The sequence below is a fragment of the Rhinatrema bivittatum genome, chromosome 2, assembly GCF_901001135.1.
Source record: "Rhinatrema bivittatum chromosome 2, aRhiBiv1.1, whole genome shotgun sequence".
In the NCBI taxonomy this organism is placed as follows: Eukaryota; Metazoa; Chordata; class Amphibia; order Gymnophiona; family Rhinatrematidae; genus Rhinatrema; species Rhinatrema bivittatum.
This window is the reverse complement of record NC_042616.1, coordinates 581493469-581637647: the sequence shown is the minus strand read 5'-3', so window position 1 is coordinate 581637647 and position 144179 is coordinate 581493469.

Genomic DNA, 144179 nt, shown 5'->3' with positions numbered 1-144179 from the left:
CAGTCAGCCCACGCAAACTGCTACTGCTCTGGAGAACAGGTAAATATTAAAACAAAAAAAATTAAGTTAGCAGGATTTTAGGGGTCAGGGTGGATAGGGGAAAAGGGAGGCAGGTTAGCAAGGGTTTTAGGAAGTTCCCTCATAGTCTGTTCCTTTATAAAGAGAGGGATCTGGGGAAAGGGCCTATCTCATCACCGCGCGTATCTTGTAAAAAAATCCGCCCTTACGTGCACACCGATATAAAATTGGGCGCACATGTGCTCATGGGTGACGGATTTTATAACATGCATGCGTACACACGCGCATATTATAAAACTGGCACGTCCATGTGTGCATGCCAGAAACTGCGCTCACTTGGACACCTGCGTGCGGGCATTAAAATTTCCGTTTAAGCTTTTTTCCCATGTACACAAAATGGGAGAAAACCTTTAGAGCTCAATATTCAGAAGGCTTGCCCAGTTAAGTCTGGGCAAACCTGAGATTTTTTCTAATTTCCCATTCCTCCAAATGAGTAAGTTTTAACCGAGTAAGTCATTACCCAGCTAAAACATTACTGGACAAAAAAGAGGCAGTGCAGTGGTGTTCCTAGAACATGGCTTAAGTTTATCTGAGTAAGTCTGGTCGTGGCGTAGAGCAAGTCTAGAGTTTTCTGGTACATTTATCTGAATGATTTTAAACCTAACAGGTTATATGACGAGTAAGTTAAACAAAAAAAAAACATACAAAAAATAGCTGAGTCATGCCCAAACGTTTCACAATTAAAGGTGGCTCTCTGGTGTAGCTGCCAGCCCTCCAGCATGTCTCTAACAACATAAGAACAGAGGCCAAACCAGGCCACAAGAACCTGGCAATTACCCAAACACCAAGAAGATCCCATGCTACTGATGCAATTAATAGCAGTGGCTATTCCCTAAGTAAACTTGATTAATAGCCATTAATGGACTTCTCCTCCAAAAACTTATCCAAACCTTTTTTGAACCCAGCTACACAAACTGCACTAACCACATCCTCTGGTAACAAATTCCAGAGCTTTATTGTGTGTTGAGTGAAAAAGAATTTTCTCCGATTAGTCTTAAATGTGCTACTTGCTAACTTCATGGAATGCCCCCTATTCCTTCTATTATTCGAAAGTGTAAATAACCGATTCACATCTACTCGTTCAAGACCTCTCATGATTTTAAACACCTCTATCATATCCCCCCTCAGTGTCTGTTCTCCAAGCTAAACAGCCCTAACCTCTTCAGCCTTTCCTCATAGGGGAGCTGTTCCATCCCCTTTATCATTTTGGTTGCCCTTCTCTGTACCTTCTCCATCGCACCTATATCTTTTTTGAGATGCGGCGACTAGAATTGTACACAGTATTCAAGGTGCAGTCTCACCATGGAGTGATATAGAGGCATTATGACATTTTCCGTTTTATTAACCATTCCCTTCCTAATAATTCCTAACATTCTGTTTGCTTTTTTGACTGCCGCAGCACACTGAACCGACGATTTCAATGTGTTATCCACTATGACGCCTAGATCTCTTTCTTGGGTGGTTAAGGTCCTCCTGTAATGTATCACAATCCGCTTGTGATTTAACTACTCTGAATAATTTTGTATCATCCACAAATTTGATAACCTCATTTGTCGTATTCCTTTCCAGATCATTTATATATATATTGAAAAGCACCGGTCCAAGTACAAATCCCTGAGGCACTCCACTGTTTACCCTTTTCCACTGAGAAAATTGACCATTTAATCCTACTCTCTGTTTCTTGTCTTTTAACCAGTTTGTAATCCACGAAAGGACACCGCCTCCTATCCCATGACTTTTTAGTTTTCTTAGAAGCCTCTCATGAGGGACTTTGTCAAACGCCTTCAGAAAATCCAAATACACTACATCTACTGGTTCACTTTTATCCACATGTTTATTAACCCCTTCAAAAAAATGAAGCAGATTTGTTAGGCAAGACTTCCCTTGGGTAAATCCATGTTGACTGTGTTCCATTAAACCATGTCTTTCTATATGCTATACGATTTTGATTTTGGGAAGAGTTTCCACTATTTTTGCCGACACTGAAATCAGGCTCACTGGTCTATAGTTACCCGGATCACCCCTGGAGCCTTTTTTAAATATTGGGGTTACATTGGCCACCCTCTAGTCTTCATGTATAATGGATGATTTTAATGATAGGTTACAAATTTTAACTAACAGATCAGAAATTTCATTTTTTAGTTCCTTCAGTACCCTAGGATGCATACCATCTGGTCCAGATGATTTGCTACTCTTTAATTTGTCAATCTGGCCTACTATATCTTCTAGGTTCACAGTGATTTCATTTAGTTCGTCTGACTCATCACCCCTGAAAATCATCTCCGGAACTGGTATCTCCCCAATATCCTCATTAGTAAACACGGAAGCAAAGAATTCATTTAGCCTTTCTGCAATGGCCTTATTTTCCCTAAGAACCCTTCGGTCATCTTATGGTCCAACCGACTTCCTCACAGGTTTCATGCTTCAGATATATTTTTAAAAGTTTTTATTATGAGTTTTTGCCTCTATGGCCAACTTCATTTCAAATTCTCTCTTCGCCTGTCTTATCAATGTTTAACACTTAACTTGACAATGCTTCTGTTTTATCCTCTTTTCTTCAGATGGATCCTTCTTCCAATTTTTGAAGGATTTTTTTTGGCTAAAATAGCCTCTTTCACCTCACCTTTTATTTGATATATTTACATATTTCTTGTTTTGTTTTGTATTGTTTTTGCAGTCTAATTCCAAATATCATAGATGACACATGCATCACAGGGTCAGATGGGGGGAAGAAGTTAATCTCCAGGGCCACTGGCACAGTTGCCAAAAATAAAGCCAGGTCGCAAAAGTGATGTTCAAAATAAAATCTGTACTGCAACTTAAAGGAAAAAATGTCCTATCCGTCACAAAACATAAAATCAGCATCAAACCAATTATCCCAGACAAAAATGGGTTCCTTGTTCATATCTTTTGCACCATTATCCAAAGCCAAAAAAAAAATCCCGAAACGTGGGTCAACTCTCAACTTATAATCCAAACGTCTCCAAATTTTTCTTCACTTCTTTCAGATTCTCTTCACTCCAGCCTTTCTCCTCCTACAGCCTGGGCAAAAAGTTCAAAAGTTCTCACTTCTCTTCATCCCAGCTTTTGTCTTTCAGCCGGGGCAAAAAGAACTTCTGATCCAATCTTTTGGGATAAAGATGGGGTTGCCATTCCCTTTAGACTGATCCACACAAAATTTCCAAATCTTCCTAAAGTCCAAAAATCACTAGATTGAGATCCTGAGGGGATCTCCAGCTTCTGTCTCTTCTTATCTCTTCAAAAAGTCTCCAACCACTCATTAGCTGTCTTGAAATCCTGAAGGGATCTCTATTTCTTCACTGCCTCTCTTCCAGTATCTCCTGTCCTCTGGTTCCTACAGCCATGCTTAATTATCTAAAGAACTGGGCATGCTCCCAGGTTTTATAAACCCCAGGAAGCCTGTCCCCCAAAAAGGCGAAGTTATTGCTATGGGAGGATTCCAAAAATCTGCAAAATCCTTTCCACTACCTTACTGATGGAAAATTACTGGGGATTGTATTAGCGATGGGCAAAGCCACCATCACAAATAAAACAAAGTTTAATATTTAAAAAGTATGATGTCCTATTATGTGATTTTACAGAATTGTTCTTTGTAGTGAGGACAAATGTTTGCTGAGTTTAATTATCAAAATCTTACTGGGGCCTATGGGCCTGAAAATGAATTTGGGGCAGTGGGACAAAAGACTGCAGGCTGAAGGGTCTAGGAAAGTGGTTCTGAAACTTGTCCTAGGGGACCCCACTCAGTCAGGTTTTTAGGATATTATAAGAACATAAGAACATGCCGTACTGGGTCAGACCAAGTGTCCATCAAGCCCAGCATCCTGTTTCCAACAGTGGCCAATCCAGGCCATAAGATCCTGGCAATTACCCAAACACCAAGAAGATCTCAAGCTACTAAAGCAATTAATAGCAGTAGCTATTTTCTAAGTCAACTTAATTAATAGCAGGTAATGGACTTCTCCTCCAAGAACTTATCCAATCCTTTTTTAAACACCGCTATACTAACTGCACTAACCACATCCTCTGGCAACAAATTCCAGAGTTTAATTGTGCGGAGTGAAAAAGAACTTTGATAAGTTTTAAATGTGCCACATGCTAACTTCATGAAGTGCCCCCTAGTCTTTCTATTATCTGAAAGAGTAAATAACCGATTCACATCTACCCATTCTAATGATTTTAATCACCTTTATCATATCCCCCCTCAGCTGTCTCTTCTCCAAGCTGAAAAGTCCTAACCTCTTTAGTCTTTCCTCATAGGGGAGCTGTTCCATTTCCCTTATCATTTTGGTCGCCTTCTCTGTACCTTCTCCATTGCAATTATATCTTTTTTGAGATGCGGTGACCAGAATTGTACATAGTATTCAAGGTCTCACCATGGAGCGATACAGAGGCATTATGACATTTTCCATTTTATTCACCATTCCTTTTCTAATAATTTCCAACATTCTGTTTGCTTTTTTGACTGCCGCAGCACACTGAACCGACAATTTCAAAGTGTTATCCACTATGACGCCTAGATCTCTTTCTTGGGTGGTAGCACCTAATATGGAACCTAACATTGTGTAACTATAGCATGGGTTATTTTTCCCTATATGCATCACCTTGCACTTATCCACATTAAATTTCATCTGCTATTTCGATGCCTAATTTTCCAGTCTCACAAGGTCTTTCTGCAATTTATCACAATCTGCTTGTGATTTAACTACTCTGAACAATTTTGTATCATCTGCAAATATGATTACCTCACTCATTGTATTTCTTTCCAGATCATTTATAAATATATTGAAAATTAAGGGTCCCAATTCAGATCCACTCCCTGTGCACTCCCTTCCACTGAGAAAATTGTCCATTTAATCCTTCTCTCTGTTTCCTGTCTTTTAGCCAGTTTGTAATCCACGAAAGGACATCGCCTCCTATCCCATGACTTTTTATTTTTCCTAAAAGCCTCTCATGAGGAACTTTGTGCAATAAACTTGTGTAGCAGAAGTATTATGACTGCCTTAAGACCTACAAGTGCATGATGGCTCACAGGTCCTGTGATGATTTTATTTCAAGTTTCTGCACCTATTGCTGCTTCCGCTGCACAAAGATCTACAGCAGAAGTGGCCAACTCCTGTCCTCAAGAGCCACAAGAAGACCAGGTTTTAAAACAAGAGGCAGAACCTTACAGGATAGCAACCCTCTGGCTTTTTCTCAATACCTCTATTACTTAAAGTCAAGAGCTGAAATGCATGGAAAAATGGCTGACATAAAAAGTAACTGAATCAACTAAGTGAAATATTAAGGGACAATTTGAAAGTTGCCCATGGGCATGCAAGCTATTTTTTAAAGCTTATGTACCTCACTCTCTATATAATTCATATAATGGCACAAAGACATAGTCTGTCTCAAGATCATTTTTTCTGGGGTTTTCAAATAGAGGTCTAAGGTCCCCTAGGAATCAGTAAAAGAGTTTCAAGGGTCCACAAAATCTAACAGAAATTAATTAAAACTAAAACAGAAAAAATACATATATGTTCCAGCATGGGGATGTCAAAGAATTTCTACAGCATGAGAGAGGGGTATTTTAGAGTAAACATTGTGAAATTCTCTGATTTTTTTTCTAACTGGATTATTAAATGTTGATTGGAAAAAAAATGCAAAGCTCTCCCTTGTCCTACTGCATGAAAATTCAGTTTAGAATACATTTCTGAATGTTTTTAATAACGTTGGTATAGAAAAGAAGAAAGTTGCAGGGCAAACTGCTAAAAAAAAACCCAAAAAACTGCAGAATCCCATGCTCAAGATGTGAGTACCACAAAAACATGCATTACTTTACATATGCCCAATCTCTCACAGATCTCTTCAGTTCTATAGTGGTCTGCATTTAACGTATTCAGCAAAGAACTCTCAAAGCTCAATTTAATTATTATTAGAGTTATAATTAAACGTGTGATGTCTGATTTTGTCCCTATTAAATGAATGATTGATGTTATCCTTTTTTTTTCACTGGGCATTGAGTTATTCAGGGGTGAAAAAGAATCTTATTAGTTGCTCGGATTCTTAAAGAGGTTCTTTACTTAAATTGCACAGGCTATTTGAATACTGACCATGTTTAAAATGCAAATTTTGTTTCCAAGCCTTGATTTTGTCATGCAATTGCACTACTGAAATATAGAACTTTTGTTTTAGAATATCAAATAAACTTCATGTAAGGTATAAAGATCTGCAGTACTTCTATTTATCTTACCCTGGGAAATCTACATGCCCATATTTTAATTATACATTCAACTATAACCAGTGCCCCCAGGCTCCTGTGATTCTGCGGTCGCAAGAGAAACCACATAATTAGCCCGTTGCGCATAATTTGCAACCTGTCACACAAGCAACAAACTTGAAGCTTCCCCATGCTAATTCAATCATTTTTTTCAACCGCCTTCTGTCTCAGTCCCCTGCAATTAATCTTTCAGCTTCATGCTTCAACCCCTCCCCTCCCAGGCAGTTTACAGGGAACAGGAGGGGAAGGGTGAGGTGGAGGCTAGAACAGACAAGAACCACTCCACTCTGCTCCTAATCCAGTCTCCCTCCTGTTGTTTGCCATTTTCTTCCTGTTTTGAAGGGACTAGGAAGAGAAGGAGTGAAGTTGGAGTGAACAGAGCAAGCAGTGTTTGATTCATCAAACTAAAAACAATTTTTATAGAAATATGGAAATAAATATAATACTGGAAGGAATGATTTCCCTTTAGAAGAATTTTATCTTTATACAAAGGTTCTCACATCTGCATATGCGGTCAACCATACACCAGTTGATAAAGGCATAGATATATTTTGGAAGTCTGCAGCTGCTTCTGTCCCACAGCTGGCAGAGATGGCATTAATTTCAAGTAACAGCATGACAAATTCTACTGATGCTGAGCGCAGCTTCAGCATACATAAGCTCATATACTCAGAAAGATGAAAACTTTTTCATGAAAATATAAAAAGAATGGTTGCACTATATTTCAATGCAAAACAAAGTGACATTTCACAGTTATAAGTTTGCAACATACATGTCTTTACTTATTAAATAGTTAATTTTTGTACATGGTAAATTTTATATTTGTATATAGTTAAAATAGTTTTTAAAAAATATGAAAGGTTTTCAAGAAATAATTGAATTTTTTAAATAGTGAGAGATATGAAACTCAATGCAAAATTATGCAAATTTGCCACATAATATGCTCTCTCTTGCCACAGAATCTTGGAAAATCTGGCACATAAAACCAGGGGCTGTGACTATAACATTAGCTAAACAGTGTCCAGACGTCAGTACCCAGTCATGTACCCAAATCATCAAGTAGTGAATGTTTCTGTCCTACAATAAAGACATAGATTCCCAGGAGGAAAAGACAATTATAATTCAAGTTGAAACCACTAGAACAGAGCCTGTAAATTGCTTCCCTTCCACCAGTGACCTGTTTTTAAATACGCCTGCTGATAATGAGAATTCTTAATTTAATCTACATTTAACCATGTCAGTATCGTGTTACGTTCAGATTTAATTGAATGGTTGTGTAGTATTCCAGGGTGAATATTATATGGAACAAGTCAATGCAAAACCTGACTGTGGGCATTCACTCTGTTCAGTTTATGGAAACAAACAAAACAAATAATCCAAATGAAATGAATGAGCTTCCAAACCAAACCAAATGAACTGAATGAATCAGGAAAACTGAACCAATTCTTCTGAACTACCGCTAGGAGTTCAGAAGAATTGTAGGTTGACATCTTCAGAATAAAAACAAAAACTAAAGACACAATCATAATTGTTTTAATTGAAAAAGGGTGATTGTTAATATTACTACTCATTGAGTGTACATTTGCAATTCTTCAGCATACACAAGTATACAGTTCTCTTCAAAACAATGCAGTAGCAGAAGAAACAAGCAGACCATTCCAAGCCATTTCAAATGAGATGGTATTATTTCATATTTCCCCTCTCTTGGTAGCATGCAATATTCTTTCTGTTCATGAAGTGACTTTAATGTTAATGAGGGAATAAATGCATCCTATTTTTTTACTTTTAACTGTGGGGGTTTTCATCCAAGTTTTAAGAAAATTGCTGGCAGGCATCAACAGCAGAAGCAATAGCACCCAAGGACACCAAAAGTGGCATGAGCATTCCATGGCATACAAGAGGAGGCAAAGGCCACCCTCAGTGACATGAACAAATCAAGATACCATAAGAAAGAAAAAGCAGAACAAATAGTGACACGAAGACTCCAAAGCATCGAAAAAGGAGAAAAACAGTAGAAAGTTTAGAATGAACACCCAAGTCATCAAAAAAGAGACAAAGGGATACCAACTGTGGTATCAAAATCTCATGGCATAAGGTGAGGGATATGGCAGCAAGTACAATGGTATAAAGATCCAAAGGCACAGAGGGAAAAGTATAGCAGCAATCTCAGGAGCATCAGAATCCCATGTCGTATAGGTAGAGGAATGGCAGCAAGCACAATGTTATCAACAATCCGAATCATAGAGTGAGGAGTATGGCAATGATTATTGCAACTCACAGCATGAGAATCTGCCACTGAAAACAACATATGGCCTACTTTTTTTATATATAACTTTCATTTTCCAAAAGAAAAAAGTAAATATCACATCATAAACAGGAAACATATTTACTGCGCACAAATAAAAAAAGAAGAGAAATAAAACATTTCAAGATAATATCAGTAGAAAATCATTAGTCCACAAAACAAAGAGAAGGATGGAATATACATCATAGGAGATACTGAGGTAAATAAATACAGGAGAAAAAGGAAGCCTAAGCATGGATCATATATCTGAATATCAGACTGATCAAACATTAAGGCTAAGATTTTAAAAGGAGCGCGTGCGGTGAACATGTGCGCGTGCAACCCGGCGAGCACACATGTATGCCGGATTTTACAACTTGCGTGCGCAAGTATTAAAATCAGGGGACGGCGCGTGCACCTTGCGCGCACCGAGCCGTGCTGCCTTCCCACATTCCCTACCCCCACTCCACCTTCCCTTCCCTTCCCCTACCTCCCCCGTCCTTCTCCCCTACCTTTTTTTTCAGCATTCTTTTATTTAACAATTTACTTCAGCCCTGGGGCTGAAGTAAGTTGCCCGCGCCAGCCGACTGCCGGTGCGCAATCTCCAGCACAGCGGCACCCATGGCCCGCCCCCTGCCCCCCACCCCACGCCCCGCTCCGCTCCCTCTCCGCCCCCTCCCCACCCCTTTTTGCAAGCCCCAGGACTTACACGCGTCCCGGGACTTTACGCGCATTGCCGGGCCTTTTTAAAATCGGCCCGGCGCGTGTAACCCTTTTAAAATCCGGCCCTAAGTGAACTTAGGAGTCAAGTTAAATCCATCTTTAGAGGTGAATTTTCAAAACATGTGAACATAAAAATTAGCTCGTGCATGTCTAAAATGGTATGGGGTAGATTTTAAGACCTGCGTGCGGGCGTACATGTGTGCATGCTACCCGGCGCGCTCACATGTATGCCCAAATTTATAACTTGTACACTCAGGCGCCTGCAAGTTATAAAATTGGAGGTCGGCACGCGCAAGGGGGTGCACACTAGTGCACCTTGTGCGTGCCGATGCCCACGGGCTTCCCCCCTTCTCTCCCAGGCCGCTCCAAACTTCCCTTCCCCCTAACCTAACCTTCACACCCCTTACCCTAACCTTTCCCCCCAGCCCTACTCTAACCCCCCCCCAAATTTATATCAAACCTTTTGCGCCTGCCTCCAGGCAGGCGCAGGTTGCACGTGCCGGCAGCCTGCTGGCACGAGATCCTCCGACACAGCAGCAAATGTCCGCTGTGTGGAAGGCCTCTGGTCCTGCCCCGCCCCCAGACCGCCCTGCCCTGCCCACGTCCCAGCCCCAGACCGCCCCTTTTTGCAAGCCCCGGGACTTAGAGCATCCCGGGGCTTTACGCGCGTCCCCAGACCTTTATAAAATAGGCCCGGCACGCGTAAGGCGATTGACGTGCGTAGAGCTTTTAAAATCCGGCCCTATATACGCAAGCATACGTTATTATAAAAACCAGAACATACACATGTACATCGTGAACCATAAGTAAATTTGCATGTGTAAAAAAGGGGTGACCTGCCAAAATAACACACGTAAGTCTTTCACTTATATATATTTACTCCTGCTCGATGTCTGGTAGAAATGATCATAAACATCTCAAAAGTAAAAAAAATGACTGAGTGAGGGGTCTGGGTGAAATGGGAGAACTTCAGGCTGAAGAGCCTGGAAGGTCTTCATGAGGTGCAAATGGACTGGGCACATTGGCAGACTAATTGGTAAAACTGGTAATTTCATTGCCATGCACATGTTATAAAATCCCCTGACTTATGCATGTAAAAGCTGACTTACGGAGGATAAATGAGTCTAAATAACTTGAGTAAAACCTATGGGGCGGATTTTCAGAGCCCTGCTCGCGTAAATCCGCCCAAAACCGGGCGGATTTACGCGAGCAGGGCCTTGCGTGCCGGGAAGCATATTTTACATAGGCCTACCGGCGCGCGCAGAGCCCCGGGACTCGCGTAAGTCCCGGGGTTTTCGGAGGGGGCGTGTCGGGGGGCGTGTCGGGGGCGGGCCCGAACCGCGTGGCGTTTTCGGGGCGTGTCGGGAGCGTTCTGGGGGCGTGGCTATGGCCCGGGGCGGCCCGGGGGCGTGGCCGCGCCCTCCGGACCCGCCCCCAGGTCGCGTCCCGGCGCGCAGGAGGCCCGCTGACGCGCAGGGATTTACGCCTCCCTCCGGGAGGCGTAAATCCCCCGACAAAGGTAAGGGGGGGGTTTAGACAGGGCCGGGCGGGTGGGTTAGGTAGGGGAAGGGAGGGGAAGGTGAGGGGAGGGCAAAGGAAAGTTCCCTCCGAGGCCGCTCCGATTTCGGAGCGGCCTTGGAGGGAACGGGGGTAGGCTGCGTGGCTCGGCGCGCGCCGGCTATACGAAATCGATAGCCTTGCACGCGCCGATCCAGGATTTTAGCGGATACGCGCGGCTCCGCGCGTATCTACTAAAATCCAGCATACTTTTGTTTGCGCCTGGAGCGCAAACAAAAGTAGGCTATTCGCGCTCGTTTTAAAATCCGCCCCTATTTGTATATCCCTTTAAAATTTGAAGTACAAATATACATATCATGTGCGCACACTTATCTGGTGAAATTCTGACTTATCCTGCTTAGTAGCATCTCTGCCACTACTTAGATGGACACATTTGAATTTATCCGGATAAATAGCATTTTTTAAAAAATGTTTCTAGCTATCTTACATACCTAGACAAGTTCAAAAAGTGCTAATTAGACGGCCAAGTAGTGCTTTTCAGACTTATCCAGCAAAGTGCCACAATTTAGCTGCATAAATCAGAACTTATCCGGATAAGTGCCACTAGTACTACTTTTTCAGATAAATCCAAACTTGCACAGCTCACAGTTTTTCCATACACATGTATGTGTACATATGTACACATATGTGTACACATGTATGTGTACACATAGGTGTACATATGTATGTGTACATGTATGTGTACACATACATGTACACATACAAACACTTCCAAGATTTCAGGTCAGTGCTCCAAGTCACACTCTTTTCCAAAACAGATTACTGTAACTCTCTTCTCCTCGGGCTCCCTACTTCATCTATCAAACCATTACAGATGCTCCAAAATGCTGCGGCAAGAATCCTGACTAATACCAACAGAGGAACACACATCACTCCCATACTACAGAACCTGCACTGGCTGCCAATCAAATATAGAATAGTACACAAGGCTCTCACTATAATCCACAAAGTCATTCACAACCAACAACAACTAGACCTCCAGATTCCCCTCAAATTATACTCATCAGACAGACCGATTCGAGAAGCATATAAAGGCACCCTGCAACCCCCTACAACGAAATCTACTCGCCTATCATCTACCAAAGAACGAACCTTCTCTACAGCTGGCCCAACCATCTGGAACAAGATGCCCACAGAACTCAGATTAGAACCATGCCCGTTTACCTTCCGCAAAAAACTTAAGACATGGCTCTTCATCCAGGCCTTCACTTAACCTACAGTTCCAGCAATTCCTCACTAATTCAGACACTGACTCCTACCTAAACTCCCTGACAAGTGTAGCCTATACACTTATGCCTCTTCTCATCATATTATTGTATTATCTAATTTGTTCAGTTATGCCTTCTATCGCTCCGGCTATCCTAGCCCTCCAGGTTAATACCCCTTGTTATATGTAACTTTCATTTCTTGTTATATGGTTGACTTTGTTATTCCCCTCATGTTATCTGTAAACCGATCTGATATGAATTTTCTTTCATGAAGGTCGGTATATAAAAATGTTAAATAAATAAATAAATAAAATATGTACTACTGCACTCCTGTTTTATGTAAACCAGCAAGATATGTTGCCATGATTGCCGGTATATAAAAACCTTAAATAAATAAATAAATAAATAAATAAATAAATAAATATATAAATGTACTCATATTTTATAACTTGTGCTTATCATTTGTGCACAGATTATAAAATACAGTAATAAATTACTGTGCACCCATATGCACGCTTATATGAGTACATGCAAGCAGATTTAAAAGTTACCCTCTCTACTTCCAAAACGAATCTCAACTCATCTGGTTCAAAGAATATATATCTTACATCTGTACATTTAATAAAACAATTCATGGAAAATGAAGAAAAAATTGATGCCCCCCAAAATTCTAACTTTTTGGCACATTGCCGAGAAGAGCTCCTTTATAACTTGCGCAACCTTTGCAACATCAGGAAAAATCCATATTCTTTGTCCCCCAAAACAATTTATGAGAATTTTGAAAAAAGGCACATAACAATACTAACATCCAGTTAGAATATGAAGGATACTAACAGAGTAGTCCTCTGACTCCCTTCAACAATGGATTGCTCCAAATAAGTAGTCAAATCTAGTGAGTCCAAACCCTCTTGCGCTACTTCCAAGTCCATCGCTTTACCTAAAACTATCTTCTCTGATAGAAGAAAATATATTTTATTTACTGGAGGTATGGCCTCAGATGCTATTACCAACAGCTCCAGTAAATATTTATTCCAAATCTCCTGTGACTTCATACTAGGAACCTTAAGAAAATCCAATAAACAGATCTCCATTTGTTCAAGCTTCTTGGTTAAAACAATTCTATTTTCAATGGCTCCTGCATTCACAATTTTTATATCGGCCCCCTCTTTTTTTTTCAGCATCTTATCTTTTAAAGGCAAATTTTCAAAAGTTGTGCATGCAAAAATCAACAAATACATGTGTAAATAGTATTTACTCATGTCTATGCTATTTTATAAACCTCAGAATACATGTAAGGGTACACAAGTGTGTAAAGAAAGGGCCACCACTTAAGCAAGTAAGTTTCTATTTTATAAGCAATTTATGCAAGTAAATTTGGCAGCTTATGTGCGTATCTTTATACCAGCTCTATATCTAGAATATGTAAATGTCTTAAAAGTGAAATACTGACTTGGTGGAAGTCTGGGTGAAATGGAGGGAGTTCAAGCTGAAGAGCCAGGAGGATCTCGAAGACCTGCAGGTTATTTCATTGCCCATTGCATGTTAGAAAATCTCCTGAATTACATACATAAAAGCTGATTTATGGGGGGGGGGGGGGGAATGAATGTAAATTACGCAGGTAAAATCTTAAGTGTATATTTTTAAAGTTAGATGTAAAAGTACATGAACATGTACTTTTACATCTAAAAAGCTGGATAAATCTTGAAAGTCGCACTTATCCATCTGGCTAAGTAGTGGTGATAAGTCTCAAATAGAGACAGAAAAGTCTCAAATATTGATGGATAAGTCTCAAATAATCCCACTTATGCAGATAAGTGGATCTATTTGAGACATCCATCTATCTGCTGCAGAAGTGGACCCTTGGACCGAGATGAGGTTGGCACAACTCACAGGGAGGAACCCTGTGGGTCCCCACTATTGGCAGGTGGAGCTGACTGCAGCAGAGACCCAACAGGAACTTCACCAATACTAGCCCTTGTTCCCCATAGGTTGAGCCCTCGGATGCCAGAGCTGGTTGGGCTTAGGAGCGGGCCTCTGTGGAGAGGTGGATCTGTCATGGGAGATGTTGTAGACCAGCAGGAGTGAAGCAGAGAAATACAGGCAGTGGTTGGAGCAGGAGGCAGAGACTGGTACAGGCTGTGGTCATGACAGGCGGAGTTCGTGCAGTGTCAAGATCTGAGCAGAGGTCTGGGTAGGCAGAGTTCTAGCAAGACGATGAGCAGACAGTGGTCAAAGGGCAGGTGGAGGTCAAGCAGCTTCAAAGAACAAACCGAAATCAAGCTAGGAATCCAACCGAAGACAGAGTCAAGAATACAAACAGAAGTCAAAGCCAAGAATCCAATTTGAGGAGCAAGGCAAGGTAGAATAACAGGACAGGCTGGACACTGAAGACAGATGAGAGATCATGAAGACACAACTCAGAAGAAGACCAAACTTGTGAGAGATCCTGGATCAGACACAAGAACTTAGACAACACACAGCGAAACCAGGAATACATAGATAAGGCAGATAAGGTACAAGATCAGGAACCAGGAAACAGAGACAAATCACTACTCCGAGGAGTCAACCTATTGCCGAGGTGTCTGAGAAAAGTCCAGTCAGGCTTTATATACTGGAGGCTCCGTGATGCCATCAGAGGGCACCACTATGGATTTTACCACCGCAGGCCCTTTAAATGCTGGAGAGTTGAGTGTGCGCACACCTAGAGATGGCCCGATCAGCTGGCAGCGGCATCTCTAATGCGACCTGCCGGGTCTGCTCGGGCACGGCGGCCTGCCACGTCCTCGTTCGGGGGCCTGCCACTGCATCAACAGGTCCCCACCATGGCTCGGAGCTGGAGGTAAGAGTGGCTGGTAATGGGTCCATCCCACGACTAGCCAAAAGCAACACTATCTTACTTATCTGGATAGGTAGCTCTACTTGAGACTTATCTATCTATCTTACTTATCCAGATAAGTAGCACTATTTAAGACTTATTCAGTTAAGTGATGGTTTTGCTACTACTTAGTCAGCTAAATCGTAACTTGTACAGATAAGTGCCACTGCTTAGGCGAATAAATTGTAATTTGTTTGGATAAGTGCTGCTACTTAGCTGGATAAATCAGAACTTATCCACATAAGTGCAATATGTATTTGCGCATTTTTTTTAAGTCTGTGTATGTTGCTGGGTACATTTCAGCATATTTTATAACCTGGATGGGTTATAAAATACAGGCATAGATTTTCGCATGCCCATATACACGCATATGTGGGGGCACACACAGCTGTTTGAAAGTTATCCTTCCTATATGTTCCAGACTAATAGTCTATTGGTTATTAGATAAAACCTTAACATTGTCAACCAAGGAACTTATATCTGACAAGCAATTATTTATAGAAGTGTTTAGTCTCACCAGAGCTGCCCATATTGCCTTGAGAGTCATAACTGAAAGTTTGTGCAGCAGCAAAAGAATTCAAACTCGAGTAGGAGGGAGATCTTCACACCAGGTCACCATTGGAAACTGGCTTTCCCTTTAACGATCCAGGCTGCTGCCCCATCGCTTCTCCAATCACTCCTCAGAGCTCCTCTTCACTACACATTAATTCCTCCGGATAAGAGCTTGCCACACTTCCCTTCTGAGGTTGCTTGATTCCATATCATCACAAGAAGCCAAGGTGCACCTCTCTGGCAATACACTCCTCTTGAATGTCAGCAAGTGAGGTTCGAGAGGGGGTCAGCAAAACCAAACTCCCAAGGAGCTCCAATGCTCCTCTGTTGGGGATAACCGCGGATTGAGGGACCTCCACAACAGATGCGCAGGTAAGGAATCCTACAATCTTTGGCTAGGCTGGAAGCTAGGACTGGGACTCCAGAGGAAAGGCTCTTATTTTCCCCTTCCTCTTAAGAGGCATTATTGAAGGACACAAAGTAGAAATAGCCACTGAAAGAGTCCCACTACCACATTAATGCCGCCATCTTGACTCCACCCCTGACCAAGCTCCTTTCGTATAGTCTACAACTGATTCAAAACACAGCTGTAAGATTAGACACAGCTAGTGGTATAAGAGATTAAATCACTCCAATCCTTTCTGATTTACATTGGCTGCCAGGTTCATTCAGGTCACAATTTAAAGTTATTTGTTTAATTTTTAAAGATTTGCAGGGAGTTAATCAGCAATATCTGTCCAGCAATATTGACTGCTATCTCCCTGGGTGTAATTTGCAATCCTGTAATGATTTTCTTTTCTTTTCTCTGTTTCTTCAGTTAGGACTTGCCAATTGCTAAGGACTTGTACATAAGCCTTTGCTTGTGTAGCACCTGTCCTTTGGAATTCCTTGTGGGAGAGTTCCTTAGGTTTAGGCTCATTTATTATATTGAAGGCCCATTTGTTCAGATTATTGAAGGCTCATTTGCTCAAGAAGACTTTCTTTCAATTCCAATGTTCTTTTTGTATTTTAGTTTAATAGATTCTTTGTGGAATTCTTTGTGGAATTCTGATTAGTTCTGCTAAAGACTTAGAGGCTGATATTCAATAAAAGCTGCACTCCTATTTTCAGCCAAACTTAAGAGCCCATTTTCAGTTGAATATTTGCATTAATATAGGACCCTAAATGTTAGATCCCTAAATTTAGGCCTGCATTTTATTTGCCTAGATTTAAAACCCTAAGGGCCTGATTTTCCCATAGACACAGAATGGGAGAAAAGCCTTAGTGAATCAGATGGTAAGTTAGGTGGTTAGTTCTTTGTTATGTTCTTAACTTTGTTTCCCTGCCCTAACACTACCCCACTTTTTAGGGAAATTTAGGAATGCAGGTCTAATACATTTTCAAAATGGAAAATCTAGGATCGTAAAACTCCAAAAGTTAGTAACCTAAACATTTTGAAAATTTACCCCTTAGGCCCTTGTTTATCTGAAAATAGGTGCCTAAATTTAGGTGTTCAGTTTTTTTTTTAATATATATTTTTGTTAAATATCTGCCTCTTATTTGTTTCATTAGAAGCTATTATCTGTTTTCTGTTGCAATGAATCAATGAGCAGGTTCACTATGGTATATGACTGTGTCAGGCTGAAGACTGCAGCACACACATACGGGATAATGTTGCAATAGTGGCTTTATTAGTGACGAATGCAATAGAACAGTTCCTGACTTCTGCACTGCAGATAACTTGAAGGTACATAACAGGTAGGATAAGGCTTACTTAGTCCAGCTCTCTGCATGGTAGAATCCTTCCAGAACAGCACAAACACAATGGTTGACAGACTTCACAACTTGACAATGTAATATCACATTAATATACAGCTTGGTAAGAACTCATGGGTCCTCATCTGGGATCCCATATTTCTCTTTGGCCTCCATGCCGTTTAAATTCTGGAAACACCTGAGAGGTGTCCATGACTCCTTTGAAGTCTCCTAATGACCAACCTGGATACTCGGGGGGGGGGGGGGGGGGGAGCATAGAGCAGGCTATCCCTAGGCTGACTTTACCTTTCTGTGAGCCATTCCATGGCTCAGTGCACAGCATGCTAGCCCCAAATTGGGAAGACCCCAGTTCAAGACCAGAAAATATAACTTTTCACCTGATGCATTGTAGCAGAGATGAGGGAGTGCTGATTGCAGAAGTGGAATCAACTGATGGGTGAGCAGGGATTTTGAGTATTGTTTTGCTGGGGAAAGTGTGCGTTTAAAACTTGCAAAAGAAACAGAGGATTATGTGACTATAAAGTGTGTTAAAGAAAATAGAGAGTTAAAGTTATTCAGTGCAGGCAGAGCTTGAAAACTGTCAATTCTTTTGCTGTGGGAAGGCGTGAGGGCGGTTTCCTTGAGAAGCAATCAGTGGTATTTGATTTTTCCACTCACCTTCCCCGCCTCCCACTCTCCCGTTTACATAGCTTTATATGTAGACTGTTATCAAATTAGAAGGTTAGGAGGGAAATGTTTTACAATAAGAGTGCTTTAAAAATGTACATCAACAAGTGAGTAATTAACCCTGACCGTAGCAATTGATTAACTGTAGTCCAATTGCATATCATTGACAAACAGATTAAAATAAAGCCCTCTTAAATTTATAAGGCATTTTAAATTGGATTAAGCGTCCCCATTCCTTATACAACTTTAAATAACTTTAACAACTCAATAATATACAGATGCTGACTGCAGTCCAGCAACGGGATGGGGGTTATCCAGTTTTTTGCACTGAGTGTCAGATATATGATTGATTATCTCATCTATCCATCAAAAAGATCCTAGCTGTCAGAGAATGAATCTGATCTCTAAAGACTAGAGTGACGGACCTGGAGAAGCAAAGGTGGTCAGAAAGGTATATAGTAGAGATGTGAATCGGAACCAGAATCGGTTCGGGTTTCAGTTCCGATTCACATCTCTATAGATGTGAATCGGAACCAGAATCGGTTCGGGTTTCAGTTCCGATTCACATCTCTATAGATGTGAATCGGAACCAGAATCGGTTCAGATTTCAGTTCCGATATAGTAAAGGCAGTCCCAACTCTAGTCTGGCAGCCCCTGTGCAGCTTTAGAGGAGCAAAGTCGCCTGTAAAGAGAGTGGCAGGAAGTGCCAGCGTGCGCCTGTCCTCAAGAGGATGCATTATTCTCTCACATCGAGAACATGTTGCTATGGCCAGGAGTGAAAGGTAAGGACTGCTGCTTTAGCTGGCAATTCCATAGTTAGGAATGCAGATAGCTAGGTGGCTGGTGGACATGAGGATCACTTAGTAACTTGTCTGCCTGGTGCAAAGGCATCAGACCTCACAGGTCACCTAGATAGGATTTTAGAAACTAACAGCTGTCATGGTACATGCGTGTACCAATAACATAGGAAGATGCAGGAGGGAGGCTTTGAAATCCAAATTTAGTTTGTCAATCTGGCCTACTACATTTTCCAGGTTCACCATGATTTGGTTCAGGTCATCCGAATCATCATCATTGAATACCATCTCCGGAACCAATATCTCTCCAACATCCTCATTAGTAAACACAGAAGCAAAGAATTCATTTAGTCTTTCCATGATGGTCTTATCTTCCCTCAGAGCCCCTTTTACCCTTCCGTCATCTAACAGTCCACCGATTCTCTTGCCAGTTTCCTGCTTCAGATATATTTTTAAAATGTTTTAGTATAAGTTTTTGCCTTTTACGGCCAACTTCATTTCAAATTCTCTCTTAGCCGGTTTTATCAATGTTTTACACTTAACTTGACAACACTTATGTTTTTTCCTATTTTTTTCAGACAGATCCTTCTTCCAATTTTTGAAGCACATTTTTTTGCTATAATTGCCTCTTTCACCTCACCTTTTAACCATGCTGGTAATCGTTTGGCCTTCTTTCCACCTTTCTTAAAGCATGGAATACATCCGGACTACACTGTGGCCTGATATTTCCAGCTGTAGCATCCCATGTTCCACCATATCCACTCATGCCTGATATCTTGCATAAGCCAACCATAACCACCATGGCCTGATTCTTCCAGCTGCAGCATCCCATTCTCCATCACATCTATTCAGGCCTGACCTATCCTGCATAAGCTTGTTTTGTTCCAACCATAACTGTAGGACCTGACATTTCCAGTTTCAGCATGCCATGCTCCAACCATTCAAAATACTCTTAGTAAGGCTCAGGATCCTTAATAATTTCCAATTAACTTTGCAGTCTCTAAGAATGCTACATTTTCGGCCTGCAAAGTTATTTTTCAAATGCTACATGTACCTGACACTGACAACACCACAGTTTTAGGGGTGTTACAGCTACACTTCATGCTTCATTGTTTTGCTCCTACAGTCTCAGCATATCTAGGGCTGTGGATTCATTTTCTAGTTCTTACATCCTTCTGGAAGACCTTTCTGGAGCTGGTCTATGATTCCAAATTTGTATGAGCATATAGGCATTGTAGGTTGGTTGATGACTTGCATCGTATTCCATCCTGTTAAAGCACTTCTCAATATTAGTTTCAGTCTCCTGTGGTACTCTTTGCTGATTTTTTTCTTTCTGTGATTTCTGCTAATTATTGCATCTTTATTTACTCCAAGATATTTATTAAGGATGTGCATTTGTTTCAAATGAAGGGCAATTTGCTTCATTTGGAGAGCCAAAACAAATCAGGGGGCCCCCTGAATGAAATCAACCTTATTTGTTGCAATAATTTGAAATGAATGCATCGGGCCTAGGTCTAGATGCAAAGCAAGGGCCTTACCTAGGGCATAGCCAATGAAGGTGTCACGGCCTAGGTCCAAACACAACACCAGGAATTGGCCAAGACCCAAACCCCTGAATAGTTTTCTTATCTGAACCATTGGGTATCTTATGGTGAGACTGGGCCACGGCCCAAGCCCAGAGGCCAGGTCCCAACACCTGGGCCTTCGCCCAGGCCCATTGATGTGGCCCAGCCCAGAGGCCAGGTCCTGACGCCAGGGCCTTGACCTGGATCCAGGTCTGAAACCCTAGGCCTGCCTGGTCCTTGGCCTACAGTCAGGGTCAGGCCCAGGTCTGAAGCCCAGGCCACACAGCTCTGTAGTTGTCATCTTCTTTCTTCTTAATTCTGATGATATGTGCTGGGATCATGCCGAAGTAACTTAACTCTGGCCCTAGTGCATGGCATCCCTAGTGCACAGCATCCAAAGAAATAAAAAAGAAGATGAAGAAGATGGTAACCACAGAGCTACAAGGCCTGGAACTGACCCTAGGCCAAAGCCTAAACATCGGGAATCAGCCTCTTTCTGGGTCCTGGCATTGGACCTGGGCCTGGCCCGAGGCATCGGACCCCAGCCTCTGGGCCAGGCTGCGGCATCAGGCCTGATTCTGGGCTTTGGCCTAGGCCCAGGCATAAGAACCCAGCATTTGGGCTGGGGTCCTGCTATTGGGCCTCAAGAAGGGCCGTGATGTTGGGTCTGGGTCTCGACTCTGGCCTAGGCTGAGGCCCAGGCATCAGCCTTGAGTAAATCGAGGCTGAGGTCACAGTGGCCTACTGTGACCTTGTCCTACATAAGGCCGAGGCTTTGACCTGGGCCTAGGCCTCACAGGCACATCCCCACCAGACCAGGTAGGAGGGGGGCCTTGGGGGATCCTGGCCCTAGCATTTTCTGGGTGGGTGGTAGGAAGCCCAGTTTTCATTTATTTGGCTGCTTTGGAGTTTTGTTTTGTTTTTTATGTTTGATTCGTTTTTTTTCACATGAATGAAATGAATCACACATTCCAGGAATTGAAATTCATGGGAAAATAACCTCAGGGAAACGAACCGAAAAATGCAAACAAATTTATTTTCCCTGCACTTCCCTAATATATATAATATATACACCCTCCTGTTCAAGTTCCTTTATATTGCAGTCTTCAGTAATAAAGATGTTGTCAGTTTTGCATAGTTTCTCTCTATTGAAGGGTATGAATTATGATGTGCTAGGAAGACTTTGAGCCCTTTTGGCTAAGTAATTGGAAAGTCAGCAGTGAAATCTATATCTTGCAGGGTCAAGATGAAGGAAAAGAGTTTGGCTTAATCTAAACAAACTTACTGATTGTTACACAGTACATTGTCTCAGATGTAAAATGGGAGGAGATGCAAACAACATTGCTTAGGAAAATGATTGCTGATTAACTCATTTCCTGGCTATAAGACTTTCTCATCATTCAGCACAATGCAACTTTCTCAGTAATTATCAAACAAGAAGACATGTAGACTAACTAGCACTCATGGAGATGACAGTGTTTACTATTTTCAGCTCTACACACCCACATCCATGATACATATAAGGTGCACTGTTGGAAAAATGACTTCCACAAAGTGAATATGTAAGATCTGCCAGCATATCACTTGCATCAGCATAATGCTAATTAAAAATGTTGTAGTCAACTATGCAGCTTCCTACTATTATATGTACATCCTGCAGATATCCTGACTTAGCCAGATGAGTTCAAGATTCCCTGTAGTCCATGGTCAGTTGTTTGGAATTGTTGCATAAATAGCATATCCTGGCATGATGTCCTAGAGTAGAAGCTATCCAATACACCTATAATTCTGGGGGCTTGTGTGGCTCAATGGAAATGACCATAAACTTGCTGGGCAGACTAGATGGACCGATGGTCCTTTTCTGCCATCATTTCTATGTTTTTTTCTCTCTCTCTCTCCATATATATACATAATTATGATAAGAGCCAAAGAAACTACTTTTAAATTCAAATGTATAAAATGTTGGATGTATAAGACACTGTCCCCCTCATTTATCAAAATGCACTCATTTTAGCTACAACTTTTTCAGAAGTGTTAAGCTGTGTCACCTGTTGTGATGTTGGTAGCTTGAAGTTGAGAGAGAGAGAGAGAGAGAGAGAGACTAACTGTAATGCTATCACCCTACATACATATTTAGATCTCTATGGGAGGCCCACACAGTAACTCGAGGTGAGGTTTAGGTATTAGGGATGTGAATCGGGCTTCGGATGATTGAAAATATCGTCAATATTTTCAAAATCGTCAGAAATCGGGGGCTATCCCGAAACGATAGGAAAACCCCACGATATTGATCATGGGGGTTCTCTTATCGTTTTGGGGGAGGGCGGGAAAAACAGCACACAAAAATAACCCCTAACCCACCCCGACCCTTTAAAACTAATCCCTTTGCTTCCCCCACCCTCCCAACCCCCCCAAAAACATTTTACAGGTACCTGGTGGTGCAGTGGGGGTCCAGGGAGCAATCTCCCGCCCCCGGGCCGTCGGCTGCCACTAATCAAAATGTTGCCGATGGCCCTTTGCTCTTACCATGTGACAGGGTATCCGTGCCATTGGCCGGCCCCTGTCACATGGAGAGAGCACTGGATGGCTGGTGCCATCTTTAAAAATGGGGGGGTTGGGAGGGTGGGGGAAGCAAAGGGATTAGTTTTAAAGGGTCAGGGTGGGTTTTTTGTTTATCGGCTCGGGCACAGACGATAAACAAAACCGCGATCGGGCCCGATGAAAAAACCCCACATGTGAATCGGAACCGGAATCCGAACCGATTCCGGTTCCGATTCACATCTCTATTAGGTATTAGTGTAGGGGTTAGGGGCCACTTTGACATTCAATGTGAGACGTACAAACAGAACAGTGCTCTCTTGTGAACATTTGATGACCCTCGGAGTGAGGAAACTCAACCAAAGATGAGATTTGGGCAATGTTCTCTCAACCTAGCTTGATGTTACCCAGGTGGAGAGTCCATCAAGCTAGGTTGAGAGAATATTGCACAAATCTCATCTTTGGAGAGTTTCCTCACTCCGAGGGTTATCAAATCTTTAAAAGAGAACACTGTTCTGTTCGTACGTCTCACATTGAATGCCAAAGTGGCCCCTAACCCCCTACACCAAAAAACACACCCCTTTTCCCATCACATGCGATATTTACTGCATTTTGATAAATCCAGGCTTGTATTTGTTATAGGCATATATGCCTATGAACTAAGGCTAAGTCAGATATAATGACAAGAGATCACATTCTTTTATATTTCAAAGTTTATGCATTTAAGTACATTTGTGATATGTAGCCCTTTTATATGTGCACATTTTTCAGTATATGGATATAGTACATTGTTTTGTAACTTCACAAAGATGCAATAAAAATTGATACTTTTTTTTTAATTCACATTTATTACAGAAACTTAAAAACTCTCCTGGAGGTGATAATAGAGACATTAAGAACATTGCCTTGGTTTGTGTGTTATTTCAGCTTCCTCTCCAAGTCCAAACCATTTCATGCTACACACAAACCCCTAATTATATGTTCATTTACTCATATCATAGTTTTGCATCCATTTAATTTAATTAATGAAATATTCTCATTATCAATAAGTGAAAAATGACTACCTTTTTTCTAATTTGCAGATAATAATCCCTTCAATAAGAGAAACTTGCTGCAATATATGATGGCCCATATATAAACTTACTGTATATGGGCCATCATTTATTAAATCTATCCATTCAGTATATATAAAGTTGGGAAACTAGGACATTTTCTTCTACCTTTCTGCCAGTACTTGATGATCCTTAGTGAGAGCACATTTTTTCCCCACTGAATCAGCCCCTGGGAAATGACATGAGGGGAAGTGCTGAATTAGGGAGCAGAGCAGAGTAGCTCTACTCTGCTTCAATCTGTTCTTTGCACGGCACCAGACAATAGAATTGGGGCACCAGCCCTGTATACAGTGACTAGGGATAATACAGAACAACACAAAAACCTAGTAATGGTTCATACTATTAACCTGATAGGAATACAGCTCATGAGAAGGTCCTGCAAGCCACGTACTCACCCCAATATCACCGAGCATGGATCAGGATGCCATCTACGCCATCCTACAACATGGATGCCAACATATCCTCTGCTCTCCCACACACTGCCAGCCTGTTCCTAGCCCAGACATCGTGAAGACATGCACACATGCATAACTCTTCCTCAAAGAACCCATGGAGGGAAAGCCTCCGTGGTGCCCCCTCATGCTACCCTCACTATTTGAGGGATCCTCAGACCGTGCTCCAGTTTCTCAGCAACAGGGCTCCTGTATCCTGGTGTGTTGTGTGTGCTGCTGCTTCTTGGTTCCTGACCCTGCTTCTTGCCTGGTCTCTCCAGCCCAGCCTTGCCTCATCTCTCCAGCTTGTCCAGCCTCATCTTATCCATCCCTTTACCTTCCTGCCTGCCTTCCTATGTCAATTCTTTTCCTCATCTCCCAAGCCTGCCCTTAGACTGACTTCTGGATCTGACTTTTGCTTCTCACTTGCTGCCTGCCACTATGCCTAGGCTGGTCCTTGACCTACACATACACCAAATCCATAGAACATAAGAACATAAGAAATTGCCATGCTGGGTCAGACCAAGGGTCCATCAAGCCCAGCGTCCTGTTTCCAACAGAGGCCAACCCAGGCCACAAGAACCTGGCAATTACCCAAACACTAAGAAGATCCTATGCTACTGATGTAATTAATAGCAGTGGCTATTCCCTAAGTAAACTTGCTTAATAGCCGTTAATGGACTTCTCCTCCAAGAACTTATCCAAACCTTTTTTTAACCCAGCTACACTAACTGCACTAACCACATCCTCTGGCAACAAATTCCAGAGCTTATTGTGTGTTGAGTGAAAAAGAATTTTCTCCAATTAGTCTTAAATGTGCTACTTGCTAACTTCATGGAATGCCCCCTAGTCCTTCTATTATTCACATCTACTCATTCAAGACCTCTCATGATCTTAAAGACCTCTATCATATCCCCCCTCAGCCATCTCTTCTCCAAGCTGAACAGCCCTAACCTCTTCAGCCTTTCCTCATAGGGGAGCTGTTCCATCCCCTTTATCATTTTGGTTGCCCTTCTCTGTACCTTCTCCATCACAACTCTATCTTTTTTGAGATGCGGCGACCAATATTCCAGGTGCAGTCTCACCATGGAGCGATACAGAGGCATTATGACATTTTCCGTTTTATTAACCATTCCCTTCCTAATAATTCCTAACATTTTGTTTGCTTTTTTGACTGCTCAGCCCTGCCTCAGAACTTGAGGGCTCAACCCAAGGGGGAAGAAGTTGGTATAGGTGAAGCTTCTGTTCAATCTCTCTCCTGTGTAGCTCCTCCAGCTGTTGGTGAGGACCTACAGTGGCCTACCCGGTAGGTTGTGCCAACCTCACCAAAGCAGCACAGGTCCAGAATCTTACATAACCATTCTGTACCTTGTAATTTTAATTACTGTTGTTAGAGATGTGCATCGGGTGCCCGATCGGTTCTCCTTTCGAGTTTGTGTGGTTGCAGGAAAATCTTGTATTCCTGCGGATTGGCATTTTTTTTTTTCGTGAAAAATCGTTTTTCGACTTAGTGCACGCTAACAGGAGTTAGTGCGCGCTAACAAAAACTAACAAAAATTAACGGTTTTTGTTAGCGCGCGCTAACTCTTATTAGAGCGTACTAAGCCGAAAAACAATTTTTTACGAAAAATCGGGGAAAGTGCAATCGTTTTATCGGTTTCCCGATCCATGACGATTTAGGAAATCTCGTACGAATTTCCTAATCGTCAAAAAACTATTGCACATCCACCAGTACCGGGCACCTTTAGGGGCAATCTCTGAGAGAAAAAGAGACCAAAAAGACCAAAAAAATTGAAAAAACACTTCGCACTGAAACTGAGAATGCTGTGAACTCAGGGATGAATAGACCCCCCCCCCCCCCGATGTCATCATGCTCAGCGGCGAGCCGGTAAACGGCCACATTCCACCAGGCAATGGTGCGGAGGGGCAGCCCACCAGTACCGGGCACCTTTAGGGGCAATCGCTGAGAGAAAAAGAGACCAAAAAGACCAAAAAAATTGAAAAAACACTTTGCGCTGAAACTGAGAATGCTATGAACTCAGGGATGAAGAGACCCGCCCCCCCTGATGTCATCACGCTCAGCGGCGAGCCGGGAAAAGGCCACATTCCACCAGGCGTCGCGCGCCGAAGGGGTTCGCTAAAGGGGCACTCCCCTTTGTGCACCCCTTCGTGCAATCCTTTGTGCTATGCTTTTTTTAATTCCCTTAAGTTTTCCTTTGTTAATTAACCTTTTTCATAGTGTTTAGTAATCCTTTGTTTATTAAATATGTTCAATGTATTTGACTTAGGAAACCTATTTTCCTGCATACTCTATTTTTAATGTAAACCAGTATGATTTGTATCTGATACAAGAATGTCGGTATATAAAAATGCAAAATAAATAAATGACTGTTATTAGTACTATTATAAAATTTTTCTTTGTTTTTCTTCTTTCGGTCATTTTATATATTACTTTGGCAACATGTACACATTTTTGTCATATGAAAAAAACAAGCTACCGTACTTACCAAAAAACAAACCAAACTTTCACATTTGAATACATGTATTAGGACCATCATAAACTGGATCTAGGCACTTAATTGACTTGTGTGAGGATCGGAGCAGTTGTAATCATAGATTCAATACATTTTCTTTAAAGTGTTTAGTGTCCATTTAAGTGTCCATATAAACTCTCAAAAATTCTTCACTGCAATTAAACATAAAATGTAACTTATCTTCAACTAATACAGCTCCCGACATGAATTCATGTTTTACAATACTACCTCAGGGGAATAACTGAAGACCTCAGTCTCTGAGCACCATATGTTTCCTTGAATACATTTGCAGCACTGGGTCTAGGAAGCAGAGACAAACAAAGTAATTATATACACTTCAAAAAAGCTAATGACTTTAAAGAGCCAATAAAATTAGGATATTTAAACAGGTCTTATTGAACTGGATAAAAATCTATCAGAACATCACACAGCCAATGGTGGTGCAACAAACAGTCAGACTTGATTTAAAAAAAAAAAAAAAAAACTCAATCCCTTATGAACTTTATTTTGTATAGACTTATTTTTACAAAAGTGATTCCAATCAATAGATTCATTAAGTCCCTATGAGGATGGGCCTTTTTGCTGGGTCAGGAGCCTAGGGGATGATCCAGACTCCCATTTGACTACCAGGGCAAGTTTGATAACTTTGCAGGGGTGGGGGGTGGGGAGGGTTCGAGAGGGTTGGCTAGGGTTGGGGAAGCCAGCCTCCAGGAGGGATTTTGAAAAAGAGGAGGGGACTGGGTGGCAGGTGGCAGGGCTGTGCTACAATTATGTGTCCTTGAAGGTTGCCATCACGTGGAATTTGTGGGGGCAGCTAAACTGTCATAGTTTTCTCAGTGGTATTTTATTGCGGGGAAGATACCATGGGGTGTACTAAGTTATGGTACTGAGTGCTGCACCTTAGTAAACCCAGAGTTATTGCGTCCAGTGGAGAAAATACTGTGGCTTAGGAAATGAGCCCCTAAGATGCTTCATTAAGGGATCAGTTCAGCCCCTACAAATGTTTGAACTTGGGAGGGTAAATATCTCAGACTATTCAAGTTTTATTGAAGAGCAACTGTTATAAAAGGAAATCTTTGGGGCGTCCCCAAAAGCATTAGTTGTGGCTCAGAAAGAAAAATAATTGAACATCACAGGAGGCAGAGCCTCAACCAGGTTCCCCAGCCCCTCCCCCTTTGGAATAATTTGATGGCCTCAACTATTTGGCCACGCCTAGATGTGAGTGCGTGCTTCAGACGGAGTTTAGCCCAATAGGTCGTTGGCAGACGGTTATAAAATAACAGTTCTCTGTGGTGTCTGAGGGCCTTGTCCCCTGTTGAATGTACTGGCCAAAAATGGCAGTGAGGAAAAATTTAAAGCATGTAAATTGACAGAGACTTTTATTTTGCAGTTCATAACATATTATAAGGTAGATGCCCCCATTTATAAAATGATGTAGAACTGTTGCTCCAAGTTGATTCAAATGAATAGAGTTGATTTCCTAGTCATTGTGTCCCTCTCTTCTTATTGTTTTCTATGGAGCAGAGGGACATGGAGCATTGGTGGGGAGGGGGAGGGGGAATTTCAGCCTCCCTGTGGCGCTTGCAGGCGAACGGGTGCTTTGCACTCCCTGACCAGCAGGATGATTTTCTAAGGGACTCCCCTTGCAGAAATTCTTTTGAAACTTGCCCCCATAGTATTTGAGAGCATAGTCAAATGAGGTCAAACATTGACTGAATTGAGTGCAAGCATTTAAAGGGGCCAAGCAGCTCCCAGACCCCATTTTAGATCATAATGTGCAAATCATTTGGGGGGGGGGGGTGTCTAATGAAACCCTCTCTCTCTCACCCAACCCCACCACCCCCAAAAGCAGCAAAGATTTAAAAAACTTTAAAATAAAGTGATCCGGGTGCCAGCCCTGACCCATCCCCCCCTAGTGTCCAAAAAGTGACACCCCTCAATCCCCCCCCCCCCAGTCCTCCTCTCCCCCAACCCACATCCCTGACCTCCAGTGACCTGTACCTTAAAATACCTAGTGGTCCAGCAGAGTGTCAGAGCACCCTCTAGGGCTTCAGCAACTCCATTTCCGAAATGGCACCGGCCAGCCCCTATAGGGTATGAAAGACAATAAGGGAGCAGATTTTGAGATTGAGGAGACAGGGATGTGGCCGACAATGGTGCCACTTTGTTTAAATTTTTTTTAAATTTGCAAAACAAAGTCACTCATTACCATTTTTAAGTTATGGGGGGAAAATAACATACAGTATCTAAAATATTACACATTCTCTCTGCATTAAAGCATTTACTGCACAGTAAACACCTAATGCAGCTTAGTAAATGACTTCCTACGTCTGTACCTGAGGCAATGGAGGGCAAAGTGCCTTGTGCAAGTTTACAAGGAACATCAGCAGAATCTGACCCCTGGCTTCCCTGGTGGTTTCCTGGTTCTCTGATCATTTAATTCACTTATATGACTGGTCTCAGGGTGGCTTCTGAATAAATATAGTAATGATGGCAGAAAAAAACCAAATGATCCATCCAGTCTGCCCAGCAAGTTTCTTATGATAGTAATGTATCATTTTACTGCTCAAAATGATACTAAATGGTGCAAAAATATATATAAAGTGCTTAACAATTAGGATCAAGACAAAAGTTAAAAATACAGCATTTGGGCCCAAGGATCCACAGTTCTAGAAACTGCATCCTCATGAAAAATAAAATCTCAAACAAAATGCATGCTAGCACAGTAATTAGGTATAAATAAACCACTAGAATAAAACTAGCATGGTCATTGCACTAATTCTAGTTTATACCTATGTATTGTGCTAGCATAAAATTTGTTTATGAGTTTTGCTTTTTTATGAAGATTGCATTTCTAGAATTTTGGATCATATTAGGGACCCTTTTTGGGGTATTTATTCTGAAGAAATGAGTCTACCAAAGTGAGATTAGAATTAGGATCACGTGTTATTTGAAAAACTGTAAATCGGGTATAAAATGTTTGAATCTTCTCCTGCTTTCTCAGAAATAACCCCCTCAAAATACAAATTTCCCAAATTAATCCTGATAATCTTAGTAAAAAGCAGATGGTTGGTTTATTTGCCAGCCTCATAGCTGTACTTTCAAGACACGGTTTCTCTGAAGCCCAGGATTTCATCTTAAACAGAATACAGTAAATACTTCATGAAACTCTGTATATTGGCAAAGTAACTATAAATATTTTTTACAGATATTTGCACACTGGCTACCTATTGAGAATACGGTGTAATTATATAGCTGTCAATACAGCAGACAGGCTAAATGAAAATACTTGGAATGCTTTTATTAGCTAAATGCTATTAAAGCAAAGTGCTACCATATTAGGACAGTGTTAGTGTAATGTCGCTGTACTCATACTAAACCATTCATTAATGTCTCATTAAGTCTTATCACATGAGATTGTACTTTTGTTACTTTCACCTCAGTTTGGTTTACTGCAAGCAGCTGTGGCACACCTCCTCAGTAACAGACATCCTTGCTCTCATCACTTTAGGATATCTCAGTTCTCTGGGCTACAAATTAATTTTTTGGTAATATTTAGTTTGCAGGTGACTGCAGAGAATATTGTATTTGCGTAGCTAATTCCCAGACATCTCATAGAAACATGACGGCAGAAAGAGACCATGTGGCCCATCTAGTCTGCCCATCCATCCAATTTACCTACTCTTACAATACCCATCACTCCCTCAGAGTTCCTCCATATTTTTATCCCATGCTTTCTTGAATTCAGACACTGTTTTTGACTCCAGCACCTCCACTGGGAGGCCGTTCTGTGCATCCACTACCCTCTCTATAAAGAAATGCTTCCTAAGATTGCTCCTGAGTCTACCCCCTTTCACCCTCATTCCATGATCCCCTCATTCTACAGCCTCCTGTCTTCCTTGCAGCATAAAATAAAAAAAAGCAGTGAAGCAGTGTCGGGCAGACTGAGGCACGAGCAGAGGGTGGCTGCTTAAGCTGGTGGCGCTACAGAAAATTTGCTGCTCAAAAACAACTCCATGTAGTCACATATGCCCACGTATATGACTGCAAAGGAGATCTATGATAGTCTTTTATAAACCACACGTACCAGATATTAAAAAAAAATAGGCTTAAGTCAACTCCCCACCCCCCCAGTTCACCCAGACCTTCCACCCAGCCAATAGTACACAATAAACAAGTCTGACACACAAGATAATTAGTAGGGGTCTGCAGCCAAAGTAATTTTCTATGGTTTTTTTCTTTTCACTCAAAATTAGTGCACACAAAAAGAAAACAGAAATGTGCTGCACATCTCTAATAACTAACAGATGTTAAATTATGTAAGTTGCCAAATGTATGCGCGAATGTCGCTCATAAAATAGCAGCTTATGCTTGTAACTCTTGGCCCTGCCCCGGAGCACTCCTAGGCCTCTCCTCTTTTCGTGTGTATATGAGTGCGCAAACCCTAAAGTAGGCACATGCTTTCAGTGTTTATTAAAGAGCAATTACATGTGTACAGCCAGCTTGCGCACATGATTGTGGATGTAGCACCTGTAACAAATTTACCTGGCTCTCAGCATTTGAGGGATTTTTACATATCGGGGTCCTCCCCCTAGCTTTACCCATCCCTTTTTGGGAATGGGCTGGTTCAAGAGTTATATATTGTCCCTTTGAGCATGAGCACAAGGTCTTGCCTGCTCCACAGTAGACAGACCAGTAGGTGTGAGAGTTGTTCCTGCTTCACAGTGGGAGGCAAGGAGTTTTGGAGGGATTAGCAGAGTTTTTGAGATTTTTTTTTTGGATCAGAAACCTGGAAGGAGAGTAAGAATCTCCCTTGCTGACAGGACTGGATCCAGGTGAGGGTCCGCCCCACGAAGAGGTGACATGGGGAGCACATTGGCCTATTTTTGTGAATTTTTGGCAGAGGACAAGAAAGAGCAAAGTGGGTCTGTTTTTTGAAAACGGGTCCCTACTAGTTAATGCTGGAGGGAAGTGATCATTTTCGAACCCTCCGAGGAGAGGGAATTATGGACACTGATCCAGAAGTGCCGCTTAGGAGGAGAAAGGAATGGACAAAGACACTGCTGACTTTTGTATACTCTGTCAAGAAACTAAGATAAAGAAGCACATGGAAATGCCGGCGCAGCAGCGCAATATCGCACTGAAAAGAGGAGGTCAGGCCGGCAGGAGGGCAGAATTGGAGTCATGCGATCGCGCCGGTGGAGAGAAGCCTCGGCATTGCGGCAACCCAAGAGAAGGTGCCGCAGTGGCAGTAGAGCAGCCTGAAACCAGCGCAGGGCTCGGCGCTGCCACTACAGAAGCACTTGTTGATTATGGGTGGCCAGCCCCACAGGAGTCTCCGCACCTTGAGAGAGAGAGAGAGAGATCCAGCAAGTGCAACTTACCCCAGTGCCCTAAAAGAGCTAAATCACTGTGGGGACAGCAAGGGACATGCGAGCGCCGCTGAGCGGAGCCCTGTTGTCTACCAGGAGAGCCGCCACTGCCACCGTGACCCAAGTGGCTGGGGTGGGACCTTACAGCAAGGTCCCAGCTTCAGCAGGGATGTAGGGGCAGGCTGAAGAAAAGATCACCAGTGCTGATTGAAGACTTATTGACTGTCCTGACATTGCTGGCTTGCCCGATGGCCTCTATAAGAGTGACTGCAAACTGCTATTAAAATATATTCTTTTTTTTTTTCTGGTTCTAGGTAATTGTTTTAAAAAGAGTAGAATCACTAATAGGTTTTGCCTGCTTGCGTATGTATTGCCTGTTTTGGGAGGGTGTTTCTCTTCTTGTTTTACAGCTATTACCTCCGCTACAAATAAGTGGCACATGGCATGTGAAGAGCCATCGACTGGATATGAATGACGGGAGAGATGCTGTGTTGTTTCTGTCTTTAATCCTATATGGGATGGGAATGTTTGATTCTGTGTTTGACAGTAAATGTTAAGATGGTGGCCTTGCATTTTATTCTTTAAGTCAGCCACAATGAATAGAGTAGGCCCCTGTTCAAGTAACAGAGTTGGTCAGATGCTGTCTACCATATTTAAAAAATGTACATATAGGTGCAGTTTGAATATGGGATAAAAGTTCTGGGAATTATTATGAAAGAAAATTCCGAAAAAATATTCTATAAAATAGAAAAACACAAAATTACAAAAGTCAAGGTGATAATTTTGTTTGTTTGAGACCACTTTGCTATCACTTCAATGATTCTAGTTTGACAGTGTTATGTACCTTGTCCGCTGGTATATGATCAGTGCCCCGTTAGGGACGGGGAATTATATGTGACGTCCTCAAGGGCTTACATTACTGTATGGTGTTCCAATGCGGTGGGTTCTGCTGCCATAAGATGCTATAAACTGTTTAATGTTTTCCATATCCTGCAATATATCAAAAGTCTGTTTCAAGGAAAATTATCTGAGTAGTTTCTCTGAAAATTTCCTACAAGGTACACATGCTAAAAGTGCCTATGAACATTTGCACCCACTATTTCTATGGGCATTGATAAGAGGTAAAATAGCATACATGCATTGGAAAATGTCAGTGTTAGAGCACTGTTTACTCCGATGACCTCAACACCATTGCTCCTCCCCAAAAATGCCCCTTGTAAACCCAGCTAAAGCAGGGGTGCTGTAAAGCCTATGCATACATTAGCTGCTGTAAGGACAACATTTAACCCCAAGTCACCTGCCCAAGTTAAACTGTCCTTGGAATTTCTAAACAAACATTGACCCCCCTAAGACTGCTTCAGTTTCCAGTTCCCACAAGTTTAAAATGAACATCTTTAGTTCCTCGCAAGTTAAAATGAAATCTTCCCACAATCCAGTGGGAGCACTGATAGGAGCTGGTGGCAGGTGGCTGGAAAAATCAGTAAGTACTACTTGGAGAAATTTTAAAACTTAAAAGTATGGGGGGAGAAGTAAACTATTGGGGTATATTATTTAGTGCATTTGTGTGTTTTGTTTTAAATAAGTAGTCAGAAAATCAGGCAACAAACAGAAGTTTGTGTGTTTTGTTTTAAATAGGTAGTCAGAAAGACAGGCAACAAACAGAAGTTTGTGTGTTTTGTTTTAATAGATAGTTAGAAAGGCAGGCAACAAAACCGAAGTTTGTGTTGTTTGTATTTCCCAAGCCCTTCCATTCCTCTCCCACCCACCCCTAGTTCACTTTAATTTATAGGCAGGTGTCACTTTCAAACTAAACATTTTTTTTTTTTAAAAAACCAATTCAGTTCTTTTAACTTAAACTCAGAAATTCCCCACACCTTATTCAAGAGTTTGATCATTCCTTGTAGATCACTACCAGATATAATAGTGAATATACTAATACATTTAAAGGACCCTAAATTGTACAAATTTCCTACTCCAATAGCAACCTAAAACTTAACCAGGAACTGAACAAATTTAGATGAAGGCAGCAGTCCAGCAGCCAAGAGGGGGGCCTCCCGGTCTTTTGCATCGAAAGTCACATGTATGATATTTTTATCCGCCGGTGGAGAAATTATACATGTGCATCCGATGCAAAGAGCTCCTGACTCTCAGAGAACGAGTCTGATCTCTGGAGCTAGAGTGGCAGACCTGGAGGAGCTGAGGCAGACAGAAAGATATATAGAAGAGACCTTCAGGGACCAATTCTGGTCGCCGCATCTCAAAAAGATATAATTTGCGATGGAGAAGGTACAGAGAAGGGCTACCAAAATGATAAAGGGAATGGAACAGCTCCCCTATGAGGAAAGACTAAAGAGGTTAGGACTTTTCAGTTTGGAGAAGAGACGGCTGAGGGGGGATATGATAGAGGTGTTTAAAATCATGAGAGGTCTAGAACGGATGTGAATTGGTTATTTACTCTTTCGGATAATAGAAAGACTAGGGGGCACTCCATGAAGTTAATGTGTGGCACATTTAAAACTAATGGGAGAAAGTTCTTTTTCACTCAATGCACAATTAAACTCTGGAATTTGTTGCCAGAGGATGTGGTTAGTGCAGTTAGTATAGCTGTGTTTAAAAAAGAATTGGATAAGTTCTTGGAGGAGAAGTCCATTACCTGCTATTAATTGAGTTGACCTTAGAAACTAGCCACTGCTATTACTAGCAAAGGTAACATGGAATAGACTTAGTTTTTGGGCACTTGCCAGGTTCTTATGGCCTAGATTGGCCACTGTTGGAAACAGGATGCTGGGCTTGATGGACCCTTGGTCTGACCCAGTATGGCATGTTCTTATGTTCTTATGTTCTTACATAGTAGCCAAGTCCCAACTCCAGTCTGGCACGCCCTGGTGCTGCCTTGGAAGAGGAAGGGGGCCTCATGCTCGGAGATCATCAACCTAGTACAGCAGGAATGATCCTATAGCAAGGACCTGCTCTCTAGGTGGTGCATTGTCCTCTCGAACCAAGGATGTGTCTCCCAGGGCTCCTGGCCAGGAGGGAAGGGTTAGGTCAGCCATCATAGTTGGTGATTTGATTATTAGGAATGTAGATAGCTGGGTGGCTGGTAGGCATGAGGATCGCCTGGTAACATGCCTACCTGGTGTGAAGGTGGTGGACCTCATGCTTCACCAAGACAGGATTTTATACAGTGCGGGAGAGGAGCCAGCTTTCGTGGTATATGTGGGCATTGACATAGAAAAATATGGGAGGGAGTTCTGGAAGCCAAATGTAGGTTCTTAGGTAGAAATCTGAAATCCAGACCTCCAGGGTAGCATTCCCTGAAATACTCCCTGTTCCATGTGCAGGTCTGCAGAGGCAGGCAGAGCTCCAGAGTCTCAATGCATGGATGAGACGATGGTGCAAGGAAGATGGATTCAGTTTTGTAATTAATTGAGGAAACGTTAAGGGAAGGTGGAGTCTTTTCCAAAGGGATGGGCTCCACCTTAACCAGGCTGGAACCAGGCTGCTGGCGCAAACCTTTAAAAAGGAGATAGAGCAGCTTTTAAACTAGAACAAAAAGGGGGAAAGCCGATAGTCGCTCAGCAGTACGTGGTTTGGAGGGAGGTATCTTCAAAGGATATTAATGAAGCATTAGAGATACAGCATCCCAACAGAGAGGTTCCAATAATAAGAAAAGAAGTCCAAGTGCTAACCTAAACCTCACCTGAACTAAAAGATTCCAATTTATCCCTGTCAATTGAGAAGCAGAATGTAAATACAATGAAAAAACACACTTTGAAATGTTTGTATGCTAATGCAAGAAGTCTAAGAAGTAAGATGGGAGAATTAGAGTGTATAGTAGTGAATGATGACATAGGCTTAATTGGCATCTCAGAGACATCGTGGAAAGAGGATAACCAATGGGATAGTGCTACACCAAGGTATAAATTATATCACAATGACAGAGAAGAGCATCTTGGTGGTGGGGTTTGCGCTTTATGTCTAGGATGGCATAGAGTCCAACAGGATAAAAGATTCTGTAATGAGACTAAATGCAAAATCAAATCTTTATTGGTAGAAATCCCTTGTGTGGTTCGGGAGAGTATAGTGATAGGAGTATACAACTGTCCACCTGGCCAAAATGGTGAGACGGACAGTGAAATGCTAAGAGAAATTAGGGAAGCTAACCAAACTGGTTGTGCAGTAATAATGGGAGACTTCATTACCCCAATCTGATTGGGTAAGTGAAACATCAGGACATGCCAGAGCGATAAAGTTCCTGGATGGAATAAATGACAGTTTTATGGAGCAATTGGTTCAGGATCCAAGGAGAGAGGGAGCAATTTTAGATTTCATTCTCAGTGTAGCGTAGGATTTGGTGAGAGAGGTAACGGTGGGTGGGGCCGCTTGGCAATAATTGTCATAATATGATCAGATTTGAAATAATGACTGGAAGGATGACAAAAGTAAATCCACTGCTCTAGCACTAAACTTTAAAGGGAAACTTTGATAAAATGAGAAAAATAGTTAGAAAAAGTGTGCAAACAGTTGTGGTCATTGTTAAAAAATACTATCTTTGAAGCACAGTCCAAATGTATTCCTCGTATTAAGAAAGGTGGAAGGAAGGCAAAACATTGAGGAAAAAGAGGCTATTTTAGCCAAAAGATCTTCATTCAAAAATTGGAAGAAGGATCCATCAAAAAGAAAATAGAATAAAACATAAGCATTGGCAAGTTAAATGTAAGACATTAATAAGACAGGCTAAGAGAGAATTTGAAAAGAAGTTGGCCATAGAGGGGAAAACTCACAATAAAAACTTTTTAAAATATATCCGAAGCAGAAAGCCTACAAGGGAGTCAGTAGGACCGTTGGATGATCAAGGGGTTACAGGGGCACTTAGAGAAGATAAGGCTATCGTGAAAAAATTAAATGATTTCTTTGCTTCGGTGTTTTCTGAAGAGGATGTTGGAAAGATACCCGTTCTGGAGAAGGTTTTCATGGGTGATGATTCATATCAACTGAACCAAATCACGGTGAACCTGGAAGATGTGGTAGGCTTGATTGACAAACTAGTAAATCACCTGGACCAGAGGGTTCTGAAAGAGCTAAACAATGAAATTTGAGACCTATTTTAATTAATTTGTAACCTATCATTTAAAATCATCTGATGTATCTGAAGAATGGAATATGGCCAATGTAACCCCTAATTTTAAAAAGGGATCCAGGGGTGATCCAGGAAACTATAGACCAGTGCGTCTGTCTTCGGCACTGGGAAAAATTGTGGAAACTGTTATAAAGAATAAAATCACAAAACATTTAGATAGACATGGTTTGATGGGACACAGCCAACAGGGATTTACCCAAGGGAAGTCTTGCGTCACAAATCTCCTACATTTTTTTTGAAGGGGTGAATAAACATGTGGACAAAGGTGAACTGGTAGATGTGGTATCTTTGGATTTTCAGAAGGCATTCAACAAAGTCCACATGAGAGGCTTCTAAGAAAACTAAAAGGTCATTGGATAGGAGGTGATGTCTTTTTGTGGATTGCAAGCTGGTTAAAAGACAGAAACAGAGAGTAGAATTAATGGTCAGTTTTTCACAGTAGAAAAGGTTAAAGAGTGGTGTGTCTCAGAGATCTGTACTTGGACGCAGTTGTTTTTTAATATATTTATAAATAATCTGGAAAGAGGTACGACGAATGAGGTGATCAAATATGAGGATGACACAAAATTATCCAGAGTAGTTAAATCTCAAGCAGATTGTGATGAATTGCAGGAGGACCTTGCGAGACTGGAAGATTGGGCTTCCAAATGGCAGATGAAATTTAACGTGGACAAGTGCAAAGTGATTCATATAGGGAAAAATAACCCATGCTATAGTTACACAATGTTAGGTTCTATCTTAGGAGTTACCACCCAGGAAAGAGATCTAGGCGTCATAGTGCATAATACATTGAAATTGTCAGCTCAGTGTGCTGTGGCAATCAAAAAAGCAAACAGAATATTAGGAATTATTAGGATATGAATTGCAAATAAAAAGAAGGATATCATAATGCCTCTGTATGGCTCCATGTTGAGACCACACCTTGAATACTGTGTGCAGTCCTGGTCACCACATCTCAAAAGGATGTAGCTGCACTGGAGAAAGTGCAGAGAAGGGTGACCAAAATGATAAAAGACATGGAACGGCTGCCCTATGAGGAAAGGCTAAAGAAGTTAGGGCTGTTCAATCTGGAGAAGAGACGACTGAGGGTGGGGGGGGGGGGGGGGGGGGGGATATGATAGCAGTCTACACAAATCATGAAAGGATTTGAACCAGTTACTGTAAATCATTTAATTACTCTATCAGATAATAGAAGGACCAGAGGGCACTCCATGAAGTTAGCAAGTAGCTCATTTAAAACAAATCAATAAAAATTATTTTTCATTCAGCACATAATTAAGCTCTGGAATTCATTGCCAGAGGATGTAGTTAAAGCAGTTAGTGTAACTGGGTTTAGAAAAGGTTTGGATAAGTTCTAGAGGAAAAATCCCATAAATCTGCTATTACGGTAATTAATAATCAATAGTAGGTTGTGATTTATCTAATGTTTGGGTACTTGCCCAGGTACTTGTGACTTGGATTGGCCACTGTTGGTAACAAGATACTGGGCTTGATGGACCCTTGGTCTGACCCAGTATGGTATGTTCTTATGTGTTTTTCCTTCTCCACACCTAGGTCCATCTTTTGTATCTAGAGAATTCTAGAATATGGTTGGAGCTTGGTCAGTGTGGTGGTCAGAGTTTTTGTGGTCTAGGCCAAAATCTCTAGTTAAACATAGATATATTTGTACTAAATCTTATCCAAGAAGATAGAATCCTCTGGAGAAACTGAACCACTATAACTACCTTACAACCAATTTAATCTACTGTCTGTCCAATTTTTACACCTGTCTTCTGGGACTTCAAAAAATGCTTTAATACAAAGTTGGGTAAATCCATTTCAAACACATTTATTGAATATTGTGCAGGTTTTAAATCAGAAAACTTGAATTAATGTTTAAGAAACTGGATGAATTTATAATGTACAGTGTCACAGAATATCAAAAAGTATATTCAGGAATTGTGAGCAGAGTTTGGCCAAGAAGAATTCAAATGTTTTGTTCGAGATTTGATTTTATTAAATAGTTTGTAAATAAAGTAGAATAGAAAAGCCAATACAAGATTTGTATATCTTTCCAATAAATGTGACAGATTTGTCACACAGTCATGATAACTGTGTGAATTGTTGTCAGATTAGATAGTTAACATATTTATTTTTATGTTTCTGCTTTTTTCCAGCAGTCTTTACATTTTATAAACATAGGAATAAGCTTCATACTCTGCATTGTGGCCCATTTGTGCAAGCAAATAACATATTAGGAGCATTCATCAGCACTTGCACCTCCTGCATTCCTAACAGATAGGATGACCTTATAGCTCCATTTCAAGAAGTGCAGGCTGGCCCAGTCTCTGTTTTTCACAATGGCATTTTTGAAGCTAGGAATTTTCAGTCAGTAGATTTGCTTTAAAGGTTCTGAGTGTGTTTTGGCAGAATTTTGTGGTGCATTACAATGTGCCTGATAGTGGAGGAAGTTTGCTTTGCGGTTAATGAGATCTAGAACCTAATTAATTACAATCAAAATCATATAAATCAGTAGAAGCAAAAAGGCTTGACAAAATCATGGCTTAAAGGTACACATTCCTTCAACCCCTATTTCTTAACAAGTTAGAGATTACTATTCAATTGGGTAGAGGTTAAGGGTTGATTCTAGTAGAGGTTAAGGATCACATCCATACTGCCCTAAGGATCACACTTTTTCTACTTATAGATTATAAATAATAGTGTTATGTTTAAAATTTAAAAAAATAAACATTTAATGGAGTATCCCAGGTCATGGTGTCATGTGTCATGCACAGGGTAAAGGCACACTTTTTCACTTGCCCACAGATGTCACATTGTCAGGCTATGGATCTGGAGCTCAGTATATGAATAGAAAAAAAGAAAAAAGTCAGACTGATTAAGTGACTATGTGGAGGATCCATTGAGGGAGACGCTGAAGGAGTTAAAGAGGTAAGAGAAGAAACAGGAGAAAACAGAATTGTGAACTCATGCTCAATAAGCACATCTCAGTCTTAGGATCATGATGCTAATCCTAACAATATTGTTCAGTTCCTGTTCCATCCCTGTTAAAGGCTATTATATATATTAAAGAATGCTTTTACAAATATGTGAGTACTTTTCTTTCTATCATTGTTATCTTTCAGATTGCTTTTACGTGTCTGTGAAAAAAAAAATCCTGTCTTTTTATCCTTGGTAGGATGGTAGGAGGGGAAAGGGGACTAAATGTCTTTCCAAGTGTCTATTATCCTTTGGCATGCTGTCTGCTTCCATTTTGTGAGCTTTCAAGTATGACAGGTAAACGGTGAACCCTGCCTGTAACTGTGCCAAGGTTCCGGTCCGTCAGCTGTCCGTGAATCTTTCATGAAATTTGTGCCACGTTCGGATTTAACACAGATCCATTTGGCAAGATTCAATTTGTCTCTACAAACGCTCCCTTAAAAGTAGTTGCTATTTATTTATTTGGTGTGCATGGGGAGAATTGTTGTTGCTGTTCTCAAATGAAACACGTGTGAAAACAGCAGGGCTCCCATTAATCTTTACACGTTCACAGGGCTCTTCACAGCCCTGATGCTATCACTGAATGTGTGAAATGGGAGATCTAATGAGAAGCTTGTTATGCCATTCCCCTCCGGCATCACCCACCTAAGGAAGATATCTGTTCTCGGTACTCTTTTTTTTCCAACAGCATGACTTTAAAAGTTTATTTTTGACTAAAATATTGGAAGTAGAAATTGTACACCCACAATAGATAAGAAAGCCATCCATAATATGCATCAGTGATAGCAGCCCTACAGGAGTCTCTTGGGTTATAAAACTCACTGTAAATTGAGATCTCGGGGTTGCCTGTGTACGGGGCAGCTCTGTGACTTTAGCCTCTTTCCTTAGATTTCCTTAGATTTACTGGGATAGCTGTGAATGAAGATTCATGGCACCAGATCCTAATCCCAGTTCCAATTGAACTGGAAGCCCAAAATGAGAAACTATGACGCGCATCCCTCCCACTCCCCACCCCCCAACATAATGTATTTGCTGCCATTGTGCATATTCCACTGTACTCATTATTCTCAGTTCTTTCCACTACAGCACTGCTACCGGAGGAGTCGCTGCTCCAGTGCCTGAGGGATACTAGCCCAGCCGGGCTACTTCTGCTGCTCACTACTGCCACCTCTGGTGGCATCACATTGTCTAATAAAAGATCTATCTCTGTCAGGTCGATACAGTAAGGCCGCGTTAGAAAGAGTGCGGCAGTGCCGGGCGCACCCTCGTTCCCCGCACGCACAGTTCTCTTCACATACCGCTCGATACTCTATTCAAATTGCTTGCAAATGCAAGCCGCGTCTGCGAAGCGTTAGGGAACTTTAGGCCCGCACAACTCATTTTACTGTATAGGTGCTTAATACAGCGCCTATACAGTATCCAGGATGCGCTGGTACCTGTCATTTCAAATGTCATTTCAAGTGACATTTGAAATGACGGGTACCAGGAAGTGGATGGTTCCCCCCCTCCCGAGCAAGGCGCAGGGCGAAAATTAAAACAAAGGGAATAAAGTGTAAAAAAAAAGTAAAACTTACTGGCGGGAGCCAGCGGGCGCGCGTTATCGATCAGGCGGCAAGCGGGCAGCGGGGCGGGCACCTATTCATCCAGGCGACGGCGGCGGGAGACCGGCGGGCGGTGGCGCGCTGTTCGATCCAGGCGGCGGCGGGAGGGTGGGCGCGCGTTTATCCGGGAGTCCGGCGGGCGGGCGTGAGCGTGCATTCATCCAGGTGGAAGTGGGAGCCGCAGCGGGAGGGTGGGCGCGGCGTTCGATCCAGGCTGCGGCGGGAGGTTGGAGCGCGCGTTTATCCAGGAGCCGGCGGGCGGTGGGCATGCATTCATCCAAGCGGAGGGAGCCGGCGGCGAAAGCGGCCTCCGGACAGCCCCCGCCGGCATGTGAATGAATGCGCGCCTGTGCGACCCGTGCGATTTCGGCGCGCCTGTGCGACCCGTTCGATTTCGCCGCTCAAGGTGTGACGTCACGACGCTTGACGTCACAGTATCGGGAGGGAATAGCTAATTCCTTCACTAAATAGCTAATTCGTTCATTTACATATGATATACATGCTGGGTGCGGAAAGGGTTATGCGTTGGTTTCAAGAAGCGCTAAGGACGCGTGAAACTGGAGACTGTATCGCAGGATCGCTTTACGCGTCCCAATTGTGCGCCCACAGCAAGTTGCAGACGAAGAATCTCCAACCGCACTTTACAGTATAGACCTGTCCTAAGCTGAGCCTGACCTGTGGCCCCTCACGGGACTTCCCCCTGTGGGCGTGGTCAGCTGCCACAGTGTCCAAGGGTCCACCCAAACCTCACTAATTATAACAGGTACCAGCAGGCTACAAAGATGAAAAGAAAAAAATGGAAAACAGGTTGATATAGCAGGCTACAAATTCTGGAATCAGCCAAGTCTTTCTTGTGGGTCAACAGTAGCCAGGTCTGTCTGGCAATCTACTAGTAATAAAGGGGTCCTGACCACTATATATAGAAATACAATATGACTTGCCATATAATTATTATTGATGATTGTAAAATTTACAATTATGTACATTTATTTAGTGGGACTTGATATACTGCTTTTATCTAAAGTGGGTTACAGTAATAAAATCCAACATAGACAACTATACCGTTATGAACACCACATACTGTAACATCAGGACACAAAATCATACAATAGTAAAATAGATCCAAGTTCAATATTGAGACAAAATAAAGCTACGACTCCTCAGACTGGCTGGATTGGTGCAGCAGGTTGGTGGTGGCATGGTACTGTTTGAAAAGACCATGGGAACTTAGAAAGCCAGATGTTTGAACAACTGTCATTCTAGTTTTAAATCAGAAGCTATTTACATTATTTCAAAGCTTTGCAGTTACACATGGGGAGCGAGGGGTGCTGGTGTGAAATATGTAGGGGATGCCATATGATCATCTACCCATGAATGTAGAGTACAAACAAGGAATACAACTAAACCTCTTGGATAAGGAGCAAAATCCTACAAGTGGTTACACTTTATGGCTGAGATATATCCTGTTGCGCTTGGAGGTGGACCCTTGTTCTGGAGCAGTATAGGGTGGCTCCCTGGTCAGACCCAGGAAGCACCTGCCACAAGGAGGCGGAGCACAGGAGGAGACAGAAGCTAGCTGGAGCATCACCACTGGAAGCCAGCGGTCCCCTCGGGTGGAGCCCTTGGGGACCTGGGCCGCTTGGACAGGTGGGCCTTACAGAGTCTCCCAGAAAGGAAGTTCAAAGGTGTGCCCACCAGGATCAAGGGTACGCAGTCGATGTCTAGACTGGAGGCCTGAGGGATCACGGAAGGCCAGTACAGTGTTTGCGATGACAAGGCTAGGAGCAGGATCAGAATCAAGGAGGCGTGGTCAGTAATAGCAGAGGACAAGTTCCAAGGATCAGTCTGAGAGTAGTCAGCCAAAGCAGAGGTCAAGTTCCAAAGATCAGTCCGAGAGTAGTCAGTCAAAGCAGGGGTCATGTTCCAGAGATCAGACGTGGTCAAGAGGCAGGCAGACGTCAGAATCCGGGCAGAGATCAGACGTGGTCAAGAACAGGCAGAGGTCAGTACTAGAGAGTCAGTCCAACAGGTATACCTGGGGAACGCAGGAACAGATAGACGCTGGAACAGGAGGACACTGGAATAGGAGGATGCTGGAACAAGACTGGAACAGGCGATGAGACACAGAGGCAAACTAGTACACACACGGGGTCGACCCGATTGCCAAGGCAAGGAAGTGCAGGCAGGCACTTCCTCTTGTAATTGCGTTCAATCAAGGCGTGCTGCAGAGTTTGGACCTGCCCCTGGCGTATGCCTAGGGGTGGGGCCGACGCCATGGAGGACGCCGAGTCCCACCGTGAGGCCTGGTGCACTGAGGAAGGCCCGGCGACTGCTGCCGCTGGATGCCGAGACCTGGAGGAGCTTGCAGCTGCTGCTGGAGAGGCTGACCCGCAGAGGAGTTGGAGAGGTGAGCAGGCCTGTGCGTGGGCCGAGCACGGACGGGTTGTGCAACAGTACCCCCCCCCCTTCTAGGCCTCCCTCTACGCGGGCGAGGTTTTTCAGGGTAAACCCTGTGGAAGGTTCTGAAGAGGTCTTTGTCTAGAATATTGTGGGACGGTTCCCATGAGTTTTCCTCGGCCCCGTAACACTCAGGATAAGAGGTATTCCCATCTGCCTCGACGCCAATGGACGTCGAGGACTTCTCCAACCACAGAGTGGAATCTGGTTCTGTGGAGATCCGAGGTGGCGAGGGATCTCTGCGAGATGGCCAGGATAGGACTGGCCATCTTGCAGAGTGAAACGTGGACAGCAGTGAAGCGTGGAAGGTGTTGTGAATACCCATGGCACGTGGCAGTTGCAATTGGTAGGACACTGCTCCCACTCTTCGGAGGACTGGAAAAGGACCAATGAACTTAGGTGCCAGATGATGTGAAGGGAGTCAAAGCCTTTTGTGTCGGGTGCTTAGCCACACCTTCTGGCCAGGACAGAAGAGTGGAGCTGGACATCTGTGGGCATCTGATGTACGCTTGGAACGTTGACCACGTTGACCTCTGGAACCTGACCCCCGGCTCGGGTCCCCAAGGGCTCCAGCCGGGGGGACCTCGGGCTTCCAGTGGTGAAGCTCCTGCTAGCCTCTGTCTTCTCCTGTGCTCCGCCCCCTGGTGGCAGTTGCTCCCTGGGCCGTCCAGGGAGTCATTCCTCACTGCCTCAGGACAAGTGTCCACCTCCAAGCTCAACAGGATAGCTGTCCCTGGTCCTTTAAGGTAGACTGAGGGAGTTTCCTATACACTCCCTCACATGCTCTTTTCAGTTCTTTTTTTCTAGAAAAAACTTAGGACCAATCTAGTGGGATAAGAATTTTCAGAGTTTGTAAAGACTTTCTTTGTTTTTAATTATCATCGTTATTGGAATTTTTAAACATACAATGATTTAAAAAAAAAAAAAAAAACAAGCAAGGAGAGTGAGATAATATAAGCAAAGAAATAAAGGTAATATAACAAAAATTACACTAGCTGCCCAATTCCCCATTAATTGGGGCATGTAAGGAAGTCAAACAAGAAAAAGCATAGTATATAGCTAAATAAAGCATCAAGCTGATCAATCCCAAAATAAAATATTAGTGCCCCAATACTGATTACCAAGTACTTCAGGCCTGAAAGACAAAAATGTCTTGCGTCTTTCCTGTGTAATACGGGAAATGTCTGGATAGATCCAGATCTTTTTCCCATAATAAACTTCTGCCCAATTCCACATGAATCTCTTCAAAATCAAATCTCTATCAGCTGAAAAAGCACATGAAAAAAATGCCATTTGCTTTTTGACTTCAGAGTCCAATGATAGTTCCAAGATCTGGGTCAAATTCAAAGGGTTCTCTTCATCCTGGACCATTTCTTTAACTTTTTCTCCTTTAACCAGAAGATAATATACTCTTGATATCACAGGAAGCCCTTCCACAGGTATTTTTAGTATTTTTACCATGTAATCCTTTAGTATTTCATAAGCAAAGATCTCTTTTATGAATGGAAAGTTCAATGCATACAGATTTAGATATTTTATTTGATTTTCAACATTCTCTAACTTTTTCACGTTTACATCTTCAACTCTCAAAATCTCTGTTTGAATACTCTCCATTTTATCCATACGTTGTTCCATCGCTTGAATCTTTGTAGTCTGCACATTCATATCTCTTTCTATATTTATAAACCTATTATTTGATTCCAGCGTTATCTTGGTCAGATTCATAACGGCTCTTTCCAGGCCCTTCATAGCATGCCACAAGGACTCCATAGTTATTACCTTCGGTGTTTCCATAGGTATATAAGTTTCCAAAATCTGCTTTTGAACCAATTCTCCCCCTCCTGCCGTACTCCCTCTCGCAACTTCCTCGATAGCTCTCTTTTCCTCATCTTCACTGCTTCTGGGTAAGTCACTCAAATTTAATTTATCCAAATCAATATTTTTCCCAGCTAGTATGCAAAGTTCTTGAGGACTTACCCCAGCTATCGCAGCATCAGATGGAACCGGGGAAGGGGGGTCATCGGAGCACCGGGAGTGTGATCTCATCGGCCAGCAAGGCCGACATCCGCCCTATGTCGGCGTTTGCAGCGGCCACCTCCACCGGCAATCCTCTTGCTACACCAGTAGCGAAAAACAAATCAATCCTCGTTTGGCTACCTTCAGAGATCGGCGATGATGAGGCCAAAACTTCTGAGCTTGGCTTTTCTTTTTGAGTGCGGCATAGTTCAGGAAAAAAGTTTTCAAAGAAGTCGGGGAGAGAGCGATTTCGCCAACCGTTTCACGCGGCAGCCATCTTGAAATCCCCCAGACCGGTGCCATTTTAAAGTCGCTATAGCGCCAGTCTCAGTCCAAACAGTGCCATTTTGAATATAGCACTGAGGGGGCAGGAGGAGAGGGGCAACCCTTTCTTGTGCTCGAGGTGGATTCTTGGGCTGAGGTGGGGCTGATGCAACCTGCAGGCAAGGGCCAATGAGTCCCCACCGTAAGCAGGTGGAGTGGGCTGAAGCTAGAGGCCTCTGGAGCTTCACCTATACCAGCCCACGTTCCCCTCGGGTTAGGAGTGCCTCAAGATTGGACATCAAAGGCAGGTAGTTCAGCCCAGAGACAGCAGCCAGCAGGTGGCGTAGTATTATCCTGGACTGGTCCCAGTACAAGAACCCAAGCACCAAGGAACGAGGATTGACTGAAGGTGCTTGAGCAGAGAAAGGCCGGAGCCTTAGGAGTCCAAGTCCAGAGGATAGGGACAGAGGCGTCACTGTCAAACTTGAATGAGAGCTGGCAGCAATAGGAAGGTGTAGCAAGCAACGTAGAACTGTGGACACAAAGTAGTCTATAGCGTAGTCGTTCGTAGCAATGGTCAGGGCACGGAGAAGGCAGGCGTGATCAGATGTAGCAGTGGTCAAGGCACAGAGAAAGCAGGCATGGTCAGGCTTAGCAGAGATCAGGCTTGGAGAAGTCAGACAAGGTCGGACGTAGCAGAGATCAGGCTTGGAGAAGTCAGGCAAGGTCGGACGTAGCAGAGGTCAGGCTTGGAGAAGTCAGGCAAGGTTGGATGTAGCAGAGGTCGGCACCAGGAGGTCAATCAAGTACAGATGAGATGAACGAGGAAACAGGAACTTGGAGACACTCAGGAACATGGATCAAGGAAACATGGCGGCTACGAGTACTCAGAGCCAAACAGGGAACCAAGGAGACCTGTTGCAAAGGCAACCTTCAGTGCGAGGCCTGAGTATTTATACGCTGAAGGATCTGACATCAGCATCCGGGTCCGTGGCCAGGTTCCTGCCACAGGCCCTTTAAAGGGTATACTGATGTGCACGCGCAAGCCTAGGGAGAGGCACGGCACTGCTGGCGGCGTCTCTCTGCGAACCCCGCACAGAGGCCCGACGGATGGAGGCATCCTGGCTGGAAGTCCCGGGAAACGGAGCAAGGCTGGAGGCACTGGCAGGAGCCCGAGGTCAGAGCTGGCGGCCCACTGCCGCAAGTGACGCGGAGCTGGAGCCTGGGAGTTGCTTAGAAAGGTGAGAGGGCCACACCGCGGGGCTGCCGTGGGCGGCAAGCGTAACACCCTTTTGCCTCTTTGCAGTGGACCCTATCGATGCCCAGGGCTTAAGGAGATTAGGCATTTTTGGATTAAGTCTTCACCTCGGTTTTGAATGTGACCCCTTGACTCATACTGAGTCACACTAATCAGGGTTACTGTACATACATGCTTTTTTACAAACATGGCTTTTTCTGTGAAATTTTTCCCTTCCTAAAGCTGCAGATATTAAATGTTTAGCCACAAGATCAACTATTTCAAAACTGTGCAAGGAAACTGATTTTTGTTGCCCTACTTTTGCCCAAAACTTTAATCTGGTCATGTCTTGTACTTTGCTGCCACAGCAACCTAATTCTGTGAAAATTAAGACAATTCTTTTTCAAGGCGCGTTCTCTCCTTGGCATCTCTCAGAGCCTGGCTGCGGTACTCCATCTGAGAGTTACTGCATGATTGCTGCTCCCCTTTCTACCTTTCTTGGCTGCCTGTTTACTCTGCAGATGAAAGTGCACCTTTTCACAAAGGGAGAAAAGGACCCCTCGGGGATTTCTATGGCCTCCCTCACATGGTTTTAAAATAAACTGTATGGAATCTTTTCATTATCTACCAGAGTCCTCAGGAAGTTTAGAAAACAAAGGTCACTTTGTTTCAATTCATCCTACTTATTTCCAAGCTTTCATCTCTGTACAGTATTCTCTTTTATCAGGCTAGTATTAACTGACTCTAGCATGTTAATCTTTTTTGCTGGAGTGTCTCAATTTTTCTGTTTCATAGGGTACTCTAAAGGCTATGTATGAAGCTGAAATTCAATAGAACTATCCAGCTAACTTTAGGAGGGAATTAGTCATTCAAATCTTCAGGGTTTAAATTCTCTCTTCCTTTCCTCTCTCCCCTCCTCCCTGCTCAGTGGGTAAATTTTGTGCACATAAAAAGATGGGGGGGAGATTGGAGGCATTCCTGGGAATATTCAGCACTGGCCAGACAAAGTTATACAGCATGTAAATCTGGTAAGAAAAATAGCTGGATAAAGTTATGCATATAACTTATCTGGAAATATTCATAAGTCTTGCTGAATATTCAGATGAAGATATCCACATAACTTTCTCTGACTAACTTTCCTGTTCTCTGGATTACTAAATATTGATCTCCAGATTATTAGCTAACACTCAGAAACGGGCCGATACAGTAAAGGGCAGTAGAAAGAGGTGCGTTAGTGCCAGGCGCACCCACGTTTGCCGCACGCACAGTTCGGATCACCTACCGCTCGATACTCTATTTAAATGGCATGCAAATGCAAGCCGCATCCAACCCGCGTCCAACGCGTGTCCATGAAGCGCAATCCATTTTACTGTATAGGCACTATACAGCGTCTATACAGTATCCTGGGTGCGCTGGTACCTGTCATTTCAAATGTCATTTCAAATGACGTTTGAAATGACAGGTACCAGGAAGTGGATGGTTCTCCTACAGTCCCAAACCAACCCAATCCAAGCCCCAGCAGAGAGAGAAGCATTTTTATTTCTGTGGATTGGGTTGGTTTGGGACTGGGTGGCTAAGTGCGAGAAGCATTTCTTTTTCTGTGGATTGGGTTGGTTTGGGACTGGGAGGCTAAGTGCGAGAAGCATTTTTTTTTCTGTGGATTGGATTGGTTTGGGGCTGGGCGGCTAAGTGCGAGAAGCATTTTTTTTCTGTGGATTGGATTGGTTTGGGACTGGGCGGCTAAGTGCGAGAAGCATTTTTTTTTTCTGTGGATTGGGTTGGTTTGGGACTGGGCGGCTTTTGGTGGTAGAATCAGATAATTACATTCTTGTGAATACAGACAGTGCAATGGAATGTATGGGATCATGCTGAGCCTTAAATACCAAGGTTAAAGCTTTAAATTGAATATGCTGAGCAAACAGTGAACCACACTAACGCAAGGGTCAGGGTAGGCGCTAAATTAGTAGGTTAAAGACGTGGCAAGATAGCAGGTTAAAAAAGCAATAGTCGGGGCACACTTTACTGTATGGGAGGGAATAGCTAATCGGATCGTTTACATACATATACATGCCGCGGGCGGAAAGGGATACGCGTCGAGTTAAAAAAGCGGTAAGGATTGGTAAAAACAGATAGTGAATCGCGGGTTAGACTTACGCGGCAAAATTGTGAGTATACAGTGGGTTAGAAACGGGGTAACTGCGGCCGCGCTTTACTGTATCGGCCTGAAAGTTTGCAAGAATTTTTGCACAGCGATTTGTTCCTGCTCTTTTATTCTTCCAGCTGACTCAGAACCAGACTCGATTCTGACATCACGAGGCTTCATTTGCGACCATGCAAGGGGTTCCCCCCCCCCCTTCATTTATATACTCCAACCCCATCCCTGGGTACAGACTGCTACCTAATGAGCCATGAAATTATTTGTAATCTCTTCGGGGCAGGGATCCTGACTAGTTCTTACAGAGTAGGATTAAATGGTCAATTTTCTCAGTGGAAAAGGGAAAACAGTGGAGTGCCTCAGGGATCTGTACTTGGACCAGTGCTTTTCAATATATTTATAAATGATTTGGAAAGGAATATGATGAATGAGGTTATCAAATTTGCAGATGATACAAAATTATTCAGAGTAGTTAAATCACAAGAGGATTGTGATAAATTGCAAGAGGACCTTGAAAGACTGGAAGATTGGACATTCAAATGGCAGATGAAATGTAATGTGGACAAATGCAAAGTGTTGCATATAGGGAAAAATAACCCATGCTGTAGATACATGATCTTAGGTTCCAAATTAGGAGTTACCACAACAGGAAAAAAATGTAGGCATCATAGTGGATAATGCATTGAAATCATCGACTCAGTGTGCTGTGGCTGTCAAAAAAGCAAACAATGTTAGGAATTGTTAGGAAGGGAATGGTGAATAAAACAGAAAATGTCATAATGCCTCTGTATCGCTTCATGGTGAGACTGCACCTTGAGTACTGTGTACAGTACTCAAAAAAGATATAGTTGCACTGGAGAAGGTACAGAGAAGGGCAACCAAAATGATAAAGGGGATGGAACAGCTCCCCTATGAGGAAAGGCTAAAGAGGTTAGGGTCGTTCTGCTTGCAGAAGAGACGGCTGAGGGGGGATATGATAGAGGTCTTTAAAATCATGAGCGGTCGAGAATGGGTAGATGTGAATCAGTTATTTATACTCCATGAAGTTAGCAAGTAGCACATTTAAGACTAATCGGAGAAAATTATTTTTCACTCACATACAATTAAGCTCTGGAGTTTGTTGCCAGAGGATGTGGTTAAGGCAGCTAGTGTAGTTGGGTTTAAAAACGGTTTGGATAAGTTCCTAGAGGAGAAGTCCATTAATGGCTATTAATCAAGTTGACTTAGGGAATGGTCTCTGCTATTACTGGCATCAGTAGCATAGGATCTTCTTAGTGCAGTAGCATAGGATCTTCTTAGTGTTTGGGTATGTGCCAGGTTCTTGTGGCCTGGTTTGACCTCTGTTGGAAACAACTTTTAGTCTTTATCTGTGCAAGGTTCTTCTACTTAGACAAAGGACTTTCTACCCTCCTCGATTAGATGACATGTCTGTCCCCATGGGTAGACCTTTTAGTGGATGGGAAACCCTTTTCAAGATGGTCAAAACTTGTCACTGCACAGAGAGCAAATTCTCTCTCTCTCCGTGAGACCTTGAAGACTTCTGATGGATGTCCTCATGTGGTAGATGAGTTCTTACTCACAGTCATATCTCCTTTGTCTTGATGGGGATCCCTTGTGAGAGGGATCCTAGCTGGAACTGCAGATCTAACAGGTCCATGGAATGGGTAGGAAGAGGGGCAGAAAAGATGCTTTCTCCCCAAAAGTAAACAACACCAGAGATCCCTTGCAATGGGTCACCATCACTTAGGGTCAGGTCTTCCCTAACCCTGGGCAACTTGATCCCCACTCCATGAGTTCCAGAAAAGCCCCAGTGTTTAGCAAGGCTCCTACCAAGCAAAAGTCCAAAAAGTCAAATTACTCTCTGGACAACACTCTGCACCTCTGCAGGAGAGCACAGCAGTGGAGCCTGATCTACTCTAAGGAACCTCAGAAAAACTCCAAGGCCCCAGGTAGGCCAAAAATGTAACTCAGAAAAATATCCAACCTTTCTCTTAAATTGCCAACTAAGACTTCCCCCAGAGCCCTTGGTGGAGCTCTGCTATAAAAGCTCTTGCAGGGGATATCCATTACATCACCCTCAATGGGAGGGGCTGCCAATGAATGGATCCTCCCCCTAATTATCTCTCTAACAACACTAACATGAATTGCCCTAGAGCTTACTGGCAACCTGGAATCATGCCCAGGTTACAATACTTTCTCAAATTGACTTGGCCCAGTCATTGCACTAACTCTTCTTTTTCAGAGCTATAAACTATGGCTCCTTCCAGAGCAAGTAAACATGGGCCCTGCATCTGGCCTTTTGCTGTTGTCATTGAGCATTGACAAGGTCTTCCCTCTCTACAAAGCTTGTTGATGCTGGATTTCATGCATACCCAGCCCCTGCCAACCCAAGAAAACAGTTCTGGCCCAGGATGTTTTCCTTGGTCCTTTGCATTAATCAACAACCAACTTCATTCCCTTGTTACAAGAGATTTTTAACAACCAATCATCAAGGGACCCCCTGATGCGCGGTAATGTGCCGTCGCTATATCCAGGGCAACCACTCTGTGATTGTCCCACTCAGTAGCTCCTATATTTTATTCTTTAATTATTTAATTCAACTCATTTTTTTAGTTTTAGTTTTTGTGTGCTTTTTCTTACTCCCCGGCTGTATGTCCGACCCTCCCTGGATGTTCCCACTTTACTTGAATGATATTTATCAGTTCCTTGTATTGTAATTCAATTGTTACCGCTCCTACTGGGTCGGACCCGCCTGCCCGACATCGGCCGTGTTTTGGCAGAGTTCTGCCTGCTTCAGGGATCTTGGGAGTGTTTGCTCTTGTGTCCGCTGTACGGGTACACCCTTTCAAAAGCACTTCAATTTTTCTTTAAGAAACATAATCAAATAGTTAATTAAAATCCATATTAAATCTACCATCGCTGTGAGGATATGTAACGTACTTACTATTTGTTGTAAACACCTTCTCGCGTGAGCGATGCCTTCATCTGTTAATCAGGCGCTTTCCTCTATTCCACATGTTTTTAAACCTGTCTCGGGCCAATCACTGATGTCCAATTCGAACCGAGGCTCGAGGCACCCTTGGGTGCCTTTTTTCTGTAGGCGGACCTGAAAGAGAACTGCTCTCGGAACTCCCTGCTATGTTTAAATATATCTAGCGGACATGACTGAGGACTATTCTTACTACAATGTCCTCTGTGTTAGGAGAATCCATTTATTAACAGCAGAAATACGTGAGGAGAACTCCTAATAGATCGCATAAGGGTGAAAATAGCGATATTGTGTATTAATTTACATGTATGAGGAGATTTAACAGTGGATAACAAACATCAGAGATATGTAGAACCGGCCGCTCATGTGAAGGCCGCCACGAGAAGCCATGGAGAACACGGTGGTAGAGATTGGCCTGTGCCGTGAGCAGACCCAGGCAAGGCTGGAGAACCGTGCAGGATATAAGTAAGCGCGATCGCAGCTGTCTGCGACCAACGGGCATAACACCCAAATCTGTGTATTTTTATATCTATTTTCTATTGCAGAATATCCACATCCATATGTAACAAACTTAAGAACAAACTTAAGAAAAATATTCTAAATCAACAATACCTATAGAGAGAAAATACTTTCCAGCATGAAAGTCACTCAAAGTCTGTGTTTGAAGACTCAGATGATTGAATAAGGGATAAGGTGATGAAAACATTGCTGGACAAAGAGCAAAAATTCAATGTGGACTGCATTCCAACAGTTGGAATGCAGTCCACATTGAATTTTTGCTCTTTGTGTCCACTAAAAATCCAGCCACTAATGGTGAGTTACTTACTCATGAACCTTTTCAAGGCCATCAAACCACAAGTTGAAAGCTTGGCAAGGCAAGTTCTTAAAAAAACAAACAAGCAGTGATGGAACATCCTCACAGCCACACCCTTGTCATCCCCCAGTTAATTCATTTGTAATCCGTTCAATATGCACATCTGTGATATATTATTTTGGAGTGCAGCTGTCTGTGGATAGAGTATATGTAGCACATGTTTTAAGACAGTGTAGAATATTTCAGTACACAAGTGATCTGATTTTCTGATGAAGATGGTGTAGCTGTCCGCTGTATCAACAAATTCTGATAAGAGTGTAAAAAACACAAGAGGAGATCTTCACTGATGTATATGAATAGCTCCTTTTAACAAACTGATATGCAAGTATAGGGGATTGCACCATCAAATTTTCTCTGTCAGGATATAATCTAAGCCTGCAAAACTAGCTAAGTACCTGGAGCCTTCTGGCTGGGACATGAGCAGCCACTATGACTGGGAATCCCTGGCATTCACAGCTAACGCAAGCCTGCCACTGTGAAGTGGGAACTGGGTCCAGATCACTGTATAAGTGTAGTTTGTTCTTCACTATATTCTAACAGCGAGAATATAGACCATGGGAAGACAGAACAAGGCAGGTAAAGGTCAGGACTCAAGGCAGACAGGAACACTAGGCAGGCAAGGACTGGAGCAGAGATTCAGGAACCGGCATGGCTGGCAGCACAGCAGAATGAACAACAGACATAATGAACCAGCAAGGAGCACAGTCAGAGGCAGGGAATAAATATGTCAGCCAAACTGGGCTGGCTCACGCTGGGTCACACTTGATTTCCTGCAATACAGGCAGTATATTATGTAAAAAATAATGACATGAACACAGCAGAACACAAATACTGTACATAGTAGTGAACTGGCTGGACAGTGATCTCCAGGTGTCCAAATAGCTCTGCCTGGGTGTCAGGCTGCGGACTTCCCTGCAATACATGACTCAACTTCAGTTCAAAAGTATATGCAAGTGTTTATTCAAAAGTATTTTAAGCAAAACCAAAATAGCAGTCCAATTTGCATTTCTCCAGGGTAAGACTATATAGCATAGGTCTAACATAAACAGAGTCCAAGATCCAGTCCAGGGCAGTTAATCCAGTTATATCAATCTTCGACATACTTGATACAGTTTGACAAACTTCACAATGCTTTAAGCAATACAGGAACTATGGGTTTGCATTTACATTTTTTTTTTTTGTTTCTGGTTTATTTTCTTTCATTTCATTTATTTGAAATGAAAAATAAACCATAAGAAAAATAAAATCAAAGGAAAGTACTGCGGACCTATTCCCTGCCAAAAAAGATCAGCACTGGTGCTGCAAAATTTCAAAAAAAAAAAAGCTCAACTCAGGTTCTATCCACATCTTCCCCTCTATCTACCCAAGGTGCATTTTACCCCATCCATGGGTCTTAAAAATGGGGCAAGAGAGATCCCCAGGCACTTCTACCCCGCTGTGTCCTTATACAAAATTGAACCCGGTGGTCCTGAGGATGGTGCTATTTTGTTGTATGGCAAGGCACAGTGGGAAGGAGCACATGGAAATTATTCCTGCCCCATCTAGATTTCATCAGACTCATGGATAGGGAAGATGGAGGGGAATATACGAGAAAGCACGATGAGGGTTTTCATTTTTTACTCTTTGTGGTGCCAGCACTGTTTTATCAGCAGAGGGAGGGTACAGCAAGGGCTGATGACTTTGAAAAACAAAATGAAAGAAAAGTGAACAGAATTTAATTTGTTTTTCTTTCATTTCATTTTCACATATTCTTAACAGGAACAGATATATGGGTATGAGCGCTCACAGGGCTCTCCAGGTCCAGTGGCTCAATTTATTTCGACCTTTAGCCATCAAGTTGCCAGAACACTATAATAAGAACATAAGAAAATGCCATATTGGGTCAGACCAAGGGTCCATCAAGCCCAGCATCCTGTTTCCAACAGTGGCCAATCCAGGCCATAAGAACCTGGCAAGTACCCAAAAACTAAGTCTATTCCATGTTACCATTGCTAATGGCAGTGGCTATTCTCCAAGTGAACTTAATAGCAGGTAATGGACTTCTCCTCCAAGAACTTATCCAATCCTTTTTTAAATACAGCTATACTAACTGCACTAACCACATCCTCTGGCAACAAATTCCAGAGTTTAATTGTCCGTTGAGTAAAAAAGAACATTCTCCGATTAGTTTTAAATGTGCCCCATGCTAACTTCATGGAGTACCCCCTAGTCTTTCTACTATCTGGAAGAGTAAATAACCGATTCACATCTACCCGTTCTAAACCTCTCATGATTTTAAACACCTCTATCATATCCCCCCCTCAGCCGTCCCTTCTCCAAGCTGAAAAGTCCTAACCTCTTTAGTCTTTCCTTATAAGGGAGCTGTTCCATTCCCCTTATCATTTTGGTAGCCCTTCTCTGTACCTTCTCCATCACAATTATATCTTTTTTGAGATGTGTCGACCAGAATTGTACACAGTATCAAGGTGCGGTCTTACCATGGAGCGATACAGAGGCATTATGACATTTTCCGTTTTATTCACCATTCCCTTTCTAATAATTCCCAACATTCTGTTTGCTTTTTTGACTGCCGCAACACATTGAACCGACGATTTCAATGTGTTATCCACTATGACACCTAGATCTCTTTCTTGGGTTGTAGCACCTAGTATGGAACCCAAATTGTGTAATTATAGCATGGGTTATTTTTCCCTATATGCATCACCTTGCACTTATCCACATTAAATTTCATCTGCCATTTGGATGCCCAATTTTCCAGTCTCAAGATCTTCCTGCAATTTATCACAATCTGCTTGTGATTTAATTACTCTGAACAATTTTGTGTCATCTGCAAATTTGATTATCTCACTCGTCATATTTCTTTCCAGATCATTTATAAATATATTGAAAAGTAAGGGTCCCAATACAGATCCCTAAGGCACTCCACTGTCCACTCCCTTCCACTGAGAAAATTGTCCATTTAATCCTACTCTCTGTTTCCTGTCTTTTAGCCAGTTTGCAATCCACGAAAGGATATCGCCACCTATCCCATGACTTTTTACTTTTCCTAGAAGCCTCTCATAAGGAACTTTGTCAAACGCCTTCTGAAAATCCAAGTATACTACATCTACTGGTTCACCTTTATCCACATGTTTATTAACTCCTTCAAAAAAGTGAAGCAGATTTGTGAGGCAAGACTTGCCCTGGGTAAAGCCATGCTGACTTTCTCCATTAAACCATGTCTTTCTATATGTTCTGTGATTTAGATGTTTAGAACACTTTCCACTATTTTTCCTGGCACTGAAGTCAGGCTAACCGGTCTGTAGTTTCCCGGATCGCCCCTAGAGCCCTTTTTAAATATTGGGGTTACATTTGCTATCCTCCAGTCTTCAGGTACAATGGATGATTTTAATGATAGGTTACAAATTTTTACTAATAGGTCTGAAATTTCATTTTTTAGTTCCTTCAGAACTCTGGGGTGTATACCATCCGGTCCAGGTGATTTACTACTCTTCAGTTTGTCAATCAGGCCTACCACATCTTCTAGGTTCACTGTGATTTGATTCAGTCCATCTGAATCATTACCCATGAAAACCTTCTCCATTACAGGTATCTCCCCAACATCCTCTTCAGTAAACACCGAAGCAAAGAAATCATTTAATCTTTCCGTGATGGCCTTATCTTCTCCAAGTGCCCCTTTAACCCCTCGATCATCTAACGGTCCAACTGACTCCCTCACAGGCTTTCTGCTTTGGATATATTTTAAAAAGTTTTTACTGTGAGTTTATGCCTCTACAGCCAACTTCTTTTCAAATACTCTCTTAGCCTGTCTTATCACTGTCTTACATTTAACTTGCCAATGTTTATGCTTTATCCTATTTTCTTCTGTTGGATCCTTCTTCCAATTTTTGAATGAAGAATGTTTGGCTAAAATTGCTTCTTTCTCTTCCCCTTTTAACCATGCCAATAATCGTTTTGCCTTCGTTCCACCTTTCTTAATGTGTGGAATACATCTGGACTGTGCTTCTAGAATGATATTTTTTAAGAATGACCATGCCTCTTGGACATTTTTTACTTTTGTAGCTGCTCCTTTCAGTTTTTTCTAACAATTTTTCTCATTTTATCAAAGTTTCCCTTTTGAAAGTTTAGCACGAGAGCCTTGGATTTGCACACTGTTCCTCTTCCAGTCATTAAATCAAATTTGATCATATTATGATCACTATTGCCAAGTGGCCCCACTACCGTTACCTCTCTCACCAAGTCCTGTGCTCCACTGAGAATTAGATCTAAAATTGCTCCCTCTCTCGTTGATTCCTGAACCAATTGCTCCATAAAGCTATCATTTATTCCATCCAGGAATGTTCTCTCTCTAGCGTGTCCCGATGATACATTTATCCAGTCAATATTGGGGTAATTGAAGTCTACACCAGATAATAACAGTTAATCTCAATGCACAACGAGCTACAATATCTCACTAAAAAACGTTGTGAAATTCCAATTTTTTCTTCAATGTGCAATATTTCAATGTGCAATATTTCATCTATATCACTTTGTATAGAGGACCATCATAACACCCGCAGGCATACAAGCAATTTTCGCTTTGTGTATTGCCACACCGGGTCACATTTAATCATAGGTCCAAGTCCTTTATTATTAAATGTATCTTATTTTAATGAACTTTTTTTGGTAATTTTTCTTTAAAAATAAATGTGGAATGATACCTTCCTTACGCGTTGCTCAAAGAGATAATTCTTTCAAGGCGCTACCATGCTCCACAAAACTGTTTCACTCAGAAGACAGTTATTCATTAGGTCCAGTCCCTGAAGCAGCAATGCGAAACATACATCGACTGGACCTAATGAATAACTGTCTTCTGAGTGAAACAGCTTTGTGGAGCGCGGTAGCACCTTGAAAGAATTATCTCTTTGAGCAACGCGTAAGGAAGGTATCATTCCACATTTATTTTTAAAGAAAAATTACCAAAAAAAGTTCATAAAAATAAGATACATTTAATAATAAAGGACTTGGACTTATGATTAAATGTGACCCGGTGTGGCAATACATAAAGCAAAAATTGCTTGTATGCCTGCGGGTGTTATGATGGTCCTCTATACAAAGTGATATAGATGAAATATTGCACATTGAAATATTGCACATTGAAGAAAAAATTGGAATTTCACAACGTTTTTTAGTGAGGTAATTGAAGTCTCCCATTATTACTGCACTACCAATTTGGTTAGCTTCCCTAATTTCTCTTAGCATTTCACTGTCCGTCTCACCATCTTGACCAGGTGGACGGTAGTATACCCCTATCACTATAGTCTTTCCCGACACACAACAGATTTTTACCCATAAAGATTCAATTTTGTTATTAGTCTCATGCAGTATGTTTATCCTTGGACTCTATGCCATCCCGGACATAAAGCGCCACACCTCCTCCCGGGTGCTCCTCTCTGTCATTGCGATATAATTTGTACCCCGGTATAGCACTGTCCCATTGATTATCCTCTTTCCACCATGTCTCTGAGATGCCAATTAAGTCTATGTCATCATTCACTGCTATACATTCTAATTCTCCCATCTTACTTCTTAGACTTCTGGCATTAGCATACAAACATTTCAAAGTTTGTTTTTTGTTTATATTTTCATTCTGCTTTTTAATTGATAGGGATAAGTTAGAATTTTTTAGCTCAGGTGAGTTTTTAGTTACAGGCACTTGGACTATTTTTCTAATTATTGAAACCTCACTGTCGGGATGCCCTAATTCTAATGCATCATCAGTATCCTTTGAAGATACCTCTCTCTGAACCATGCACTGCTGAGCGACTGTCGGCTTTCCCCTTTGCTCTAGTTTAAAAGCTGCTCTATCTCCTTTATAAAGGTTAGCGCCAGTAGTCTGGTTCCACCCTGTGTTAGCTTCGTGGACCCTTGGGCCGATCGGAACCAGGAGATGGAATACCTTAGAGAGGTAGGGGCACCGGTTCCAAACGGGAGGCGGCGAAAGCAGGCTCGCGGACTACCGGGAGAAAGACACGAAGGGCCCTATGCGACCAAGGACCAGGAGATGAAGCTGACCCGGTGGGAGAGGTGCTTCGCCCTGGAAGCCGGTACTCCCCCGAGAGGAGCTCGTAGGAGTCCGGCCGCTGGGACTTAGGCGGTTCACCCTGGAAGCCGGTGTCCCCCCGGGAGGAGCCCGTAGGAACCCGGCCGCTGGGACTTAGGAGATCCCTATCGATGGAGAAGTAGCTCACCAAGCCCGGGTCAGGTGTCGGAGAATCGCTGTCAGCCGGTCCGCGTCTAGAGCCAGAGAAGTCGTTGTCAGCCAGTCCAAGTCGAGATCCAGAGAAGTATCGTAAGCCAAGCCGAGTCGAGAGCCAGAAGACACCGAAGCCGAACCAGGGTCAGAAGCCAAGAAGAACCACAAGCCAATCCGAAGTCGAAAACCAGAAGATCAAAGTGACGAGCAGGAACACAGCAACTGGGAGCAGGACGAACCTGGGAACCTCGTTGCAAGGCAATGGCTTGGCTGTACTGCAGGGTTTTTATACCCTGCAGCGTCTGACGTCACCCGGGAGCTTCCCCTGCCAATTTCCTGTGCTGGCCCTTTAAAGCCAGCTGAGAGACGCGCGCGTGCGTCTAGGGGGCGGGGCCAGCCGCCGAGGAACGCCGACGGCTCGGGAGAGGCCGGGACGCGATGCCAGAGGGCCCTGCAGGCCCGAGTGAGGTCGGGACAGGCCGGGGGCGCAGCGCCCGCGGTCCCTGCAGGCCTGGGAGGCCGGAGCCAGCGACGCTACCGCCGCGGGGTGAGTGTCGGTCCCGGGGGCGCCCCGGGATCGCAACAGTACCCCTCCTCCTACGGCCCCCCCCAGGAGGACGCGGCTTGTCCGGGTGCGCCCTATGAAACTGGAGGAGAAGGTCTTTGTCGAGAATGTGCGAGGAGGGCTCCCAAGAGTTCTCTTCAGGACCGTACCCCTCCCAGGAAAGGAGATACTCCCAGTGTCGACGACGGAACCGAACATCCAGGACCTCCTTAACCGTGTACGTGGCTCCAGGGTCAGTCGCAACAGGAGTGGGCTCCGGAGGCTGAGGTCGCAAGTGGGAGTGAACCACTGGTTTGAGAAGAGAGACGTGGAAAACATCATGAATCTTCAGCGTGGATGGGAGGCGTAACCGATAGGACACTGCTCCTATGCGTTCAGCTACCGGGAAGGGGCCGATGTAGCGAGGCGCCAGTCTCATGGAGGGAGTCCGCAGCTGAATGTGTCTGGTGCTCAGCCAGACCTTTGTCCCGGGTAAGAAGACAGGTGCGGGGCGTCGAGACCGGTCTGCATACTTTTTGAACCGGGCCGTGGTCTTATGAAGTCTCTCCTGGGTGGAGAGCCAGAGCTGATGGATCTGCTCCGCTGTCAGCTGTGCTGCCGGGGAAGAGACCGTCGCAGGTAAGGGCAAAGGAGGTCTGGGTACTTTCCCGTAAACCAGTTGGAAGGGGGACTGTAAGGTGGCCGAGTGTTTGTGTCGGTTATAAGAAAACTCGGCCCAGGGAAGAAGCGAGACCCAGTTGTCTTGGAGGTCCCCCACGAAGGCTCGGAGAAAGGCCTTGAGAGTACGATTTGTCCGTTCGACCTGGCCGTTACTCTGCGGATGAAACGCTGTAGTTAGGTCCAGCTGTACCCCGAACTTCCTGCAAAGAGCCCTCCAGTACTTTGCTGTGAACTGGGGACCTCGGTCTGAGGTAAGGTGCAAGGGCAAGCCATGTAGCCGAAAGATATGGTGGACAAACAATGTGGCCAGTTCAGGAGCCGAAGGCAGTTTGGCCAATGGCACAAAGTGGGCCATCTTTGAGAATCGGTCAATGGTGACCCAAATGACGGTCTTCCCCTCAGAGGGCGGCAACTCCACAATGAAATCCGTGGAAATGTGCGTCCACGGTTCCGTAGGAATGGGAAGCGGCTGCAGGAGTCCCCATGGTCGACCTGGTAATGGTTTTTGCTGGGCACAAGTAGGACACGACTGCACATAAAGCCGGACATCCTCCTTCATCCGTGGCCACCAATAGAACTCCGTCAAGAGCTCCAAAGTTCGGGCAATCCCTGGGTGCCCGGCCGTGAGGGAATCGTGTGCCCATGCTAAGACCCTCCTCCTGGAGCGGGCCGGGACTACTGTCTTGCCCGCGGGTCTGACGTCAGAGGCGGCTAGACACACCTTAGCTGGATCCAGAATGTAGCGAAGTGGTTCTGGGGTGTCCTCCGTCTCAGTAGCACGAGAGAGAGCATCTGCCCTTACGTTCTTGGCCGCCGGTCGGTAATGGAGAGTAAAGTTGAAGCGGCTGAAAAAGAGGGACCAGCGTGCCTGCCGAGGGTTGAGTCTTTGGGCACGGCACAGGTATTCCAAATTTTTATGGTCGGTGTAGACTATGATGGGGTGTTGGGCCCCCTCCAGCCACTGGCGCCACTCCTCAAAGGCTAGCTTGACTGCGAGTAGCTCCTTGTCGCCGATACCATAGTTTCTTTCGGCGGGAGAGAACTTACGAGAGAAATAGGAGCAGGGCCAGGTTTTCCCATTCTTGGCGAGTTGAGCCAACACAGCCCCTACCGCCACGTCGGAGGCGTCCACTTCTACCACAAATTGGCGCAAGGGATCAGGGTGTCGGAGGCAGGTCTCCCGTAGAAAGGCCTTTTTAAGTTCCTGGAAGGCTTGTGTTGCGTTGGGGGTCCATTTGTGGGCATCAGCTCCTTTACGGGTGAGGGCCGTTAGAGGCGCCACCAGGCTGGAGTAGTGTGGAATGAAGTGGCGATAGAAGTTGGCGAAGCCTAAAAAGCGCTGGAGCGCTTTCACCCCATGGGGCTGAGGCCATTTCTCAATGGCTGCGACCTTATCCGGGTCCATCTGGAAGCCCGTTGAAGAAACAATGTATCCCAGGAAAGGCAGCGAGTCTTGTTCGAATTGGCATTTTTCCAATTTGGCGTATAGCCGGTTCTCTCTTAGTTTCTGGAGTACTTGGCGAACATGTTGGCGATGAGAGGCAAGATCCTGGGAGTAAATTAGGACATCATCCAAATACACGATAACCGTGGTGTGCAGCAGCTCGCGAAGAACCTCGTTCATCAGGTTTTGAAACACAGCTGGGGCGTTGCAGAGACCGAATGGCATGACGAGATATTCGTAGTGACCGTCTCTGGTGTTAAAGGCGGTCTTCCATTCGTCCCCCGGGCGGATCCGCACTAGGTTATACGCCCCTCGGAGGTCAAGCTTGGTGAAAAAGCGAGCCCCTTGAAGGCGGTCTAAGAGTTCCGGAATCAAAGGCAATGGATAACGATCCCGACGGGTGATTAGGTTCAGGCCCCGGTAATCGATACAGGGGCGAAGGGACCCGTCCTTCTTCCCTACAAAAAAGAACCCGGCCCCGGCGGGGGAGTTGGATGGTCTGATGAAACCCCGTTCTAGGTTCTCCTTTATGTAGGCCGACATAGCCTGAGTCTCTGGCAGGGATAGTGGATAGACCCTCCCACGGGGTGGCGTAGTCCCTGGTAGCAGAGTGATTGCGCAATCAAAGGGTCGGTGTTCCGGGAGTAATTCGGCTTTTTCTTTGGAAAAGACGTCGCGGAAGTCGTGATACTGAGGCGGAACCGTCAAGGGGGTCGTGAGGAGAGGTAGTGTCTGCAAAGGACGAGCGGGGAGGCAGCGATGGAAACACGCTGAACCCCAAGACATAATCTGAAGCGTGGCCCAATCGATCGTAGGCGAATGTTCCCTGAGCCAGGGCAGGCCCAGGACCACGGGGTGAATAGATTTTTCAAGAATGAGGAAGGACATCTCCTCCCTATGCAGGGCTCCGACTTGAAGCTTCAGCGGGGTAGTGCGAGTAGCGATGACACCCGGGAGGGGGACCCCCTGGATAGAGGAGACTCGCACGGTTGGTTCCTGAGGCAGGACCTTGAGCTGGAGCTGTTGCACCAGTTCTTGGAGGATAAAATTCCCCCCGGACCCAGAGTCTAGCAGGGCTAAGGTGTCGAATCCACCCTCAGGCAGACAAAGGCGTACCGGTACGGTACATGGGGAGTTGGGTGAAACATTGCCTAGAGTTAACTCCCCGCTAGACTCTAGGTTCGGGCGTTTTCCGGGCGCTCGGTACAGCGGGCTAGGAAATGTCCGTTGCTCCCACAGTAAAGACACAGTCTTTGGGCGCGACGGCGCCTCCGCTCTTCAGAAGATAGGGGCCCTCTCCCCAATTGCATAGGCTCCTCTGCCGAGGTGGTCGCGGCAGCAGGCTGGGAAGGTCGGGTACGAGGCGGAGTGACCCTGCGACTAGTCTGTCCCGACGTGGGTCTTCGGTCCCGGAAGCGGCGCTGGATGCGTCGATCCACTCGCCCGGCCAGCTCAATCAAATCTTGAAGATCGTCAGGCAGGTCCCGGGCTGCCAGTTCGTCCTGGAGCCGTGGTGAAAGTCCCTCCAGGAAAATGCCATGCAAGCTGTCTTCGCCCCAAGCCAGCTCAGAGGCGAGGGTCTGGAATTCCATCGCGTATTCTTCCAGAGGCCGATTCCCCTGTCTCAGCTGGAGCAATTCGGAGGCGGCTGTGGAGGCACGGGATGGTTCATCGAAGACTCTTCGAAACGACTTGACGAACTGCACTAGGTTGTTCAGTCTGAAGTCCTGGCGTTCCCAAAGGGAAGAAGCCCAGACCAATGGTTTCCCATCCAGGAGGGAAATGATGTACGTCGTCTTGACTCGATCCGTGGGAAATTGTGCGGGCAGCAGGTCAAAACGAATATAACATTGATTGAGGAATCCTCTGCATGTCTTAGGATCCCCTGAGTATCGGGCTGGTGCGGGCATCTGTACAGGAGTGATGGAACCCATACTAGCCTGAGAGGAAGATGCCACAGGAGCTGCTGCGGAGGCCCCCTCCACGCGATCCGCCAGGCGTTGAACTGTTGACATCAAGGTTTCGAGGCAGTTCTGTTGCTGCTGTAGCTTCTGGGCTATGCCCGGGATGGCTTTGAGTCCAGCAAGGTCCGCCGGGTCCATGGCCTTGCAATCTGTTAGCTTCGTGGACCCTTGGGCCGATCGGAACCAGGAGATGGAATACCTTAGAGAGGTAGGGGCACCGGTTCCAAACGGGAGGCGGCGAAAGCAGGCTCGCGGACTACCGGGAGAAAGACACGAAGGGCCCTATGCGACCAAGGACCAGGAGATGAAGCTGACCCGGTGGGAGAGGTGCTTCGCCCTGGAAGCCGGTACTCCCCCGAGAGGAGCTCGTAGGAGTCCGGCCGCTGGGACTTAGGCGGTTCACCCTGGAAGCCGGTGTCCCCCCGGGAGGAGCCCGTAGGAACCCGGCCGCTGGGACTTAGGAGATCCCTATCGATGGAGAAGTAGCTCACCAAGCCCGGGTCAGGTGTCGGAGAATCGCTGTCAGCCGGTCCGCGTCTAGAGCCAGAGAAGTCGTTGTCAGCCAGTCCAAGTCGAGATCCAGAGAAGTATCGTAAGCCAAGCCGAGTCGAGAGCCAGAAGACACCGAAGCCGAACCAGGGTCAGAAGCCAAGAAGAACCACAAGCCAATCCGAAGTCGAAAACCAGAAGATCAAAGTGACGAGCAGGAACACAGCAACTGGGAGCAGGACGAACCTGGGAACCTCGTTGCAAGGCAATGGCTTGGCTGTACTGCAGGGTTTTTATACCCTGCAGCGTCTGACGTCACCCGGGAGCTTCCCCTGCCAATTTCCTGTGCTGGCCCTTTAAAGCCAGCTGAGAGACGCGCGCGTGCGTCTAGGGGGCGGGGCCAGCCGCCGAGGAACGCCGACGGCTCGGGAGAGGCCGGGACGCGATGCCAGAAGGCCCTGCAGGCCCGAGTGAGGTCGGGACAGGCCGGGGGCGCAGCGCCCGCGGTCCCTGCAGGCCTGGGAGGCCGGAGCCAGCGACGCTACCGCCGCGGGGTGAGTGTCGGTCCCGGGGGCGCCCCGGGATCGCAACACCCTGGTTAAGGTGGAACTTAATGTTTCCAGCAATGCCTTTTGATAAGCAATCCGGATCCTCAGGGGCGGAGCCATGTATCAGGCTATCAGCTGTTTGAGTCTTCTTCTGATATTGGTTGTTCTGTCGCTCTATATGCGAGGCATTAGTCTCTGATTCAAAGCCTACCAGAATGTTTTTTTCCCTCACAACCAGGAAAAGTGGGTCCTAGAATCACAAGGATACTACTTCAAATGATCTCTACATTTTCTAGAATGGTATATTGGAGTCATTTTTTGCTACTTTGGCTGAGGATGTATGTGGATTCAGAAATAGCTACAGGCCAATCTCTGAGTGAACTCATATTTACTGCTTTGCACTACATAATGCTTACGAACAGGCAAGAGTCTGTTTATTTTAGTTTTTCCAGTAGGTCTATGATGAGAAAGCAAGCAATTAATTTATTCTAAAGTCTGAAAGAGAGTGAAGGCCACATAGCTGTGAGTGAAATTGATAAGAATTCAGAGGAAGGGAACATCGCTGCTTTTCCCAAACATTTATTGTATAAGGAGAAATAACAGCTAGAGGGAGAGGGAGATTGCACTTCCGGACGTGATAGCACAGGCTGATCCTTTGGAAACATGAAAGCTTTTTATATAAATGTAGCAATTGTTATTATTTACCACTGCTTCTTGTGCATGATCTGATTTTATTTGTTCTATCCTTCTGTTGCTCAAATAAATTTACTTTCCTAAGTACCTGGAACTGTGATGGACTGAATCAAAGTTTGAGTGGCTATTTATGTGGGGAATAAGCTCCTGGGTTCAAGCCCCCAGGTATAATACCAGTAATTGTTTGGTTTATATTGGGAAAGTCCCCAAGATAGTCCTGTGTGCATATAGGCAATAAGCCCCCTCAGGTAGCCCCCCAGTGCAGACCTCAGAGAGATTAGCCCCCCAGGTCAGAGTCTCTGGGCAGAATGCTAGTGTGCACAGTCAAAACCCAGAACATATGAGAACTTAAAAAATGTAAGAGGGCTTATGAAAAGTAGATGTAGGAAAGACATGGCCCTCTTTTTTAATTAAAATATCTTTAAAAAGGTATGCAAATTGGTATTTCTACATAGAGAAAATTAAATTATCACAGGTATTAAGCTATTTCAAAAAGCCTTCTAACTCATTAGGACCAAAATTCAAAGATATTCGATTATCTAAATTATATGGATATAACTTATCCTGCTAACTTAGAAAGGATATTCAGCAGCAAGTCTAACTTATTCAGTTAACTTAACTGGATAAGGCTGAATATAGGCGCTTATCTGGTTAAGACAACCAGAAAAGTTTCCCTGACTCGATGTGCCCATTGCCCGCCCACAAGAAATCCAGCTATTTACTTAAGCTGGATAAATATTTATCCAGCTAAGTGGCGACCGCTGAACATAGCCGGATTAAATCAGCAGCTGCCGCATAGGCAGATAAGACCCTATTATATCCGGATAAGTAGCGCTAAATATCAGCCTCATAATGGTCACCAGTGACCTAGCCAATGAGAAACAGTGCTTTGATATCACTGAACAAAGATTGGATCCTACTGCTATTCTACCTGAAATTTATAAATGATACTCACTAACATGGCTATGCTTTGCCATGTCACATTTGTTTATGGATCCTGATAGGAACTCAGTGAATGAATTATTTGAATCAATCAATCAATCATATCATAATCCTGTCTAACCAACTAGAAATGTTTCAGACAGAAAGCTTTATCGTTCAGTGTTTGTTCCAGACTTAACAAGGTCCAATGGAGACATTTGTCTAGGAAAATATCACTAATGTTTGGGTCTAAATACCACCACTTCCAATAGAGAGGATGCCTGGACAACCCCCCCCCCCCCCCCCTTCACCACCACCACCACTACCACCAATACCACCATGGAAGGGACAGGCTGGCATACCAAAACACAGACATTGCGGGATCCCTTTGTGAAGCAATTGGGGATGATTTTTTGTACATATTTTATGTGGGGTTTTGCCCTTAAGAAAATTTTGTGTAGTTTTTTTTTTTTGTTTTTTTTATTATTTTGGCTATTTTTTGAGACATAAATAGATGATAGAGATTTGGGTAAAGGAATAAAAGGTGGCTCAACTAAGTTAGTGGAATGAGACCCAAGGAGGCCAAAGTTCAACTCCTATTTCTTTCGCTGATTCCCTTTGTGACTTTCGTCAAGCCACTTCACTCTCCATTAGCTCAGGTACAAACTTAGGCACTGATTTCCAAAGGCCTTTTTACTGTTCTCTATAAATAAAGCCCTCAAGGATGGTAATTTTAAACAGCATCCATGCTTTCTGCAAGTTATTTATCTTGTGGATTGCGCCTTTCAGTTTTTTTCTAACACATTTCCTCATTTTATCATATCTCATTATATAGTTAAATGCTACTGCAATAGTTTTACTTAGTATTCACCCTCAAATGATTGTCAAATTTTATTATTTTATGATTACTGTTGCCAAGCAGATCCACCAACTTTACCTCTTGCACAAGGTACTGCGTTCCACTGAGAACTAGATCTAATATAGTTCCCCCTCTCATCGGTTGCATGAAGCCGTCATTAATGGCATCAAGGAACTTTCCTTTCCTTGCATATCCTGATGTGATATTTATTACCCAAGCAATACTCAGGAAATTAGTCTCCCATTATTATTGTGTTGCCCATTTTACTAGCCAGTCTAATCTCTGTTAGCATTTTGTAGTCCGTTTCCATATCCTGGCCAGGTGGGCAGTAATTATATCTCCACTACTATACTCTCTTTTACCCTTGGAATTTCTATCCTTAAGGATTCCAGAGTGCAGTTTGTTTCCGGCAAAACTTTTAACTTGCTTGACTCTATGCCATCTTTAACATATAGTGCCACCCCTCCATCTATTTTATCTGCATTGTCATGTCAGTATAATTTGTACTCTGGTATCACAATGTCCCATTAATTATCTGACTTTCACCAGGGCTCTGAGATGTTTATTATGTCTCTATCTTCCTTTAGCACCATACATTATAACTCTCCAGTATTATTTTTCAGATTTCTGGCATTTGGTTATTATCAGATGATACACGCAGTTTGGAGACATTTTTATCTGCGTGCTCTGTATTGAAATACCTTTGGGAGGTTTTCAACTTTTACAGCCACCTCTTTAACTGGACATTAAAAAATGGCAAGGGCCATCCATTGCTCCTACCATGTGACAGAGGCCAACCAATGGCACCGATAGCCCATCACATGGTAAGGGCAAAGGGCCATCGGTGCCATTTTTGATTAGAGGTAGCCGATGGCCCGAGAGGGGGAGATCACTCCTGGGATCCCGCTGGACCACCAGGGACGTTCGTTAAGTCTTGAGGGGGGGTCGGACAAGTCGGGGGATCGGGAGGGTGGGGTTGCAATTTATTACATTTGAAGGGTTGGGGTGGGTTTAGGTTTTTTGTTTTTTTTAATGTGCCCTTTCTTCCCCCCCCCCCCCCCCCGAAATACAATAAGAAACCACACGAAATTTCGTGTGGTCTTCTTATCGTTTCGTTGCCCTCCTGAAACATGACGAAATAGGAAATATTGTCTCTATTTCCTATTTCGTCGCAAACTAATGCACATCCCTAATTCTAACCCTTACTTGGTTTGCCAGTATCCTTTGAAGATACCTCCCTCTGAATCATGTGCTGCTAAGCAACCTTCAGCTTTCCCCCATGTTCTACTTTAAAAGTTTCTCTATCTCCTTTTCAAAAGTTAGCACCAGCAATCTGGTTCTACCATGGTTAAGGTGGAGTCCTTCCTGTCAGAATAGGCTCCCTCTTCCCCACAATGTTCCCCAGTTCCTCACAAACCAAAAAATCCTTTTCCTTTCACCATTGCCTCATCCACATATTCAGATTTTGGAGGTCAGCTGGCTCTGGGGTCCTGCATGTGGAACAGGAAGCATATCTGAGAATGCAAACCTGAAGGTTCTGGATTTCAATTTCCTACCTATGTTCCTAAATTTAGCTTCCAGAACCTTCCTCCTGCAACACTCCTAGGGCTGGATTTTATAAATTAGCGCGATCGCGTACTTTTGTTCACGCATCAGGCGCGAACAAGAGTACGCGGGATTTTAATAGATACGCGCGTAGTCGCGCGTATCCATTAAAATCCGGGGTCGGCGCGCGCAAGGCTGCCCAAAATCGACAGCCTGCGAGCGCCGAGCCGCACAGCCTGCCTCCTTTCCCTCCGAGGTCGCTCCGAAATCGGAGCGACCTCGGAGGGAACTTTCCTTCCACACACCCCCCCCCCCCGCACCTTCCCTTCCCTTCCCCTACCTAACCCACCCCCCCGGCCCTACCTAAACCCCCCCACCACCTTTGTCGGCAAAGTTACGCCTGCTTTCAGCAGGCGTAACTTTGCACGCGCCGGCCGGCTGCCCTGCTCCGTGTTCCGGTCCCGGGGGCTGGTCTGGCAGCCATGGCCACGCGCCCGGAACGCCCCCAGGCCGAAACCTCGCCCACGGCGCCACCCCCTAAACGCCACATCACTCGCGGCCCGCCCCCTAAACGCCGCGTCTCTCGCGGCATACCCCCCGACATGCCCCTCCATTCAAGCCCCGGGACTTACGCGTGCCCTGGGGCTTGCGCGCGCCGCCGAGCCTATGCAAAATAGGCTCGGCGTGCGCAGGGGGGGTTTGGGGTAGGTTTTCGGGGGGTACGCGCGTAGGATACCCCTTTGAAAATCTACCCGCTAGTGTACAGGAGAAGAGAGAGGACAAGCACTTTGGAGTATTCAATATGAGGAAGAAGTATATAATTGATAGATAAGCATTTAGTTAATATTTATTGTGTTGTTGCTAAAGGTGAAGCTTTGCTGTGGATGCCTCTGTATCCTGATTAAATTGGTGTCTTAATATCCCTGTAACGTGCCGCCTTTGCAGCCACCATCCCACCCTTGGTGTCCCCTTACTTCCCTGGCATCATGCTGCCTTCATCATTGCTGACTTCCCGGCCTCTCATAGGTGCACGTTCACAGCCTTGGCACAGTGATATTGTTACAGCCACCAGCCGCGGTGGTCCGCAACCGTGGCCGGCCACTTACCTGCGGCATCGGGCTCCCCTTGGGATGCCCACGGGAGCCGGCAGCCACCGCTGAAGTTTCTTCGTGGCTTTGCCGATCCCCCATTAGGCCAATCCTCCCCTGTTTGACGCAGCCTAGCAGGCGAATCTACTAAGCCCATGCTGACAGTTGGTGGACTCACTATTACTAGGAATGGGGCTGGGGCTGGGGCTGGGTCTTCACCTATACCAACCCTGTTCCCTACAGACTGAAACCTTGGGTTCCAGATGCCAGCAGGGCTTAGGTGAGAGTCCCGTAAGGAGCAGTCAGACAAAGTCAAGTCTTGGGCAAAGGTCAGAGCTGGCAATCAGCAACAATATCCAGGTTCAGGCCGAAGTTGGGGCAGACAGTAAGCAATCAGTATCCAGGTACAGACCAAGGTCAGAGCATGCAGCAAGAAGGCAGGTTGAGGTCCAAGCTGGGGTCAGGGCAGGCAGCAGTCAAGAAGAGTTGTCAGTATCTGTAGCTGAGATCAGAACCAGGAATCAGGTAAAGATGGATAGACGGCCTTTTCTTCTTCCCACGCCTGCCCCGGAACAGGAAGTGATACGCAGCGCAGTGCGCGGGAAGGAGAAAGAGCCATGCCGCGTGGAAAAGTAGCGGTGGCGGCGGCACCAATATTGGCCCCCGAGCAATAGTGAGGCCCGGAGCAATTGAAGCAGCCGGCAATCGGCAAAGGAGACAGCAGTATAAGCCTCCCACGGCCGATGGGATTCTTCTTTCTTGGACTGCAGGTGCTGGAGGAGGAGGCTGCTGCAGCTACCATTTGTGCTGGGGGGCGGGGGGAGGAAGTGAGTGAGAGAGAGAGAAGATAGCCAGTGAGAGAATGTGCGTGTAATTGAGAGCATGTATGTGATTGAGAGCATGTGTGTAATTGAGAGCATGTATTTGATTGAGAGCATGTGTGTAATTGAGAGCATGTGTGTGATTGAGAGAAACTGGTCAGAGAGGTGATGTGTGTATATGTGAGAGACAATAAAAATGACTGGACAGGTAGATGACAAGTGTGTGTGAGAGAGTGAGAGATTGGTCAGGGAGGTGACGTGTGTGTGTGTATGTGTGTGTGCATGCGAGAGAGAGAGAAAAAAAGCATGGACTGAAAAATCTGGGTATGTGAGAAAGCATGGGAGTAAGAAGCCTGGTGTTGTGGGGGTATTTGTGAAAGAAAGCATGGGACTGAGAAGCCTGTATATGTGACAGAGAGCATGGGAGTGAGAAGCCTATGTGTGTGTTAATGCAGGAGAGAGGGACTGGTTGGTAAGGTGACGGTGTGTGAGAGAGAGAGACTGGGGTGTGTATGTGAAAGAAAGTGATTAAGGGAATGAGAAGCCTGTGCATGTGGAGAGAGCGAGCATGGGAATGAGAAAGAGACTGGTGCATGTGTGTGTGTGTGTGTGTGTGTGTAAGAGAGAGAAAGTGATTATGGGAATGAGAAGCCTGTGCATGTGGAGAGAGTGACCATGGGAGTGAGAAACCTGGGTGTGTGTGAGACACAGTATGGGAGTGAGAAGCCCCGTATATGTAAGATAGAACACGGGAGTGGGAAGCCTGTGTGTGTGTATGGCATGAGAGAAACTGTTCAGAAAGGTGACTAGTGTGTGTGTGAAAGACTGGTTGGGAGATGATTGGTGTGAGAGACAGAGAGGGCCCTAAGGAAGAGGACCATGAGTATAGAGCTTAGCCACTACTGCTGCTTCTGGTGTGTGCTACGGCCTGCATGGAAGAGGACAGGAGTAGGAGAGCTGCTGGAGGGGGTAAGTAAAGATGGATTTTTAAGTTTATTTTTCTTGACTGACTGCCATTTTAATTATTTAATATTATGTGATGTGTCTGCTTTTTTAAAATATTTTATTGGTGTTTGGAGAATTTTTAATAGTTTTTATGAGTTTTTAATTGTTGGATGTTATTCTGTTCACAGCTGTTTTGAAACATTTATTCTGCTTATTAGTATAGTTTTACAATTATTTCTGTGTGAGGATCTATAGCTGCTTGCTAGTTCTGTTTTCCTAATAGGAGGTGTATTGGTGTTTAGGGCCCGATTTAATATTTGTAGTGTTGCCTTTTCATAGATAGGGTTGTTACTGGTTGAGTGCATTCCATAATTTAGGTGTAACTGTGTGCAGATTAGTTTATGTACATAACTGCAGATCCTGGGAGTATGTTACGTCGGTTCTGTGTGTGTAACTAAGGTGAGATATTTTACTAGCATGTAAGTGTTTGTATCAGTCTTATTTGTTGTGTTTTCTCATGAGGACATGCATTGGTGGTAAACTGCTGTCTTTTCATAAGTAGAGCTATTGAGCCTGGAAGTAGAAGGAGTTTGAGTTGCTGTTACTGAGATGACACCAGAACCAGAATATCTTTTTTGTAGGGTGAGTTGTACAGGGAATGTTGTAATTCTGCTTTACATCCATTATTGTGGGTCAGGGGGGGTTCCCGTGGATGCAAACTGGACCTTTACATCTAGCCCCGTGACGATCATGGGTTCAGTGTGTCATGCATGTGAGAACCATCTGTACGATATTTTCAAACTCATCAGAAATTGGGGGCTCCCCGAAACCAATAGGAAAACCCCACGAAATTGTTCGTGGGGTTCTCTTATCGTTTTGGGGGAGGGTGGGAAAAATGGCACACAAAAACATCCCCTAAACCCACCCCGACCCGATCTTTAAAAATGGCGCGGGCCATCCATTGCTCCTACCATGTGACAGGGGCCGGCCAATGGCACCAATAGCCCCTGTCACATGGTAAGGGCAAAGGGCCATCGGCGCAATTTTGATTAGTGGCAGCCGATGGCCCGAGAGCGGAGATCGCTCCCGGGACCCCCACTGGACCACCAGATACTTTTAAAAAGTTTTGGGTGGGTGAAGCTAAAGGATGTGTTTTAAAGGGTTGGGGTGGGTTTTTTGTTTATCGGCTCAGGCTCAACCGATTAAAAAAAAAACGATCAGACCACACGCAAACAATTTCCCGATAGTCCCCGAACCCGGAATCGGAACTGATTCCGGGTTCCGATTCACATCTCTACTATTTGGGATTAATTCTGCTGGGTTTCAGAGTCAACTTGGCATGTTGATGCATGTGTGGCAGAGCAAGTGCACAAGGGAGTAAGATACCCTGAGGGCCGATTTTGAAAAAATTCCCCGGGCTAATATTTTCCTGCAATCCACCCCTAGTGACAACCACACCACAGCCCAAGGGCTGCATTCGTGACAATCCCTTGTTATTTAGTACACTCTGACTGCTGGAAATCCCAGAAATAAATATTCTGTTTGTTGCTGATACCTTGATGTGTGAGACCCTATTTTATACCAAGATGTGGGTTTGTTCAGAGGCTGGTATCAGAGCTGAGGGAAGAAGAGCAATCAGAGTGGGTCGCAGAGAGGAAGCAGATGTGGTTGTGTTTCCTTTTTGAGCTTGGACAGAATTGCCCAAGCCTCTATGCCTAGTCCAGTACACCCCAATATTGGTAAACCCACAGAGAGGCTAGTGCTCGGCTTCATGACAGGCATCAGATACCTCTCACATTTTATTTGCCCTTATCTTAGAGCACAAAGCACTAAGGGGCCAATTCACTTTTTTTCTATTCTGTCTACTAGAAAAACCTTGATAAATCAGGCCCTAACTGACCTTTTTTATGCAATAACTTTGTTATCTACTGTGCTTAAATAACCAAACTTATTGTGGTTTAGTAGAATGGCTTTGTGACTATCTATCAAGAGTTATTGTACCCCCTTTATTTTATTTATTTATTTAACACTTTTCTATACTGACCTTCATGGTAGAGACCATATCAGATCGGTTTACATCGAATTGGGGAACTGAACCAAGAACAGTAACCAAAAACAATAGGTTGAGCATGAAAAAACAAAGTTACATTTAACAGGGAAATTAAACTTGGAAGCATAAGCTGCTGGAAGGAAGGAAAGGCTTGAGATAACGGAGGAATTATTAGTATAAACAAAGCAGAGTCAGGGGGCTCTTATTCTGGACATGGGTAATATGGAGATCCTTTGCTCCTGAAGGAAGTTCTGTCGACTATTGTGTGTCATGGGTATCTGAGAAGGCTTGGCGGAAAAGCCAGGTCTTAAGTTTTTTCTTAAATGTTAGTAGGCAGGATTCCATTCTGAGGTCAGCTGGGATGTTGTTCCAGATAGTTGGGCCTGCTGTTGAGAAGGATCGGTCTTTAGTTGAGGTGAGACGTGTGGCTTTTGTAGGTGGGGTCTGTAGGGTTCCTTTATATATTTCTCTAGTCGGTCTGTTGGTGAGGTGGAGATTGAGGGGAAATTCGAGGTCCAGATGCAAGTGATTGTAGATGGCTTTGTGGATTAAAGTGAGTGATTTGTGGAGGATTCTGTACTTCACTGGGAGCCAGTGTAGTTTACTTAGGATGGGGGATATGTGTTCTCCCCGGTTGGTGTTAGTCAGGATTCTTGCCGCAGCGTTCTGTATCAGCTGTAGCGGCTTAGTGGTAGAGCTGGGGAGTCCCAGGAGGAGTGCGCTGCAGTAATCGATTTTAGCAAATATCAAGGCTTGCAGAACTGTTCTGAAATCGTGGAAAAAGAGTAGGGGTTTGAGTCTTTTTAGGACTTGGAGCCTGTAGAAACAATCTTTGGTTGTGGTGTTGATCATTTTCTTGTGGTTTAAGCGGTTGTCTAGTAATACCCCGAGATCTCTTACGTGGGTATGCATGAGCTGGGTGTTAAGGTTGGTCTGTGGGAGAGGGTTGTCTCGGTTAGAGGAGATGAGGAGGAGTTCGGTCTTGGATGCGTTAAGGACCAGATTAAGGCTGTTAAGAAGGTTGGTGATCAGGTCAGTGCAAAATGTACTAAGGATGATTAGGTCTGAATAAACAAGCAATCTGTAGGTTAAAATATAACTTCAGCATTTGTTTCACAGCTGTTGACCTTTATGTCTACATATCTAAATGAACTGACATGCAAATTACTTTATCCTGGATGACTTGAATTCATTTCCTTAAATCTGTTTCCTCTGTAACTGCTGCAGAAGCAATCTCAAGGAGCCTCAAAAGGCCCCATAAAATAATGCACAGTAGCATCTATGCATGACGTTTTTTCCAAGTACAAAAACATGCATCCCAATCTCTAAACTATTCTTTGAATAAGTGTTTGCTACTACTTGAATAATGCTTAGCTGAAAAAGAAGTGAGACACAGTAGTTGGCTCTTGCACTTGGAGACACAGGTGAGCAGTATTTAAACCGGCTAAAAGTTTTGCCTTAGTTACATTTTTGGCCTGCTTGGGGGCCTGGGCTCCATCCTGCCTGGGATCCCTTGGGATAGGTCAAGGGCTCCTCTGCTGTGCTCAGAGTGGTTGTCCTGGGAATAATTTGGCTTTTGGATTTTTATGTGGTAGGAGCCTTGCTGGACACATGGTGGTGACCCGGTGCAGGGGGCACCTCCGGTGTTATTTCCTTTTTGGGAACCAGAAGTTATTTTGAAGATCTGTGAGGAAGTGTTTTCCTACCTATCCAAGATTCTGTGGTTTCATCCAGGATCCAACCCAACAGGGATCCCCATCAAGTTAAAATGGAAAGAACTATTAACTGTGGGGCCGATGCACTCAGTGTGCTCAGCCGAGCGCACTGTTTAACCAGCTGTCGGACGCGGGTTAAATAGGCGCTAATCCACCCCCTAATGCAATAGAGGGATTAGCGCCTTTTTAACACACGCCCGACACGGAGTGAATGAGTTAGCGCTCATCACATGCAAATGCATGTGAATGAGGCTATTATTCATTCACTCCAAATGCAAAAAAATAAATGTGCGTCTCAGACACACATTTATCTCTCAGCTATCAACGCCGGCCTGGAGCAGGTGTTAATAGCTGAGCGCACTGAAAAAAACTACAGAAAAGTAGAAAAAACTGCTTTTCTGTACTTTTTTTTTTTTTTTTAAGTAAAAAAAAAAGAAAACAAGATCTCTGCTGGCCACTTTGAAGACCGACACCGATATGCTCAGCATCGGTATTCATAACCGGCAGACCGCCGGTAACCGCAGGGTTGCGTTAGCAAGAAGGCGCTAAGTTCGCACTAGCAACCCTAGTGCCTCCTGGCTAGAGCAACCCCCTAATTTGCGTATTGCATGGCGCCCCCCCTTTGCGGGCGCCATGCGTGCATTAAGAAAGCGGGCACTGAAAAATCAGCACCCACTTTCCGCGAATAATATTGCATCGGCCCCTGTGAGTAAGAACCTATTTACAAATTGGAGGTCACCCATCTGGAGTCTTCAAGCGCTGAGGAGAGAGAGGATTTAATCTCTTGCAGAGACAGGAATTTTGGCCATCTTGGAAAGGGTTTTCCTGTTCATCTAAGGGTTGCCCTGCCCACTGGGACGACCATCTCACCTAATCCAGGAGGTGGAAAGTTCCCTTGCCTACTTAACAGACTATTGCACAATTAGAGGACAAAGGATTTGTAAAAAGCATCAGGAAGACTATGATGCTGGAAAGATGTATTGTGCCAGTAAACCAAGAGGTGTTTGCAGTAAAGACTTTATTTTTGGACACTAATCCAGTGGCTCCAGCGTGTTTATTTGAGCACACAGCACACAATGAATAGAAATTTCCCTCTCCCAGCAAATTTCAGGAAGGAAGTTAGTCACTCCTGCACTGGGACCTGAGAGGTACCCCTGCTTCCCCAAGTTAAAGGATCCACACCCTGGGGAAACGGGACATCAAAAGAGCCCCAAAGAGTCTACAAATAAGTTTATGGCCCCCATCTGTGCAGGATAGGCACACCGGGGTGGGGTTACACAGGGCACGCTGGACTATTCTACTGGTTATTAAAAAATTTACAGCAGTGAAATTTTATTAAAATGAAGTTATTTAGGGATGGCCCTATGGCCCAGGGTGAAAGACCCATGAACTGGGGATACTGTGACAGCAGTGCTCACAGCCCCTGGAAAGGAGGGAGTCCCAAGCATCATTTAACAGCAACACCTCATGGCTTGTTTAAAGGCAAACTTCTTCACGGGTCCAGAGGGGAACCCTGCTTTGTGCCCTTCAGCCAGAGGAGTGCTGCTGCAATAGGTGGACTAGAAGGGAAAGGGATTTAAAAAAAAAAAGTTAAAATCCTGGGTCGCCGTAAATGAATGTTTGCAGCACAGAACCACAACCTTGATGATGCCTCCTTTCATTTTTAGCAGTAAACAGGGTCTGATATGTTCCAAATGGGTTGCAAGAGCAAGGTATAGGAGGAAGGCTTCTGGGCAAAAAAAATAAAATTAAAACCATTCCACACGTAAATAGCTAATTTGTTAATGGAGCAATTGGTTCAGGAACCGACGAGAGAGGGAGCATTTTAGATCTAATTCTCAGTGGAGCACAGGATTTGGTGAGAGAGGTAACAGTGGTGGGGCCACTTGGCAACAGTGATCATAATATGATCAAATTTGGATTGACTGGAAGAGTTACAGTGTGCAAATCCACGGCTCTCGTGCTAAACTTTCAAAAGGGAAACTTTGATAAAATGAGAAAAATTGTTAGAAAAAAACTGAAAGGAGCAGCTACAAAAGTAAAAAATGTGCAAGAGGCGTGGTCATTGTTAAAAAATACCATTCTAGAAGCACAGTCCAGATGTATTCCACACATTAAGAAAGCTGGAAAGAAGGCAAAATGATTACCAGCATGGTTAAAAGGGGAGGTGAAAGAAGCTCAAGATGTGACGTCACGACGTTTGGCGTCACAGCATGTGACATCACATCTTGAGCGGCCAATTGCACGCACAGGGGCTGCTTTCACCCGTGCGATGCATCCATCTTCGCGGGCAGCTGGAGGCAGGGGAACCGCGGTCCCTTGTCGCCGATGTCCGTCTCCGGAGGGGGGCTGCAAAAAAAAGTAAGTTGCTTCGTTGCTTTTCACTGCCAGTCCTCTCTCCCCTCCTCCCGAAAAGCAAGGCTGCTTTTCGTGCCTTGCTTCGGGAGGAGGGGAGAGAGGACTGGCAAACCCGAGCATAGGATTACCCGTCCTCTCTCCCCTCTCTCTCTTGCTACTTTATTTTTCGCTTTTTCGCTTTTTTTTTTTTTTCGCTTTTTCACTTTTTTCCGCTTTCGTTGCTTCGGGAGGAGGGGAGAGGACTGGGGCTGCCCTGGAGACCAGCACCCATGGACGCGGCGGGGGAGGTGAGCAGGGGCTGGGGGAAAGTTTGCTACCTACCCTTATCCCTGCCTCTAACGCAGGGGTAAGGGTAGGCGGTAAGTTAGCAGGTTAAACGGGCGGCAAAACGGCAGGGTAAAAAAGCGATAGTCGGGGCGCGCGTTACTGTATGGGAGGGAATAGCTAATTAGATCGTTTACATGTAATATACATGCCGCGGGTGGAAGGGGTTACCCGGTGATTTAAGGACGCGGTAAGAGTAGGTTAAAGGGGATTGTGTATCTCAGGAAGGGCTAACGCGGCCGAAAAGTGGGTAGAAAGCGGGTTAGGAGCAGGGTAACCGTGGCCGCACTTTACTGTATTGACCTGAATGTTAGGTTCCATATTAAGTGCTACAATCCAAGAAAGAGATCTAGGCGTCATAGTGGATAACACATTGAAATCGTCGGTTCAGTGTGCTGCAGCAGTCAAAAAAGCAAACAGAATGTTGGGAATTATTAGAAAGGGACTGGTGAATAAAACGGAAAATGTCATAATGCCTCTGTATTGCTCCATGGAGAGACCTCACCTTGAATACTGTGTACAATTCTGGTCGCACATCTCAAAAAAGATATAATTTTGATGGAAAAGGTACAGAGAAGGGCTACAAAAATGATAAGGGGAATGGAACTGCTCCCCTATGAGGAAATACTAAAGAGGTTAGGACTTTTCAGCTTGGAGAAGAGACGGCTGAGGTGGATATGATAGAGGTGTTTAAAATCATGAGAGGTCTAGAACGGGTAGATGTGAATTGGTTATTTACTCTTTCAGATAGTAGAAAGACTAGGGGGCACTCCATGAAGTTAGTGTGTGGCACATTTAAAACTAATCGGAGAAAGTTCTTTTTTACTCAACGCACAATTAAACTCTGGAATTTGTTGCCAGAGAATGTGGTTCGTGCAGTTAGTATAGCTGTGTTTAAAAAAGGATTGGATAAGTTCTTGGAGGAGAAGCCCACTACCTGCTATTAAGTTTACTTAGAGAATAGCCACTGCCATTAGCAATGGTAACATGGAATAGACTTAGCTTTTGGGTACTTGCCAGGTTCTTATGGCCTGGATTGGCCACTGTTGGAAACAGGATGCTGGGTAGGGATGTGAATCGTGTCCTCGATCGTCTTAACGATCGATTTCGGCTGGGAGGGGGAGGGAATCGTATTGTTGCCGTTTGGGGGGGTAAAATATCGTGAAAAATCGTGAAAAATCGTGAAAAATCTAAAAATCGAAAAATCGCAAAACCGGCACATTAAAACCCCCTAAAACCCCCCCCCGACCCTTTAAATTAAATCCCCCACCCTCCCGAACCCCCCCCCAAATGACTTAAATAACCTGCGGGTCCAGCGGCGGTCCGGAACGGCAGCGGTCCGGAACGGGCTCCTGCTCCTGAATCTTGTTGTCTTCAGCCGGCGCCATTTTCCAAAATGGCGCCGAAAAATGGCGGCGGCCATAGACGAACACGATTGGACGGCAGGAGGTCCTTCCGGACCCCCGCTGGATTTTTGGCAAGTCTCGTGGGGGTCAGGAGGCCCCCCACAAGCTGGCCAAAAGTTCCTGGAGGTCCAGCGAGGGTCAGGGAGCGATTTCCCGCCGCGAATCGTTTTCGTACGGAAAATGGCGCCGGCCATACGCGTATGGCCGGCGCCATTTTCCGTACGGAAAATGGCGCCGGCAGGAGATCGACTGCAGGAGGTCGTTCAGCGAGGGTTCCGGCGCCTCGCTGAACAACCTCCTGCAGTCGATCTCCTGCCGGCGCCATTTTCCGTACGAAAACGATTCGCGGCGGGAAATCGCTCCCTGACCCTCGCTGGACCTCCAGGAACTTTTGGCCAGCTTGTGGGGGGCCTCCTGACCCCCACGAGACTTGCCAAAAGTCCAGCGGAGGTCCGGAAGGACCTCCTGCCGTCCAATCGTGTTCGTCTATGGCCGCCGCCATTTTTCGGCGCCATTTTGGAAAATGGCGCCAGCTGAAGACAACAAGATTCAGGAGCAGGAGCCCGTTCCGGACCGCTGCCGTTCCGGACCGCCGCTGGACCCGCAGGTTATTTAAGTCATTTGGGGGGGGTTCGGGAGGGTGGGGGATTTAATTTAAAGGGTCGGGGGTGGGTTTTAGGGGGTTTTAGTGTGCCGGCTCACGATTCTAACGATTTATAACGATAAATCGTTAGAATCTCTATTGTATTGTGTTCCATAACGGTTTAAGACGATATTAAAATTATCGGACGATAATTTTAATCGTCCTAAAACGATTCACATCCCTAATGCTGGGTGTGATGGACCCTTGGTCTGAGCCAGTATGGCATGTTCTTATGTTCTTATGTTGAGCAGTTGTGAAAATCTGTAATTTCATAGTAAAATTAGCTTTGTTTTACTTGCTGTTTTCCCACTAATGATCCAAGCCACTATTTCTGCCTGCTACAGTAATCTCCCTCAATAGCTTGCAGGTTTCACATGCCAATCTGTCCCAGTGCTCCTAACCACAGCGGTTGTGAGAAACCCTGAGACGTCACAGGACCTACATGCTTTCTGTAAAGAGCAATAGAAAGAGAGGAACTGCTTCCTTTATTTTGCATATTATTCTACTATTTCATGCTCTATTTTTTTTATTTAAAATAATGTGTTCAACTCCTTCAGAAGAGTAAGTCATGGGGTTCTGAATACTCAATGACCCAGAACCATGTTCCTCTTCTCTTTTTAGCTCTTCAGTATCTCTGCAGCAACACCTCATGCTTAGAAAGAGAGAGAGAGACCCACTGCCGAGGACCCATTGGAGGACTCTTCTTTCCCTTCACAGAGACCGACCAGCGCCACTGCCTCCGAGCACAGCGCAGCAACAGCACCCACAATAAAATGGAGACTTGCCGAGAAAAGCGGCCTGACCCAGTCCGACGGTGATATTATGTCAAGGATTTCTGCTTTCCTGCCTCCCTTCCTTTACAGACTTGTCTAAAAAAAAAAAAAAAAGGCCCGCATCACCTATTCCCCAAAGAGCCTCACTGATTTCCCATCAATCTTCAGTTGGAGAACAGGGATATTCTAATAGAAAAAAACATCTTTATGTCTGCTCCTTCTCAGTTCTATGAACTTCGCTCTGTTTTCTCCACGAATCTCACTGCCTTTGCTTTTGTAAGGCTGCTTTGCCTGACTTAAGACAAATCCAAACCCTAACCCTCACACAGGGGACTGGTACAATCCTGTGAACTCCTCTGGTTTTATGATAAGTGCTGTCTGCTAGTAGGGGGGGTGGGGGTGTCATTTATTTATTCTATTTTCTTGTCTCTTCCCCTAAAATAAATTTTGCTCAGTAAGGAGAACAGTGAAATATATTTGAAAATTTATGGCATTGAACACTGCACTGAGTTCTAGTAAAATCAATACAGCATTGATGCCCCTGTGCAGTATAGTCCAGAGAGATAATGTATGATAGTAATCAGAGCTGCTCCTATACTGTGAAACTTATGAAGCCCTGACTGTGGTGAGCCCAGAATGTCAGTAGAATCAATGAACTCCTGAAGCCAGAAGAGCACCTCCTTCTCCCATTATTTACCCCAAAACGGCAAATTGAAAAATGGACGGTGGCTCTCTGGCAAACACATCCCTGAAAGATGTCTAGAGACTTCTCCAGAAGCGAGGGAGTGAGAACTGCTGCTAATGGCTCTGTGGAAAATCATAATGCCAGAAGAACCTGGAGGCAAAGTGGGGATTCTGCAGGATCCTCTCATCATCTGCAGTCCTGAGGACTGGCACTATGGGTACGGCATCCCCGGTCAGCCTTGATCATGATTCAATGGGAGAGGATTGACCAACCAAACAGTAACACTCTGTTGGACCTTACCACTGGTACTGGAGATCACTGGAATCTTTTTTTGCCCTACGCAAACAGATCTCCCCTGTGCCCCAGGTCCCACTGTTCAAAACTAGAACTAGCCTCATTAGGAAGTCAGCTCAGCAGCACCAGCGCAAAGGAGCAGATGGAGAGGAAGAAGTTTCTCTTTGACCACAAACAGGCAACATTTTGTTTCGTTTCTCGTTTTGTTTTTGGGAGTTCTGCCTCACAAATTTCATTTTGTTTCATGTTTATTTTATTTAGTTTTATAAAACAAAACAAAACTTTAAAAAAAAAACCCCTCCAAAAATGGGGAAAAAAAACCCCAAAGCCTCCCATCTCCATCACCCATCCCTACAATCCGAAAAAAATGCCAGGGCCAGGATCCTTGCCAACAAAGGCTAATGCCACAAGGCATAGTGAATCCTGGCGTTAATGGTGGGCGGGGGCGGTCTTGCGCTAGCCGGCAGCGATCGCACCTCTGCGGTGCGATCGCTGCCAGCGTCGTGCCGAATAACTACACCATAAAAGGTGTAGTTATTCGGCACGAAATAGGCAGCAATACAGAACCTTACCGTTTCACTGTTTGCGCCGTCTTCGCAGAGTTGGCCCCAGTGACGCCCCGACTCCTTCTCTTCCGGGGCGTCACTGGGGCCAAGCGTGCGATAGCTAGAAAGCTAAGCTTTCTAGCTATCGCACGCTTGTGCTAGTAGCGCAAACGTGCAATAGCTTTAGAAAATAACCCCCTTAGGTTGTTGACTGTTGTTTTTAAACTTTTGAAAACCATCTCTTCCTGTGTATTGCGAGATCATATTGAGCTCTATACTCTAAACATGCACTGAGGTCTCAGGGTACCAACTTATTAGTTATTCCCCTGATTAAAAAGTTCAGTTGGGCTAAAACAAGAGAGCAAGTTTTTTCATCAATAGCATCAAATGAGTGGAACAAGCTGCCTGCTGATCTGTTTAGAAAGGTGTTAAAAACAGTGTTTTTTTAAGAAGCATTTGGATGAAACAGAATGATTTTTAATGTATTGATGTAAATGTATTAATTTCATGTATGTGTATTGATTTTATGTTAAATGTCATGTATTATATTGTATAATGCTGATTTTATGATTGTTTTATTGTAATCCAAGCTGATTTCTTTTCCTTTATTACTTCACAACTAGGGATGTTCTGTGCTTATCCTAAGCTTTCTTGGAATTCCATCGCTGTTTTCTACTTCTGCCATCTCCACTGGGAAACTGTTCATGCATCCATCTCCCTTTCTGTGAAAAAAATATTTTCTGGTATTGCTCCTGTATCTATCAGATTGGACTTTGATATTGTGATATCTTGCTCCAGTCAGAGCATTCTTTCCTCTGAGAGAGGCTTTTAAATTACAGACAGCATGAAATAAATGTATTTTCTTTCACAGGTCCCCTATTATGGAATTCTTTACCCGATGAAATAAGGGGGGAGGGGGGACTATCTAAAATTTAGAAAGAAATTAAAAGCAGATCATTTTAAGCAAGCTTATGGTTAGATGGTGTATGTTTGCATTTTTTTTACTTCTGTATTATGTTTGCCAACTCGTTTGTTCTATATATAAATGTGTAACTTGTTATCCACATTGAACAAGTCGTACTTGGAAAGAGCAGAATATAAATGCTTTTAAATAAATAAATACAATTGGTTCCATAATGCACAATTGTCCAGTGCTTATTGCTCAGAAATTATATGCATGCTTCCATTAAAATCAGCCATTGGTCTGTGCTTCTTGCTGTGCTTCAATGCATTTCTAAATAAATTTGCTGGAAATGCCTCCTCGGCAATGTTGTTCAGCATTGCATTATATGTAAAACTGTTAAGTATTATTTAATGGCATGATTATTTGTAGAGATCCTTCCATGAAGCCTCATCGATGCATTTTACACAAATAAAACCATCTATTTAAAACATGATTATGAAAATGAATTTTTAAGAACCTTTTTATTATTAATGGATTTTAGACTCATAAGAAGAAAGTACTGTATTAACATTATTTATTGTTTAATCTTTTAATATCATTTTCTGAGGGAGTGCATCTGAACATATTGTTATAATACATGCTACGGACTCAATAAAAGATTTTTTTTCATAGACACAAAATGGGAAAAGTTATTTTTCCAATAAGGTTTATGTTTTCATTTCTAAATATGAAAGCACTAGTGAAATCGTCCATCAAAAATGAGGAGAGCAAAGCAGCATTTATAAGCATACACCCATTACCGACTTCCCCCCTCCACCACAGAGAACACCACTCTTCCCTGCTGGGAAAAGAGAATTCTCAAGGTAAAAAGTTTTTTTTTCTCACAGGGGTGCACGACAGTGTTCATAAACCCCTGTTTATGCATATAAGAAAAATAAAAACATGATGGCAGAAAAAGACCACATGGCCAATCCAATCTTCTCATCCATCCAATCAATTTAGCTTTATAATTCCCATCACTTCCTTAGAGATCCCCTGTATTTATCCCATGCTTTCTTGAATTCAGATACTGTTTTGTCTCCACCACTTCCACTGGCAGGCTGTTTCACACATCCACCAACCTCTCTGTAAAGAAATATTTCCTAAGATTACTCCTGAGCCTACCTCCTTTCAACCTCATCTCATGACCCCTGATTCTAGAGCCTCCTTTCTATTGAAAAAGGCTCACCTCCTGTGCATGGAAACCTTTGAGATATTTGATATCTCTATTATATCTCCCCATTTCACCTTTTCTCTAGGGTAAACATGTTTAAATCTTTACGTCTATTCCTATATGCTTTAGTACGAAGACCACTGATGATTTTAGTAGCCACTCTCTGGACCAACTCCATCTTGTTTATATCCTTTTGAAGGTGTGGTCTCCAGAACTGTACACATTATTCCAAGCGAGGTCTTACCGGGGACCTATACAGGGGCAATATCACCTCCCTTTTTCTGCTGACCATTCCTCTCCTTATACAACCAAGCATATTTCGGGCTTTTCTCATCACCTTCTCCAATTATTTGACCATCTTGAGATCATCAGATAAGATTACCCCCAGATCACACTTTTCTTTCATGCTTAGAAGAATTTCACTCCTATACTGTACCGCTCCCTTGGGGGCAGATTTTCAAAGCCCTATACGCATAAATGCAGGAGGACTTACACGCATAAGGGGGTTACGCGCGCCGGGCCTATTTTCAAAAGGCCCAGCGGCGTGCATAAAGCCCCGGGTTGCGTGTAAATCCCGGGGCTTGAAAAAAGGGGCGGGGCAGGGTGGTCCGGGGGCGGGGCCGGAGCCTCCAGGCACAGCGGCCATTTACTGCTGTGCCTAGGATCGCGGGCTGGCCATTAGCTGGCGCACACAACTTCCGCCTGCACAAGGCAGGCATAACTCGGTAAGATAAATTTTTAGGAGGGTTAGCTTAGGACTGGGGGGCAGGAGAGTTAGGGGAAGGGAAGGGAAGGTGGGATGGGGGGGGTAGGGAAGTTCCCTCCGAGATCGCTCCGATTTCGGAGCGGCCTGGGAGGGAACAGAGGAAGGCAGCGCGGCTCGGCGCGCACAAGGTGCACAATTGTGTGCCCCCTTGCGCACGCCGACCCCTGATTTTATCGCGCATGTTATAAAATCTGGCATACATTTTTGTGCGCCGGGTTTCATGCACAAATGTATGCCGCACATGTATTTTTTAAAATCTGGCCCTTAGGTTTTTGGAGCCTAAATGCATGACTGCATTTTTTAGTAATAACTCTTAGCTACTAGGTTCTAAACCACTCCTTTAGCTTAGCTAGATACCTCCTCATGTTCTCCACATCTTCCTGGTTATCTACCCTTTTGCAGATTATGGTCGCTTTATCCACCTGTTTGGGGACCTTAAGATCATCAGATAAAATTATTCTCAGGTTCTGCTCTTCCTTTGTGCTTAGAATTTCACCTCCAGTACTGGTTTTTGCAACCTAAGGGCCAGATTTTAAAAACTACAGGCCAAATTTTAAAAGGGTTACGCGCATAAGGTACGCACGTAACCCTTTTAAAACTCCCCTGCGCACGCCGAGCCTATTTTGCATAGGCTTCCAGCGCGCGCAAAGCCCCGGGATGCGGTTAAGTCCCGGGGCTTTCATGGGGGGGGGGGTGTCGGGGGGCGTGTCGCGATCCGTGCGTCATCGGGGGGCGTGTTGGGGGGGCGTGACGTGGCCGGCCCGCCCCTGGACCGGAACATGGCGCGCGGCAGTCGGCTCGGCAAAGTTATGCCTGCCTTGAGCAGGCATAACTTTCGCGACAGAGGTAGGGGGGGTTAGATAGGGCCTGGGGGTGGGTTAGGTAGGGGAAGGGAGGGGAAGGTGGGGGGAGGCAGAAGGAAAGTTCCCTCTGAGGCCACTCCAATTTTGGAGTGGCCTCAGAGGGAACGGGCAGCGCACGCAGGGCTCAGCGCGCGCAAGTTGCACAAATGTGCACCCACTTGCATGCGCCGACCCCGGATTTTATAAGATACGCACGGCTACATGCGTATCTTATAAAATCCAGCGTACTATTGTTTGCGCCTGGTGCGCGATCAAAAGTACGCGTGCGTGTAGATTTATAAAATCTACCCCTACGTGTGGGCATTGATTTGTGCGCGCAACCCGGTGCACACAAATCTATGCCCGATTTTATAACACATGCGCGCAGCCGCGTGCATGTTATAAAATCCAGGGTCCGCGCGCGCAAGGGGGTGCACAATTGTGCAACTTGTGCGCACCGAGCCACGCAGCCTTCCTCCGTTCCCTCCGCCCCCCCACCTTCCCCTCCCTTCCCCTACCTAACCCGCCCCACCTAAACCCCCTCCTTACCTTTGTCCTATAAGTTGTGCCTGCCTCTGGGCAGGCGTAGATTGCGCACACTGGCCGACAGCCGGCCCACGATCCCGGGCACAGCAGCAAATAGCCGCTGTGCCCTGCCCCCGCCCCTGCCCCCAGACCGCTTCACCCTGCGCACGTCCCGCCCCTTCCCACCTCTTTTTCAAAGCCCCGGGACATACGCGCGTCTCGGGGCTTGCGCGCATTGCCGAGCCTATGCAAAATAGGCTCAGCACATGCAGGAGTGGGTTTTCGGGGTTACGCATGTACGCACGTAACCCTTTGAAAATCCGCCCCTAAATGCATTGCTCTGCATTTTTTAGCATTAAATCATTGCTGCCAGACCTTAGACCATTCCTCGAGCTTCACTGGATCTCTCCTCCATGTTTTCCATGCCTTTCTGGCTGTCCACTGTGTTACAGATTTTGGATACATCATTGAAAATGTTTTGAAATTACTGAAGAGAAGAGAGGTAAAAATATATGCTTAATGGTTTTCATCAGTGGAGAAAAAAACAATGTGAACAGATTGAATTTTCAAATCTAGGTGTGTTATCTGCCATTGAAAAATTACACACAGGGAAAAGCATCCACAAACGTCCATCAGTGCTGGGTACCGATGGTAATTTTGAAAGGGAAAGCATGAACATACTTTCACATTGATAATTTGATGCAAAGTTCCCCGTGGATGAGACAGCAAGGTAGGCAAGTTTAAAAATTACCACAGAAATAGGGCAACTTTCAAAGCATGTGTTGAAGCATAAAGTCTGACTCTACGTCTGTTTTCAAAGGGAAATTTTTTTCCTTTGAAAATGGAATTGGAAAAAAGGATGCACGTGGGCCAGCACCTGAGTGGGGACATTTTCCAGCAAAATTCTGCACAAATGCTTAAGTGCAAGCCCCTCCCTGACTCCACTCCCAGGAGTGCCTCTTCTCTCTGCATATAAAAGTACACATGGATTGGCACAATGGGGGTACAGAGAGGGTAGGTAAGTTTCAAACTGGCCAATTCTATGTGTAAAACACTGTTATATCCGCCAAAATGCCTTTGAAAATTGCCTCTTAATGCCTCCAAAAAAGGTAGCGCAAATATGCTTTTTGTAGCGCAGCTGCCAAAGTGACCAACACTTAAGCTTAGCAAATTATATATATATAGAGAGAGGTTGTATAGTATTGCAAGGAATTCCTTGTGAGCAGTGGATATCATTACTTCAGGATGAAAAGAGCAGATGTCCATAGCAAACCTGCAAGCAGCTCCAACTAAGGAGGTACATGAAATGAAACCCATGCTAGGGAGCAGACCTGGTGCTGGACTCTGTGCTGCACCTCACACTCTTTTTTGAAACAGCCTCCTCTTCCATGCATGAAGTCTTTGCATGATTCCTTGCACTTGGCCTACACAGTCTTTATTTTCCCTAAGAGTATGCCCTGGTTCTGTTTTGTGTGAGCCAGGGACATCATCAATAATGGGCACACAGAGCCCGTGCCCCGAGTCTAATGATCAGTGACCCGAGCCTGCTGTGAATATAAAAAAATATATAAATTGTCCTCTGATTGATTCCTGCTCTGCAGCGGCTTCACAATAGGAAGGCAAATATCCCCCAAATTTCAGACAACACCTGTAAGCCAGTGTGGCTGCACTTTCTGCTTCTGCCATAGGGACCTCCTCTTCCCTTATGCAGCCTGTGGTTGAAATAGGAGTTGTTTGAACAGTGGGGTCTCTTGCATCTATGGAGCCCCCACAGGGTTCAAACATCATCTGTTTTGAACTACTGAAAACCTGTGTGGTTCAAACAGATGATGTTTGAACTGTGCCCTGCTCCAAAGATACAAAAATCGACACTATTTAAGCGGCTCCCATTTCATCTACATGGGCAGCAGAAAGAAAGAGGAAGACCCCCAAGACAGAAGCACGGAGCTGCAGCCCCTCCAGGTTAGACGTATCAGGCCTCAGGAGAAGTTCCTTGGGGATGGGGTAGAGCAGAGATTCTGAAATTGGTTGGGGAGGGGGCAAGAGCAGGGGAAAATGGAATTCAAGAATTGGAGAGGAAGAGCAAGGCAGGCACAGGGTCTAGGTGGGAGAGTAGGGGAAGAATAGGTTTCAGGGGCTAGGGCAGTGGTTCTCAACCCTGTCCTGGGGACCCCACAGCCAGTCGAGTTTTCAAGATATCCACAATGAATATGCATGAGAGAACATTTGCATACACTGCCTCCATAACATGCAAATTTTCTCTCACTGGGCTAGGGGGATAGCAGTTGAACAATGGGAACTCAGGAGCCAGGTAAGATTCTGGAAAGGCAGGGACTCAGAGCGAGTCAGTCAATGGGGACTTAGATATAGAGTATGGGAGGCTTGGGGGATGGGGACAATGGGGTCTCAGTATTTGAGTGGTGGTGTGAGATAAGGCTAAGAGAAAAAGGCTGTGGCATGGGGTTTATTGGAGGCAAGAATGACTTGGAGGACTGGAGAGAAGGTGAGAAACTGTGAAAAGAAATAGAGGTGCTACGTAGGTATGTGTGTGAGAGAGGAAAGGAATAGGTCTGTGACTGGGGTGAGAGAGGGTGAGATTGGGGCTGGGGAAGTGGTAAAAGAGGGGAGGCTGGGTAGGAGGTAAACAACAGAACAGGCTGGAGTCCTTGGAAAGAAAGAGCTGCAACTAGTGAGAGGATGAGAGGCAGAGGAAGGTCAGTAAGAGTTAGGGAGAGGAAATGAAAAACTAGGGCGTGGGTAAAAGAAATAAGAGGCTTGGGAATTAGTAGGAGATGAGGGAATTGGAGATTTGGGAGGGGGTGAGAGTGGAAAATGGAAATCTGTAAGCAGGTGAAAGATAAAATGAGGAAGACTGAGGACTAGAGGGTTAAACGAGGGAGAAGACGGGGTAAAATTTAGCTATGAATGGGTAGAGTTTGAAGTGAGAAATGGAGAAAATAGATGAACGGGAAACTTCAGTATCAGCCAGATGCAGGGAAAGAAGACAAGAGAGAGAGAGAGAGAGAGAGGAAATGGAAAATAGACCCTGGAAAAAAGCAAAGAAGAAAATAAAAAAGAGAGACCAGGAGTAAACCAATTTTAAACAATTTGAGGCAGATTACAAGATCATTCATACATAAAATAAGATGAAAATCAAACAGAATGGGAACAACCACAAAGGATATGCACAGCAAACTTCAGCCTGATCTAGTCTGTAGCAGCCAAATCCTCAACTTTGTGACTGCATGCCTGAGTTGAATGCCTGGCTGAAGAAGAAAGTCTTCAGTGCTCGTCTGAAAGAACGATGGCATTCAGTAGTTAATTTTGTCTAGCAACACATTCCAGAACAAAGGTCCATCAACAGAGAAAGCTCTCTCTGCTGATTTCTAGGCACGCGGTCTTTATGGAGGGAACCTCTAAAAGGCATTTGCACTCTGATCTCAAAAAGCACGATGGTTTATAAACCCGTGTGATGAGGGCTATGCCAATCACTAATATATTTGCTCCCATGTATAATTTTTCAGCAGTGGGGAGTAGGAGGGGTTTGTTTTTTTTTATATTCAGGACTCCTCTGCCAAAACTCCGCCTTTTAGGGGGGGAGGCTTGTGTGGGATATAAAAATCTCCATGAGCATGCTCAGTCTTGAGTGGGTGGACGGAGATTGGAGAAGGAGAGGAGGAAGGAGAGGGGTTCTGGAGGGTCTTGGCCTCATCCCTGGGGGCCCGGTGACTTGAAGGAGTGCTATTGCATTTAAGAAGATTTTTGGAAAAAGAATGATCAGTCCAGAGAGATGGGTATCCCCCTGGGATCCCAAAAGTCTGCATCAAAGAATCTTTTTGCCTAGGCTATTTTGTTAAAATTTGTGGTGAGAAGAAATTGTGGTTTAGGAAGAGAATCAAGAGATTTGAGGAGACTTCTGAGAATTTGGAATACATCTGAAGTTTTTTAACTTTGGGACTTGTTTAAGATATTTTTTGTGCTTGGGGATATTTTTCCATCTTTACCAGCTTATGCTGAAGCTATACTCTAGCTATCCTATCCTACACGGGGAGGATATTTTGTGAAAAGATCAAAACTGGACATGGAAACCTGTGGGAAATATGCGCTTGCCAGCAAGCCATTTCATCAGGGTTAAACACTAACTTCCCTTCTCCCTGACCTTTGCCTGAATAAAAGCATCACTTGTGCTTAAGTCTCTGCCTGGGAAAGGATACCTGTTGGCCCTGAATTCCTGGGGGAGGGGCTGGGTGTTCCCTAGTCAGAGGCAGGACAAAGTCAGGAGGTGTAGATTTCAGCAGCCAATGATATGATCCGTGCACACCCCCTGAGCCAAAGCCAATGGTGTAATGACTCTTCTGTTGCTATGGGAAAGTAGCCAATCATGTAATGACACATCATCTGCCTTTGTATGAATGTACAATAAAAGGAAGAGGCTCTGAGGACAAACCCTCTTTGCCTTCTCTCTTCCTGCCTGCCATGAAAGCTGTCTGATGCCCCTTCATTACTCCTACATCTGGTGACCCCGACGTGATGATAAACTCCATGCTTATTTCGGCTGGTCATAGCTTAAAGGTACGTACCGTTCAACAGATTTGCAATCGTAATAATTAAAAAAAAAAAAGTACTTCTTAGTAATTTTTAAAGTATTTCTCAGCAAGTTTGTTCCCCACACTCATAAGCATGGGCAGTGATTTATCTATGCAGCAGAGGCTACATGCCAAGGAGCTGCAGAAAATCATCAATAATCATTATTTCAGCACCAGAAGAAAACTAGCGCAAGTCAGCCTGGGGGACTTAGAAAAATTAATAAGTGAAATAGCTTGCCGTTGCCCTTGGTATTCGATGGAGGCTGGAACTCTAAATACCCAGGAATGGATCTCAATCGGCAATTGTCTTCATATGGCTCCCAGAGCTCCCATAAATCTAAGATTAATCTGGCAAAAATGTACAGAAGCCATCGAACGCATAGAAAAAAAAGGTTTAAAAACAGCAGTTTCAAACCATGTGCTTTTAGAAGCAGGCAGACATACCCTTCCCCCATCTTCTCAGTCTTCCTCAGAGACAGCAAATTCTTTGTATCCTCAGCTCCCCATACCTACACCCAAGGCACAAGCAATTCACACCTTCCCCATTTCTTCAGAAAAGCAACCCTTGAGAACAATAGAGCCACCACCTGGCCTGGGTGGGGCGATTAGCATTGAATTTCAGCAAAAAGAAAGCCTTACAGAAACAGAATTATTAGAAGGACTTCAAGCCTTCCCCATCCCAGAAAAGAACCATGAACAAAGGGGGACAGAAAATGAAATAGAACATCTGGAGACACACACTCACATGGCTCCTGTGGCTTCCTCTGCGTCCACCTCAGAGAAAAGGCCCCAGGAAATAGAAAACACTGAGGTCAGAAAAACTAGCCTTCCTCCATCTTGCCTGCAACCCCCTTCCCCCACTAACCACTCCCTGAACACCCATTTGCCATTGCCTGAGACAGTCATTAATTCTGCATCACCAATTTGTGCAGGTAAATTACTATCTCAAACCACTGCTCCCGGTAACAATTTATGTGCCGCGGTCAGCATGGGATTCCACCTTGAACATGGAAATCTCACAAGGGAGGAATTATTGAAAGGGATTCAAGCCTTTCCCATTACAGAAAGAAACAAAGAACTAGGTGTGGCAGCAAGTGCCATGTGCAGTGACTTTGCCCCCAGGTCTTCAAAGAAATCAGCGTGTAAGACCCTGGGCCAGGCAGCTGCACTCCTGTGTTACAAGCAAAGAAAATATCAATATGAAAAAAAGGATTTAATTAGACTCCTGCGTTACAAGCAAAGAAAATATCACTATGAAAAAATTGATCTAATTATACACTTCAATGACCTATTGCAGTCCCGATTAAACAGAGTAACTGTGCAGACAGTACAAATTTGGAAAAAATGGTTTCTCCTGGTCTTCGATGTTCAGTTGCAGAGGGACCGCATACTTAAGGAGTAGTTTCTATTTGAAATTCAGTTACAAAAAATCTGCATACTTTGAGAGTATTTTCCCCCACAAAGTGTATGCACAACCTTATGTTAAAACTGTACTGAGATTTGAACAATTACTGTGTAAATTACATGTGAAAATTTCCCTTTTACAAAATTAATTTGGCTCACATTTAAAAATGACTCAATTTCTCTGAGATTTAAGTTTATAGTTTGAATTGCTAGCGTACAGAACTTATATTTTTACTGTGATTCTCCCTAAAGTGAATTGGAATGGTGTCTGTCTGCAGGGAATCAGTCCTTGCCAAGCCATTGTCTATGGTTGATGTTAATTTGTTAAACAATGCTATCTTTAAGTTCCTATTGACTGAAGGATTAATTCCTTGGGTGCAGTTCTTTTCTTTTGAGAAACACTGCTCCTCCCCCCCCCCCCTTTTCTGTAACTCTTGCTAGCCACTCATGGGGGAGGGAGGGAGAACTTTTGAAAAGAAAGAAAAAAAAACTGGACTTAGTACTGCAGTTTCTCTCTCTAGTTTATATATGTTATAACTCAGACAGATTAATAGTAGTTACAGTCACTTTAGCATGCAGCAGACAGAGCTGAGCAAACAGCATGTTTAATTTCCTATTCTAATAATTATAAGAAGAAATTCTATTCTGATATTCCACATTGAAAGTAAGCTCAGAGTATTATTGATTGCAACCTGGAACAATAGTTGCAATCTATAAAGTAATGATGGTGTCTCCACTAGGAGGCGCTATGTTATTCTACAAGTTATATTATATTATTGTTTTAATAATTCTGTTGTATAATAGTTTTTATTTTTCAGGCCTACAGACCTTCTGTATTAAGGACACTTCAGTTTTATTTTCTTTTTCACAAAATTTATACAGAATTCTGAACCTTAAAATTTTTACTGACAGAGGTTGCTACATCTAAAGCAATCCCTCCCAAACCTTTTCTTGCAAATCCAAATTGATTTTATTAAATTGAATAATAGAATTGATTTCTTTAAGGTTAAAATAGTAAGAATTTCACTTTAATCCTTACCTTAGTAATTTTTTGCTGTATGCCAGTTTTTAATATTTTCCAGATTGACACTGCCATGAGGAGATGTGAAGATGGACACTTTGCAGTTTATTTTAACATTTTTCTAACACCTTTTGACTTTTGATTTTTGATCCTTGATCTAATTTTGTTTTTGATAACTTTTTGGTAAGATTTTTAGCTCAAATTATGTGTTATCTGTTGTCTGTCTTGATGCAAGAAATATTTGCAGGATGGATGAATATGTGTCAGTTTTGTGTAAATTAATATTTGCAAGATGAATGAATATATGTCAGTCTTGTGTAACATATGTTTAATGTAATGTCTAATATACTTGTCATTTGATTCTGCTTACTGCAAATGACTTTTCCTTTAAATGATTAATTTACATTTATTGCTATTTTACTGAATGAAAATTGATCACTGCATAAAAACTTTCTTGATAATGGGGCTACCCTCTGTCCTGAAAACTGATAATGGCTCTGCTTTCTGCAGCCATTCCTTTGCATGAATTTTGTCAATAATTGAACATTAAATACTTATTTGGCATCCCCTACATCACCACAGGGCAAGCCATTGTGGAGAGAGCCAATCATACCCTTAAGAGCTCTGGACCAAACAAAAAGAAAAAGGGGGGATTGCCCCTGGATTTTCCCCCTGAACAAAGTATTGTTTACTTTAAATCATCTAAACATATCAGGTTCACATAAGAACACAGCCATGAGTAATCATTATGGCACTAGGGTTAGTCACCCACAGCCATCAGTTTTGTATAGCATATTTAATGTCTGGTACGGTCCCGTTCCCTTAAAATGGGGAACGAGGATATGTTTCTCTGCTTGCTTCCACAGGTATATCAAGCTGTGGAAAGATGGAAAGGTGTCCAGGTCTACAGGACCCGATCCCCAACTTCTCCCTGAGCCTCCACAGCCCTCAGAAGGACAGAGACCGGACTCCTTGCAAAAAGCAGCACCACCTGACCTGGAGACAGATCAAGGCCCTATCCAACCAATCTGCACAACTCTTAGAACAGCAAGGCCTTGAGAAAACTCCAGAGAACTTATTAGCCGCTTTTTCTTGCCTGAATGCCAACTCATTAACAATTGTGTTCTGCATCCTCCTCCTTTGCCTTATTTCTCCAGCTATGGCGATTTCAGAACAAGGACTCTGACAGGACAACATGTACATCCTCGAATCAGAACTTTTCACACCTGTTGAATCGAACAGACTGTTGGATCTGCACACACATGCCAACCCAAGCCTGCGGAGAACTACTGATGCATGCTGTACCATTTAACCTTACAGTATGGACTAATTATCCTTTACAGAGAGGTTTTCATTAACTCTCCAGTTAATAATACCATTCTACACATTGGTAGCTGTATTCAAGAGACTGCCGCTCTTTGTTGGGACTATGATACAGGGGATGGAAAGAGATTCAGGTGGGAAATATCCATATTGTAACTGAACATTTGTATTAATCACTGAACACTTACATAATTATACCACATATATGTATGCAATTGGCAGATTTCAGGATGTGCAGTGGGAGACCCAAGCAAGTACAGAAAAGTATAGAGGGGATGTAGGATTTACCTTTTGTAGTTATATAGCCCAAATGATAACCAATGACATGTCCACTAATCTGTTAGGAAACATATGGATGTTATGTGGGCGTAGAGCATATATGTACCTTTCCCCAAGATGGAAAGACAGATGCACTTTAGGCTACATCCTCCCCTCATTACTATGCAGTCAAAAAATTTACCCAAAGCAAGGCTCTGTAACAAAAGGGAGGCGATAAATAATCCCATAGAAAAGTATACAGAAACTCAGATAGCTAGAAGCCTGTTTCCCCCAATGGGGACAGATATGAATTACAGAGACATACACGTCCTAGCTAACTGGACGACTGCCATATTTAATCAGACAGTCCATGCATTAAAACTACTTACAACAAAAGTCTCTCAGATTAGAGAAGTAGCATTACAGAACAGCTATACCTTAGAAGCTATTTTAGCCTTAAAGGGTGGTGTTTGTGCATTAATTGGATCTCATTGCTGTGTGTACATATCAGACTATAAAGCAAACCTCACACATACCATAGAGCAGATAGAAACTATGGTTGCTGATGCACCATTTTCAGGCAGAATACCTACTTCTCCATGGGACTGGCTATGGTCCTGGCTCCCTGATATTTCTGGTCTCAAAAGGGTGATTTCTATTATAATTACTGTAATTATCTTAATTAATTGCCTGTGATGCTGTATTCAGTGCATACCCAAACCTCATATCCATATTGAAAACCTTGCTCTCAGCCCGGATACAAAGATGTCTTGTAAGATGCCTAATAGGGAATCACGAGCCCTGCAGCGTTGGCACACCACCTGCACCAGCTCTGGGTGATATGGAGATTCAGAAGCTCATCGACAGCTGGCACACCACGTCAAAATATAGCTTTCTTCTCTCCATAATCCCCCTTCCCCTATTTCCAGCCCATACCAAGACATAACAGATTTCAGTAAGGGTCTAAAGCTTTACTGAGCTGCCCTAAACAAAAACAGAAAGGGTGAGATGTGGGAAATATGCGCTTGCCAGCAAGCCATTTCATCAGGGTTAAACACTAACTTCCCTTCTCCCTGACCTTTGCCTGAATAAAAGCATCACTTGTGCTTAAGTCTCTGCCTGGGAAAGGATACCTGTTGGCCCTGAATTCCTGGGGGAGGGGCTGGGTGTTCCCTAGTCAGAGGCAGGACAAAGTCAGGAGGTGTAGATTTCAGCAGCCAATGATATGATCCGTGCACACCCCCTGAGCCAAAGCCAATGGTGTAATGACTCTTCTGTTGCTATGGGAAAGTAGCCAATCATGTAATGACACATCATCTGCCTTTGTATGAATGTACAATAAAAGGAAGAGGCTCTGAGGACAAACCCTCTTTGCCTTCTCTCTTCCTGCCTGCCATGAAAGCTGTCTGATGCCCCTTCATTACTCCTACAGAAACCATTGTTTTTATTGTGCTGATATTTTTTATGTTACTTTTGATCTTTGTAATTTGGGCCTGGATTCTCCTACTTAAGTTAAAGTAAGCTGGTTATTTTGAACACCATTTTGGCCTCTGTTTGGTTTTCCTTTTTGCACAGTGCACTGGTTGAATAGATAGACACTGATTTGATTGTTCATTTCTACCCATTTTGCTACTTTTGGCTTACTTGCTCTTTGTTATAGATCTGTGTTGTGGGCTCCTGAAAGAGGAAGGAGTTAGCAATCGGTTATAGATCTGCTATCTGATGAAAGGAGCAATCTGTTAAGAAAGCTCTGTGATGGAGCTGTGAGGTAGCAATATTGTAGTGTCTCAGATATCGTCTTGCTAAGGAGTAACAATCTGTAATGAATCTGATATAGTTGTAGATGAATCCTTGGGCCAGTGGCAAATGACCACGCCCCCGGGAGGATATCCCGAGAGGGACCACCGGCTAGGCTTGAGTATGGAGACAGACACACATTAGTTCTTTTATTAAACAGGTTTTTGAAACCACCAGAGGTGGCAGTAGTGAGCTGATATGCCCAGCAGGGCTGTAGTCCCTCAGGTACTGGAACAGCGATCCAGGATGGCTGAGCTGTTGAGAAACTGTAGAAAGTGAGTAGGCAGAGTTCATGAACAGAACTAGATGACAAATCTCACGTAAGGTCTCAAGGAAGCTTAGGAGCTGGAAAGGTTTAGGCCCTCGAGGAGCAAGTACCTGGTTCCAGGGAAAGCTCTGAGAGAGCGATGGTAACTCACAATTGTTTGTAGCAGCGATAGCTTCCAGGCAGTAGCAAATCTTCAGAGTGTCCAGGAACATGGGCCCTCGAGGAGCGAGTACCGGTTCCTATCTGTAATCTGAAAGAAAGAAAAGAGCGAGGCCCCCGAGGAGCAGGTACCTCTGGTAAGTCTGAGGAGGCAGAGTAGCTTGGACAGCCGAAGCGAGTCCTTGCTAACTCAGGGCCTCATTTTCTAAAGTATCGCAGGCCTGCGATACTTTAGAGAATGAGGGGCGGAGGGCCGAAACGGGGGGCGGTCCTGCGCTAGCCGGCAGCGATCGCACCGTCGAGGTGTGATCGCTGCCAGTTTCGCACCCAATAGCGCCACCATAGAAGGTGTAGCTATTGGGCGCGAACTCGGATGCGAAAAGGGCCTTACCTTTTTGTCGTCCGCAGCGTCTTCGCGGAGTCGGCCCCGGTGCCGCCCCAACTCCTCCTCTTCCAGGGCCCACTCCGCCCCCATTTTGGTATCGCGTGCGATCCGTTTAGAAAATAAGGCCCTCAGTTTGTTAGCAAAATAGAGACCTTTAAATATTGGAAGCGGATGACGTCATCTCAGGGGACGCCCCTGAGGTTCGCGCCCTTGCTGGTACTTCAATCAGACCGTGCGCGCGCCCTAGGTCTTCAGGCAACATGGCAGATCTACAACATCAAGCCGGTCCGGGGACATCGAAGGAAGACGGCATGGAGATGCCGCGGCAGCCATCCATCCATCAGACCCGGAGGGAGTCGCCACAGAGGTAGAGAGGGCAGAGTGAGGGCGTCGAGCAGCGACGGTCGCAACACTCTTATATTGAACACTTTTGTACATAGTGGGAATTTTCCAGCTGGAGTGTGAGGTTTTGTCTACAGTAATGACTGACCACACCAGGGGCCCATCCGGACTTGGACCGAGACTCGTAGCCCCTCTGGTTGATGCTAACTACACAAACAGAGGACCCACTATACCCGCAATACTGAGTTCAACCAGCAGTAAGAGTCGCTGTAGATAATCTTATGTATGTGTCAACTTTGGGAATATGCATTTATTATATGTTTATATTATGTTCAGTGCAGGAGAAAATGCATCGGTTTCTTTTTCTCTGCTGTTGCAATGCATGCTGGACTGCATAGAGCGAGGAATACCCAGTAAGCAAAAGGAGGTGATCGTGCTTTTGTACAGATCCTCGGTGAGGCCTCACCTAGAGTATTGTGTTCAGCTCTGGATCCTGTACAGGGACAGATTGGCCTGTCAGGGGATCGGGCATCCCCTGGTGAGGTGGTCGCTCTGGTCACATGGTCTGCCAAGCGAGGCCGCAACAAAGCCACGCTCGGCAGACCACGAGGTATCTTCTGGGCCGGTTTTGGGGGAAAATCCCCGGGTCGATCTTTACCCAGAATCTGCCCCTGATCCTGTATCTCAAAAAGGAGAAAGACAGGATGGAGGCACTCCAGAGAAGGGTGACTAAAATGGTGTAGGGTCTTATCGGAAGACTTATGAGGCTGAAGGATATGAATATGTATACCCTGGAAGAAAGAAGGTACAGGGGAGATATGATACAGATGTCTAGATATCTAAAAGGTTTTAATGATGCATGAACTTCAAACCGTTTCCATTGGAAACAGTAGAGGTCACTAAATGAAACTGCAAGGAGTGGGGGTGGGTGAGGGGACTCAAAACCAACATCAGGAAAGATTTCTTCACAGAGAGGGTGGTGGATGCCTGGAATGCCCTGCCGGAAGAGGTGGGGAGGGGGCATGGGATAAGCACTGTGGATCTCTAAAGGCTAGAGGCTGGAAATGAAGGAAAGGGTGCATGCGGATAGCCTGCACGGAGGGACAATCAATGCCCTTAACAGAAGGCATGGGAGTTACCACCCTTAACCAATTAGCACTGATGCTTTTGATGCAACTGCAACATCGCTTTCCACGCAGACATTAGAGAAAAAGCACAGGACTGCTTCTATGGCCAAGCTTAAAAGCAAAGCACGTTCAAGCAGCATTGTCTGAATTATCAAGAAGGCTGCTCACCCCGTAAAAATGTTGCTAGCAGTAATTTTGTTATGGGTTTGACAGTTGATTGGTTCTGATTGTAAATATTATTGCCCTTGACATAGGAGTTAGGGGTTGCCTGCATGGAGCAGCAGTTGCTGGGCAGATTGGATACTCCATTTCGTCTTTTTCTGCCTTCATTACCATTTTACTATGAAGAGTCTGGTTTCTTGGGGTTTCCATTTCAGTTTCTCTCTGCATGCCTCTGTTTGTAATTTGCGATCCCTTACTTTGCATTACATAAGGGTCCGTTGTGTTCTGCATGTGCAAATGAGGTGAAAGATTCTGCTAGCATATAGTGTCTGTGTAGTGATTTATAGCAGTCTTGCAGGAGTATTGGTATTCCAGGGCAGTGCAGTCTTTTCAGTTATGGGAGTTAGGGCTGTTATGGTATGGCAGGTTTGCTACATAGGTTCTGTGTCTTTTTTTTTTTTTGCAGGATTGTATGTTACTTCAAAAAGTGTCTGGCAGTGAAATGCGTTTATGTTGCTGTTATTGAGAGGAAACAAGAATACGAGGTAAGGGAGACCGCAGCAGTGATGGTGTACTCTGTGCTCAGCTTCTTCTACCAACTCCTGATGGTGGAACTCCTCTAATTTGGGAGCTCTCAGGACTGCATTTCTATATGCTGCAAAACCAGAAAACTGTACCAAACTCTTAAATTACAGATTAATTCATCTGTACTTATTTTTCCTGATGTTTCCTCTATGGTTCCCTACTTAATAGTTCCCAGCCAATTTAAAACATGTATATTGATTTGAATGTATTACCCACCTTATGCAGTATTTCCAAACTGGATCCCAACATAGTTTACAATTATTCTATATCAACTAAGAAATATGGAAGCAGCTACCTCGGAAGCAGATATCACTGTAGCTAATTCAGAACAATAAAGTTGTGAAAGAAAGGCAGTAGAATAAACAATAAAGTTAGTAGTAATATGAAAACAATAGAATTAGGTAAATTATAGTTAGGGACCTTCATTTTCAGTTTTTATTTTATTTTTTGCAGAAATTCAATCAGTGTTTATTATAACATACAAAAAGAGGAGAAAAATCAGTGGAAATAAGTGACACATTTTTTCCACTGCTTTTCTCCACAGCCTGTCTAACCAGATTTGGAGGCTCTCGTATGTCGCATTCCTCCCTGTCACCCTCCACCCCACCCCACTCTCCCCATGCTGGTGGCAAGGAGTGAAGGAAAAGGCTGCCCCCAGCCTCCTTTATCCCTTGCCACCAGCACCGCCCTGGCAACCACTCACATTGGGCAGCGTGGCTCCTGCATCACTGCCCACGCTGAGCATTCTGGGCTGGGACTAGAGAGAGGCCACCTCTCATTCCAGGGAACAGCTCCCCCTCCCCCAACCATGCGGCTGGCATCCATGTAATACCTTCAGCTGCTCGGCACGGGCACTGATAAATTCCAAGGGAAAATGAAATAAAATTGAAAGCAAAGGTTCCCAATTATTGGAAGACCCAGTCTCAAAGTCAATGGGAGATGGGCGATTCTGAACACAAATATTTCTGATTTTTTATTTCTGTGTCCCACCAGTGCCCTCATCTAAAATTATAAACCAGGCTGGAAAATAATTTACTATCCAAAATTTACTGTTTTCACTATTGTGACTCAAGCATAAAGAAAAACCTTCTTGGTAATATTTTGAGAAAAGTTACCCTTGTTTAAAAAAAAGTAAAAATCTTTAGTTGTTTTTTTTAATGTCTTACTCTTCTTCCCATTACATTAAAAGGAAAAATGTTCATGCTTTAAGTTAATCTTTCACAGTGCTTATGTTGCTACTCCACTGTCTGCTGATATATTTCATACCCTGGAGTCACAGTTGCAAATGGAGCTGTTCCAGCCCAGTTACCCAGCGATCAATAAATAAAAGTTCCCTGTGGTGCACAATTGTCACTTATATTGCCCATCCCAAATTGTTTTAAAAAAGTATTAAACTGATGAACGTGAATAATACCTACTCCATATAAATTATGAAAGTGTCATTATCACAGGCAATACTGCCATATCAAGGCATGGCAGCTATATGAATAGAATTTCCTGCACCACGGAAGAATGGCCACAGTTAACAAACAATCAACCATATGTGGACATTTTCATGTATTTATTTATTTGAAATATGTATTGGGCACATTTTCCAGAGCCCTAATCGGTTTACAATACAGCATACATAATTACAATAAGAAAAAACATAATACTGCAACAAAAGTTAGCTGAACTCAAGAAAATTATATCTTCTTTCTACTAAATTAACTGTCCCACAGCCTCATTCATTTACGTGAGCTGCTACGTAAGAATGCCCATTAGTAACACACTTTAGTGAGTGAATAGGCCCCTCTACCCATGTAAAACTCTACCTTCAGTGTTTGCTATCGCAGCTGGTTTTTAATGCATTACGGTGAACAGGCATATAAAAGTATCACACTGTCATCCTAGAATATGGGCATTATGTTCTCTAGATAATTTCAGAAGAATTTGGCTTGGCAGTTTTTTCCTAAGTTTTATGAAAAAGTGCAAAAATAAATAAATAAATAAACTATGTGTAGAGTTCCTGTTAGTCCCCCTGCTAGAGTCAGTTAAGGTTATACCATTTGGTATGGGGAAAGGAAGTTTAGGAATAAAGTGGTTGTAGCTCCCTTATGTAGAGGTTGGTTCATACAGAGAGAACACCATTTTAGTCTCATGATCCCTTTTGCTTTTGAAGAGACAATGGGCCAGATTTTAAAAACTATGTGCGGGCCATTACCATCGCTACTAAGGACCTCATCGGTGTTCCCTGCTCTGCAGACCACTACCGACTCAGCTGAGTACCTTCTTTGGTGTACCTTGCTCCGCGGGCCACTACCATTTATACTGAAGACATCATCAGTGTACCTCGCTCAGTGGATCATCATCTACTCTATGGAGGTATCCACTTGGGGGTATTCTCCTATCCACGGACCCTGTGTCTCTGGGTCTGTAAGATCTCCTCTCTGGCACCCCCCACTCCACGGATTGTGTCACTCTCTTTAATAAAGACTCTAGTCTGATACTGTGTCTGACTTCACTGAGACGTCGCCTCCTGACGGTGAGGCTCACGGGCTTCTCCTTGTGGGCGGTACCATCTCTCACCTCGGCCCAGGCCCACACACTAACTAATTCTAACAGTTCCATTTTAGGAGTTACCACCCAAGAAAAAGATCTAGGCAACTTAGTGGATAATACATTGAAAATGTCAGCTCAATGTGCTGCGGTGGTCAAAAAAGCAAACAAAATGTTAGGAATTATTAGGAAGGGAACGGTGAATTAAACGGAGAATGTCATAATGACACTATATCACTCCATGGTGAGACCGCACCTTGAATACTGTGTACAATTCTCTTCGCCACCACATCAAAAAAAAGATTTGGTGTACTGGAGAAGGTACAGAGAATGGTGACCAAAATGATAAAGGGAATGGAACTGCTTCCCTATGAGAAAAGGCTAAAGAGGTTAGGGTTTTTCAGCTTGGAGAAGAGATGGCTGAGGGGGGATAGGATAGAGGTCTATAAAATCATGAAAGAACTAGAATGGGTAAATGTAAATCAGTTATTTACTCTTTCAGATAAAAGAAGGACTGGAATAATTCCATGATGTTAGCAAATAACACATTTAAAACATATTGGAGAAAAGTTTTTCACTCAACTCACAATTAAGTTCTGGCATTCATTGCTGGGGGATGTAGTTAGGGCAGTTAGTGTAGCTGGGTTTAAAAAAGGTTTGGAAAAGTTCATGGAGAAGTCCATAAACTGCTATTATTCAAGTTGACTTAGGAAATGGCCACTGCTATTACTGGCATGGGATCTATTTAATGTTTGGATACTTGCCAGTTAGTTGAAACCTGAATTGGCCCAATTGGGCACTGTTGGAAACAGGATGCTGAGCTTGATGGACCCTCAGTCTGACCCAGTATGGCAACATCTTGTATTCTTATGTTCCAAAGGCCATATCTCAAATATCTATTTAGAGTAGAATACTATAATTATGCCATAAAATGCAACTCCAGGACTGCACAGAGCAAAAGAAACCTTTCAAGACCCTTCACATTGCTTAACTCCAAGTCTTAAATTGTAAAAATTGTATACAACAGTGATGATCAAACATAGACATTACAGTCACAACTCAATGAAATACATGATAGTTTTGATTGTTTCCAATGTGTCACTTTAATGGTAGGTTGTAATTGATGACTTAAAGTTATGTACAGTTGGTATGCCATATTTAAGATGGTACAAATACTTTTACTCAGTTTGTGACTACTTAAAGTCTTTCTTGAATGCAGATATTACTCCAAATAAATTAAATCTTCAATAAAAATATTATGATTAAAAAACAGTCCTTTCAGTTACTTGATCTCTTCCCTCCCATAGAGTTCTTGGCCAAGCTTTTGTGCTTCCCTCCTATGGTAGTCTGAAGTATCTAAGATGTATTTTAAAATGTTTATTCTTTTATCTCCTATCTCCTCTTGAGTATCAAGGGTGATACCTTTCTCTCCTCATCTCCAAATCGTCAATAGGGATGTGAATCGTTTTTTGACAATTTAAAATATCGTCCGATATATTTTAAATCGTCAAAAATTGTTAGGGCCACGATACAATACCAATTCCCCCGATTTATCGTCAAAAAATCGTAAATCGGGGGAAGGGGGAGGGCAGGAAAACCGGCACACTAAAACCCCCTAAAACCCACCCCCCCACCCTTTAAATTAAATCCCCCACCCTCCCGAACCCCCCCCCCCATGCCTTAAATTACCTGGGGGTCCAGCGGCATTCCGGAACGGCCTCCTGCAATTGAATCGTGTTGTCTTCAGCCGGCGCCATTCTGCGCCACCATTTTGCAAAATGGCGGCGCAAAATGGCGGCGGCCATAGACCAACACGATTCGACTGCAGGAGGTCGTTCAGCCGGGGTGGACCCCGGCTGAACGACCTCCTGCAGTCGATCTCCTACCGGCGCCATTTTCCGTACGGAAAACGATTCGCAGCAGGAGATCGCTCCCGGACCCCCGCTGGACCCCCAGGGACTTTTGGCCAGCTTGGGGGGGCCTCCTGACCCCCACAAGACTTGCCAAAAGTCCAGCGGGGGTCCGGAACGACCTCCTGCAGTCGAATCGTGTTGGTCTATGGCCGCCGCCATTTTGCGCCGCCATTTTGCAAAATGGCGGCGCAGAATGGCGCCGGCTGAAGACAACACGATTCAATTGCAGGAGGATGTTCCGGAATGCCGCTGGACCCCCAGGTAATTTAAGGCATGGGGGGGGGGGTTCGGGAGGGTGGGGGATTTAATTTAAAGGGTCGGGGGTGGGTTTTAGGGTGTTTTAGGGTGCCGGTTTTCCTGCCCTCCCCCTTCCCCCGATTTAGCTATGGACCGCCGCTGGACCCCCAGGTAATTTAAGGCATGGGGGGGGGGTTCGGGAGGGTGGGGGATTTAATTTAAAGGGTCGGGGTGGGTTTTAGGGGGTTTTAGTGTGCCGGTTCACGATTTTAACGATTTTCACGATACTCTAAACACCCAAACGGCGACGATACGATTCCCTCCCCCTCCCAGCCAAAATCGATCGTTAAGACGATCGAGGACACGATTCACATCTCTAATCGTCAATACATATGCATGGGCCATTTAGGTGGTCCACTTCCTCTCCTTCACTTTCTCCTTCTTCCTTTCACACAGGTTTGCTGGAAGTCATCCTCACCTTGGATTTTGGTGATCTCAGATTCTTCTTGCTGAAAGGGAACTTTTCCCATTGGATTGAAGAGCAAACTTAAATAAGCCTCACTGAGTCTAAAAAGATTTGGCACTCCAAACTCAAATATTAAGAAGTAGAATGAGAAGGTAGAAAATACTTTCATTCAAAACAAAGAACTCCATGGTGGTTTAAGTTAATTCAGAGCTCAGCACTAGACATATTGGGGTGGATTTTAAAAGAGTAACGTGCGTAATATACGCGTGTAACCCTTTTAAAAGCCTCCTGCGCACACCGAGCCTATTTTGTCCTGGGGCTTGAAAAATGGGGCGAGAAGTGGGTGGGGTGGCCTGGGGGTGGGGCAGGGGCGGGGCCGGAGCCTCCAGGCACAGCGGCCATTTGCCGCTGTGCCTGGGATAGCGGGCCAGCCATCGCTGGCGCTCACAACCTACACCTGCCCAGAGGCGCAACTTAAAGGTAAGGGGGGGTTTTAGGTAGGGCTGGGGGGTGGGTTAGATAGGGGAAGGGAGGGAAGGGAGGGAAAGGAGGGGGGCGGAAGGGAACGGAGGAAGGCTGCGCGGCTCGGCGCGCACAAGTCAGTCATCATTTCATTTTATCTCTGTTGATATATCTGTGTCATATAGAAAATATACTGTTACGAAGAGATCACCATAATACATCACTTATCTGCTGTTGGCCATGTACTCCAACCTTTCATCCAGACCAGTCCAGTCTCACAAGCTTCAAATCCAAACGAAGGAACAGAGACCATCTAGACGCGGGCTGTCAGCTTAAAACTCCTTGACCATCCAATCAGGGGATACGTTTGCGTGATGACGTGAAACCGACGTATGTGAACTGTCAATCATTCACAAAAAAAATTTAATTCAAGCTCTGCGTTCAATCCTTTTGGATGCAATGTGTCAAGTTTATATATCCATTTTTGTTTTGCTTGCAACAGTTTTTTATTGAAATCTCCTCCCCACCAGTGTGGCAGTATCTGTTCAATCACGCACACTCTCAGTTCTTCAAAAGTATGCCCCATTTCATAGCAATGAGGAACGATAGGTGCATTAACACGATGGTTGACAAACTTGATCTATGTTTGATCATTCTTGTCTGCAATTGTCGTTGTATTTTGCCCACATATATCATTTCGCACGGGCAAATGATGATATTACCCCAGTCAATTTACAAGTGATATGTTGTCTCAACTTTATGGGAAATTGAGGATTCCTATATTCAAAATAATTTATTGTCATCATATTTGGGCATAGAGAACATGATCCGCAGGCTTTGTGTGAACCATCATTCTGTCTGAATGGTTGAATGGTTGAATCTGAATGTACCAACTGGTCCTTTAGATTGGAAACTTTGGTATAATTAAATCTTGGTCTGGATTCAAATTTGGCATAATTTTGTAGAATATGCCAATTCTGAAAAATCACATCTCCCATCACTGGCGCCATGTGAGAGAACAGTACTACACAAGTCAGCATCTCTTCATCATCTTTATTGCGCAGTAGAAACAGCCACTCTCGATTTGTAAATTTGGCTCTCAAAAAAGCTCATTTTACACAACGATTCGTATAACCTCGTTCTACAAATCAGTGACTCAAATTGATGGCTTAATGTTGATATTCTTCTATTGTAGAGCATAAACGACGAAGCCTAAAAAATTTCCCCACTGGCAAATTCTCTTTCAACTTCCGTGGGTGAGCACTAGAAAATGTAACAAAGGGCCTCATTTTCTAAAGTATCGCAGGCCTGCGATACTTTAGGGAATGAGGGGCGGGGGGCGGGGGGCGGGCCTGCGCTAGCTGGCAGCAATCGCACCGCCGCAGTGCGATCGCTGCCGGTTTCGCACCCAATAGCACTACCATAGAAGGTGTAGCTATTAGGCGCAAACTCGGACGCAAAAAGGGCCTTACCTTTTTGTCGTCCGTGGCGTTTTCGCAGAGTTGGCCCCGGTGACGCCCCGACTCCACCTCTTCCGGGGCCGACTCCGCCCCCATTTTGGTATCGCACGCGATAAGGGACTTTTCACGTGTGAAACATCCCTTATTGCGTGCGATCCCTCTGGAAAATGAGGCCCAAAGTGTTGCTGTTCACAGGTTTCCAGAACAAGGTGGTTTTAAAACCTTGTTGCTTTTTCTGAATAGTTATATCCAAAAAAGTGATTTGTTGAATCTGAAAGTCTGCTGTGAACCATAACAGGGGTTACAAGAATTTAACCATTCCAAAAAATTATTGAATAGCTCTCGGATCCCTTGCCAGATCAACAAAATATCATTGATATAACATTTCCAAGAAAAACATGTATTGGAAAAATGGTTGAGTGGAATTGATCCATTTCTCTTCAAATGCTCCCATAAATAAGTTTGCTAAATCCGGGGCCATGGTGGCACCCATGGCGGTGCCACATATTTGCTGAAAAAAAGTATGTTCGTACGCGAAAAACTTTTTGTAAGAGCAATGTGTAAAAGAGCTGCCAAAAACTCAGATGGAATGCGATGTGGATGGGAACGAGATTCAAAATAAGTCATGGCAATGTCCAAAGTATATGGCCAACAACAGATAAGTGATGTATTATAATGGTGATCTCTTAGTAACAGTATATTTTCTATATGACACAGATATATGAACAGAGATAAAATGAAACAGTGACTGAATTATTAGAAAAATTGTACCTGGTCAGCTCCTGATGAAGCAGAGTCCCTGCGAAACATTGGCGAGCTGAAAATGTTTTGCATAACTAAAACATTATCGTGTGAAGATTATATTGTTTAAAATTTGAGCTGAAAAAAACATCACCATGTGCAGAAATAATTATCATACCATTTAAAATTCCATCTCTTATGCTTGTGACCGCAGATGACTATAAGACCTGACGGCCTCTGTTTGAATACCAGGTAGGCATGCTGTCAGGCTTGATGATGTGGCCATAAAAAACATACAAAAATTTGTGAGTGGCTATTGGGAGAAATTGTTGTCTTGATTTCCTTTTTGGAATAAGTAGATTCAGGGGGTCATTTTCAAAATAGTTACGCATGTAAATGTGACATACTATCGTAGCAATTTTCAAAAGCTATTTACTCGAGTAAAGTGCACTTACTTGAGTAAATCCTATGGACAATTCAATGGCATATATTGTAGCAATTTTGAAAAGCCCACTTACGTGAGTAAAGTGTATTTACTCGAGCAAAAACCAGTTTTGCTCGAGTAAATGCTTTTTAAAATCTACCCCATTTTGAGTGGGAATCACTTTGGGCCTCATTTTCCAAGCACTTTACTGCGTGCGATAAATTCGCAAATCAGTACTTTGGTATTCAGGGGGCGGAGGAGAGAGAGAGAGAGGGGGGGGGGGGGGGGAGAGAGAGAGAGAGAGCCTTACTATAGTGCCTATGCCCTAGACAGGTATTTTAATCCCTATGGGAGGGCCACCTACTAACTCGGGGTGGGGATTAGGTATCAGCGTCGGGGGTTGGGGGCCACTTTCGCATTCCACATGAGACCTACGGAAAGAACAGTGGTCTCTAGTGAAGATTTGCTGGCCGTCGGAGTGAGGAAACTCACTCCAAGAGGAGATTTGGGCAACGTTCTCTCCACCTAGCTTGTTGTTGCAAGCTAGGTGGAGAGAACGTTGCCCAAATCTCCTCTTGGAGTGAGTTTCCTCACTCCGACGGCCAGCAAATCTTCACTAGAGACCACTGATTGGTAACGCCCCCTAATGCGTTACCAATGCGATATTGGAAAATGAGGCCCTTTGTCTCTTTTTGTTTTATTTACATTTAACTTGACCATGCTTTGCTTTTTCCTATTTTCTTCAGATGGATCCCTCTTCCAATTTTTAAAGGAAGTTTTTTTTTTTTAACTAAAGTAGCCTCTTTCATGTTGCGCTGCCCCTTACCGGCTTGGACTCGAGCCAGTAGTTGGGTCAGGTGAGGACTTGCAGGTCGCTCGTTGGTGAAATATCCTGCTGGCAGCTTCTGAGCTGAAAGACCTGTTTAGTATATCCTGGAAATGGGAGTGATGCCACAAGATTGCAGAAGAGCGGTAGTGGTCCCACTTCACAAGAGTGGGAGCAAAGAGGAAGCTGGAAACTACAGGCTAGTTAGCCTCACCTCGGTGGTGGGAAAATTAATGGAGACTCTACTGAAGGAAAGAATAGAGAACGATCTACAATCCAGCGGGTTGCTCGTCCTACGGCAGCATGGATTCACCAGAGGAAGGTCCTGACAGACAAATCTGAATGATTTTTTTGATTGGGTTACTAGAGAATTGGATCAGGGAAGAGCACTCAATGAGATTTACTTGGATTTTAATGACGCTTTTGATAAGGTCCTGCATAGGAGACTCATGAACAAAATTAGAAGCTTCGGTGTGGGTGCTGAATTAGTGGCATGGATTGCAAACTGGTTGACTGACAGGAGACCATGTAATGTTAAATGAAACCTACTTTGAAGAAAAAAACAGTATTAAGAGGAGTGCCACAGGAATCAGTTTTGGGACCGGTTCTGTTCAATATCTTTGTGAGTGACATTGCGGAAGGGATAGAAGGTAAAGTTTGTCTATTTGTAGATGATACTAAGTTCTGCAACATGCATTCAGTACTGGAACCTAAATCTTAAAAAGGATAGAGACAGTATGGAGGTGGTCCAAAGAAATGTGACCAAAATGGTATGGAGTCTATATCAGAAGACTTAAGAGGATAGAGGGAGGATGTCTCAGAACCAATGCAGGAAATATTTCTTCACGGAAAAGTTGGTGATGCCTGGAATGCCCTCCTGGAGGAGGTGGTAAACAAAAACAGTCAAAGAATTCAAAGGGGCATGAGAGAAACACTGTGGATCCCTAAAGGCTGAAGGATAGAAATGAAGAAAAGGGTCAATTGGGGTAACCTACTCAGTGGCAGATACTACCGTTAACAATATGCATGCTGTTTACTACCCTTAACCAATAAACATTGATGCTTTTGACGCAACTGCTCTCCGCTTTGATATTGCTCTCCATTTTGACAGTGTAGGGGGAAGGGAAATTGAATTTAGAGGACAACCAACTCAGGCCCCAACATTTCTGGTCTGGGGTACTGATACGTAGACAAAAGGGAAAAAGCACAGGACTGCTTCTACAGCAAGTTTAAAAGCAAAGCGTGTCAAGCAGCATTACCTGATTTTTAAAGAAGGCTCCTCAATCAGTAAAAATGTTGCTTTGGTAATATGTAAACACAAAAAACATATAGTAACATATAATATATTATAATCTTTATTAATATTTCAGAGAAAATATTTCCCAAACACTTTTATCTAAAAATGTTTCAAATTTTGAAAAATGTTTAGATAAAAGTGTTTGGGAAATATTTTCTCTGTAATATTAATAAAGATTATAATATATTATATGTCACTATATGTTTTTTGTGTTTGGATTTTTATGATGTATTATTGATTTGCCAGTGGGGTTGTATCATTTTGGTAATATGTAAGGCTTGGGGGTAACCAGTATGGAGCATCAGTTACTACCATAAGAAACTTGCTGGACAGATTGGATAGACTATTTTGTCTTTTTCTGCCATCAATGCTATGTTACTATGTTAATATTGGGGTAATTGAAATCTCCCACCATTAGTGCATAGCTGAATTCATTAGATTCCCTGATTTCTCTTAGCATTTCATTGTCCATCTCCTCATTTTGGCCAGTTGGACCACAGTATACTCCTTTAATATACTCTTCCCCAACAGACATGAAATTTCTACCATAAAGATTCTACTGTGCATTTAGGGGTAGATTTTAAAAGGTGCGCGCAGGAGTAGATTTGTTCGCGCAACCCGTCGCAAACAAATCTACTCCCGATTTTATAACATGTGCGTGCTACCGCACGCATGTTATAAAATACAGGGTCGGCGCGCGCAAGGCTGCGCAAAATCGGCAGCCTGCACGCCGTCGAGCCGCACAACCATCCTCCCCTCCGAGGCCACTCCAAAATCGGAGCGGCCTTGGAGGGAACTTTCCTTCCGGCCCCCCCCCACCTTCCCCTCCCTTTCCCTATCTAACCCACCCCCCAGCCCTAACTAATTCCCCCCCACACCTTTATTTTACAAGTTACGCGTGCCGGCCGGCTGCGAGCGCACCATGTTCCAGTCCGGGGGCTGGTCTGGAGGCCGCGGCCACGCACCTGGAATGCCCATGGGCCGGAACCACGCTCGCGGCCCGCCCCCGGAATGCCCCCAATGGCGCGCCGGCCACAACTCCCCCCCCCCCCCGACACGCCCCCCAGGAAAGCCCGGGGACTTACGCGCGTCCCGGGGCTTGTGCGCGCTGCCGAGCCTATGCAAGATAGACTTGGCGCACGCAGGGGGTGGAAGGGGCAGCTTTTCGGGGGTTACGCGCGTATCTTATGCGCTTAACCCTTTGAAAATCTGCCCCTTAGTTTTTTGCATGATCTTTATTGTGTTGGGCTCTATCCTGGACATAAAGCGCCACCTCCTCAAAAAATTGCTCTTCCTTATCATTGCAATATAATTTTTACCTAGGTATAGCACTGTCCCATTGGTTATCCTTCTTCCACCAGGTCTCTGAGATGCCAGTTATGTCTATTTTATCATTCCCTGCTATTCACTATAACTCTCCCATGTTACTTCATAGACATCTTGCATTGGCATACAGACATTTCAAAGTGTGTTTTTTGTTTGTATTAACAACCTGCTTTTCAGTTGTTAGGGATAATTTGCAATCCTTTAGTTCAGGTGATTCTTTACTTATGGGCACATGAACTATTTTTGTATTTATTGGAACCTCTCTGTTATGATGCCGTAACTCTCCTGTTTCATTATTATTTTTCAAAAATACCTCCTTCGAACCATGTGCTTCTAAGCAACTGTTGGCTTTTCTTCTTAGCCTAGTTGAAAAGCTGCTCCATCTCCATTTCAAAAGTAAGCACCGGCAGCCTTGTTCTACCCTGGATAAGGTGTAAACTGTCCTTTCGGAAAAGATGCTCCCTTCCCCAAAAGGTTGCCCAGTTCCCTTGCAAAACTGAATCCCTCTTCTCTCCACTATCATCTCATTTACGCATTGAGACTCTGGAGCTCTGCCTGCCTCTGGGAATCTGCACATTGAAAGGCAAGCATTTCAGAAAATGCTATCCAGGAGGTTTTGGATTTCAGTTTTTTACCTAAAAGCCTAAATTTGTCTTCGAGATCCTCCCTCCCATATTTTTCTATGTCGGTGCCCACATGTACCATGACAGCCAGCTCCTCCTCAGCATTGTCTAAAATCCTATCTAGGTAACGTGTGAGGTCTGCCACCTTCACATCAAGCAGACAAGTTACCAGGCGGTCCACATGTCCAACAGACACCCAGCTATCTTCATTCTCTTCCTGCTACAGAAGACCAGGAGACCTTCTTGATCCAGGTCAGCACTAGGGTTGCCAGACTGGAGTTAGCACTTGGCTACTATGTCCCTAAGGTCTCATCTATTACCTCTTTGTCTCCCTCAGCTCCTCTAGGTCTACCACCCTAACCTCCAGAGATCAGACTTGTTCGCTGACAGCTAGGATCTCTTTGCGTGGGTGCACACATACAACCTCTCACCAGTGGGTAAAAAAAATCATACATGTGACACTCATTGTAAAAGACTGGAAGGACCCACTCTTGCTGCTGGACTGCTGACTTCATCTTAATTTTGTTGAGTTTTTAGTTAAGTTTAGGATGCTAAGAGAGTAGGAATGCAAACAAATAGAGTCCTTTAAATTTATTGGTATATTCACTTTTAATCTGGTAGTGACCAACAAGGCTATAATTAAACTCTCAACAAAGGCTAGTGCAGAAGTTTGATTTAGATAAGAGCCTTATTGATTTTTAATGAGAAAGTATCTATAAATCAAAGGATGAATTAAGGATGGGTGAGAGGGAAGGAAAGAGACACTAGAATTAACTCCCTCTGGCTTGCTTATTATCTCAGACATACACAAATACTAAAGAATATATCCCACTATTTCACCTCTCCCCAAACTTTATTAAGTCCTAAGATTTCCCAAAAAAATACTTACCGATCCTCTTCAGCCACCAGCAAGATGATCTTCTCCTCTCAATGCTTCCACTAGATTGAGGGTTATTCTCCTATTATCCGGGTTCAACCATTACAAGAGTTACATATGTCTAAGCCCCCGCCTCTTTGGAGTATACTCGTAGGGACCCTCCCGCTGCAGTGGCTGAGGTAGTATTGAACTGCTAAGGGGTTTCAAGTGCTATCAGAGGAGTCACAAGTTGAAAATACCCAGAGGGGGTAGGATAGAAGAGGAATTCTCCTTCCTGCCAGGTCTCCCAATATTAAGAATAGGGGTCTGGAACCCACCCAGCAGGTCTTCAAGGGGAAGAGAGGGAAGGCAGAAACCAAATAAAAAACAAAATTTCAAAAGCAAGCAGATGAAATTCTTACAAATTCTGAGCTGTGACTCAGATTTATTAGAATAAGCTTAACTAGTGAAAAGCAAGCAATGAAAACTTTATAAATGCACTGTGAATTTTTCACAATTAACACAATTTCTTTTTCATTTATTACAGCTAACAATTACATTATAAGAGAACTGGTTCTGCTAAATTTACCATAAAACAATCAGATAAGTATGGTTTGAGTATTAACTGCTGTACTTTCTATATCAGGGATTGAGTAATTAATGCTACGATGAAGAAAGTGAACCTTTGTGTCCCAGTTCTGTCTTGCAGGTGCAGCAGGACAAAATCAACACTCTAATTGCAGGATAGTAGATAAGGAGTGTTTTGTGTTGTTTCCTTTCTGTGTAGTTTGTCTCTATATGTCTAACATTTTTCCTTTCGCTCTGTCTTTTGCAGTGAACTCTCCAATCACTATGAATTCTGAAGCTTTTGTACTGTGTGTTCTTCACTTACGTCTCTGGCACAATTACTTATGACAGCTTCTGCAGTGATTCTGTACTCCCTGTCTTTGTGGTGTTGAAAAGTTTCAGTCTAGCTAGACTTTGTGGGAAATATACCCTTAGCTGACTTTATTTAGGATGAATCTTCATACCCCCTGCTGCTGGTAGGGAGCGAGACTTGCTGCAACGCTGCTCGTAGGTGTGGCTTGAGTGCTAGAGGGGCCCGGATTTCTCTCCCCAACTTTGATCCTCATGCTGTGTTGAGTATTTTGTCTCTAAAGCAGTCAGAAACCTATCTATACTAGAGATGTGATTCGGCCGAACCTTTTGGTTCATCCTTCGTTATCGGCCCACCGCAGGAAATTTCGTTTCCTGCGGTTCGGGCCGATTTTTTTTCGGTTGTCCCGAACCGAAAAAAAACAAAAACGCCCCAACCCTTAAGATTTAATTAAATACAATCCCCCTCCCTCCTGACCCCCCCAAAACTTGTCTAAAGTCTCTGGTGGTCCAGCGGGGTCCCAGGAGCAATCTCCCGCTCTCGAGCAGTCAGTTGCCAATAAACAAAATGGCACCGGTGGCCCTTTGCCCTTACTTTGTGACAGGGGCTATTGGTGCCATTGGCCAGCCTCTGTCACATGGTTGGAGCAGTGGCCATCCACTGCTCCTACCATGTGACAGGGGCCGGCCAATGGCACCAATAGCCCCTGTCACATGGTAAGGGCAAAGGGCCATCTGCGCCATTTTGATTAGTGGCAGCCGACAGCCCGAGAGGGGGAGATCGCTCCCGGGACCCCGCTGGACCACCAGGGACTTTCAGTAAGTCTTGGGGGGGGGGGAGTCAGGCAAGTCTTGGGGGGTCAGGAGGGTAGGGAGTTGCAATTAATGAAATTTGAAGGGTTGGGGTGTTTTGGTTTTTTTTATGTGCCCTTTCTCCCCCCCCCCCCCCAAACAATAAGAAAACCACATGAAATTTTGTGGGTTTTCCTATTGTTTCGGCGCCCCCCCCCCCCGAAACTCAATGAAATAGGAAATATCATCTATATTTCCTATTTCGTCGCAAACAAATGCACATCCCTAATCTATACTCTTTAAATAACAAAATAGCGTGTTCCTCCAATACACTAATCGCATTTATCTTCTGGAGTGTATTAAAAGTGTCCCTTCAGTGTTTATTCATGGCAACTAATAGGAAATGAGTTAGCTGATTGTGAAAAAAACAAAAGATAATTATTAAATATCCTTATTCTAGTTAGCATAAAGGAATGAAATTCAGATGCTCGCTCATATAAAGTGAGGATTATTTTCACACTTTTGCTCACCTCTCACACTATTACCACAGTGCACTGAGTACAGGTTCAAGTGCTCATCAATATATAGTCAAGACTAGTAGCTGTGTATTTATATACGTAATCTAAAAAGGTGCCACCAAGTATTTTCTAACTGGGGATGTTACAAGTACTAAAGTACTTCTGTGCACTCTGCCTGTATTCTCAACCTGGAGCAGAGTGATGACTCACAGTGTCAGATTATTTCCACCCAAGATGAATAACAAAATTATTTCCTTCCCTTAGAAGCAGCTCTGCTATTTGATACCCCTTTCTTTTCTTTTAGTTTTCTCAGTGGGTTCTATTAATCAGCTTTGCTTTAATCAAGCTTATAGTTTCCTATATCCAGCTTGTCTTTCACCACAGTATACCACTAGAGTAAACTAGACCATCTCCTGGGTCAGACTCTGGTTCTCATAAATCAGTTCAGTTGGAGTAATTGTACCTCTTTTGAAGATATGTATATTCTCCTATATTATAAGAGCTGTAGCCCTCTTCTTGTTAGGAAAAGCCAAGATCACTTATTATTATTATATATTTCTTAAAAGTAAGCCATAACTGTGGCATATAAAATCATATGGATTCATATGAATAGTGATTGGGAAATCACTCACTCTATCCCCATTACCTTTGCCAAATTTCTGTTATGACTGTCAGTCGCAGATGGCTGCGACCGCTATTACTTACTGCGTGTGCTGCTGCCCTCTCTCCTTTGGGGAAACTCGCGGCTGTGGCTAGCTGCTTCCGACGCACATTGCTCCATCCCAGGACTCCCCAGGGTGGCGAGGACGCCGCCCACCGCCATGTCTCCTCTGGGCCTTCCTAGGCGCGCGCTACATGGCCCTCCTTTAAGGATGCCAGGGCGGAACCTCAGGGGCATCTCCTTCTGATGACATCACTAGCCCTGGACTCTTAAGAACCATCGGGGCCTGGCTCTAATCGACTTGGCAATGAGTTCCTTCCTTGCTGTATTCTACTGACCTCTCTACGGACATTGGTTCCTGATTCCTGCTTCTCCTGGCGTGAGACACTCTCGGGTAACCGCTCCTTGGGGGCCCTGTTCCTGTCTCTGGCTATCTGCTCCTCGGAGGGCCCTGCGCCTCGGATGTTGTCTATCAGCTCCCCACTCCTCGGGGTTGCTTCCGGAACTACTTTTTTTTTTTTCAAAGTTTTCACATTTATTACATGAAATATTGCAAAAGAAATTCGATACGGATACATCAAAAAACCCAAATTAACATCTCTAAGATGAAAAGCACTAGTAAATATGTACCTTAATATAGGCAATGTTGGAGGCAAGAGAAAAGTAAGAGCGAATAACAAACACTTTCCATATACTCAAATTAGATAGGAGAGTTACTCTACTTCTTAATTAAGTTGATCACACTTCAGGACTTACATTAGGGTGACCCAACAAGAAATCCTTCAATTGCTTAGGATCAAAAAACATGTAATTATTTCCCTGATATCTAACACAACCTTTGCAGGGAAACTAAGACGAATCATGCACCCATACTGGTAACCCTTTCTTTCATATCAAGGAATTCCTTCCTGCGTAGCTGTGTCATTTTAGTAACATCGGGATATATCCAAAGCTTTGCCCCATAAAATAGGGCTTGTCTATTTCTCAAAAACAATTTTAATATGTAATTTCAATCAGATATGAATGCAAAAGATATTAGCATGGCTTTCCTTTCCTTTATTTCCATTTCTAACGATAATTCTAATATTTCGGATATGTCCATTGAAGGTATGTTCTCTCTCTCAGCCTGAGAACACATCTGTGGGACGTAGTACACTCTAGTGCACACCGGCAAAGGTGCCTCTGGTATCTTCAGAATTTCTTTCATATATGTTTTAAACAGTTCAGCAGGTGAAATCATCCTAACCACAGGAAAGTTTAACACTCGTAAGTTCAACAACCTTAAATTATTCTCAAGTTTCTCTATTTTTCTTTCCATAACGGTTTCTGACTTTATAAAGTTTTTCTGAAAAGTCTCCAGTTTTTGTAAACGCTCTTCATGGCCTTGTCATTTCACCTCAAAAGCTCCAAAGGTATTATTATTTTCCCTAGTTTGATTTTTAACTTCAGTTATTGATTGTGCAATTGATTTCAGAGCCAAATCAATGGCTTTTAAGGCATACCATACCTTCCCCAGCGTTATGTTTTCAGGTTGTCCAAGAGTCACATTAACCTCTATGGGTTCCTGTCGGGTCTCACCCTGTTCTCCAAATGTTGCCGCTTGCTGCATATTACCTGGGCTAACTTTACCCGTCTGGGTCAGGTCTTCTCCTCCAGGTCTCATCTCCAGCAAGCCGTGAGTTCCTCCTCCAATCGGAGCGGCGGCTCCAAGCTCACCCATCCCAGAGCTCTCCTGCTCCACCCTCGAAAACTCCAGGTGTAAACCACTTCGAGCCAGTTCAGGCAGGGATGCATCGCTCTGTGCTGGAGGCGCCGGCCGGATTGGCTCGCCAGGGCTCAAGGTGACATCTAGGGTCAAGGGGGAATGTGCTCGCTCTTCCAACATCGCCCCAGCGACCAGCCCTGATGTGCAGCTGGGAAGGGTCCAACACTGGAGAGCTAGTCATCGCTCCCCGGATTTTCCCTTTTCTCTTGGTATGGGGCATTTTCGATAGGTAAGTTCAAAAAAGAAAAACGCCGAGCAGGAGCTCACTTCCCGAACGTCCTATCTGGCGGCCATCTTGCCTCATGCTTCCGGAACTACTCTACTCATGGAGACTCAACATTGGTGTATCCCCGCTCTGCGGGCCATTGCCATTCTACACTGCCTCGTGGAGACTCAGCGTGGTGTACCCTGCTCTGTGGACCATTGTCTTACTTCTCTGCTTTGTGGAGACTCAACGAAGGTATACCCCGCCCTGCGGGCCATTGCCTTACTTCTCTGCTTTGTGGAGACTCAACGGAGGTGAACCCCGCCCTGCGGGCCATTGCCTTACTACTCTGCTTCATGGAGACTCAACGTCAGTGTACCCCGCTTCGCGGGTCATTGCCTTTTGCTTATGACTGTGCCGCACCCCCCACTCCTCGGGGCAGTGCGTTGTGTACCTTGTGACTATGCCACGCTTCCCCGCTCCTTGGGGCAGCGCCTTGACAATTCCACTGACTACGCCTCGCTCCCCGCTCCTCGGGGGAAGCGTCCTACTATCATCTCCGAGAATGTACTTGCACTTCCCCACTCCTCGGGGTGGTGTCCCTGTGCACTGCCAGAGACCCCTGGGCTTCCCTGCTTCTCAGATAAGTCTACGTCATTCCTTCCTTGCTGACTCTCTCCGTGACTCCGCCCCTGGGGTCGCTGTCTTAGCACTTCACCACTAGGGGGACCTATCCTGGCAACTGTATCCACACCCCATTCTCCTGCTTTCTCAGTACTCTCTGGGCTGTGTCACCTATTGTTGCAGACCTCGCCACCCGACGGTGAGGCCCAGTGGGACTCCTCCCCGTGGGTAGTACCACCTCTCACCTCGGGCCAAGGGCCCACTAACTCACGGATCCTAACAATTTCCAGTCAACTCTTATAATGCTATCAATGGCTGATGAAAATTCACTGCAATACAGCCAGATTAATTTAATATTAACAATTAAACTACCTACCCCAAACCTTACCTGGAATGTACCTTGTTTTTAAAACAAATATCATACTAACACAGTCACAGATACTTCAAAGATCCATACTGGAGATGTGTGCCTTCCTCTCTGTGCTCTACTGTTATATATTTCTGAGATTTCAGAGTAATCTCTGAAGAGAACTGGCCAGGTGCTTTCTGCACTCTCACTTAGTCAAACCCAGACTAACTGAACTCTCCAACTGCCACACCCAGGAAGATCAGTGCTCCTGTGATGACCTCAGAAAAAAATAGTTCTAAGAGGCATTTTAGGACAAGTTTTAATATACTTTTAAATTATGGACACCCCCATCTTTATATGAAGTTATAGAAAAGAAAATTTGGGAATTTTGAGAAATAGTTTGAGCCTGATATGGAATCTGAATTCATTTATAAGAAAGAAACATATATGTAGAAGTCTGCCAGCCCCTTCGCAGCATTTCCTTCCAGCACTGGCTTACAAAGTGGTGTCACTAGTCATTTACATAAGCACAGACACGCTTTCTTCAGAATTCCAGTAACAAAATGGAGTCTGATTTTTTTCTGAGAAAATTAGCTTGGGAATGTTGTGAATGAAAGACAGCTGGGGAGGGGGTTTTGTAGGACCGGAACAAGCTGCAGGATCGTCTGGAGCACTGAAATAAGGTGCAGGCTGGGCTGGAGCACTAGAACAAGGAACTGAGTGCTGGTAAAGATGGTACTGGAACGCAGAAACAGAGTGAAGGTAAGCGTGGAGCTGGATACAGGTAAGTGTGGAACTGGAACATTGGTGCTGGAGCAGGGGCAGACAGGCTAGAAAAAGACAGGACAAACCAGGACAAAGACTACACAGAACATGGAACAGAGAATACCCGAAGGCAGCAGAGACAAAGAGAGCCCTGAAAGGCAAGGCAGGTAGGGTCAATAAAACAGGAAGTGGCTAAGGGAGCATCAGGCAAGGCCAAGTCAGGGAACAGAGAGGCCTAAGGTAAGTTACAAAGCAGGGAAGGATCAGAAGGCCCACAGGCCACTGAGCAAGGCTTGGAACAGAAGGCAAGATGGCCACAGGACAGGCAAGGAACCAGGAAACAGAAGGCCAAGGAACAAGGCTCAAGAAAACTAGAGTCAGTAGGCCCAGAGGCCACACAGAGATAGAAGAAAAGGCCTAGAAGGCTGCAGAGCAAGAGTGGCTAAAGCAGGGCGCCAAGAAGGACTCAATGCCAAAGCAAGGAGACATGGGAGAAACAGGACTAAATAGGGCTGCAGTGTGAGTGTGGTGCAAGGCAGAGAGAAGGGCTTGGTCAGCCTGAGGGGTGTGCTCATGGCGATCCCATGGTGGAGCAGAGGAAATACAGCAGGCAGAGACAAAGGGCCAAGGTCATGCTTGTGGTTCAAAGCCTAACTCACTGGGGTCCTCTGGTGGAGAGAAGGCTGTGCGGTGGCCTGAATCACAACAGGGAATCTACTGGTAGACTTGATTATTAGAAGAACCAATTTGGGAGCATATTTTGATAGTGACACAACAATTAAATGCCTTCCAGGATCCTTAGCAAGTAGAAATATAAACCAGTTATTTATTTATTTAAGACTTTTTTATACCAATATTAGTAGCGACATCATATCGGTTTACAGCAGAACTACAGGTTGGTTAGTCCAAGTCATTGAAAAAGAAAGTAATAACTTTGATATCAGTGTTATCAAAAATCTGGGGGTCAATGACCTCGATAGAAATGGCTTCCATGAAGTACAAAAAGATTTCTAAAATCTAGCAAAGATGATAAAACACACTGCAAAGACTATTGCCTTTTTAGAATTACTACCTGTTCATGGAAAGGGAAAAGAGAAGCTATACCATATAGATAATTTCAATTCCTGGCTCAAAACCTGGTGTATAGAAAGTGGTTTTGGATGCATTGGAGGCTGGGGTTCATTATGGAGCAACAAAAAGCTTTATGGAAAGGATGGCCTTCATTTGTTTGTAGCAGGAAGGAGGATGCTAAATGAGAAAGTCAGATCAGATATTATCAGACATTTAAACTAAAGAATGGGGGTGGCAGAAAATGGCCAATGAAATTGACATGTCACCCCAAGCCATACAGAAAGTGGGAGAAGAAAATAACAAAATCAATCAACTCAAAAAAGCAGAAAATGGGACTGGGAAGTGCAACAAATCAAGAGAGAAAAATTGGAAAAGTGATGACTACAAATGCTCACAGTTTGGGTGAAAAAAAAACAGACCTGCAGGCCTTAATGGTGGAGGCAGACTTGGACATTGTTGCAGTCACGGAGACATGGTTCACAGATTCTCATGAGTGGGATATGGCCACACCAAGCTATATCTTGATACGGAAGGACAGAGAGGTCAAAAAATGGGGAGGAGTAGTTTTTTATGTCAAAAACAATATCCAGGCAACTAAACTGCAAGAAATGTGGGTTAGAGAAGAAGCATTATAGATCATCCTAAAAAAAGATGATGGTGCATCCATTTTTACTGGAGTGGTTTACAGGCCTCTAACTCAAACAGAAGAGCTAGACAGCGAAGACATCTAGAAGGTGGGACAAAAGGAAGAAGTGTTGATTATGGGAGATGTTAATCTGCCAGATGTAGACTGAAGAATCCCTTCTGTGAAAACTACCAGACGTAGAGAGACAGTGGATGTCCCACAAGGGACTCTCTTCAAACAAATGGTAATGGAATCCATGAGAGAAGATGTGATACTTGACTTGGTGCTCACTAACAATCCTAATATCTCTAATGTCTGGGTAGGAGACTATCTCAGGACTAGTGATCACCAAACGGTATGGTTTGATATAGCAAATAGGATGCAGAGAAGTCACATGAAGACCTGGGTTTTTAATATAAAAAATACGTGCTTTGTCGAAATGGGGACATACCTGGAGGTAGAACTAGAAGACTGAGGAAAAATGGAAGAGGTGGAACAATAGTGGGCCAAACTAAAAGGAGCAATTACAAAGACAACAAATCTACATGTTAGATGAATAAACAAAAGTAAGAGAAATAAAAAAACAGTCTGGTTCTCAAAGAAGTTGGTGGCTAAAATAAAAGCAAAAAGAACAGTATTCAAGAAATATAAAGGATCCCAAAATGAAAAACACAGGGAATAATATCTGGTGAAATTGAGGGAGACAAAGAAGGAAATCCAGAAAGCTAAAAGTCAGGTGGAAGAAAGGATTGTCAAAGAGGTAAAGAGAGGTGGCAAATCATTTTTAAGATATATCAGAGAAAGGTCCAAAGTGTTATAATGAAATTGAAAGGTGACAATGATCAATGTGTGGAGAGAGATAAAGAAATGGCAGAAATATTAAACAAATACTTCAGTTCAGTGTCCACTAAAGAAGACCCTGGAGAAGAACCTTTGCTGGTTGACAAGACCGTAGATGGAGATGGGATAGATAAAAATCCAAAGAGAATACATGGGAAGAGCTAGGAAAACTGCAAGTGCACAAGGCCATGGGGGCAGATGAAGTTCATCCCAGGAAACTGAAGGAGCTCAGAGATGTGCTGGCGGGTCCGCTGCATGACTGTTCAATTGATCCCTGGAAATGATGCCGAGTGATTGGAGAAGAACAGTAGTGGTTGTCCCACTCCACAAGAGTGATAGCAGAGAGTAAGCTGGAAACTACAGCCCAGTTAGCCTCACCTCGGTGGTGGGAAAATAAATAGAGACTCTGCTGAAGAAAAGAATAGTGAACTATCTACAGTCATGAGGATTGCTGGACCTGAGGCACTATGGATTCACTAGGGGAAGATCCTGTCAGACAAATCAGATTGATTTTTTTGTTTGGGTCACTAAAGGATTGGATCGAGGAAGAGTGCTTGATGTGATTACTTGGATTTCAGCAAAGCTTTTGATAGGGTCCCGCATAGGAGGCTTGTGAATTAAAAGAGAAGCTTGGGAGTGAGCGCCAAGGTGGTAGCATGAATTACAAACTGGTTGACGGACACAAGACAGTGTGCAATGGTAAATGGAACCCACTCTGAAGAGAGAGCAGTGTTAAGCGGAGTGCCACAAGGATCGGTGTTGGGACTAGTTCTGTTCAATATCTTTGTGTGCGAAATTGCAGAAGGGATAGAAGGTAAAGTTTGTCTATTTGTGGATGATACTAAGATCTACAACAGAGTGGAAACACCAGAAGGGGTAGAGAGAATGAGCAGTGATTTAAGGAAGCTTGAACAGTGGTCAAAGATATGGCAGCTGGGATTCAATGCCAAGAAGTGCAGAGTCACGCATCTGGGGTGCAGTAATCCAAAAGAGCTGTAGGTGATGGGGGGTGAAGGGCTGTTGTTCACGGAGCAAGAGAGGGACCTTGGGGTGATAGTATCTAGTGATCTGAAGACGGCGAAGCAATGTGACAAGGCAATAGCTAAAGCCAGTAGAATGCTGGACTGCATAGACAGAGGAATAACCAGTAAGAAAAAGGAGGTGATAATCCCCTTGAACAGGCCTCACCTGGAGTATTGTGTTCAGTTCTGGAGACCATATCTCAAAAGGGACATTGACAGGATGAAGGCAGTCCAGAGAAGGTGACCAAATTGGTGGGTGGTCTCCATCAAAGGACTTATCAGGAAAGGTTGAAGGACCTAAATATGTATATCCTGGAAGAGAGGAGGTATGGGGAGATATAACACAGAAGTTCAGCTACCTGAAAGGTTTTAATGATGCACAATCAACAACAAACCTTTTCCGTTGGAAAGAAATTGGTAGAACTAGAGGTAATGAAATGAAACTCCAGGGAGGATGACTCAGAACCAATGTCAAAATATTTCTTCACAGAGAGGGTGGTGGATGCCTGGAATGCCCTTCCAGAAGAAGTGGTGAAGACAAAAACAGTGAAATAATTCAAAGGGGCATGGGATAAACACTGAGGATCCCTAAAGGCTAGAGGATGGAAATGAAGAAATATGAAATAGGGGTAATTTGCTAGCGTGGCGGTTATTACCCTTATTACCCTTAACCAATAAGCCTTCATACTGTTGATGCTACTCCATCAGTGCTCTCTGCTTCAATTGCAGGTGGAAAAGAGGAAAAGGGGAATTAGATTCAGACAGCAAACAACTAGGGACTGAATTTTGCAGTAGGGAAAAGCAATAAGCATAGGAGTAATTTGCTGATGCAGTTGTTACTACCCTTAACCAATAAGCCTGAAACTCTTGATATGACTCCAACACTGATCTATGCTTCAACGACAGGAGGTCACGGGAATTGGACTCAAACAAAAACCAACAAAGGCCCTGAATTTGACGGTCTGAGAAACTAATAAGTGCAGAAACTATCATAAGCTTGCTCAGCAGACTGGATGGACCATTGATCCTTTTCTATTTTTATTATGTTTCAATTTTTTTTTCTCTTCCAAATAGTTTGGAAAGGATTTTGAAGTGGTTTACATTTTTTTTCTATATCATACATTCTCATTATAAAGTAAAATACTTCATATGCCCACTCAATAAAGTTTAAGTCCTTTTCTCCCAAAATTTCTTAAAAATGAAATAGAGTGTCCCTGTAATCCTCTTATTAAGGTTTATGTACCTTTGATCTCAGAGTTTCCTTGTTTTTGTCCCATTTTGAGACATCTCGCCCCACTTTCATAATCATCTCATTAGGACTCTCAAAATTCCTTTAACAGCCTTTCAAACATAGGATGAATGTACTGAGATCTCTCTCCCCTCTCCTTTCTTACCAATCAAGTCCATCTTGAGCACATTGGGAAGCTGTGGGCACCTGTTTGAACTGGAATATTTTTTATACATTCTGAGATCCCAAGCCACCTTTGGCTGCCAGGAGAGGTCCCTCCAACATGACCCCAATGCTTATTTTGTCACAAATTTAAATTTAAAAAGAGTTCTGGGATGCCCACTTGGAGCTTTGAAACTTAGGTGGGAGCATCAGCAGGGACCGCCCACCCAGAATCACTATTGGAGTCATTCATCAAAATATGTTATGGTGTATTAACAATAATGCATGCGATAATCATGGTACTGAAGAGGTGGAATTAATGAAAATGAGGGGCAATGTTTAACACTGGAAATAACTACACCTTTTTTTCCTGGTGTTAAGCTGTACAATATGCCTGAAATGCAATGAGAGAGAGAGAGACTTTATATAAGGCCTTCTTAGTAGTCAACTATTTATATCTTTATAGGAGGGCCAGCTAATAACTATCAAGCTAGGGTGAGAGAACATTGAGGAAATCTCATCTTTGTGAAACTTTCCTCACTCCAAATGATCAAATCTTCACTGAGGTGTACTGTGCTGTTTGTATGTCTCACTCTGCTTGTCAAACGGGCCTCAAAACCCAAAGCCATAACCAAAACCTCACCTTCAGTTATTAGCTGGCCCTCCTATAGTAATATAAACAATTAACTACCAAAAAGGCCTTATAAATTCTCTCTTTCTCGCTCTCTCTCTCTCTCCTCATGGTGCAGTGAAATTATAGCATTTTGATGAATCTAGGGGTATTTTTTTATTAAATTTCATCATTTGATTTTTATTTTATAAGCTCCTGAAGTTTGCCCCATTTTTACCAAAACAGGGAAGTGCACTGGAGCCCAGCCTCACAGCAACAGCAGGGACCTTCCTCAGGGTCCCCAGGACTTAAAAATCACTCTTACAGCATTAGCAGCCTCTCATATGCTGCTACTGCTGCACTGATAACTTTGGGACTTTTTTTTCTCTCTTTTTTTTCTTTAGCTACAACAAAGTGGCCAAAGTTCCGCCCCTCCACCCCCCCTTATCACTCATTCTTCCAAAACTGGACCCAGGGGCTATTGATCTCCTTATGATGAAGCTTAGATCAGCTGATAACTGCTTTTGATTTTCAAGATTCCGGGCAGGAAACCCTTCCTCTCTCTTCCTTTTAGCTCAGCACCCTGCTGCTAGATAATGCTGCTATTCTCCGGACACTGCTTAAGCCCAAACAGTACAGCATGAGCCAACAGCCAGATAAGTTTATTTTAAACTTGATTTCTCGGTTTCTTTCTTCTTCCTGCTCCTTTTTCATGAGCCTGGGATAGCTCAGCATAACCTCCCTTCACCGAGTGGGCTATAATAACTCTCACTCTAGCCAGATAAATAAACTTTCAGTCTCTCTTTTTTTTTTTCTTCCTGCTTTTACAACAGTAGACTAGCTGCTTTTGATTTCTTCAATTTCCCCAGGGTTTGAAAGTCTCCCAGGGTACTGCAGCCCTCTAGAACCCAGGTCAGTCATTATTTATTTTAAAAATTATACTTCCCCCTTCTTTAATTTTTAACCCTGGGGTTACATATGTAAATTTGTATCTCCTTCACTCTGTCTGTGCAAAACATAGTAGATCGAATCTTGAAACTGGCTTAGTGTTCCACTAAACTTCAAATTGCAGTTGTTTTTGCAAAAGGGTGGAGAATGCTAGAGCTAAAGAGCAAAGAGATGGCACCACAGGGATGTGGTTCACATTTTAACCTTTGTGCAGGGTAGTGTATGTCAAGGGAAGGAATATTGGGGATCTGAGGGATATAGGAATTGAGGCTAACATCTGTTGTTAGGGGGGAAGCAGGTCTCTGATCTGTTAATGGGGAGGGAACTGAGATGCTGTGCTGATTAGGAAAGTGTGGTGGTCTGGGGAAAGTGGATAAAGGGGCTAACGTTCTATCTATCAGGCCGATACAGTAAGGAGCGGTAGGAAGAGCTGCGTTAGTGCGGGGCGCATCCACGGTTGCCACATGCACAGTCCAGCTCACCTACCGCTCGATACTGTATGTAAATAGCTTGCAAATGCAAGCTGCGTCTAAGAAGCGTCCGTGAAGCGTTAGGCCCGCGCAACCCATTTTACTGTATAGAGCGCTATATAGTATCCTGGGTGCGCTGACCTAACGCTTCACGGACATGCTGGTATCTGTCATTTCAAATGTCATTTCAAATGACATTTGAAATGACAGGTACCAGGAAGTGGACGGTTCTCCTATGCTCAGGATTGCCAGTCCTCTCTCCCCTCCTCCCGAAGTAAGCAACGAAAGCGGAAAAAAATCGAAAACACAAAAAAAAAATAATCGAAAAAGTGAAAAAAAAAAAGTAGCAAGAGAGGACGGGCAATCCTATGCTCGGGATTGCCAGTTCTCTCTCCCCTCCTCCCAAGCAAGGTGCGAAAAGCAGCCTTGCTTCGGGAGGAGGGGAGAGAGGACTGGCAGTGTAAAGCAACGAAGCGACTTACTTTTTTTGCAGCCCCCCTCCGGAGACGGACATCGGCGAAGACGTATCGCTCCCCTGCCTCCAGCTGCCCGCGAAGATGGATGCCTGCACGGGCGAAAGTGGCCCCTGTGCGTGCAATTGGGTCGCTCAAGACTTGACGTCACATGCCGTGATGCCAAATGTCGTGACGTCACGACTTGAGCGGCCCAATTGCACACACAGGGGCCGCTTTCGCCCGTGCAGGCATCCATCTTCGCGGGCAGCTGGAGGCAGGGGAGCGATACGTCTTCGCCGATGTCCGTCTCCGGAGGGGGGCTGCAAAAAAAGTAAGTCGCTTCGTTGCTTTACACTGCCAGTCCTTTCTCCCCTCCTCCCGAAGCAAGGCTGCTTTTCGTGCCTTGCTTCAGGAGGAGGGGAGAGAGGACTGGCAATCCCGAGCATAGGATTACCCGTCCTCTCTCCCCTCTCTTGCAACTTTTTTTTTTTCGCTTTTTCGCTTTTTTTTCGCTTTTTCGCTTTTTTTCTGCTTTCGTTGCTTTGGGAGGAGGGGAGAGGACTGGGGCTGCCCCAGAGACCAGCACCCATGGACGCAGCCAGGGCAGGTGAGCGGGGGCTGGGGGAAAGTTTGCTGCCTACCCTTATCCCTGCCTCTAACGCAGGGGTAAGGGTAGGCGGTAAGTTAGCAGGTTAAACGCGCGGCAAAACGGCAGGTTAAAAAAGCGATAGTCGGGGCGCGCATTACTGTATGGTAGGGAATAGCTAATCCGATCGTTTACATCTAATATACATGCCGCGGGCGGAAGGGGTTACTTGTTGATTTAAAGAGGCGGTAAGAGTAAGTTAAAGGGGATAGTGTATCGCGGGTTGGACTAAAGCGGCCGAAAAGTGAGTAGAAAGCGGGTTAGGAGCAGGGTAACCACGGCCGCACTTTACTGTATTGACCAGTATGGAGGCGGAGCAAAATGTCATGGGTTCTAATCAGCTGCACAATATTTTGCTATTTTTCATACACAGTGAATAGGAGCAATGAGCTAATGAGAACATTAACCCCTATCTGAATACTTTAAATACATGGCCATGATTCATTATTTAGCAGACAATAGTGAAGGCCCTTTCCATGGGTAAAATATCATTTTACTTGAAAAAAATTTGGAGCTTTCACTGCTGCTCAAGCTGTTGGCAGATAAAAATATGCCCACTGGCTAACAACATACATCCTTATGCCCCTGAAGAGAAGAGGTTCTCCAGGTACAGGGAGGGGGCAGAAATTGGAACACCACCTTTAGTTTTGTGTAATCAAACTATGCATGTTGTTTCAGATGGAAAGATGACCTGCAAGAGAAGCAGGCACCATCTCTACAGGTAATTTTTCCAGGGGCAATAATCAAAGCAAAAGTCTTGTGCGAGCTTTTGCTTTAATAATTTGTGCAAAACCTCTGGCACCCATGAAGTCTGAACCAACATGAGCAGTCTTGATTATTACCCTCCTTTACGAGGAGTTTCAAAAACAGGTTATGCTTTTTCTTGACACATCTTTCCTATGTACTACTTCCGATGGAATCAGAATAACACCAAAGAAGAGTGGCACATCTTAGCTCCTATAATTTTCCATGGGAGGAAAATAAAATACAAAGAGATCTTTTTCTTCACGTAGAAGAATACGGGAACCATGCAGTCACAAGTGAGGCTGCCTGGATTCACTTCTTCTCTGAGCAGGAATACATCTCTTCCAGTAGAGGCCCTGGGAAGAGAAATAAACCCCATAGGACAGAGCAAAGACAAGGAATGAAGAGGAGACAGCAGGTCCCCGCTTCTCTGTGCTTTTAACCGCATGAATACCTTTGTGCACACCCCCAAATGGTGGTCAAAAATATTCTCTTTCATCACAGTAGATATTCTCTTTCATCACAGTAGATATTCATCACAGTAGATATTCTCTTTCATCACAGTACATATTAAGGAACATCTGATACTTGGCTGCAGTTTGCCATATGGGGTCCAAATCTGTAGGAATGAATCAGCCCCAATGAGCTCAATTCTGGATATATTTTACAGAAGAGAGAAAATATCTAGCAGTGATTTCTGCACACTCCAAGTATCATTCTAGGCTTTGATGAATAATGAATCTCCTGAACATCTCCTAATTATCTACTTTTATGTCCATTGCTTTTTGGGTGATGTTTCCAATAGCTGCCCTCCAGAAGCCAAGAGAAAGTTGGATGAATAAAGCCCAAACTGAAGAAATAACTTGCTGCCTGGTATTTTCTCAAGATTTTGAATTGAGGCCAGTAGGAGCCCCAACCACTCTAATACCTTCCGACAAGTACGGCTCACATCAGGGCTTCCCACACTGGCACTGGAACGTGTGATAGGTAGGCATTTTATGACTACCAAGTAGGATAAAATAAGTGACAAGTCCATTAATCTGCTGCCAGTATTAATAACCACTAAACAGATAAGAAGAGAACATTTCCTTTATTTATTTTTAACCTTAAACCACAAAATTGTTGCCTGTCCAGAAAAAACCTGAGCTGACGTACACCATAATAAAGGGAAATAAAATGAGAAGGATAAGAGCCAAAAATGGAGAAAATAATCATCTTACAATTCAGCATTCACTTAGACACCTATGGAGTAAACAGAATTGAGGAAACATGGGGCTAGAAAAATCAAGAAAAATGTGAGAAACTGAACTGCAAGGTATCTTGAGTTTGATATGTAGTAGTCCTGTCATCTGTGGTTTTTCTAATGGCACATTTTTTTTCAGATGCATTTCCATGTAACTGTACAGTAAATTTTGGTTACATCATCTCTGGCTTATAGAATTAAAATAGGAGGGTTTCATGGCCAAGACAGCTGGAATCATGTTATCCTCAGTGTTTTCCATCACGGCTTTGAATATAAACTCACTATCTTATCCATCGGCTATTCTTGGCAGCTTTTAATTAGTAGGGCAAGTTTTGCCTTTTTGCCAGCCACTTGCATCCAGCAGCCCTCACTAATTAAAAGCTGCCGAAAATAGCCGATGGATAATGTGAGCAGGAAATATTCCCTTCTCATCTGTGTAATGGCTAATGGCTAATGGCTATTATTTCCAGCATCTGAAATACTGGCAGCAGATAAATGGACTTGTCACTTATTTTATCCTACTTGGTTTGGGAAGCCCTGAAGTGAGCTAGACTTGATTTATAACAAATCCAACTGTGATTAAGCATTTGAGGAGTCGTTTGCAAACAGGGCCACCTAAATTAGGCATCAAAAATGTGCTTAGGTTACACCAATTTTAAAAGAGGACTTAACACTCCTAAGTTTGCTTTGGAAATTATCCCACCAAATCTGCTCGCACACACTTACATCCGCCCTCATGTGCACAGACAATTTTGGGGAAAATGTATGTGTATGCTTTTGAAAATCCCCAGGTCTGCATATAATTCCCCAAATTCACCCCCAGGAATGCCCCCACTTGGGTACTTACCCATCAATATGACACACCCACATATCAGGCAGCCAATTTTGTAACAGGCCATGTCTGCAGGTAAAACACTCTTTTACCCAAAGACATCCTTTGCAAATTAGCCTTTTAATGACCTAGCAGCTCTTTTCCTAATGCAAAATAATGGATGGGTATAAAGTAACTTAATATTTATGTCAATACAAAATTGCATGCAAAGCAGTTTATTGTTTAACAAGGAGAATGCCCATAAAAAATGACATTTTTCATTTTAAATATTTCACCATGCAGTCCATACTTATCGATTCCCTCTCACAATCACCTCCTCCCACTGCTTTTCTCTCTGATCTCCCTCCCTCTCTCACCATGCCCGCAGCCAATCTGTTCCTCCCTCTCACTGGCAGGAACAGGAGAAGGCCAAGTGCTTCATGCGCCCTCGGCTTCTTCCTGCCGCCCAAGGCAGACTCGTGATTTGATCTCATGGGGCCCCGTAGATAACATCCGGGGTACCAAGCAGTTCAAACGGCGAGTCTGACCTTGATGGCAGGAGGAGGAGGAGGAGTCACTTTGTCCTCACACTGTCCTGCTTCTTGCCCCCTGCCGCCCCATCTGCCCCACCCGGTGGCTGTTCTGCCCTCTTGCTTCCCCTTCCAGCTGATCCAAGGCGTCTCACTGGCAAAGGGAGAAATGTGTCATGTCATGCCTCTCTCCTCCCAAAACTCTACGCCATTCTGGACAGCTTAAGTGGTTGCCACAAGGCGTGTCCGTTCCCTCAAGGCTTGCTTTAACCAATTGGAAGCCTCCTGCTGTATTTAAAGAAAGATGGATGCTGGCTTTTGTTATGTAGGATGTCGCAATACGGTTTCACTGTATTCAATGCTCATGCCAACAATTCTAGTCTCTTCAAAAAGTATTTTCAGGAGCACACCACACCAGTCCTCAAGGGTGCCAAGCAGGTCTGATTTACGGGAGACCAGAATGAATGTTCACCGGATATATTGGCATATACAACTGCAAGAACTGGGTTAATTTGCATAATCTGGTTCACCTGAAAACCAGACTTGTTTGCAGCCCTCGAGGACTGGAACCGTGCAGTTGCTATTATTTTTTATATAGTCCCTAAAGACAGGAAACACCCTTTGGAAATTTCAGTGGGTGAAAGTTTGCATCTTATCTGAAAAAAATCAAAAGAGAGTAGACTTTATCACAAAGGACCCATCTGGTCATCCACATTAGGTTATTCTACATTTTGCAATCTTTCTTTAATTATACCTTTTCTGTAGCATGTTTGCAAAGCATTTCTTTTTCCAGTTTTCCAGCCAGTGCATTTTTTTTTAATATTAACTTTGGATCAGTTTGACAGGCTGTTATTATCTGTTCCTACTGCCCTGCCTGACAATTAGATTTTCAGTGTAAGCATTCTGTACCCCAGTCTTCATTTTCTCTCCGAGAACCTATAACAAATAATTTGAGGGAGGGAGAGGGTTAGATTGAAGAATTTTTACAGTATTTTTGATGATTTGTGACTATTAAAAAGGTCCCTGTGGCCAGCTGTAAGACTTTCCTGTTCTGGTAAGCACAATGAGGTGAAGTCAAAGGCCGGAAAAAGGGGCGGGACAAAACTGTGCTTTTAAAGCTGTTAGACGCAGCAGAAGAAAGCAAAAACTGGCATTTATCGCTTCAACAGTGCTATAAGACGTTCACAGCACTGTACAAATACACATTGGAACAGGGCCTTCTACTTACAGCTCACACTCTTTTCAAGAGAGGCAAATAGGGCAAATCGAATTTCATTTTATCATTGAAAATGGCTAAATCCAACAAGGGTATGATCAGGACAGCCAGGGATTAAGATTTAAAAGCAGCCTCAAAAAGGGGGGAGTTCCTAGGCTGGATTTGAATAAGGCCAGAGAAGGAGAATGACACGAAAGGAACAAATAGGAGATAATTCTTACATGCATAAAGCCCCTGGGCCAGATTTTAAAACTTATGCGCGGGCGTAGCTTTGTGCATGCAACCCAACGCGCACAAATCTACGGGGTCGGCGCGTGCAAGGTGCACACTTGTGCACCTTGCACGCGCCGAGCCCTAGGGGAGCCCCGATGGCTTTCCCCGTTCCCTCCGAGTCTTTGGAGGCCTTGGAGGGAACTTTTTTTTGGTCCCCCCCACCTTCCCCTCCCTTCCCCTATCTAACCCACCCCCCAGCCCTACCTAAATCCCCCCCACCTTAGTTTATTTCTCACGCCTGCCTGAGGCAGGTGTATCTTGCGCGCGCCGGCCAGCTGCCGGCACGCAAACTTCCGGCACGGCCACAACGAAGGAGTCCTCGGGACCACTCCCCGGACCACTGCCACGCCCCTGGACCCGCCCCCTTCCTGCCCCTTTTTCGAAGCCCCGGGACATACACTCCTCCCGGGGCTTGCGCGTGCCGCCGAGCCTATGCAAAATAGGCTCGGCGCGCACAGAGGCAGATTTTCTCGGGTTACGCATGTATGTTACGTGCGTAGCCTTTGAAAATCTGCCCCTATGTGTATGAAGTACCCACAAAACACTATTTTTTTAATGCACCCACTAAATAGGCATTCCAGGGACAGAAACAAGATTTACGTGCCTACTTTCGGTTTTTGAGTTGTACTTTTGTTTTCCTTGCCCAGGGAAGGAGCAGCCACGTTGTTTCTTGGTCACAGGGAGAGGTGCCTTGAGTAAGAGGTTCACACTTTCAAATTCCCAATACAGGTTGTATCAGTTACACCATGTTATTTTCTCAACCGCAACTCCCTTGGTCCAATCTACCGATCCTAGATGTGCTGTTCAGAGATCTGTAAACTGTAGCAGAGGTCTTAGGATGTCCAGAACGGAGGCGGAACAAGCTGTGGGAACGAGCGGTGAATCCCACAGGCCTGGAGATATGAACTAGATAGACTCCAGCCTTTCTCCAAATATAATCTTTATTAATATTAACAGCTTCAGTCATGTACACAACAGTGGACTGCTTTTACCTTTTACTGTGTTGTCTCAGCTCAGTGTTTGGATGGTGTTAAGTTACAGGAGCAGCCTTCCTTCTAAAGACCTGGGCCTGGTCTAGTTATCCCTCCCTGGATACCAGCTGTTATTCCCCAGTCTCTGGTTATGCCCTCTGAGCCCCACCTGCCCCATAGAGCATACTCTCCTTAAGGAATTTAAGGTGGACCAGCCGTTTAGCCTGATCTTGCACAGATAAATAGGGGAACTTTAGGGGCATTGCCTCACACACGCCAACACGCCACTAGCCTTCACAGTTCCTTTCAGGGTAAAAGACTACTCCACGGGGATTTAAAAGGGGATTGCTAGGAGCAATGCATTGTCCTAGCAACTTGAGGGCTCTGACTTGTACACGGGAGCCCGGGCCTGTATCTCCTATGTTACAATAGACAATGACCTCCAGAGAACCAGAATTTTGCAGGGTTCTTCCCTGTCTGCTGGTGGAATGTACCGATGCAACTACAGAATACGACAGTCTTTGCCCAGTAATGCTAGCAGGGTTGCAACCATTATTTTCTTATTTTCTCTTTCAGTCCTATTTCAATTTCATTATTCTCCCACTGTACTTTGACAAACTTTGTTGATGTCGCCTACAATTTCCAAAAGGCCCAGGAATGGGAGTGAGGCTTGCAGCCATGGCTGAGACAGGTGTTTCTTAAATTGTGCTGGGTTTTTTTGTTTGCCATGGCAGTCAGACACCATATTTGTGTGACAGAACCCAGACGGACTCATAGGCTTAACCACAACTTTGATTTTATTCAGAAAAAAGTACTTACAGGTCTGCTTCAGTGGATGTTTCTCAGCATTGAATGCATCTTTCTGATCTAATGTAGGTCTGCTAGAAGGCTGCTACTGAGGATGTTACATTGCTCTGGTGTACTCCATTTTCAACCCATCACAAATGTGATATGTGAACAATTTCTCTTACACACAAATTTGTGTAGGCATCTGCAGAAACAAGAGACCAACACACTGTCAGGCTACAAAAAATGGCCAATTCATGTAGGTCTGTGATTTTCAAAGAAGACTTGATCTGTGACCAGTTAGTCATAGGCATTAAGGAAGACTAAGGAGTTCAGATGAGAATGCCCATCTGAACCCCATCTGAACCCTAAAAGAGACCATAGATATATGTAAAGTACTTAACACATGCTTGCTCAGATTCAAATGGTGAATACATTCAGAGCCTGAAATGATGCATCATGCGAACAAACACAGCTGCAGAGGTCTTCCAAAAATGCAGAAAGCAGCAAAGCAGCATGGTGAGAGAGACAACATACTATGCACTGAAAGCTACAGCTTCTGTGGGGCACAACATGAAGCTGGGAATTGCCCAGAGTATGGTACAACATATAGCAACCATGGTAAAAAAAAAAAAAAAAATCACTCTATCAGAGTTTGCAGACAAAAACAGAAAAGCAAGAGGATATATGACACAGTTGAAATGGACAATAATAGCCTAAGCAGCACCTCTGATAGTGAGATCCCATCTCTGTTTGACATCAATGCAATACAGGGACAGAATTCAAAATAATTTCTAAATCTTGCATTCTCACCTTACAGTGAGGAAGAAAACCACAGACAAGCACAAAAAACTGACATCCAAACAGACAATGCTGCATCAGTGGATGCCATGGGCTTAAATATTTTCTCAGTATCACATAAGCTGGAACAGCAAAATTACAACCAAGTCAATCTAAACAAATGATATGTGGCACAGGCATCATCACATCATTTAGGACAAATGTGTGCTACCAGCAGAGCATCAAAGGAGAGCACAAAATGTGCACCTTGAAATTCCAGCTGCTAAACAGAACCCACTTCTGTCAGCCAAGGCCAGTGAACGCAGGAATCTTGTAAAATTAAATATTGTGCCAGGAATTCATACAATAAATTTCGCTTTCTGGTGCTATCAGTACACAAGGGCAAACACCGCAGAGTAACTTGACACAAATTCTAGCTGAATACAAGGATGCTTCTGAAGGCCCGGGGCGTTTCCCAGGCACATTACACCTCCATTTAGACAGCTCTAGTCAGCCTGTGCAACATGTGCCACATTGGGACCCAGTAGCACTGAAAGAGAAAATACTGACAGTTGTAAAACAAATGGAAAAGGATGGCACCATTACCAAAGTGACAGCGGATGTATGGATAAGCAGCAAGGCAGCCAGAGAGAAACCAGGAATGCTCTCCATCTGCATAGGTCGGCTGAGTCTGAATTACCGTATATACTCGTGTATAAGTCGAGAATATTTTAGGCCAAAAAATAAGCACATAAAAGCTGGCTCGATTTATACACGCATACTATAGTTGTGAACAGATTTTTTTTTTTGTGCCCATTTCATTTTCAGATTGGAGGTGGGCCATTTCGGTCCACCCCCGGATCGGAATTTTTTTTTTGGTCAAAATAAAAAAAGAAAGCACCCCAAAACCCTCCCCAACCCTTCAAATTTCATTAAATATAAAGCCCCCCCACCCTCCTGACCCCCCCCCCCCCAAGACTCACCCAAAGTTCCTTGTGGCCCAGCGAGGGCCTGGGAGTGATTTCCCGTTCCTGGGCCATTGGCTGTCAGCAATCAAAATGGCGCCAGTAGCCCTTTGTCCTTACCATGTGACCCTGGTGGTCCTGTGCCCCCCTGCTGGACCACCAGGGACTTTGGGTGAGTCTTGGGGAGATCAGGATAGTGGGGGGGGGGGGGGTTATATTTAATGAAATTTGAAGGTTTGGGTAGGTTTTGGGGTGTTTATTTTTTTCAACAAAAGTTGATGAAAAAAAATATTCCAATCACTGCCTGGGCTCCGCTGGGCCACCAGGGCATTGGGTGAATCTTGGGGGGGAGGAGGAGTTCAGGATGGTGGGGGACTTTATATTTAATGAAATTTGAAGGGTTGGGGCGGGTTTGGGGGTATTTTTTTAAATTCTTATCTTCCTGATCACTAATTTTAAACCTCGATTTATTCATGGGCCAATGGATTTCAATGGATTTTGCTCTCAAAATCGCCCATCGACTTATACATGAGGTCGACCTATACACGAGTATATACGGTATATATATTTGTGCTCTATAATATACTTATACATGAGGTCGACCTATACACGAGTATATACGGTACATATGTTTGAGCTCTATAATGCACATTCAAATGTATGTGAATTACTCTGAGGATGCTATCCAGAAGGTGATGCTGATGGTGTATGTAGATTCTATGGAGAGCATGCCTCCCAAGCAGTACCAATATTTTTATACAAGGTGCTTGTGATGGAGCCTATAGGTGATACCCGTGGCTAAGTTTGGTGCTGCATTTCCAGGGACGCCAAAGAGAGCAAACTAATAAAGTTGGGAGGAACAAAAAAAAAAGTTAAAGAAAAGAGAGAGAGAAAGAGAGTGGGATTGAGCTCTAATCCTCAGCAAAGGTCTACAATTGCAGGCCTAGAAAAGGCGACAATGGTGTTTACAGCAGCAGGCTACAAACTAGGGTTCAAATTCCACTGCTGCTTCTTGTAACTTTGGGCAAGTCACTTTACCCTCTGTTACCTCAGGTACAAACTTAAGGCCAGATTCATTAAGGCTTTCTTCCATTTTATGTGTATGGGAAACACCCTTACTGAATCAGGTACTTAGAGGGCAAGCCCCTCTAAGGACAGGGAAATAACCACAGTACATGAATGCAGTCTGCTTTGAAGGGCCAAAAAGTGTAAAATAAAACCTAATAGTGTCATTCATCAAAACAAGATAGGCCGTTATCGTGAGGGATAATGTAGTAACGCACGCGCTAACGGTCTATCAAAAAATGCGTATGCAAATAAAAAATGTCATATTCAAGTGGGAGGAGTTGGGGTGGGTAAATGTAAAGCAGGGGGTGGTCGCATGCTGAGCGATATTTATCACACATTATCGCGGGTCAGTAACGCGGCTAATAACTACACCTTTTTTATGGGCGGTACAGTTGGATCGCGAGCGGTATCGCAGTCCGTGGTATTATCGTGGCATGTATTGCGCATGATAAAAACTGCAGTCAATACACACACGCCTACCAAGCATTCCTGGAGTAATAAAAACGGCTGTTTTTAGCAGGTCAAGCTTCCTGACTGCTTTTGGTGAGTGCCAGTTGTACTGGTACATGCATTCTTCATGCCTGGCCAGCCTCGATGCACACGACGACACGTGGAAGATGAACAACCGGAACAGGACCCAAGGCCACTACCAAGACGTCCCAGGGAAGTACCTGCAGGGGCAGGCAGAGGCTCCGCTGCCGCGGGCTCTGTGCCCACCCAGTGATAGGCACGTGCCCGGCCACGGGCCAGGAGATACAGGAGCGTATCTTTTCTCCACGAACATCCTTGCTGGGCATGCCTGAGGACTTTGTGGTTAGCAGGTATTGTCTCAGCTCTCGGGCAATCCTGGAATTATATGAAGACATCCCAGGGGATCTGGATCCAATCACAGCAAGGTCACGCACTGTCCCCGGGCTCACCAAACTGTTGGCCGTCCTCCATTTCATGGCAAACAGCTCCTTCCAAACCACTGTAGGTGTGGTGGGGGAAATGTCCCAAACCACATTCTTATGCTGTCTCGACCAGGTCATTGCAGCTGTCACGGACTGCATTAATCGATACGTAAAATTCCCTTGTGACAGGCAGGACTTGATGGATTTGAAGAGAGGTTTCTATGCCTTTGCACCTTTCCCAATGTCATCGGAGCTATCGACTGTACTCACGTGGCCATCATTTCACTATGTCAGAGGGCGAGACGTACCGCAACAGAAAGCTCTTTCACTCCATTAATAGGCAAGTGGTCTGTGACGCTCAAATGCGCATCCTGTGCACTGTGGCCAGGTACCCCAGAGCCGCGCAAGATTCCTTTATACTTAGGCAATTTTGAGGCTGGCCTGTATGGTGACGCTTGACTTGTAGGTAAGACACCCTTTTCTTTCTCATTTCCACCAATGCTTATGGAATGCTTCCCCACAGCTCTCTATCCAAATGAGGGTGGAGAGCTGTGGGGAAGGACGCGATCAGTGGCATGACACCTGGCTTCTGCGATTATGTATGCAGGACATTGTCCAAGGGCATGCCTTTCTCTGCCCTTGTTTCAAAGGGCTGCCAAATGAGTGCAGGAAAACAAGGCACAGGACGTAAAGCCTGAATCCACTATATACATAGCACGTATTTATTACCTAAAAGGCCCAGTTCCTATCCTCCCCTTGGAGGATGTGTCATGTGCATCTGAACCGTGCACTGTGCACACTGCTGGCACAGCATCTTCCCGTGGACCGATACTGATCCATCAGGAACTTTGTCACCTATACTTTCTGTACAGCCTCACACACCTCTATCACGAGCAGTCTGCAGTGCATTTTGCAGTGCTGCCGTATTTCCTGTGTGTAGGATGACTAATGGTTTTAAATGCAGGACAGGCTGGAGTGCAGCAATGGAAGATCACTGCCACTGAATGAAGTACCCAATTTGCTGGTAGCACAGGTTTCTGTCCTCTTACGTATGTCTTGAAGGTTGACAGGCCCCTACACACCAGTACCCTTTGCTGGGTTGCGAGGCCCTGTCATACAATACTTCCAATTTTTACATCAGATGTTGTAGTAATGAACAGACCAGCTCTTTTTGCCTACAGTTTGTCTGCACATCTAGCAGACAACAATACTTAAATGGTCTTAGGCAATACTCATCAGGTTTGACAGCTCAGCAAAGGTACTGGCTAGCTTTTACAGTCTTACTGGATATTGTGGTTAGCTAGTCACATCTGCCAGTAACAATGCAAACATTCATGCCTTTCTTCTATCATTGCTGCAGGAGGTTCAAGGTACGATTGCAGGCCCTGGCTTCTCACCCCTATACACATGCCAAACATGCTGGCAGAGATGAGATACAACGAAGCCTTAAGTGCTACCCACTGCATCATAGAAAGTACCTTCAGCCTTCTGAAAAGTCGCTTTCCCTGTTTGGTCAAGACGGTAGAGCTTTAATGTGTGCCCCACCCAAAGTAGCAAAGATTGTCTTGCTGTGCTGCATGTTCCATAATGTGGCTGTAAGCCACAGACTACCAATGGACATACGCCCAGATCTGCCACAGGATCCCCATGTCTCCCTTCTGGAGGCCAGGAGAACACACTGAGTGACAGCCAGATTCAGCAAAACCTTATACGGACACACTTTTCCTGATAGGGTTCACGTTCATATTCCCCTTCCAGGGGAATATGAACGTGAACCCTGTTAGCTGCTGCTATACTCACTATCACTTATCTTTGTATCACTTCTTGGCTGATCAGGTCTTCGTGTACCATACAAACACATATGGATGATCATAAATTGTCTTAGCAATGGAGCTGAACAGTGTACTTGAAATAAAGTTGTCAGTGTAAAACATTACATGATAGACATGTGTCCGCCACCATGTGTTCTGCCTGTTACTGACAGAAAATGAGTGATGCTTGGTATGACACTCGGTGGCCTAGCTAAAATGGTATGGCCTGAGAGCCATCAACAGTGGTCCTCATTATCCCTCTCACATGTGGATGCCACCGTGTCATAAGTGTGCTCGTGGTCCACATGCTCTTGGACCCTGAAGAGTGGCAGCTGTAGTAATACAGTAAATGTGAAATAACACTGAAGCTGCAATGTGCATGGCAATGTATTAAGGGCATACTTAAAAGTAGTACTGGCAGATAATTATTGGTACTAGAGATGTGAATCAAAACCAGAATCGGTTCGGATTCCGGTTCCGATTCACATCGTGCTTTTTTTTTCGTCCGGCCCGATCGCGGTTTTGTTTATCGGCTGCACCCGAGCTGATAAACAAAAAACCCACCCCGACCCTTTAAAACTAATTCCTTAGCTTCCCCCACCCTCCCGACCCCCCCCAAAAATATTTTTACAGTTACCTGGTGGTCCACTGGGGGTCCCAGGAGCGATCTCCCGCTCTCGGACCGTCGGCTGCCACTAATAAAAATGGCGCCGATGGCCTTTGCCCTTACCATGTGACAGGGTATCCGTGCCATTAGCCGGCCCCTGTCACATGGAGGGAGCACTGGATGGCCGGTGCCATCTTTAAAAATAGTGCGGGCCATCCAGTGCTCTCCTGACCCCCCCAAGCTGGCCAAAAGTTCCTTTTGGGTGCAACGAGGGTCCCGGAGCGAATGCGCGGGGAATCACGTGACACTGCGTCACTCCGACGTGACGCCGACGTCACGTGCTCCTCGCAAAGGAGTTCAGAAATGGCGTCCTGACTCCCTGCTGGACCACCAGGGAGTTTTGGTAAGTCTTGGGGGGGGGGATTAAGGAGGGTGAGGGGTTTAAAATTTTATTTAGGATCAACAATCGCGATTTCCAACGTATTCAACATAGCTATGTTGAATACGTTGGAAATCCGATCGTTTTCGCCTCATCACTTTTTTAAGTTAAAAAAAAAAAAAGTTGCGTTTTACATTTAAGTTCAAAACGAATGCACACCCCTAGCATGCACCCCTACATGCATGCACTGTAGTACATCAAGCGTGGAAATTTATCAGATGTGCAAAAGTTGAAGGTCTTGGCTGTCAATGTCTTATGTAGGTGGCGTCGCCTTCTTGGGAAAGCTATGGGAGCATGCACTTGCAGGTGAGTGAAGGCAAGAGAGTGAATCTGCTACTGTCCAGCCTTCACTTGATAAGTGACATATCACCGTGCCAATTTAGTTTAGAACCACTGTTACTACAGCCATATCTCTCCTCATCAACCGTTGACATCATACAGGCCAAGGGTTTACTTGCCTTTAACTGGCCTGTTACATATAGGGTCACTAACATATGCAGATGCCTTGTTGCTGGAACATAATAGTGGGTAATGTGTCACAGATAGTCATGAGTTGCAGCAGTATGCACATATGTTTGTTCCCTTCACATAAGCACAATTTTCAGTGTTAACCTACATCTACTACTGTTAACAGTGCAGGTGTTATTTCTGAAGCCCTGTAAAGCACATAGCCTCAGCACTCCTGTGCAAAACACTTAGGGGTAGATTTTATAAAAGTACGCCGAATTTTAATAGATACGCGCGTAGCCTTTAAAATCTGGGATCGGCACACACAAGGCTGCCCAAAATCGGCAGCCTGCGCGTGCTGAGCCGCGCAGCCTGTCTCCGTTCCCTCCGAGGCCGCTCCAAAATTGGAGCGACCTCAGAGGGAACTTTCCTTCCGCCCCCCCCCCCCCCCCCGCACCTTTCCTTCCCTTCCCCTACCTAACCCACCACCCCAGCCCTATCTAAACCCCCCCCACCTTTGTTAGAAAAGTTACGCCTGCCTGAGGCAGGCGTAACTCGCGCATGATTCCACGGCCTAGGAGCGGTGTCGGAGGCCTCGGCCATGCCCCCGAAATGCCCCCAGGCTGTAACCACGCCCACGGCCCCGCCTCGAATGACGCGCCACCGCGACATGCCCCCGACACGCCCCTGGCACGCACCCTACCAAAAGCCCCGGGACTTACGTGCATCCCGGGGCTTGCGTGTGCCGCCGAGCCTATTCAACATAGGCTCGGCGTGCACAGGGGGAGGTTGGGGCAGGTTTTCGGGGGGTACGCGCGTATCATACGCACGTATGATACGTACGTACGTGCTTATCTTACGCATGTGTGTTACTGGTGAGCCTACAGCTCACCAGTAACACACATCAACATGGGCTGCTTCAGGGGCTGTATTTAAAATCCAAGTATTATAACGTAATAAAAGATAATCTAAAACAATGGTTACTTAAAAATCATAAATGATAACACTTTAATACATTAATAAATGTACATGTAAAAGGACAACACACATATAAAAATCAGTGACTGCATAAAATCAGACTTGTAGAAATAAATAAAACCAACACGATAAACAACAAATAAAAATGAATATGAATATACATTACATTTACCTATATTGTTCCAAAAGGTCTGTGGACCCAATTTGTAATAATAGCCAATAGTTCTCTCCAAGATGTAGGTCAGGCAAAACTTCAATTCAGTTCTATGGGGTCATATATATTAATATTAATGTTTAGTATTGAATTGCAAAACTTTAATCCTTTAGTCAGGACAAACAGCATCCTGCCCACAAGTGGGTAACAAAAGTCGGTTACAAAAATGTTTAAATATCTCAGGAATACGGTACACCTCTATTCTATTCTATCTATAGCAAAGAACAACCAAATAGATATTTTAAAATTGACTAAAAAATATTATAAAAAGAATTACTACAATCACTGTCTTTTTTCTTTCTTTAAAATTT